Below are 141,299 nucleotides of genomic sequence, written 5' to 3'. Positions count from 1 at the left end.
TTTCAGGTAATATATCTCGTCGCGAATTGTCGTCTAAATTTTATGACGGTTCGATTGTAGGCGACAGATCATGCGGTCAGGATTTCATTCTGTACGTATAATTTGAACGCAGGTTGTGAGGATAATCAGGGAATTATATTACACAGGGTTGGTGGTACTCGATCATCAAATCCGAATTGATTTATCCTCCTATTTTTTATTTTTTTTTCCTCATTTCCTCGCTAAAACCAGCGCTGGATTAAAAAGCTGGTCCAGTTTTTGGGGCAACGTAAGAGGAATAGTCAAGATGCGACTTAAGCGCCTCTTGCGGTGTAAACCCGTATAACGCTCCCCCCCCCCCCCCCTTTTCCCTATGACCTTACGCTTCGTCGTTAGCCAGCTTTTCCTCTGGTCTAATGTCGATTGAGATTGGAAAAGTAATTGCTTGGTATTCACTGGTTTTCACTCACTTCAAATGCATATTTTACGAATTTGCGGAGTACGTTTACAGCACGGAGGTTTGTAGGTTACGATCACCGCCCTTCTTTTTTTACACATCACAGCGAAAATTTCACTTATTTCCGTAAGGGGCGCTTAAATCGAATCCGGACAATATTTCTTACGTTACCTCAAAACTTCGGACAAGTTTTGTCGCAGAGTGTTGTCTTCTTTCTACTAATCCGTGGGTAAAGCGCAGGACACGTGACAGAAAAGTCCGAAATTCCATGTGAAAAAATTGAAAGACGAAAAAGTCTTCCCGCCAAAAAATTTGAAAGCTCGGTCTTCGGCACGTGTCCCACCATCTGTTCTACATAATCGGTTTCTGCGGACCGCGTCGTTGAATTTCTCATCTATATGTGCTACACAAAAAATACATCACTGTATGTAATCTTTCATCTGTAAAATGTAGTCTCGTCCTCTGGCGTTAGAATTGTTATGCTACTAAGTTGCAGCTCCTTGTGTATTACCTTGCCCTACGGTCTTTTGTAACGAGAAGCACGTTTTTACAATAAAATTCTTAAAAGTCTTTGTGTCAAGTGTTATTGAAGTTACCCGTATAAAAAAAATTCCACCGAAGCACACTACTCGGACGAATTTTCTATACGCTTTATATCCGTTCGTGACGCAATAACGCGGAATCGATTTCAGCCTGGAACGTGGATCATTTTTAGCAATGATATCCGCGAGTCCATGAGCATTATACGTACGTTATACATATACATGTATACAACATATGTATGTATGTACCTATGAAAATTGTTTGCACCGCTAAAATGGAGGCGTCGTCGTCACAGAAACAAAAGAAAGTACCGCTATTCTTAGGTATCGAAAAGATTTGTATCTGGGTAGGTATCCAGCCGCGTTTTTTACAATGGTAATTTTTTCTTTTCACGATGAATTTATCTTGTTATACATATATATGTATATTTATATATATATATATATACATATAGCGATGTATCGTACCGTTCTCTAATACGTACACACATCCATCTATCCGTGTGTATGACCGCACACCCGGATTTTTCACACATATATTGAAAGAAAATTATACAGCAGGTGATTGTATTGAGAAAAACGAAAAATTATTTTACCACACGGCCCGAACTATTTAAACCAGTGCTTTGAAATACCCGGAAGAATTTATTGCACGTGGTACTTTGTTATTGCTGCATGTTATACTCAGCTGCAAAAGCATTCAATTGCATACGTGTACGTATCCATGTACCCTAAAGCTAGTTGAGTAAATGTATATATATATATATATATACACACACACACACACACACACACACACACACACACACACACACATATGTGTATATATATATAAGATTACGGAACATCGCGTGCTGATGCTGATGCGGATGAATCAGAATTTCAATCGAACCGTTATTTATCCCTCACCCCTCTTTTCCATGGTCATTTCTTTTTCGATTTTGTAAGCATTTCGATTCGTTCGAATTTTCTAGAATATTTTCAACGTTTCGTCTACTCAACGAAATAGAATTCCGACAGTTGTTGCGCGAATAAATTTCATAGCCGCAATTACAGGTAGTAAAAATAATTGACAATGAACTGTTCGTTTTTTTTTTTTTGTTTTTTTTTTTTCTTTCTCCTTCTTTTAGCTAATACCTAATAGATAATGTGGGAAAGATGTTAGATATTTATTAGCTATAATTTGAGCCGTTGCATATGTGACAGCTGAGAATTACGCAAGCCATTACAGACGTCAGACGGAGAAATTGTACCAATGTGATAATATCTACGAGTGACTATTGAATACGACTACCTATATACAGTTTAACAATACGCGGAAATTCGCGCAACGGTTTGGAAATTATATCGCGAATGTTTACTTCTTACATTATTCAAATAGGTATAATCGGTAAATACTCTTTGGAAATAACAATTCTATGAAAAAGAAAGCTCGCGTCTGTGTCCCCGATAAGTTCGCGACGCTTGTACGAAAAAAAGAGCGGGGAATTTCCACGAAAGTAAAACGGTCCAAATTGGTAAACAGGCATCCTGCGATCGTGATAAGGGGTACAAGGAAACAAGGATCAACTTCGCTAAGCATAAACATGAGGATACGACTGTGACTTTCTTCGCGGCGGCATTTCCCCGAATTTTTTTATTTTTCGTTGCCATTTTGCCTCTTCATTTCTCTCTTGGGGGATTTTATAACGGTATTATTGAACGATCAACGGTGTATTAAAAGATGCAACTACGCCATTTCATCGATCTGGGTTGAATTTGATAAAAACAATGTACCGTTACGGGAGAATCTCATTATAGGGAAGGTATAGAAAGAGATTAGAAATAACTGTAATTTTCAGTCGTGAACAAAAGGAAGAGAAAAGAGTACAAAACAAATGCACAGATCTTCGATTAGATCGAATTCTGATTATGCTAATTGAACGAGTAGATTTTTTTACATGACCTTTGGATCAACGTACAAAAAAGAAAATTTGAGGTTTTGTTTACTATATCGCAAATTTTTTTCTTCTCATTTCTCTGCTAATTCTCGCTTGTAGTGTATACAGAATAAAAGAACTCAAAGTCTGTTAAAAATTGAATTTCATCATGTTCGAAACTACATTATAGGATTCGAAGTGAAAATTTTTGAGAATGATGGTGAAATTGAACAGAATCTTAACAGCGTGAAAGAAATAGTGACAGACGGACGTTGCAGAGATTCGGGGATGAAAAAATGATGTGAAAAAAAAGGAAGGTAAATATTTCGTTAAATATTTTATGGTACAGTATCATTTATATCTTGCGTACGGGATCGAATTTCAAACAGTGCATGTACCAAAGTAGCTACGTTAGGTACAGCTATAAGTATGCAGCCACGCGAAGAAGGATACGCATATATATATTTAAATACGGTTAGAATTCCGTAAACAGTGCATTACAATATTAAATATCTGCGTGTGTATGGTATTGTAATGCATTGTTTACGGAATTCTAATCTAATATTTCCAATATATATATATATATATATATACACCTGTTTGTGTGTATGTGTGCACGATTGCTGTATAGATATACCCAAAGGTTTGAAACATGGAAGATCTATCTGGATGCGATCCGCGCAACGGAATGGCGACGTAATATGTATATGAAAACGCAAGCGGAAGCTGCCCGGGACGACGCGTCGGTCAGTCGATTTCCAATGTATCCATAAATATATATATATATACATACATACATATATATGTATATATATAATGGTAGATGAAATTCAACCGCGTCATCCTCGTACGTCACAACTTTTTCGCACGACCCTGTTAGACGAATTTTTTCCGAGATTTTTCATCTCGACGATGCGCACTGTATTGGCTAATTGTCGTCAGCCAAAGTCGTCCAAAGATCGTGGACAGAGAGAGCAAGATTCTTAAAGTTGTGCGAAGTTGAAGAATTGCACATTCGACTAACGGATCGAAACAAAGTGATCGTACAATGTAAGATATACGGAATGAAGAAAGAAATCACCTTGAACATGATAATAATATACTAAGGCGATATGCATAAATACATGCAGCAGGGTGCATACAAAGTGCAAGATCCTCGATACACTCGTTGTGCTTTCTAAAGTGATGCTGATCATCTCGCGAAATGATAATTCCACGTCGCACGGTGTAAGTCGATTTCTGCCGATGTACAGAGCTGCATTTGCAAGGGTCAATCCTGGCCTGAATGCCTCGGGATGGAAATCTAAGGGCCGAGCAGCGTGTCGCGCTGTGTCGTTGAGGAAAATTTATAAATAATTGACATTGAAATGAATACTGTCCCTGAGACTTACGATTCATATATATCTCATATTTCATTGATTCAATGCCGATAGAGCGTTGTAACAATATAAATTGTACATGCATAAGTGGACTTTCCACATAAATTAGAATAACATTTTAACTTCCTGCGGCGCTTCTATAGCGAACGCGCACGACGAGTCATATCCGAGTCGATTCGAATCGAACGTAGCGAGCAGGCGAACTGATCGTTTCTTACATCCAGCAACAATGACCTCGGGCACATCAGAAGTAAGCGTGCATTTGATTGAATTAAACGTGATGCATTTCACCTAGGAATAGCATTACTCTTATTATTCCGGGCTACCTGCACGCGTCCACTCGACGACAACTCGTCGCTGACGTCGTTCGCAATTGGACGATTAAAAAAATTAAGCTCACTATGTAACAAATGATCATCGGATCACGAGCCATCCCGAAGGGTACAAAGCTCCGACGAAGCTCCTAGCGAAGTTATTTTGTTCTCAGCGAAACAAGTTCCGTGCGAGCTCATTTTTAACAGGTTTGAGCAACTTTTGAGTACATTTTTAACTCCGCGTGCATAGCTCGCAGAAAGCTCCTACAGAGTTCCTCCGACAATACCGTGAGATATTGATAAATCTCATCTACCTGTAATACGTCTGTCATCACTTTGATTTTTTTATCTGACTACAATTCTTTTCCATGTTAATACTACAAGCCGACGCAAACGTAACGTCCATTTATTCTTTCCAAAATTCGAATTGTATAAATATTCATCCCTAAATCTTTGAGTACATTTGAGGGTTTTATCGCCATCTCAAATGTCAAGAACTTGAATTTTGAGCATTTTCATAAGGCGGTTTGTTTAGCTATTTATACGTTCCGACAATGCTCTCTTGAAGCTTTGTAGAATAGCTTACACAGAGCTTCTGCACAGCTTACTGGAAGTTTTTGGCAAGCCTCCGGAGAGCTCCAGGGAAGCTCGCAATTCAGGACATAGGCACTACGGTGAGGAACTTCAGGTAGCTTCCCATACGCTTATTGCTGAGCTCGCGAGAAGTTAACGGACAGCTTTTGGTGCTGTCTGGTATCAACGCCGAAGCTCCATGGATAAGATTGAACTGTTCACGAGCGGTCAATTTTCGCGGTGATAAATTGTCGGATTTCTAAGGTTTTCCACTTCCGGCAGACCGGATGTACGAATCTGTGTGCGAGGGTACCGGCGAAGGATCCGTCTCATAGACCTATTTCTATTCGATATTCCTGACGCATCGATGCGTCCGTAGCGAACGGTCTAAACAGCATGCCAAGAACCGTCAGGGTCTGTAATACATATACATATATACCATAAGCTGAGCGATCCAACCGGCGCCTCATTTTTCCTGAAATTTGAATAAATAGGAAAATCTATGCAGAAGCACGAGGTGCAGCAGCGAAGCGAGCGAAGAAAATCAGCGAAGAAGCCGCGAGGACATGGAAATCGGATACCGGATGCACGGTGCATCTATACCCATATGTATGGGTATATAAAAAGAAAATAGATATAAGGCATAAGGGACGTCGGAATTTCAGCTGATTTGCCTTTTGATTCGTCGTCTCGAATTATCGTGCGTCGGAACCGCGCCGGTTTGTTTCTCGGTAGATTATTAAGTACGCAAGTATGCATAGACAAGAGTCACAAGGACGATGAAATTCCGAATACCATAGACGAGGGGGTTTGAAGAAATCGGAAGGCTAGGTCGTGATGCGTATCGACGGGGCATTTAATTAAACAGAAGCCCAAATCCAAGTTCAAAGTAGAAAACCGATTCACAGACGCAAACACACCCACGGAAGTAAACACAGCCCGGTAATGGCTGCAGTACACACATTTGCGTTATAGGTTGCACGAAACGCGGGTATTCAGCGTGATAGACTTGCTCTGAATTGTGCCCCGGAAAAAGGTTTTACGGTTGAATTTCACCGCGATCATAATCCAGACCTAGTTTATAGATTTGTTCCAGAGTCGGCATGGCGTCTAAGCGCTTCGTTTCGATGGTTGAGAAAATATCGATGACGAATAGTCAGGGGGTTGTGATACCGGGATAGGATCGGTTCGCGTATGAAAATTTTCCAACGTTCGAGCCAATTTTCGACAGCCACGATACACGTAGCGATTATATTCTACAACAGGCGATGGGAATTTATACCGAAATATAGTCCGGTTACACGCGGATGTGGAGATTATAGTCTCTCCCTCGCAGGTGTATTGAATATTATAATTGGGTCGGATCTGAAGATGTGCGATACATGCCCAGGTATGTATACATCTTGATAATTTGCAATTTAAAAAGCACAAGCCATCGGGCGAGCGGATGTTTGTCAAAAGATGAGAGACAGAAGAATCCCCGTCGGGTTACAGTAGTAGGTGTGGGTATAAAAGCGTTATTTCGACCGACTGCCTTCCCGCGTCAGAATTGATGTATCAGCCTTATTCCGCCACCGCGAATATCACGGATGTGCGAAGATCACAGCCGGGAAGTTATACCAGCCTCGGCAATGCGGCAATTTGTAAATTTCGTCCCGGGTGAACACGGGCGAGTAAATCAGTCCGGATTTTTGGTATTGAAATTTTTAGGGCGAACCGCGGTACCGCTTTGCGCAATTCGATGCGCGAAACGGGAAACACGCAACACGTCAGACGGTGACCTGGGTGAATATCGAGGCCCCGTTTTTGCGGGACCAACTGTATTATTCCATGCGAATACACAACGGCAAACCGGAGAACCTGAATTCGCTAAATTCCGTCCTGATATTCGTCGGTAGCAGATCGACGCTGATTATTCAACTATAGCTGAACGTGAAGCTTCTTGATCCATGACCCTGACCTCGCAGAGGCAGCATCTATCGGCAAGCCCCGTAGTAAAAGGTCCTTTTTTTTCGCTACACCGGCGCAACGATGCGGATGAATTGTGCAGGATTCGTAAAACGTGCATACGGTGGTGATAATTAAGTTCGATTCGATAAATTTTCTCAACCGCGCACCGTGAGATCCTCTTCGAGACGGCAGTTGAGAGTGGTGTTATTCTAATTCATTTTTCCTTTTTTTCTCTTACCGGCAGGTACAAATGCCGATTATACGGTGTATTCGAGGGCATTTAAATGCCGAGATGATATACAACGTACTATGCAATATGGTCGAGCGTGACCGAGGAGCCCCCTTTAACTTTGGCGAATAGATTTTGATCAGGAATCGATTATGTAAGTGATGAGATATGCGCCATCTTCAGGATTCAGGCAGGCAGGCACAGCACACGGCACGGCAGAGCTGCAGAGGGCTACTTTGAAAATCAAATCGTGTGTCATGCGCGAATGGTGGGTGGCCTCCGTTTAGTTTTTCTATTCAGGACGCGGCGAGCAACGCGTGCCAAATCTTCGGGGGCGGTATCGGATTTAAATCCACTTTGAATGAGGAATCGGCAGATTCTAACCGATTCCTTTAAACTAGCCGGGCATTGAAATGCGACCTGTTAAAAACCCGGAGACAGTCTGGCCGACCGGCGTACATGGACTGGTCCATCATTGTCAGATCTCGAAGTCGAGGAGGAATCGAGAATCCAATCAATTTCAAATTTCCAAGTATAAACCATGGCACGTATAAGGTACAGAGCGGCCGCTCGACCTCAGGTACCATCACCATTTATTGATCCCGTGATACCGACAAGCTGCACCAAATGCACGCGTATGATATGACTCGCTCCATTCGATCGACCAAACGACCGCGTCGTGAAGAATATAACCGAAACGCGTCGCCACGGTAACAGTCCTCTGTTTTCTTCGTGGATCAGTAACGTCGAGACTTGACCCTGTCGCAAAAGTTGCTTGTCAAATTTACCCTGTCGCCGTGTTTCGAACGAAGGTATAAACAGCCAAGACGTAAGTGCCCAACACACGCCTCTGCTGTTCGCCGCAACTCATGAGCTCTATGCATTCGATCACTTTTCATTGACTGGTCAGACTTCGTCCCATGAGTCAGCCGGCTGAAGTGGAAACTCGCGGGTCAGGAAACGAGCGAGAACCGGTGGGTATTCAAAATTGTTTAAATCAGCATTCGAAGTAAAGACCACATTGTGATGTAAAGGAAACGAGTATCCTTGGGGTGAAGTTTTCGCAGAGTTTTAACTGTAATAATGGTACATTGGCACATCTTCACCGACTGACACCGGCTGCGTACGAACATACTCGTCAATCGTTTTATGCAACGAATACAATTTGAATTGAAAATTCAACTTATACACCCGACTATTCAAACGCACAATTACAATAGGTGTAAAAATGGTGTGAGGAAAATACGTGTACACTATACATTCGCAGGGTTTATAGTTATACTTGCGCCATCTACGTGGTGCTTGAAATCATGCAAGGATCGTTGTTCCGGATAATTCAGGTTACAATACAATTCAGCAGCTTCTGGCCTTCCCTTTTGCTCACTCAAGTTAATAAAACAATTCATGTCCAGATCGAGGCGGTTGAACCACGCTTCAATGACCTCAGCGACATCGATGAAGAGTTATCAAAAAGGTTGGGAGATGCGGGTAGGGATGACCCGAACAAGGTCTTGGAGAGTTTGAGAGACATCATCGAGGATGTGGACAAAGCTAACGTGGTGATATCCAAGAAGGCGGAGACCAGTCTGATCGAATTATCAAAAATGACAGAAGATAGCGGGCCGCAGGACGAAGATGACGTCGTGCGAAGGTTGGCGGAAATCGCGGAGGCGAAGAGGAGGATCGAACAGGAACGGGACGATGCCTTGGACGCTGTCAAGGCCGAGTTTCACCCGGGGGATGACGAATCGGAGCGCGTGATAAGCAGCGGCTCGGACGACTCGTTGGAGGAGGTTTGTAACGACGGTGAGCTTGAGATGCCGTTTACAAAATCGGAGGCAGTGGAGAAACTGAGAAGGTTAAAGGCCGCGGAGAATCCGGTGGAGTCAATAACCGGTGAAACGAGAGAGGAGGAATTTGCAGAGGAGAAAATCGCCCGGGGAAACGCGATTTACGCAGATTTGGCAAGCTTTGGATCGGACGGCTCCGATTCCGAAGAGTCGATATACGAGGAACTGATGAGGAAGCCGCCGGAAAACTTTATCAAAGGAAAAACGTACGATTACGACGAGAAGAAGCACGGCACAAGGTGACGTAACGATGCCGATTCAATTACGCAGGACTGTTCTAAAGGAAATCGTTTCAACTCTGCCCTTAGAATGACCGAGGAATTCATCCTTAAACACTGCAAGGAAAACAATTTGTACCAGACCCCTTATCTGAACGACGTACTCTACCTCCACTTCAAAGGTGAGACGAAATGATGGCAATCACTGTCGTTAGATACCGTTTAGTGCAAGATTGATATCGAAAACGACGGTTTATTAGGGTTTTCGTTCATTGAGAGTCTCGAACGTTACACTGGCCTGAAGTGTTTGTGGCTTGAAAGCAACGGCATCCGGGAGATAGCGAATCTCGATAACCAAGGTGAACTGAGGTGCCTCTTCCTGCATCACAACTTGATCAGCAAGATCGAGAATTTGGAGTGCCTACCGAAGCTGGACACTCTGAATCTCGCTCACAACAGCATAAGGATGATCGAGAACCTCGGTGAGTCGGATTCCCGTCGAGCGTTCGACAAATTTGTTCAATTCCCGACCGTTTTACCTTTCAGACAGCTTGAAGAACCTGAAGACGCTTCATCTGTCTCACAACTACCTCCGCGAAACAGCCGACTTCGAACACCTTAAAGACTTGGACCACGTCACGATTCTCGACTTGTCGCACAATCGGATCGAATCCTTCGAGGTGGTCGAGGCGAGTGTTAAACTCTCGACACTAGATCGTTTTATCGTTTAACCGTGACTCTCGTTATCCATACAGGTTCTCGGAGCGATGAAGAGCCTTCGAGTAGTCACGCTGACCGGAAACCCGGTGATAAAGTCTATAAAAATGTACCGAAAAACTATGACCCTGAAGTGTAAGAAGTTAACCTACCTCGACGACCGCCCGGTATTTCCGCGGGACCGAGCTTGCGCCGAAGCTTGGTAAGTTGGTAGCGCGAACCTGCCTGAATTATCGGTGAAGCCGATTTTTATTTTATTTAGGATGCGCGGCGGACCGGAGGAAGAAATTGCCGAAAGGAACCGATGGATCCAGGCGGAACAGAAAAAGATCAACGATAGTGTTGCAGGTAACTTGTAATATCGACACAGACATGTAAAATGGTGATTTGAATGTTGGAAATTGCACTCCGAACCGTTAGCTTTGCTGAGCAGAAAAAAGCACTTCGAGGCAGTGGCGGCTGCTGAAAAGGAGGAAAAGGAACAGTCGGAAAACGTCGAGGCGGCCAAAGGCTGTACCGACTGCAGAGTTTCGTCGGAACTGGTGAGTTGGTGAAATTTACAACCCTGACAAGGACGCAAGTTAATATTATACTCACCAGTGATTTTGATTCCATGCTGATTTTTCAGCTGGAAGTAGAAGATAGGGTGAAGGCAGTGTCTTCGTCTCCGTCTCCGTCTTCGTCGAGCGACTATGAAAACGAAGATGAACGGGATCACTACGTCGAAGATTTGTCGGGAGTGAGCGAGTCCCAGAGATCGGGAAGTCAAGCTTTGTTGGTAGACTCCGAAAGGAAGGCTTCGGATGAACAGATCAAGGAGCTTCTTCTACCCTGGAAAGCCGAGGTGAGCTTTGGACCGTGAACGCCTAAACTCGTTCGAAATAATAAAAAATACAACGAATTTACCTGCAGATTCGCGCACCAGGGAAACCTCCGAGACTAATTGAAGATATGACGGAGATAAAGGAACATGTTGCGGGTGACCTGGAAAGGAAGCGGTTGGCCCGACGCGTCCTAGACAACAGGACGCACAGAGTAGACCAAGCTTGTTCACCAGACTCTGACTGTGTCCTCGGCACCGATTTAGGAAAGGAGATTCTGCGGCCGGTTGAGGGTGATAACAACGTTGTCAGGTCGCCCGTATCCGTGAAAAAGGACTGCGTTCTGGTTGAGGATATGAGAAATGGTACTATAGGGCTAAGAGAAAATTATATTTACAGTGATGCTCCATCCTCAGATTTTGATCTGATGTTCCAGTTTCTGCCGAGGGCGATGAATCGTCTGAGGAACCACTGTCAACGTCAGAAAATCACATTAGCTCGCAGCTGAGTTCGGTGCGAGAGGAGATGAAGGAGTTCTGCGAAGACATCAGGAAGTTCACAGAAGAAAACGGTATCGTCTACAAAAACGGAGAAGTAGTCAGATGTTGGGGGGGCGAGAGTAAACGGAGCGAGGAAACGGATGATTCGAAGTCTCGAGAAGAAACGGGGCAATGGTGGAACACCAAGGAGCGGAAGCAGAGGGTAAGGAAGATCCTGAAGCAGCGGGAAGAAGAGTCCTTGACTTCAGCGATGGGCTCGCTGGTGGTCAGGGGTCCGGAAGACCCAGCCCCCAATCACTTCGTGGTGAAGCAGACGGGGGGCGGTAAACGTGCGCACGAAATCGAAGGCCCTGAAGTCAGCCGAAAAAAGTTGCAGATCGTGGAGGCTGGGGGCGGGGACCCGGAGGTGCCTCGAGGAGCTAACGAGAGCTTCGAGAGCGTGGCCGAGAGGTGCAGAAGACACGTCGTGAGGGAAACCCGGAGGCAAACGGCGAAGCCGTCGCCACTGTTGGACAGCTGCATATCCACGCTGATCCGAGAGACGGGGGAAAAGCTCTCGCTGGAGGAGCGCGAGGATTTCCGGGGCGAATTGGACGACCTGAAGTCGGCCGCAAGTATCTTCGAAACAAACAAGTGTCTGACGCCGTTGGAGACGGGAGAAACAAACGTGGGATCGGCCGATCAACGGACATCAAGTCGTTATTCCGGTGACGGTGACTTCGCGACGAATCTTTCTCACGAGGCTGAATTCCCCAACATGGATGCCGCACTGAGGGCTAGAATCACGAGAAACGTGAACGCGCCGAAAACCCCCGAGCAGAGAGAGCGGGCCAAAAAATCGGCAAGCGCCCTGATGGACAAGTCCAGGGAGGCCATGGCTCGGGGTAAAATGCCGGCGCAAGACTTTGACGTCCACGACTATGCGGAGGTAGGTTAAAATGCAGGCGTGCACATTTCGGGAGGTTATATGTATCTCGTATGGGAACGGACAGTGATACACCGATCTAGAATGGCTCATCACTTAGTCCACAGTGCCCATGACTTATTCACCGTATGTCTAATGCCTCTGTGCAGGTATAAAAGTTTGGTCGCGACAATGTCAACCGATGAATATGCAATTCGTTTTACTGTGTTAGTGGGACTATGTGGACCTTATTCTGAAATTTTATCACTTGTGCTGTACGGTGAAACCGTGGTATACGTAATAACGCTCCAATGTTTTCGGGTTGTATTAGCTTTCCATGCCCATTTTCCGCTGGACACAATCTTTCGTCCATCGAATCAGATTTCAGTGCAATCACTTTCTCCCTTGGACCATTTTTTTCTATCGATTCATTAAATAGACCGACAAATCAGTTTAACAATTGCTCGATTGGCTTTGCTATGATCGAATGAGTTACGTCACGTGGAGAATGGACGTAAGCAATATATTACCCAACCCAATAACATGCAGCGGCAATCACTTGTATCAGAGCTTCCGCACAGTCTCCTATCTGCAATTCTCTCTGCAACCAGGCCAGGAAAATTGCCAGTATCAATCTCGAGACGCGTGAAAAATAATGTTTGGGTACATTTTAACGAACCTTTCTTTTTCGACGAGATACAGGATGCAGCTGCGGCTACGATACAAACGACCCGTCAATTCCGTGGCTTCACGGAGGAGGATCACCGGGAAACGGAGGCCGCAATGAACGAGCAGGACAGGCTTTTGGGATGCGGGAGGAAGTTCGAGATGTTTGGAACCGGTGGTGGTGAGGAGGACGTTTTAAGGGTCGGAGCATCGCCGTTGATCGAAGAGTTGAAACCGAGGCTGCAGGACGAAGACAAGGATTTCGGAGACCGTGGCCAGCAGAGGTCGTCGGGGCAAAAGGGGGAAGACGAAACCGAGGACGAGGCCAAAGTCGTCCAGCAGCACGAAGTCGAGGACTGCGGTCATGTTGTAGCCAGGAAAGTTACCAAAACTTTGGAGATGCTTGTCGCTCTTCAGGAGAGCAGCGAATAATAATCAAAGAATCACGCGGTCCTACCGCGGCGAGTATCCCAACGCATCGACACTTTGCAACACAAAAACAACCCTACATTCGTTCGTATCTGTAATAATGAAGACGCCTGCATGATGTGGGATGGTGCGGGTAAACGAAGATGGGTCGAAGATATCCTCGCGTCCTACAAAGGAAAGATAATTAATCGATTAACTAATGAGATGAACTAGAAATTATAATTGAATTAATCAGGCGCTCTTTACGACAACTGCACAGGAAGGCAATTTCAGATGTCATTCCAATGCGTTATTATAAGTTTCCTATTTTTTTTCAATCATTCATTTTTGTAAATTTATTATTCTATGTATATCATATTGGTCTGAGACAAGTTACTAATATTAGTTTGTTGTTGTTACTCTTGTTTGGTTGTTCGCATTTTTTTTTTTTTTTTGTTTATTTTTTTAGTAATTTTTCAAAAGACTACAATTTATTTGAGTGTAATAATTATTCATCTCATGAATGAGCTATTAAACGAACGATTGTAAACACTATATAAGTATATAGCATTTTTCAAAACTCCTCGCATTCTCTACTTTTTATCTAGAATGTAAGATGGGATGTACGGCAAGATGTAAATGCCCCAGCGGTTTGAGAAAGAGAAAATTATCACTGAACTGCCGTTACAAATTTTTACGCAGATATAGACGAGTAATCTAAAAGAGCGAAGAAGCACATAGATACGTGATGTCGTGTATCATGTAACCTCAGTACTTCGTCTCTCTTGTTGTATGTTCATTTGTCACATTAATTATTCTTCACGACGGTGAAGAAGAAAAAAACAAATCAAGCAAACGATCGCATACCATTCGTTTCAAGAACTTTTAAGCAATCAAGGACCTTGAAATTTTTTCCCATTTTTAATGCCTATTCCTTTTCTAAATTTATTTTTTTGCTAATCTCGCTTTCATTCTGTTTTTATCGTTACCGAAATGAGTTCTGTGTATTATGATATACCATGTCATTATGTGCTACACACGCACACACATATAATATTCAAATATATACCCATACCGTGAGTTTTTATAACAGCGAAAAGATTCGGTTGCCTGAATCAGGCGCACGGATCGTTTCGCTGTTGGAAAAACTCTCGTGGAGGTAAAATTCGTGATGACGTGTACGATATATATATTATACCTGCATGGAGGGAAAGATTAAAATCAAAAAAGATGAAAATTATTTGAGTCGGGTGACATTCATTTGATTCAACTAAATGCTATAGTCAAATGCGGTGAACATAATACTTACTTAATTCAATAAAATACTTTTGTCCAACGAAATAGTTGTGACAACTTAATATAGAATTGAATCCAGCCTTTGAATGATCATGTTATTATTTTATTCAAGATAACATGGCGCTAGTTTCTTGCGATAGTGCGAATTTTGTATCAAGAAAATGTGTTATTGAAATGACTAAAAATTTAATTGAACGCACCTCAATCTTTTGCTTCAAAAGTATAAAATTGTTGTATTAGTACAAATTAGGCTTGTTCTAAATCATGATTCGTTGAGTCAAGAGTTCAATGATTGAAGCAGGTAATGAAATTTGCTGTTACAAAAATCTTTTTCATGGACTGAACATTAAAGTTCTTCAATATTTAAGCGCAGAAAACGCATTCTTCGAATGATATCATTTATAATTCTGTTGACTTAAAACTCCGTGGGATTTACTTAATATTTCACGAGTAAAACCCGAAAACTCATTGTGCTGTATATGTAGAAGTATATAATGAACATATGACAATAGTTTTTGTTAAATTGTCCTCAATATCAATTTCGAACATTCGAAGCTTCGTATTAAGCTTTTTTCGTTTGTAATAGGTCTGATGATAAATTTATCTTACGTTATCTGTATCTGATTTTCTAACCGACTACCCGGTTTTAACTCTCTCTGAAGCCATTTCAGTAGCGAGAAAGTTCACCGCCTATAGTTGCCGTATATAGTACTAGTATACTGATGTTTAAGATGAATATATTCGCTACTTGTTCCAAAAAATGTGAGGTTTCTTTTACCTCGTAAAACAAATTAGTGCAACTGATTCAACCATGTTCAATCCATGTAAATTTGTTCCCTAGATTCATGTACTTATTTTATTTAAAGTAGGTACCTAATTGTTTCTGTCAATGAACATGCTATTTGAAGGAACCATACGTAAACTTCAAATGATATGATATTTAGTTGAATTAATTTGAAAAACACATGAAAAGGTTCGCTTAAATCAATATTTTACTTGATCGCGACGAGAAAGGTTTTTGTCGAACCAAAGAATTCGATCGACTAAATCTTTTTGATAAACCAACTAAATCGAAATTGATGAATTGAAGTGATCGTATTTGGAACAAATGAGGGATACTAGATTGAAGTGAATGTCCACGCCAACGAAACCTATTTTGTTCGTTCAAGAATTCCTTTCCCTCCGTGTATTACGTAGGCAAACTCACATCTACAAAATGGATTTCATTATTATGATTATTATTACATTATTTTGTGGTATCAACGGGCCTATAATTTTCATTCCTATTTATTTAGATGTTTTTGTTGGATTTTCCATACACACACACATACACAACGATCATAAATATATCGCGTGTCTAATAGTACAAGGAATGCGCCAAGAGTGTGAATTTGGTGGTAAAAGGGCGTATCATTATTTTTTTTTTTCAGTAAAAAAGCAATTAAAACGCATATCTACAGTAAAATTAGCCGAAACAAGCAATGAGGGGTTAAAGCCTTGTGTTCGGTGGATACACCCTTTCGGCACCAAAATACATTGTTAATCATCACATTTATAAATGGTATAAGGTCGCATCTGCCATTTTTGATTTTTTTCTCGTAAACGGCGAAATCGAAACATAAAGATCTATCGATTTCGGGTAGACTTAAAAAAAAAAATGTTATTTTCTCAACAAATAATATCGAACGTAACTGTATAAAGTCGTAACGAACATTTTTTGTTATTAAGAGTCGAGGTGGCTGCAGAAGGTTATTGAGAAGTAAGTTTATTGAATATAATGTTGAATTAACAAGGAATGAATAATTCTTACTAAGATGATATGTCTGTGACGGTAGGCCTTGAGGCTGAGAGAAACTAAAGTTAGCCAGCAAGAGGAGAATCGACTGAGACATTGCGAAGATGAGTTTCTGGCCTAGAAGCAGGCTAAAGGGATCCTGGTCGCTTTGCGATAATCATTGAATGCAAAATGAAACCTTACGTACTCTCAATACAACAGAATAAATCAATTGAACAAAGGTAGGGTGTCAATGAGAAATTGCTAATTTAACTCCTTGAAATACGATAATAAGAGATATATACGTATAGCTGAGCGTCGTTCCGTAACAGCTTCGCTGAAAGCTGATCGACGACTGGAGATTCGACCCGGAGGAGAGCTCCCTTACGTACTCGAATACCGGGGGCGAGAGCGTCCGCTGACGAAGCTGAATAACGAAATTTAAACGGATGCTGAGAACTGCAACGCGGCTTAGAATTAGGCGAGAATCATCTAGGAAATGGAAAACCGAAGAGTGCTAATAAGTATTGGAAAATAAAAGAAATAAGCGCTTCGTCTTCCGCGTTGTGCAAACATTCCCGACTTTTCTAAACACAAACAGTTTTAAAAGACTCTGAAATTTTTTCAATTATTTCGTGAAATTGAAATATCTTCGCGTGTCGAAAATTCTTGCGTGGGTTGAGAGAAAAAAAAATGCACATGCGACCTTACGTATCATTGGTTGGAATGATTCTTTTGTCGTACGGTTGATAATGAAACGGCGTAACCGCCGGTACGTACGACCATCTACCGTTAATTAACAATATGATTCACGAGAAGAAAAAAAAATCGTAAACCTGCCATTCTACTATTACACGTGGTACCTGAAACCACCAAGGAACGTGATTATTTTTTATAAAGTTCGTGATGACTTTTTACCATTAATTCATCAGTTTTTCAACTTCAACCTTTTCGAACGTATCCTCATGTTTTTCGCGTAAATACGATAGAAGAGAGAAAAAATTGCCATTTTACATTCACGCGTGGTAAAGTGTCGTACAACGGCGCACGTTTTTGTACCATTAGACGGGCGATCATCCGATGACGGCGGTAATAATAATAATAAATCTTTTCTTCTCTCACTTCCTTGCTTCTTCATTCGCCTCATCAAGATGATACATATAATATGTATATTATAAGATTTTATAAATCTGGTATCTCTACATTATACATAGGTATACATATGTCCCCATACGTATGTTTTCTCGATCTCTTGATTCCCCATAAATTTTTATCATACGCATAATACTTATCAATTTATATTACGACTATACGTAATTAGCGTTGCGCATCGACACTTCTGGTGCTGTTATTATCATCTTCATCATTGTTATTACGATTATTATTGATCACAGGGATGTACAAACACATGTATATTATATACATACATGCACGTATCACGGGCATGCATTTAATCGGCGGGTTGTTTTGTGACCTGCCGCAAAACTTGTTTGTTCGCGACAAAATTAAAGTAATTAATAATATAATAGCAATAAATAGCGATATCGTGTCACTAACTATTGTGAGAAACATAATCACGATCCAGCTCGAAATTATACACCTAATAATATAATTAATAATAACAACAACAACAACAACAATAGGTAACGTTGTCATATGATAAAAGTGTCGATTTGCGATTTTCAACGATCGATAATAAATATTCTCGATGGTGCTCGTATATGTGTATAATACATAATATATTTGTATGTATGTACGTATAATTGATATACGATATGATAAGATTTAATACACACGATCGATAGTTTTATGTACGCACGTATACAATAACAATAATAATGCTAAAACTACACATAATAATAAATACTAGAGATATATTAATGTTGTATAGATTTGTTTGTTTCATTTTAATTTTTTATTTATTTGCTCATTTCTTTTCGTTATTATATTTACTTAATGCTAGCAGTTTTTTTTTTCTTCCCCCACTTTTCACATACAATTTTTATACCATCTTTCAGCAGCATTTATTAAATAAATAGATACAGATTCCCCGCACATCCCTCGCTGTGCACAGAAAGAGAATCAAGCCTGAAGTTATTACGTAGGCAGTGGCCGAGCCCTGAGCCCTCTGTATATCAGTATATACGTATATACGTTGTACATATAAATATACAATACGAATGCAGGTATGTTTAACATATTGGGTGTGCGTACACATACTTACAAATTATGCGTACATGTATTACTCTAAGTTATTTTCCGTCAACTCCGAGAATTGACGTGATTATATATGTATATACCTACCTGTGTGTATGTGTGCGCGTGTGTGTATACATACATACATATATGTATTTTTCGGATCGAATACGAAGGGTTTTTGACGAAAAAACAGTGCAATCGCGTACATAGCAGTATCCATACAGAAAGATATATATATATATATATATATATTATAAATGTATAGTAGTTTAGTGGTATAAATATAGGTATAATAATATCGTTCTTGGAACGAATTTTTCAATTGTATTATCATTTTATTCACCTTATTGTTATTATTGTTATAAATAACCCATATTATCATTATCATTATTATTGTTATTAGTATTGTTATTATTATTACATATAGACTCGGCCACCGTTAAGCGATGTGCGATTTGTTTTATACATAACCGCGTCCGTAAGACGGGGTGTGTGGGGGGGGGGGGGGGGGGGGGGTTGGAGTAAATTAGTTGTGCATATACGTATAATAATTTAAATTGTTGTTATTATTATTATTATTATTATTATTATAGTTTGTTTAACGTATATTAAGTCCTCTACAGCTGTATGCATGTATATAATATTAATATTATAATATACATAAATTGTACGTCCGACTGCAGGCGTAAAATAATAATTCGCACGATCACGTATACAGTATACAATAATGATTATTAATCGTAGGTATTTTCTATAGCCTAATTTCATATACATATAATCAAACCATATTAGTATTCTGATTATTATATAATGTATTAAGATGAATCTTTATTCAATTATATAATTCACCCATTTCTTCGTCTTTCCTTTCCTATTCTCTTTTTGGATCCCCCCCCTTTTTCCAAATTCTTCATCCTGCACGGCGGCGACGTGATTAATAATTTTTTTTTTTTTGCACTTCTGACTTTTTTTTGTTATATATATACATATATATATATATATGATATCATATATATATATATATATATATATATATATATATATATATATATATATATATATATATATATATATATATATATATATATATATATATATATATATATATATATATATAATGTATATAATATATTGTATACATATATATTATATGTTATTTTTATAACCATTATATTCATATAGTATAATGTATGTATGTGGCGTATCATCATGCTTATACATTCATGTGTACAAACAATATGTATTATTATTATTATTATTATTATTATTATTATTTTTGCACCGCAATATTGTTTTATTTTTTTTTATTTATTTTTTTTTTTGTTTTTTTTATACCGATCACACAATTTATTATTTTTCAATTTCATATACGTACATATGTATATATACTATACATATATGTCCTAATATACTTCCACAGTTTCGAATTGCACGACGAATCTATATATTATATGTATATTTATGTATGTATAAAGGTGTATGGAGTAGATTCCGTAAATTACGGTTACCAATGTGAGAACGGAAAAAAAAAAATTTATCGGTATGTAGGAAAAAAAAAATTGAAAAAGAAAACGGAAAAAGATATCATCTCTCCAATTTTCATACTTAAATTATCAGCAATATTAGAAAACATTTTTCTGTCTTTTTGTGTTTTTTTTCTTACGTTATTGTTTATTTATGCCCCTATTACACATACCTATGTGTATGTATAACCGCGCCCCGTTCACGATTGCTGATAAGTGAATCGGTGAATTTCACCGTTGACGAACAATTACAGGTGAAAAAAATTTCTATCTTGCTGTTATTTCAAAGAGGACTTTTTTAAAAATACATACATATATATATATATATATATATATATATATATATATATATATATATATATATGTATATATAAAATTACGGCCCCACTGCAGCAACGTTTCACACGTAACGCGTAATTTTTTTTCTTTTCGTTTTTCCCGTGTGTTTTATTCTCCTCTTGTAATCAATTAATAATATTGTTATTAACGCGTAAATATCGATAATTAAAATGTCATTATCACTATTATTATTGTTATTAATATTATTATAGTTCTTTCTTGTCGTTTCTGTTGATCATTGTTCACACTACATTTGGTCGAACAATTTCCGTTTGAAAGTACGATTTTGCGAATTCCCCCTGAGCGATTTTGGTTTTCATTTTATTTCACCATCATCTTTTTATCCTCTTCCTTGTCATATACATCGCACGTATGTATGATACGTATAATATACTGTATTATACGCTTAATCTACAATATATTGATACATGTACATATATTTGATTTGAAAGAATCGCGTAAACGAATGGAAAATGAAACACGAGACAAACTGTAGCAAAATGATGATATGCAGGAAAAGTTTTTTTTTTTTTTCTTTTCATTCAATTCAGCAGAATATGAATGACAGAAAAAAAACTCCGCATACTTCTAATTGTTTCTTCTTTCTCTCTTTTCTTCTCTACATGTATACACAGACATACACACGCACACACATAATGCCTAATAGAATCTCGTTATGCTACGCGTTGCAGCAGTAGGATTGAACGGGTAATAACAATAATAATAACAATAATATCAACAACAACAATAATAATAATAATAGTAATAAAGATGATGATTGTGACAGCGACGTTATAATTTGTGATAACAAAAATAACAACAAGCGTAGAAAGATATAAATTATTGTTACCGTTATTATACGTATGAATTTATAAAGTTTAGTTTATCGCACGCGTATAATATAATCGGCGATAAAATTAAAATTACACTTTCCTGCAAATCTTCCTTGAATCCGGTTATATACTTGTACCCCCATTTCCCGTTCTTTCAAATAATTACATCACTTACGCATCATCCTTCTGATTGAAATAGGACCCCGCTACATGTTTGTATTACACTACTTAATAAATAATTACTATTATGTTGTATAAATATGTATACCTATAACAACGAATGGATAATAATAGTAATAATGATAATAATAGTAATAATAATAATAATAATGTAACAATAGGTAAACGCGTCACGTATGCCTATATTTCTATTTTATCTGGATATCTGTAATATAGTATATTATACGCATAATAATAATAATAATAATATTAGTGAGTTTGCGATGTTACATGTATGTATAAGATAGATACGAGACTGCGGTATATAATTATAAATTATGCAAATGCGGTGTATACGTGTAATTATATCGTATACGATATACCTAATTTCTTGCAGGATCAAATCGAATAATGTAAAATTCAAGGTACTCGTACTAAACGAAGAGCGTGTGAAAGCAGTTTAAATAGTTGCTGTTGTTTCGACCTTTTTTTCAACGCCGACTAACTGAAAAGAACGTACGGAGGAAGAAAAACAACGACAAATTGAATATAGGTAAAAAAACGGTAATTGCGATTAATCGAAATAGAAATTTTCCTGTGAACCGCTTTTTCTCGTTTCACTTCTCTCCTAAACTTCAATGTATTTATCTATTCAATTTTTACCACATACTTACAGCTGTCGGTAAAAGTATTTCTAATTTTCGTATTGGCGGTTGTATTTTTTATTATTATTATTATTATTTTTTCTCTCGTTTACGCGGTTTTTCTTCCGATATAAAAAGAGATTGAAAAAGTGTTTTTGCGATCATCTTCATTGATGCGGGTCTGATAGTTAAAAAACGATGAATTAATCCTATAACGATGAATATTATATACAAATTAACGTTAAACTTTATCAATCATAAGGTTTCCTCTTCTTCTCTTCCCATTTGTTATGTGTACTTCTTATTTTAAGACGATAAATACATTATCATACATGTATGTATGTGACTAGAGACGTATAACTAGAGAGATAATTCGAATTTTTATATCTTTATTAGTTAGTCAATAAATGAATGAATTATTATTATTATTTTTATTTATTATGCGTGTGTGTGTGCGGGTGTATGGTATACGCATGACGTATTGTGATGTACGTATCTATTCGCGTAGTACAATAATTATGATAGCTTTTCTCAATGCGGAATAAAATGATTTTTTTTCCCTCGAACGATTAGAAAACAGGACGACTAAATGAAAAGGAAATGAAAATAAAAGAGAAAAAATAAATAAATAAATACACTAATTAAATTTAATCCCGCGATAGTTGCAACAAGTGCTGATTTTAAGTTTCTTAAACGATCGATTAACATTGCATTCCAATGACGAAGCATCGAATCTTTTTGTTTTTCTCTTAATAATTTCTTTTTTCTTCGTTGTAATTTGTAGTAAAGTATGGTTAGAAAATACGCGCGCTGAATGAAAAATTAATACGGTTTTCATCTTTGTCACTCTTACTTTTTCAACATTAATATTAACATTAATAATAATAATAATAATAATGGTAGTACAAATTGTTACTAAATCTGAGCCATTCCAAACATTTCTATAATCACTTCTGAAAGTTTCTTACTTTTTTTTTTTTTTTTTCTTTACGCAGTTACAATTTCTCCCCTACCAAAGTTACATCGATTCATTACCGAAAGTTGTATCATTCAAATAAATAACTTACACGTTGTTCATAAAAATAATCATTATCGTTATTATTATTATCATTAGTATTACCACCTTTCGATGAATCATTTGAATTCAATAAATGTTGGGGGAAAAAAAGACTGGAAACTACGAGCCTGTTGGTATTATACATACAAATCGCAGGCAAGATCGACGACCATCAAAATATGTAATGACTGGTGTTTAATATCAAAGAATCAGTACTGATCTTACCTAATTGGTAAACGCTCAGGCGGGCACACACATTATTCTATAAAAGAATTGAATTGGTTTGCCTTATTCTTGGGCCATATGATTTTTTTCCCCCGTAGCTTACTAATTTTCCACCCGTTTTTCCATCCCTTATTTCTTCCCTATGTCACCTTCGTCGCCTCATTTTTCTTTTTCATCTCGCCGTATCATTGTTGCTCATGTTATTTTATTATTGTTTGCAATTTGTTGTTGCTCTTTAACCATCAAATGCGTACATCATTGATTAGGGATTAGAAATAACACTATTATAAATTGTAAGCTGTTATTTCTTTACTTTTCCCCTACTTCTTAATTTCTTCTCTTCTAAATGCATGGTACATCAGTTGTTTTCGTATTTTCTTTGGTTGTTTTTTTATTGTTCTTTTGTTTTTGCTTCTTTTAACAACTGTCGAAAACCCAAGATTTGCTCAACATGTGTGGATCAATGGGTCCTATTTCAAAAGGATGAGTTAAAGAAAGAAACTCACGATAGTAACGATAATAATAACAATAATAATAATGATAACAACGATAACGACAATTTATACAAACAACTACAAACTAAAAATTTACTCGTCACTTATATTATTATTATTATTATTATTACTATTATTATTATTAATAATCTGAAGATTGTACATAATATTCGTAGATGTATAATGTATTTTAAATATGTAGGTATACATATCTATCTGTATTTCGGGTATTGGGATATTTATTATTAGTTTTATTTGTTTTCTTCTTCAACCACTTTTAGCGTTTGGGTTATATATATATATATATATAATTATATATATATAACTCTATATATATATATATATTTAGGTATGTATATATATACACACCATACGATCAGGATTCGAAAGACAAAAACGGAGATGAAAAAAAAACGAACTAAAAGAATCTTCCGACAAAGCGCACAAAAATACACATATTCATTTCGTCTTCGGTCTCCTGTACATACATGTATACACAATAATACCTATATATAGATGACAGTATATTCGTATATTAATAATAATCATAATAATGATTATGATGATGGTGATGATGATGATGATGATGATTTTATAATTTTTATTGAAAACATTTATTAATAACTTGACCCCTTCCGATGCGAATTATACAAACAATGAGAAAACGAGCAAAAAAACCAACAAAAATAAAAAAAACAAATGTTTGAGATTCCTTCATTAATTTAAACCGATTTTGATTGTTTCTTTTCTTTATCTTCTTTCATTTTCTTTTCTCTGACTGTGTGGCATTTTTGAATTCTGTGTGTGTGTGTGTGTTTGTGTGCGTGTGTGCGCGCGCGCGCAGAGGGGGAGGAGGGTATCTATATAAGTCATAACGGTAAAACTAATAATAATAATAATCAGTAATTAAAATTGAAGGAAAGGTCGTTTACTTACAATTAAATAATGAATGAGAATATAATAATTTCAACTAATAATATAATCATATTGATAACACCTTTGATTCAGTTACAAGGATTTGATTGGCATATTTGGACAGTCCGGAATGTTTATTCGATACTTTTCTTTTTTCTTTTCTTTTCTTTTCTCCTTCTTATCCGTTCGGTTAATTTTCCGGACCGCCTATGGCTATATAAAGTATACAACGAATAACTATACAAATAAATAGGAAATAGAAACATAAGAAATTATCATAATACATCGTATGCGTATTTATATGTATAAGTGTATATGAATATGTCCGTGGGAGTTAATTTTTGGGATATAAAAATGGCGGTGTCGGCGAGGAGGGCGCAGAAGGGGGGCAAAATGGAATTTTCAGATGATGGGGCGGTAAGGGATACACATTATTTTTTCGTATCATTATTATTATCATCTACCTTTTTCATTTTATCTTCATCACTTCTTTTCATCTTTTCACACTTCAATAATCTTGTTCTTCAACATTTTATTTATATTTATAATATATATATGTAGATATATATATATATATATATATATATATATATATATATATATAAGAATTCCAAATTGATTTCGATCTTTTTCCACCGCTTCAATTTCTATTTAAAAAAAAAAATTTTTTTTTGTCAATTTTTTCCCTCTGCGTTTTTAGTTTTTTTTTCTTCCTTCTATTTTGGATTGATCTTTTAATTTTCTTTCACTTTGCTCTTTTCTCTCCTTTCTTTAGTATCATAATGTGTTATAATGTATTGTATTATATTATATTATATTACATATATATGTATACATATATGTATATGTATGAATATATATATATATATATATATATAAATGTACACACACACACACACACATATATATATATATATATAACTATATTATGTAGAGTACAGAGGAAAACAGGTAGGTCTCTTACGTTACACGTTACACGTTACGTTGCGTTACAGTTTAGTTAACTATAGTTGTATCATAATAGTAGTAGTAGTAGCAGTAATAGTAGTAGTAGTAGTAGTAGTAGTAGTAGTAATAATAATAATAATAATAGTAATTGTAATTATATGTAGTTTTATGTGAATAATTATAATTATATACGTGTTTCACATCATACACAACGCGCGTGTACAATTTAAATTATATAATCATCTCTTTTATTTTTTCTCCTTTAGTTTTATTTCTTCTTGTACCACAAACGCCATTGAGCTATTCATTTTGTGCCGCGGTATTTTCGTTTATTCCTCTACTATTTGTAGTTGTTTTTCTCCTCTTTTTTTTTCATGTGTAAGTGTGTATTTGATTTAATTATCTTATTAATAATTGTGTTCTCTTTTTATTCTTTCCTTTGATTCGTTTTTCTAATTCTCAATCAACATTTTTTTTCTTCTTTCACATTAGCGTTTTCATTGAAACGTGTGCGCCTGTGTGCCCGTAATTTGTGCGTCCGTAAACATTTACCGCGTTAAGTTAAATACATGTGCAGATACAAACAATAATCCGTACATATACCTTTCCAGGGCTCAAATTTCACTTTTTTTCTTCAACATATTTTTGTTCTTTTTGGATTTCAGCAACAGTTTCGCTTCTTCCACGTTTTTGTCCTCACTCGCATCATCGCCTTTTTCTTTGATCATCCATCCATCAATTCTTCTCTCTCCCACATATCTTAATTTTTCTCATTTCTATTTCTCACGTTAATTTGCGTAAACTGCACGCGAGAGTAGAGGAAAAAATTTGTATAGATCTTCTCACAGGCAATACAAAACAAATTCCAGATTTCAGAACATCACGCGATACTCGCATGATAATTCCGGATGTTCGAAATTTGTCGATTCCCGTAATTTCCTAAACCATAACGATTTTCTCACCAATTCCAATTTCTCTTTTTCTTTCTTTTTCTCTCCCCCTCTTCCTTGCTTCTGACTGAATAAGAAAAGACTAAAAAAATACACCAAACGATTGGCACGAGGGAAAATTATCTCATTATTCGCGGCAGCAATTGGTCTAAATATTTTCTTCGATCTACCATCTGTTCATTTTTCCTCTTATAACCGTTATTCCTCGTTCCTCCTTCTTGTATTTCCTCTTTTATACTTCATTTTATATCGGACTTTCAAGTAGTTTCGCTTTCTCCTCTCTGTCGTACATTATCGCATTATCGAGCCGCAACGCCGTGATTTTCGAGATGTGCAGTTCGTAATTTACTTCTCCTGTCCTCTCACACTTGCGTATTATGCTTCAATCATTTTCAACCCGTCGGAGGAATGGGAACGGAGGAAAAAGGCTAGAGGATGTGGGACGATTTCAGTGACAAATGATTAACAACGACAATAAGAGACAAATCGTCGTTTTATCGTTACGTATATATATATAATAATTAATGATTATAAATTTTCATATCATGTGTTTCTTTAATGTTGGGGCAAGGTGCGTGGGGGATTTATGCGAGGGAGGATATCATGCGTTTCATTTCATTTATTCATTCTTTTCACTTGGTTTTTTGAGATTACTTTTTCCATTCAACAAAGAGACTGGGGAAGGGAATTTTCTCTTCTTTTCTTTTCAATGTCCAGCCAATTTTTAGACGTCTCTACTATATGAATTCTCCTTTGGTCTTCCTCAAGTTCCAGATGGAAAAGTAAGAAAAGGGGGTCGGCAGCATTCGTTCATTTTTCAACTCCTCTTTCCCCATATTTTTAAACTATATAATATAAACTAGAAACGTTGGTACTCGTGGTTTACCTTGGCGTCATTTGTAATAACTCTGGCGTTGTTAATATATCTACGCAATTTAAAATCGACGACTAGGCTACTAGGTTGTTCTCGTATTTCTTGTTCTTCTTGTTCTTGATGTTGATGTTGTTGTTGTTGATGTCGATGCCGCACAATACAATTATCTTTACCACCACAACCAAAATTATCGTTCTTACTATTACATTTAATACTTTGACGATGTCCATAGTTCCTGATCAACTTCAACTCCGGTTTATTGTGGGAAATAGGGGTAGCAGTGGGAGTATAAGTATAAGTATTAGTAGTATTAGTAGTAGTAGTAGTAGTAGTAGTAGTAGTACTAGTAGAAGTTTCATTCGTATCTAGCTGATAATGTACCGATTTTGTTGTATCGTCTTTAAATTTTTTTTCATTATCATCATTATGCGTCGTCGTAGTAGGAGTAGTGGTAGTAGTAATAGCAGTAGTGGTAATAGTAATAGTAGTAGTAGTAGTAGTAATAGTAGTAGTAGTAGCAGTAATAGTGGTAATAGTATTATTAGTATTAGTAGCTGATACCGCGAACTTGTCCCGATCGTCATCGCGATCCTGATAACGACTATCTTGATCTTGAGAATGATCATAGCCGTACTGATCGCCGTTGGTCAAGTGGTGGTACTTGATACTGATGCTGTATGCGGATTGGCTGGTGCATTTGGTTCTTTGGATCAACATGTTCGGCTTGAAAGGAGCCTCAAGTTAGTTCCATATGCGAAGGAAAGAGTCCCATGAGCCCGTCGCCACCGCCATACCGTCCTCCGTTACGCCAAGACAGGATACGCGGTTGTCGTGTCCAGCCAGAATTCCTTTGGTTTTTGGCCACGCCAAGCATCGAGAGCATGTTCGAGTAGTGATAAAAAAAAAAGGTGGGAAACAAGAAAATACAACAAAAATGAATTATGTGTTAAATTCCAAAACATAAACGACACGCCGTGTAAGAAATAATAAAGCGAATATATACAAACAACAGATAAATTTGGTCATTTGTTCATAAAATAAACTTACCGGCACGTTCGCTCTTCATCGAGTCCCAGACATTGCAATTGAAATCATCGTAACCGGCTAGAAGGAGCCTGCCCGACTTGCTGAAAGCCACACTAGTTATGCCGCAGATAATATTGTCGTGGCTGTACATAGCGAGTTCCTGGTCCGCCCTTATGTCGAATAGTCTGCACGTCGCGTCGTCTGAACCGGTTGCGAACGCGTAGCCGTTAGGGAAGAACTGAAAAGAAAATTTTTCTTCTGTCTTTCAGTTTGTCGGATTTTTTGTTTTTCCGTCAGCCTCTCGCCGCCTAATAATTTTTTGTTCTATTTTCATATTTGCGAAAAACGACCATTACTCACCGTAACGGCGTTAATGTCACTCTCGTGACCCGGGAAAGTCTGCTTGCATGAACCCTCGCGAATATCCCATAGCTTGGCACTTGCGTCGCAGGCACCCGATACAAATGTGCGCATGTCTGGCGCCAGCGACAGCGACATAACGTCACCTGTGTGACCAATGAACGATGTGCACTGTTGACCAGTCTCGATATCCCACAACGCGCTGTCAAATATCATAGGAGAACCCATATCAGTCTGTTTTATACTCATCAAATTACACATTTACCAGTTTAGTTCGATCAATTATCATCACTCGTCGATAGAGTAAGCAGTATATTTTCTCAACTCATACGGCATGTGAAACAAAAATGGGATAAAATCAGTACGACAAATTGACTCACCATGACATATCACCTGAGCTCGTGACGATTTGATTGTCGTCGAGGAACCGGCAGCATGACAAATATCCAGTGTGACCGGGCAGCTCTCGGCTTACCCGGACGTTGCCTTCCCTTGTTTTGAGGCTATAAATAGAGCATATATTGTCGAGGCCACCACAAGCGACGTAACTGCCCGACGGCGCATAGGCGCATGTCATTACCCACGAAGAGCGGAGTGGTATGGCGTGGACCTTGTTGGTTGTGTAGCTGTCCCAGACGATCAGCTTGCCATCCTGGGACGCAGATACTAGGTTCCTACTAACAATGATCATGTCAAATGTAGTAGTAGCAGTTGTTGCTCTGTCCAATGCAATTCTTTGGAACGCAATGCAATCAATCGATCATTCGCATTGGCTAATCAATAATGACAAAGTTTATAAAAGAAACGCAGATTAAAATACCAAGAGACAATTCTTATTAGGAAGAAAAAAAAAAAAGCGAAATAAATAAAAAGACACGATGTATTTCAGAAAACTTTTGGTAAACACTGTCATCTTCGCTTTCTTTATGTTTTTCTTTTTGTTCCTTATGCTTACATTTTTCTTACGTGAACCACAAGCTTGTCGGACTTAGTAAGAAAAACAACAATTTTCAAAGTGGGAAGAACGTTACAGTGGGTAATACCTGGAGTCGCTGCCCCAGTGCATAGCGTAAATCTTTGCCAAATGACCGCGAAGTGTGCGTCTCGTTCGCATCTGTATCCGCCCAATTGGTTCCATGCCTGACGTCGCCTGGGAAAGACTTGTGTCGCATGCCGCTTTCCTAGCATCCTGCGTAGCAATGATACAAAGTTTAAAAAAAATTAAATTGTTCAGCATTTAAAAAACCACAATAATTGAATAACAAATTCAATTTCACAACATAATTGTAGATTTGTATAATACAATTGCTGATACATTGCTTGAATGTTTGAGCGATAGGTATTTTCTGTTTCTACTAGCAGTAAATTTTGTACAATGTTTGTAAAAAATGTATATCTTTATTTAACGGTATCATTAATCATTAATTCTATCTATCTATATACTGTAAAAATTCATTGTGTTTCGTCAAATCGTTTATAATCGCCAGTAAAAAGCAAATCATTTCATTAGTGAAAATTTAAAATGATTGAACGATTGTAAAACCGCAACAAGTTAATTCAATATGTAATAATAAATACTCTGTGCAATTGTTATTGTTATTAAGTGTAAATAAAATTGATCTGAATTTTTTCATATACAACTACATTCATTTCTATGTATTCATAATCACTGCTAAATTATGTTTTCTAACATACGAAAAAAGGAAGATTTAATCGGAACAGAAGAAAGTAAAAGAAAAAAAAAAAAAAATCCCACACGAGAGCAGAACGACAGAGAAGAAAGAAGAAAAAAAACTTGTCCCGCTAATTTTCCTCCCAATTTTAGCCATTTTATTTTTTTTGTTTCTTTTGGTTTTTCCTTTGTCGTTTTTCGCATTTAAAAAATATGACTTCAATCCATTTAAAAACGCACGCGTGCTCCATTACGCATGTACATACACAAGTATTATATGTACAATGTAACTGTAATACGTATCGCGGAAAAGATTGTTACATGCATTATTTGTGTAACAGGTACAATATACATATACGATGTATCAAATTTCGCGAGTATTTGCTGCACGTTTGCACACGTACTGAAAAAAAAATGTCGGTTGGGAATGCGAAGAGTGACAGGGAAGCGATAATAAGTGGAAAAGAAGCAGGGTAAAAAGGTAAAAAGGAAAAAAACGAAGAAGAGAAGAAGAAGAATAAAGGGGTCCAAAGGGCAGAACGGAAAGGGAAGACGAGAGGAAAACGACGACAAAGAGAAGGTGGTTCAGGAACACAGGGTACGTAGATAGGTATAAGGTAGTAAGGTATATACTGTATGTAACACGAGATTTAAAACAGGGCGTGGGAGCGAGAAAGAGAGGGGTTGTACAACGTGTATTGATCGGACACGCGACGACGACGCCGGCAGGCAGGCAGGCAGGCGGGCAGGCAGGAAAGGAACCTAAAGCCAAAGCCAAAGAGAAACCGAGAATCCTCCTCGTCGTCGTCGCCTGTGCCGCGCCCTATACGACAGAGGCTTTGATGCATCGTTACGTTGTACACGCTGTGGAGAAATTTCAATTTTACACGGTTGTCTGTTGCGAATTTAAAAAAAAAAAAAGAAATCTTTTTCAAACATCATTCGATGCAACACGCGATGATTACAGTTATCGATGATACACTTCGAACCAATCTTACGTCTTTTTTATTCATTAGATTACAGTTCGGTTGATTAACCCTTTGAGTCACACGTTATTGTGCTGAGTCAAATTTAAGAACCAGATAGTATTCTATGGTTATTGGGCTCGCTGATTACGAATTTAAAATCCGAGTTCAAAAGATCGAGATAACGGATCGAATATGGCGGGGAAAAATTTGAAATTTCATCAAATCCGGTCAAAAAACTCTGTGCAGAGGTTTTCGGGGTCACTGATTACGAATCTGAGATCACATTTTGAAAATTCAAGATGATGGATCCAACATGGTGGACGAAAGTTTCGAATTTGATGAAATACGGTCAAAAATCGTCATCAGCGAAATCAAAAACCCCGGGATAGAATTTTTCTCAGGAATCGTCCACCATATTGGATCCACCATCTTGAATTTTTAAAATTCAGCTTCACATTCGTAATCACCGACCCCAAAAACTTATAATTTATGTACGACATGGGTATGTGTAGAGGGGTAAGTTTCTCGGAAATGAATTATTCCTTCAATTTTGACGATTTTTTTCAATCAATTTGTTTCTAAAAATAAAAATTAACATTATATCGCAATAATTACTCTCAAATATTGAAAACCTATTAGTATACCTACGGAAATAGCAAAACCGCAAAGAAATATGTGGTAAAATTACTTACCACTACAACTCAAAAGGTTAGTAGATATAAAAAAAAAAAAAGGAAACGCGTACGAACATTGATTAGTATAAACGTTGCCAACGCAGAATCGAATCATCGTAAAAGTTATAAGAAAAATTTGTACATACATGTCTGTGTGAATCAGTAACATGCATATGCTATAAAAAATAAAAACAAAAAAAAAAAAAAAAAAAAATTACAAGCGTTTGCTTTTCTACCATAGCCGAAACTTGTATATTGTTTGAATAATACTGTAAAAAATGAAAAGTTCAAAGATTGTACAACTACACAGCTAATAATGACACTAATAGCCTCAATATCTTGTACCGTTTTCTTATTGATAGGAGTTTGTCTTTACATACTTCGATACGTTATTCTCGTTTCTCTTTTTTCCCAATTCATCGTCTTCGTTCTCACATTTTCTAATTTTCTTTTCTATATATATCATTCACGCATGGATTCATTCATTCGTTGAAAAACAAGAACTTCGCAGAATACCTCTGCGCATTTTTCTACATCCTTACACGATATAGAAAATATCATTACATGATACATACTAAACGTGTAGGTATATAATGTATAAATAAGAGTATGCGTCAGATCAATTGCATAACACGAGATTCGCGATGAGAAAGAAAAAAGAAAGCGGAAAAAACTACATTAGTTGCGAATGATTTGACACTTGTACATTACATGTAGATATATGTGTATGTAAGAATGTATATTATGTACTAGTTGAATTCAAAATCGAGTCGAATATTCACGATACAAAGAATATCAGAAATTCATTCCTTATTTTTCTAGTTTATTGAATGGTTGCAAAATTCTTGTGGATTTACAAACCGGTTTAGTTTCCTCTTGATTTTTGATTTTTCTTTTATTTCCGGGTCATGCAAGATTATATTATTAATTATATGCAATGACGGAAAGTGACCGCGTCAAAAGGAAACCGAGGATAACATGCGGGCACCTCAACTTCCGGTTTTTGACCGATTTGAGGAATGAGTGTCGAACATTCCGTGAATAAAACGAGGATATTGTTATTCTTGTGATTCCTGTTGTTAGTATTATAAGATTACTGTAAAGTATCGTTAAAATATCGACGAAACCGAAGAATGTTTGAAACTTTAATTAAATTCAGGTGTGAAGAAAAAAATATCTCATATTAAAATATTTGTTTGATATGTAAATACGTTAGAGAACGAAGAACAGGGAGAGAGAAAAAAAAAACCGATCAAAAATAATAATATCAAAAGTATCAATGAATTATACAGCTTTACTGCAGAACGAAACCTTTTTAATTTTAATCTCGATATTTTGTATTTGTCAAACTTTTTTATCTACTTTTTGGTTTTCATTTACAGCTTGCCTCTTCTTTTTGCGTTTAATAGATTTGGCCTACTTCTGCCTCCTCTTCATCTCTCTCTCTCTCTCTCTCTCTCTCAGTTACATGCATACCTATACACATCCATACAAACTACATGACATTTACATATGTATAACATATATAATAACAAACGTCAAAACCAATTCAACGACCTAGAACAACAATAATTTATCGCTGGCTCGTCATTCATATAACGCAGCGCGTAAGAATATATTTATAAAAGATTATACGAGTTGAAAAGACAAAATCTGGTATTCGGGTGTATTTTTTCATCTTTCTTCAATATCTCTTTTCAATTATCTATTTATAATTATTTAGTTTCAAATTCGACATGAGGTTGAAGTTCGCGACACTACGAAATTACTACACATACAAGTGTATTTCTATTTCATTTTTCTTCTTTTCTTCGTCGTTAAGTGCGTCAAAATATGATAAGAAAAAGATTATAAAATCGAAGACGAGGGAGAACGAATAAGAAATAGAAATGCATATACTTATACATCACACACACACGTACAGCGGCGACCAAAGGTCTATTTTAAGAATTTCCAAGTATCGTTTTAGCATTGTTTATCAGATAAATTAGGAAATGTTTAAAAAATGAGAATGATTCGGAGCCATTTCTGTGTGACCCGCGCGGCTATCTGCAGTAGTTTAGTTTCTCCTCTTCCTAATTCTTTACTTTTTCCATCTCGTATATTGCATCGAGTTCAGAAACTGCCCTTCAGCTCTCTTATTGCACATGTATAATACTTCTATAATTTGATTTTTGACTCAATGCCGACTAGAATTGTGTTAAACGCGCGACGACCTAAATTATACGTCGTAATGTCTCATAATTGAGACCGATTTCGCTCTGTGTCTAAGAAATGCCAGAAAAGAACGTGACGAGAGAGCGAATAATACACACAGAATTCTCAGAAAATTCAATCAAACGTTGACAGATGATGAATATTTTGTTTGAAGTTAGAAAGATAACAATAGCGTACATAAAATGACGTGTGAAACGCACGAAGTTCAATTTCGAAAACATAAATTTAGAATAACCATTTGAAAAAAAATTTACCTTGCAGAATGTGAGTTTAATGTGTTTGTTTTCAACTATTTTTAATAGACTTTGAAATGCATCGCGGTAAATGAGGGCAAAGTTCGTAACGTTGGTGTGACGATACATTTGTAGAGAAAAACTCGTTATATATATACATATCGAAACTTTGGAATTTTCCATTAAGGTCGCTGAAAGGCGTAATTGAAGTAAAACTTACATACATCCAACGGGAGATGTCACATTATTGTATCATTTCTGCAGTGAGAAAAGCGCATCGTTTGACCAAATTTAAGGAACCAGGGCTGATTTTGTTATTTTGGAAAATGAATTCTCTACACACCAAAGAATAACGATTCTGGAAATCATTACAAGTGACGAAAAGTAAACCAATGCCTTCGTAAAAAAAGAATACTCCACAGTCATCCAAAATCTGAGTTTTGTCGATCTGTAGAGAAATCATTTTTACGAACAAAACTAGCCCCTAGACAGTTCATTATAAAAACGTTTCGTCAATTCGATGTTTTAATCGTTAAAATAATTGGTGAACAATGCGATCTCTGCAAAATCGTCAAGAATAATATCATAGTAGTTGAAATTTATGATACAGAAACATAAAAAAAAACATCCTGCTTTTTGGAAATATTTTTTCGACTATATTGAATTGCGCAGTCAACTTTGCACTTGTGCTTTCGAATACCTACGTTTAAAATAATTTCCAAATTAAAACTTCGGAGTCCGTCTCGCAGCGAAATAAACAGATGATTAAATCTGTACGATATTTATTCAGTTCTATATATATGATTGACCACATTAGCGCACATTCCACAAAATAACGCGATCACTTATCAGGCTGAAGTTTGTAACCGTATCATAATGATGGATCTTCGAAAAACGTCGTTATTTCGCAACTTTAGAATAATCTAAAATTTCAACAAACTTACATTTTGTAAATTCAACTTCTTCAGTTATTCTAACGCTGCAAAATAGTAATTTTTGGTTTCAACGTTTCGATACGTTACAATTACTAACTTCAGCCTTGTGATCATTTTACCGAAAAATTTGAAAAATAAAAAATCGTTTCAAATCACTTTCATGAAAGAAAAAAAAAAAAAAAACATCCCGATTTAATTCCGCTAAGCATATACTTATAAAAAATACGAATAGCGTAATAAAACTGAGCAGATGTTACATCAAAGCAAAGATCGAAAAATCATTCGTTCCTATATTTCCATGACTTTCGACGAAGATTTCACGATTTCACACCCTCATTTTCATGAATTGCCTGTTCGCCGTCGAAACACCGTTATTCACCTCGTCACCCTTTACGAAAAACTCTCGTTCCAATGCCTACATTATCGACAAATGTATAAACAATACAAACACTGCAACAATAAAGCATTACACATAAAATAAGAAAAGACAAACTCTCACCCTGATCGCATTCTTGAGCGTCTCCGCCTCCTGGCGAAGACTATCGAGTTCGTTCATGATGCGTTTTCGTACCCCGTTTCTCTATCGAAAAACAGACCGTAGTCGGGTTTTCTCCAAGCGACGGAAGGGGTAGTGGGTTAAGGGTGCGTGGGATCGGACGGGAGGGTGGGTGGGAGGGGTGAGAGAGAGGCAGGGGGCCGGGGTTGAATAGAGGGAGGGGTTCGGGAGGGGGGGGAGGGGGACCTGATGTCCAGGCCTGCAGGGGTCCGTCGTCGTCCCTCCTCTCCTCGTTACCTCTTCCTCTTCCTCTTCCTCCTCTCGCCCCAGATCCTCTCGATACGATATTTACTATCCTCCACCACCACCGCCTCCTCCTTCTTCCTCTTCCTCTTCTTCTCCTTCTTTCTTGACGCTGTTCTTGTTCTTATTGTTGTTGTTACTACCGTCGACGACGATGCTTCTGCTGCTGCTGCTGCTGTTGTTGCTGTTGTTGTCGGTGTCGCTGTTGGGATTATTACAGTAACGTTGTGACTGGATTCGATTGACGTAAACGACGACACCGAACTCGATGATCCTCCTCCGGTTTTCGAATGTACCGCTTCAACTGCACCTGCAACCCGCGGCCCTCCTCCTATCCTACCGCAAACTATGGACCTCCGAGATGCCAGCACCGCGCGCCAGCTTGACTTGTACCTTCAAATCCTCCGCCTCTTCCTGCTCGTCCTATGCTTATCCACCCGCGGATTGCCTTCTTCGCCCTCCACAATTCCTCCTCCACCGCCTCCTCCTCCCTGAAAACAATACAACAAACGGTCATCATTGCAGTCCGATACTTTTATCGTTTCGGTTTCTCTTTTTAGCAAATTCAAAGTTTCTTTTACATTTCCCCTGCAATAACAACAATAATAACAACCGTTATCGGTAATAGAATTGACCAATTTTCAGCAATTCCGTCATTCGGTGATTACAATTATTCTGTTACATGCTTAGAGAGGAGAAACAAATCGTATTCTCCTTCTTTCCCTGCGCGGATGTTATTGATGGAGCATTGATGCAGGAAAGAGAGAAAAAATCTGCACGAATTTCATTCGGCAAATGAAACGTGTCGTAGAGAGGAAATAAGACTTGAGGAACAACGAAAAAAGAAAAAAGAAGACCGAGATAACAAACGCAATCATATTTTTCGTGTATCGATCCTTGTTCGTCGCAATGTTGTTCAACGTGATAATTAAATAATAATTGTACCTCGCAAGTACCGAGTCAAAAGTGTAGATATGCATATATACCGATTATCAACTTACGCTTCGCGAACTGCTGCAAAACAACGATGATACAATCGTTACGTCAAAACGTCATCTGCGTGCAAAGACGCGATGCAGGCATCTGTTCGTCATTTCGAGAAAAAGAGAAAGAGAAAGAAAGAAAAGGAGAATAAAGGATGTCTACCTATATAACAATTTCTTTATATATTATTTCTACAGAAAAATCGAGCAACGGTAAATTTGCGTTGTTAATACTGTGTTTTACGTATATCCTTTCTTCGTATATCTTTCGTTCTTTCTTTGTTTCTTTATATTTTTTTTTCTCTGTCCGATGAAGTATGACAAGCAAATGTAACAACGTCAATGCATGTGAGTTTCCTAGAATATTCCACTTATGATATTTCCTCCTTCTCTCCGCTTCTTCCTCTTCGCCTGCGTGTGTGAAGTAATTAATATATCAACGACCAAACGAAACAGCGACAGCAAACAACGGATCTTGAATTATTAGTCCAAACAACATCGACAACTGTAACAATGCATCTAAAAAAAAAAATTGCGCGACACTATTTTTCCAATCTTCACCTCGATCTTTCTATTTCGTCGTGTTTCGTAAAAAACACACACCCACACTTCTGTCACTATTAATTATACAATTTCCTTAGTTCTTTGCACTTCTAGCACTTCTCCGCCGCGGTGGTAAAATTTTTAGGTTGATATCAAAGTAAAACTGCACTTATAATTATACTTCAAGAAGAAGACGGAAATACGACGATAAATAAATTTACAGACCTTAGTTTACCATCGGTCAATTATCGTAATATCGTACAGAGTTTCTCTTTGCATACGCATATGTAATAAATTAGTTAAAATCGTATATAGACCGAAACTCAAACGTCAGGAGTAAAAGCAGCAGCAGCAACAGCGCGTCGTAATCGATACCGCGAGGAGGATCTTCTCATTATCGGCTTAAAGCAATATATATAATCCTCCGTCAGGCGCTGCTATACACACACATATATATATATATATACGTGTATATACCTCTCTGTCTCTCTCTCTCTCTCTCCCTCTCGCTATTTATCTATATCATCTCTATGACATTTCTTCTTTCTACTCGGATTCTTTTTCACTTTCACATAATTAATCACGAACGACGATATATCACGATGATAAAAGAATCGGAGGTTGGTTGACAACGAGAAGTGAAAAATCGCCGTTAATTCTTTCACAATTTATACACATATATTATACATTATACCAAAAAATACCCGGTGTGCATAGATATTTACGTATGAATATCGTACATTCACACACCCCCTCCACCCAACATCCGAAGAATATAACTATTTTCACAGTGCACGAGATTTTCCTCTACTATACCTTGCTAGTGTGTTGTAATTATATCGTTTACTATCCGTTTAACGCGTATAATATTATATCTTACAGCTTCTGTATTTACAACAATAACTATCCTTCACATTTCTTCCATCGCAGCGTCTCTATCTCTCTTTGTCGATTACGTTTTACACATACGAGCTGCATTGTCCAACAACGCTATCTCTTTCCCGTTATTGTTGTTGTACAATTAATATTATGGATAATTATTGTTGTTCTTAATGTTCTCGTTGTTGTTGTTGTTGTTGTTGCTGCTGTCATCGATAACAAGTAAAAATAATTTTCATTTTCATTCACGTTATAATATCCTCGGTATTATTTTCCTTTTCATATTATTCATTTATTTATTTAGTTTTTGACTCCGGTGACAATTGAAAGTTTCTTCCTCTCGCATCGACTGCACAATTATCCAAGTTTTCTTTACAAGCGACGACGACGACGACGACGACGACGACGACGACGACGAAGAAGAAGAAGAGAAAGAATAATAATCAACAGCGAAACGGGTTTAACCGACGGACGAACGAACGAACGAACGAAGGCAGACCACACCCAGCGAGTCAGAGCGAGCCGACGACGGGAACGACGACGAGGACGACGACGTCGGAACGTTTGCGCGGCGCGCGCTGGAACCGACGTCGAAGGGAGGGAGGGAGGGTGGGAATGTCATGACGGGGGGGGGGGGGGGGGGGCAAACCGGCGAACCGGCGAATTACGCGGAGACGCGACGCTATATGGGGAGAGAAGCTACGGCAGCGCCTCCCCCTCGAAACGACGCCGGTATAGAGATATTCGAGCGTCGAATTTTACAACTAAAATTGACGGGGCGCAACCACCGCACACCACCAACAAACAACCACCGTTGTTTCGTCGATCTCGCGACGTGGAGGTGAATTCTTTCCGATATGCTTGTTGAGTGTACACGCAAGGAAGGGTGAAAATTAACGAAATGAGAGAAATTTTTAGTTCCGGTTACCGCTCGGTCTCTAACTATTTTCATTTTTTACCACAATCGAAAAGTATAGTTCTAGGTACAAAATGAAAATTAGTTTTTCTATCTACTACCGGAAGGTCTAGTATCCGTTGCTATTCTTTCTCATTACGATCACTGTTACTAGATTTTCTTGCAACTGTTGGGAAAATTTAATTAATGCTTGCGCGACGATAAATTGATGTTAAAGCCTTGTTTAACTGTAAAAGTAGAGTAAACCGATGAAACTGATTTTCCGTTGCGATTACCAAAAAAGGATCGACGATAGCGCGAAATGTTTTTCGTGTACTTCGTTTTTCGTAATTCCAACGATGTTTGAACAGTTTTTTTTTTTCAACGATACCTGATTTACTAACTTTTTCTAGTTACTGTAACAAATGAAATTTTTCTCAGTGTGTAGAGATATTATTGATAAATATGTGGAGAGTTATAAAATGTGAAAATTTTATGTTTGATAGGATTTTAAAATTACGCTGAAAGTCGGGTTGTAATTGCGAAGATAAGAAAGATGATAAAAAAAAAAAACATATGCGCGTAATATTAAATATTCAAAGAAGCAGGACATGTCTGTATTTTTTGCGTAGACTTTTTTTTATAATGAAGCTTTTATAAAGTCGAGAAGTTTATTGGAAACAGTTGAAATACAAAATCAAGGGTGGAGCACGGAAAAACAGAATTTTCATTATCCTGACGATTCGATACAATCATTGCGTGGTTTTCTATACTTTAACCTTCCTGTATCACAATTGCGATTTATGTTTACGAGGGGCTATTCACTCCTTGTTCAAATCGCAAACCACTTTGCGGAAATGATTTCTAAGGTATCGGTAATAAATCAATATAAATAGCTAAACAAATTGTTTGAAATCGTTCGGTTTCCGAGCACAAATCGTTCAAAATTTGACCAGAAATCGAATAAAATCGTTTGAAATCACGGTGTAAACTACTCGAATTCCCTGAATAAAAAGCTTCGGTACCAAAATAGGTTGAAATTGCATGAAACTGAGTGAAATTATTGTAAGAATGAAGGTAGTAACTTTACTGGTGTAGAAGGTAATAACTATAAGGATGCATGTTTGCGAAAAATCATTATTTCGAACGTTTAGGAATATCTGACGATGAAATGTAGTAAACCATGACAGAAAAAACAGTCTCATTTTGGGTAAGCTAACTCTTTGAAACTCCTACTAAAATTGGATAATAATGATTTATTCTTAAAGTTTCGTTACTTTAACGTTACTAACTTCAGCCTCGTATATTATTAGGAACAGCGTGATATCATTGAAATCTTGCAATCGCTAGTCACTTGATTTGTAACTAAATAGGCCCTCGTATCGTCAAAATTCTGTCAAACGAATAAACAATTTTTTTTGAAAATTCGGCACTATAAAACGTTTTCTTCAGTTTTCTGATCTTTTTCATTATTATTTTTTATCCCCTCCAGCGCCGATATTTTTGCTTGCTATATTCTCATTAATTTCGACGATTGCATAAAACAGATTCTATTATACACACGTTGATGTAAATTTTTTTAACGATGCTTACCTTCTTTACAATTAGCGACTTTCTACACTTTGACAATTTATACAACTGTATAAAATTAGAAATTTTCGCATTTTTTTTTTTTTTTAATTAAATTCGACACTCTTACTCCAGACTGTATCAATTTCGATCATTCTACACTTTACATACCCCAATCCACCCGGTTTTGTCGTCGGGATTGTAAGATTGTGCTCTTCTCCTATTTTTATTGGTCACCTTTCTACTTTCCTTCTCGGTAAAGACTTGGTGCAACGAACGGTCATACTTCAATTAATAAATAATGCATAACAAAAAACAAAAAACAAAAAACAAAATTCATATCATTTAATATTATTCTTTCGGCAAATTTCCTCCTCCATTTCTTATACCGAAATAACGATTTGAATACCTCTTCATCGTCGCTACTCCCAATTTAACATTTCAATATTGTGCATAGATTACCGTTAACTATTAAATATATAGAAAGCGCAGATATAACTATACTTCGATAAATATTCTATACAAGTTTATATACGCTAGAGGAATCGAAATCGTGCCGGTCAGAATTAATTAATTATCATATCTCAAAAGAATTTACATCGAGCATAGAATAAACAGGATATATCTGCGTATACTTATTCGATTAGAATGACAAACACAAAAAAATTCTTCCTTAGATTTGACGATTTTGGTTCTGACCTCCGGCATTTTATGTTTCGTAAAGTTTATTACGCACACACGGATAAAGGAAGCGAGGTGTTTGTTGCTATGCTCGTTATTGCCATGTATTATTATTTTTATTATTGAAATATTGTGTGATATTATATATACTCCTCTTCTGTTTCAATTTCATCTTTCTCTCGTTACCTTTTTACTTATTACGTACACCATGTCTGTCTACTCGATTATTATCAGACGTATTAGATTTCTAAAACTTTGCAATTCATTGCCAGAGTTTACACTCAATAAGAAGAATATAATTAAGAAAACTGTGTACATATCAATTTGCTGCAACGCGATGTTTCGTTAAGTTATCTCACTCCGTCTCGGCGATCGATGATTATAAACGTGAAAAACTTATAATATATTACGCTGTTGCACTCCGCGGGTGTAAGAAAATTAGAAAAAAAAAAAAAAATAATAAAATACAAATAAAACCGAACACGTATGCATCATGGACGATTATTAGAGTGCGGCATGTGATAAATTGGCCAATAAATTGTATCATCAATTATTCCACACCGAACACTTACATGATTGCGCGCATGTAGGCATCTGTGTATATGTGTGAGTTTAAGCTTATTCGTGCGCGCAACAACTCGACGTACTCTGTGTACACATACATATCGAATGTTAACCGCGGTGTGCAGTAGCGTGCAATAAATTTTCAAGGATCAGAATGATCTCGTAATGTAAACGCGAACGATAAGAAAAATCGAGAATGGAATTAGAGAAACGAATTCGGCCGTGTAGAAAGGCCCGTCGTCCTCGACGTCAAGTGTAAAGAGGATTTCTGACCTGACTGTACATACAAAGAGCGCCGCGAACGGTGCTTCGTAACTTGTAATTTCCTGCGTAACAAAGCAGCGGCTATATCGGAGAGCTGGTGTAATGTATGTACGCGGGTCTATAACTCCCTGTTCATACTGTGCCGACCGACTTTTCTGCGGTTTCCACAATTCACTCGAGTAATAGAGAAAAGGGTGAAAGAGAAAGAGAGACAGACGTATATATATATATTTATATATGGAAAGTGAGGAGAAATTGCGGTAATGAAAACGAACGATGACGATGACGAAGAAGAAAAAGAAGCGCAACACGCGAGCAACAAGAAAAGATGGTGGTGGGGGGGGGGGGGGCAAGGGAGCGGAGAAAAAATAAGGCTACACACCGATGACAAGTCACTTCCTTCGTTCTCCCTTTTGCTTTCAATTCAAACCGTACCCCATCGTTGGTTTGCAACAACGACGACGACGGAGGAATGAAAGAAGCAAAAAAGCAGTAAACTAAGGTCTTCTGATTGTCAGTTAATTGCTCTCCGTTTTGGTTCGTTGTACATGGAGGAGGTTCAATAATATCGTGTCAATATTAACATTCTCGATTATACACGTACGTTATATGAATGTACAGATTTGTGGAATAACGATTCAATTTCACGAACAACTTTTCCTTTACTGTGACCGAGAGCGATCTTTGCCGAAGAAAATTTGTCCACGTAATTATATATTCGTGAAACTCTGATTCTTCTTCTCGACACAACCGATGAACAGTTTCAACAAGTAGAGAAATAAAATTATAACCAAACCGACTGACGAATTGTACATACAAAAACTGGGGTATAAAGTCCTATTAAGCGATTATATAGAATATTTAAATCAGTTATGGACGGAAAGGAATTCTGTTTTTACGATAATTGAGCGAGACTTTTCACACGCGCTTTCCATCCCATTAATGACCAGTGACATATTATCATCATATCAAGTAGAAATTTTACGGTTACTCTCCTCATGTGTACAATGTTTAAAAATCTGCGAATCGGAAATTTCGCCGCTATCATTTGCTTCGAGGGTTCAATCAATTCGGGTTCAATCGTACAGACGGATACGATCATCGAGGATAGAAGATGTACCTATAATAACATGCATGCACACTGCTCGTGTTTAACATAAACCGGCCTCCTCGCAACGCCTTCTACATCGGTGCCAGAGTGCGTGTGTGTGTGTTTTGTGTTCGGGGCGTTGAATCAGCCACGAAAATATCATGACGAGGGGAGAAGGAAGAAGACGAGGAGTACGAGGACGAGGAGGAGGAGGAGGAAGAGGAAGAGGAGGACGGGGGGAGTTGAGAATTTCGCCGACCGCGTGAAGAAGCCTCAGCATCACGTACATGCATGCATTTCCCATATTTAACGGTCAAATATGAAACACTCTCAGTTTCCTCGGCGTTTCTTTACCGAGAGAAACTGTCGTTTTGTGAAACACCGCGGCCTCGGCGAGACTCGCCGCTAATGTATAACCGCCGCCATGTTTGATCCCCTATCGCCAAGCAAAACGCCTAACTCTCGCCCTGTCTTTATCACTTCTTTCTCATGGCAGCTAGTCGAAGGCGATAACGAACGAGTTATGTACAAGTCGAGGGACTTAATAAACAAATGGGGATCGGAGACGGTGGTTTTCGGGCGAGAAGAGATCCGATCGGATCCATACATGCTTGGAAAGGGTGGAGGAAGGAGGATGGGGGAGGATGGGGGGGGATAGGGGGGAGGGAGCCTCGCGATGAACCCAAGGTGCCGGAATAATAAAATATCGCCCGGGAGGGGGGATGGATGCTGTCAAAGTGTAGATATCGTACCTGATTTCTCGGTCGTTGGATTCGGCTTGTTTCTCCGTTCGATCCCTGAGCCCTTCCTCAGGTCGATTCGGCGTTCACCTTTGGTAGATATCGAACACCTCGCACTCCGCCTCCCTTTCTCTTTCTCTCTCTCTCTCTCTCTCTCTCTCTCTCTCTATGTCTCACTCCGCGTTTCGCCTGGGTAATCGGACGTGTTCCGGCGTTCCGTTGGTCGGCTAGAAACTGCGATGACGAGGACGCGAAGACCGAGAAGAAGAACAATCGAGCTACGACGCCCGGCTCGTATACAAAAAGCCCCGTTTCCCGATAATCCCGGTCACTCTGTCCGCTCACCGCACGATTCACACTCTACGAGCTGCCGCTCCTAGTTCTTCGTCTCGCTCGCAATGGCAGCGGTCCGCGCACCTGCCGCTATCCGCACGAATTACACTGCGTCGCGTTCCACGTACCGCGGACCAGTCGCGGACACCGGGCACTGAGGAACGAACCACTCCCCTGAGTCCCCTGGCGCTGTTCGCCCGGGCAATGCGTCGGACAAACACGTTCGGCCGCGATCTCGCGGCGTTAAAATCGTCTGGCCGCTGCTTGACGGCCTGTTTCGGCTCTCTTTATCACGCTCGAACGAACTGCAACGTTCACTGAATGATCCTCACCGCCGTACAGTTCTTTTCATCGAGGGGCTTGCCGACGGCCACGGAGCTGCTTAGCTGCTGCTTTGCTGCCTCGCTGCTGCTGCTGCCTGCTTCTCACGTTCGATGGTGGGGCGCTGTAATGGCCGGCGAAGGGGGGCGGCCAACCGAGGCGCGCGGCAAGCAGGGCGGGGCTCCTTGCCGATACTCTCGTCGACCCCGGGCCGGCGCTCGGGTACCTTCGGCTAACCTCGGCTCCCCCCCCCTAAGCCCGGCTGACGTCACACCCGAGATGCGAACGCAGCGCCACGCACCCGCGAATATTCGAACGCAGCTAGAGTCGGGGCGTTGACTGAAGACTGTTAGAGATGGTTGCCCTAATGGGGTACTGTGTGCCTTGTGGAATTACGTGTAAGCGGCTGGCACCGGTAAGGTAGCTACCGGATCGCAAACCCAGTTACACTTACCTACCGAGTATTGGTCGCGATAATTTTCTTGAGGTTAACCGTCTTTAAATTCTTCGGTCAACAGTCTGGGTTTGCGAACTGCTATTAGAGGTTCTCTCTGCTATTAGATTTGAACCACGAGTTTGGAACGACAAATCCAGAGACGATAAGGATTGAACGTGCGGTTGTGACTGGGCAGTATGGCGGCAATATCTGGGCTGTTAACAAATTGTTGTAGATCAATTGCGCGAATATAAGAGTATAAAAAACTTGATACTAGCTGTGAAGCTTCGGTTACTTTGCAAGAAATTGATGTGCGGAAGAAAATATAGCCAAAAAGGCTTTCAAAACTAAATATAGCCCACTTGGAGTAACGCATTATTCTGCTACCAGATATTACAATGCCATATTTTCATTCATCCTAGCATCCATAACTCAGCATCAAACAAATTTTCGGAAACTGTTTCACCTTGCGACAAACTTTAAATCCACTCTAAGAATCCAATTCGCATCATTGGTGTGGGTGCACTCTGTATGTAAATGCCGGTCTGGCCGCCTCTCGGATTTATTTCGAATTCGGAATTCGAACCGTCGGATGATTAATAATTGTGATTGTCAGTCCCGTTCAGTCGCGTCGTACGTCATGGAAGTCACTTAATACGGGAAAGAAATTGGCAGCTAAAGATTTCAAATTTGCTGCTGATTATCGAGTCGATCGAAAGCTAAGCACAGTGTTTTCAAGATGATAATGTGAATTTCAAATGTTCCGAGAACCTCTGCGAAGAGCGCAATTAAACCGAGTTGTCAAAGTACGATCTTGTTGATCATTTTAGATTGCGTGATTGCTTTCGAAACATTGTATCGAAAGCGTCAATGATAATCTTCGGTCCCTTGGAATCTTCACGATTCAAATTTCCATCAATGCTCTAAGACATCGACTCATCTCGCGGAGCTTCTCGCAAACGTCGCGATAAAAGTCTAACAGCGCCGAGACAAGGTTCTACGCCCTATTCGTCGTCTGTCGTCACTGTTCGGTTGATCCCCGAACCCTAAATAGCCCATTATTATTTCTTAAATAAGGCTTCAATCGATGAGGCTGTTCGAATTCAATTGATTGCAATTACAGTTACCATTTGATAGTCAATTACGAGTTACGCAGATTAATAAATTGTAAAACATTTGTAAGTAAATAAAATATGGAATGTGTTTACGAATATGTATTATTTCCCCTTCAAAGATTTACCATTCCGACGAATTTATAAATTGTGTAAGTATTAATTATCGAGAGAATTCGTTTACCAAGTGACTTATTGATCGCGGTGCGAGTCTATTCGTTTCCTGCATCACCGAGGGAGCAACGAGTCGCCCAAAGGACGGTGAGGTATGTGAAGTTGGCCCGTGACTTTCAAATTTCGAAAAAAAAACCGGTACCAAATGATTGCTCCTTAATTTTTCCTAGTTGCTCTATAACTTTTGTTGACTTTTGTTGTGCTCCAGCACCGTTTACAAGAAAATTGAATAAAAACAAAATCACGAATAGCGGGATATTTGCTTTCAAATTGCGTCTAATTGCTCCATTCTTTTCATTACTCGTTTCCTCATAGTTTTCGAACAATTGAAGAAACGAAATCGACATTTTTCCTAAGGCCAAGTGCCGTGATATTTGAATTTATGGTTCATGTAAGCAAACTAAATTTTAATTGGTCCAAATTACCCCTAATTGTTCGACTATTTTTAATAATTACTTCCCGAGGTGTTTTTCGAGAAAATTGGAGGAATCCAGATAAACCCATTTCCAGAGTCGAGTGGTGCCGAATTAGATCCGTCACTTTTTCTTGAACCAATAATTTCATTCTCTACACGTCTATAGTTAGCGGTGGGTCGCTGGTTCGTTTCCCGTCATGGGCGGGTTGTTTCTTCTGCAGATTTTCACTCTTGAAGAACATTTTTAACTTCTTTTTCCACTTTTGCTCAAACGCTTCGAGTATCAACTCGATACTTTCATATACCATTTTCAACAAATTGTCCCGCTTGAGGAGTGAATAAAATTGCTATTAGACTTGAATTTTTCAGAGTATTCATTACATTCAGTTGGTTTCAGGTTGAAATTTTCATTTTTCATATCGAACCTCTCGTTGCAGATATTGTAAAATCTTATTTATACAATGACTCTCTTATGGTTTGTTGGTATTTTCCGATTACTCAAATATTCGCTAACCTCGACAAGTCTTGCTACAGCTAATTTTGTAATCAAGTGAAAACCCACCACATTGGATTAATATTTAATTTTCATAATCCGTATTCAACACATGCATTATTTTAATATGCTGAATAATTATGTCAAGTTTTGGAAATGATCTTGAACCTATCATACCTGTTGTTCCAATTCTGTGATAAATTGATGTGTTCAGTCACCACATGATGGTTTTTGAAGCAGCTTCTCTCAATGCAGATAATCGTTGATGCCGATCAACATTGTTGCTGTTTTCTTCTGTAATCAAGTCAGATATCACAATATTTTGTTAGTAATGCAACTTTAAAATCGAAATATGCAACATTGAAAATTTACCGTAATTTTTCTGAAATAGTAAACTTTTTTGAAATGAAAGTAGTATGATAGTACCATCAAGAATGATCTGAACTGTTTTCTGTCCTTCCATAACATTGTGAACTGTTCAGCTTCTACATTCTAATTTTCAACACTTGTTCGCACGGCGACGTTCCAGAGTGAATACTATACTAAACATGTAATTTTCCTACCAATAAATAGAAAATTATTACTAACTTAGTTTCCGCGTGGGTCGGCGGTGTAAGAACGTAACGGTCAAATCGCAATCGTCATTTGTTTAACCACTGAAAAAACTCAGTCAGAGACATACCGCGTGAAAACGAAATTCTCGGTGGTTTTAAACTGTTTATTTGACAATCACTCATCAATGCTAGCCACACGGATCGAGTTAGTTACGAAAAACCATTAAATTGAGCACAAATTTGCATAAATTCGGAACGCACGATTCTACCCGAGTACTTTCGAACTCTACGCCGTCCCAAAAATCCTCAAGTACCCTGAAGTTGGCACTGCAGCAGCGACGCCTGCGCGGCAAATAAATGCGACGCTATACCCTCTGACCACGATTTCGGAATTAATTTTCAACGAGAAAAATCTGTCGGTAACTTATTCACTGTCAGTATGCAAAGTGTACAAGGGTAGACCGCTTATCGACAATCATTTACCGTCCCTCGAAAATTAGTTTCAAGTACCAATTTCATCTCAGAGAACTCAGGATCTTTAATTCGTACGAAATGCGACAGGTGGCTGAAAAATTAACGCGGGCAGCACGGAACCGCATTGCGCAGTTTCAAAAGGGAAAAAGGAACCGGGTGTGTTGTAAGCCTGCCCAGAAATACGTGCGGAGAATGAAATAAAATTATTTGATAGCCGTGTGTACGTTCGGATGTCATCGTGACTCAATGAAATCTGAAAAGCGGCAGCTAATTACAGAGCTTTGATTTTAATCGCGCGTATCTCCGAATGCGAATACATAGGTGCGATTGAAATCTCCTTATCCCAACGGGATGTGTGCTATTTGTTTGATTTACTGCGCGCGTATAATAAAAACAATTGTGTGCGCGACTCGTTTGCGAATTTTATGATGGATTCGCGGGCGCACAAAGAGCCGCGTTCTTCTATCTTCCGCGAGGTAAAAGCTCTGCAAACAGGCAAGGCAGCTGATAAAGCGGTGACCGGTTAGCGCGTCTGTTTTATTCGCGGGATCGTCGAATACTATCGGAATCGCAATAAATCTATCATTCCCACGGAGTCAATTATTGACAGCGGAAAATTCCCCAGCCCAAAATTCTCCGAATGATTGTCTCTAATCGCGCTCGGTCAGAATCATTCCGAAGCAAGTCGATCGAAATATTGGAAAATTAAGAAGTTTGAGACTTACTTACGAGAGAGGGGGGGGGGAGGGGGGGGGGGGATAGAAAGGAAAAAAATACAAATCCCAGGGATTATCAATTTTTACAAAGCCTCTGCAAGTGGCCCGCTGCCAATTTGCGTAGGTATATTATGAGTAAACTGAGTTCGTGGAAGTCTGCAGCGGAGCTAATTCGTTTCACTCACGACAGGCACAGGCAAGCCGACAAAAATTTTGACGTTTAAAATACGTAATGCTTTTCTATGTTACACTCTACTCGACCAATGTTTTTGTTTTGCAAATTACGAAGATTGTCTAACGACGCAAAAAAAAAAAAATTTACGCAGATTCCAAATTTTCTACGACAGCATAATTATAGCATCGGGTAAATGTTGTAAAGAATTCAAATTACCAAACAACTCGGATATAATAATCCAAAGTGAATTATAATGTTATGCAACGTAATTTAGAGGGAAGAATTTTTATTATACCTACGGAACTCTGGTTCAGGATTTGTTTGATGAAATTCGTCTGCTGCGTACTGCCATTCCCATTTATTACACATACATATGTATGAAAACGGCAATTATACTACCTCAAAGAAATATCATAAAAGTACGGAAAGAGCAGATTACGTTGCGATTCTACTTTTGGATCCGATTTTAGACCCCAAAATTTGGAGCCGTGAATCAAAAGTCGAATTTCTCTACATTTTTTTCTTAATAAAGGGCCAATGAAATGTAATATATATTCCGACGAAGAGATTTTCGAGTAAATAATGATTTCGAAATTACGTATATCGAAATTTTTGGTTTTCTACTCAAGGTCACTTTAGACTACACAATTCGTTCAATTTCACTCTGCGATTAGTCATTTTACCGAGACGACTATTTTCGAAAATACCGCAGTGAGATACTCGACGTGACATTGATTTAAATCGAAAAAGTATTAATGTGGATCTGACTATCGAGAAAAACAAACGCAACAATCTGTTCAGCGAATTTGCAACAAAAAGTCTTCCCAATAAAGCTATAACCCATCGTGTCGTGGTAATCGAACAGTAAACGTATTGATTTTTAACAATTTTTTAAATCGATAACATCCGTAAGCCTTTTGTTAATAAATTTATATTTTTTTTACTATCTTTCTTCTTGCATGCATATATTTAGAAAAATTGCATCGTTTAGTTTATGCTCAATAAAAAAAGAATTTGACAAATTCGACCATAAAAAAAAAAATGTGTCCGATTTACCAAATACTGCAAGAGAAATTTAGTTTGACCGAACGAAAGAAAATTTGTCAAAAAAATATAATTTCAATTCAATCGTTTGAAACACATTCAAACGCCGTACATTGGCAAATTCGACAAAATTTCGTAATAACGATTCCGACTCTTCCTCGGCAGCCTTCTCCTAAGAATTTCCAAATTGGATGTGAAATTTTGACGATGTGAGGGAAAAAACCACACAAAAAAAAAAGAAACAAAGAAAAAATCAGAATTTGCAAGTAGGAAGAGCAACAATGCCGCTGCGGTCAGATACGTGAAATATAAATTTCAACGAAGGCAACGAATCAACGGAACCGTCGAGCTAATCGCGTTGAGGTGGAGGTGATGGGTGCGGGCGGATTTCTCACGACGCTCGGCGTCGGCGCAGCTTTTTGGACGTCGACGCAGGCGCCGCGACGTCGGCGTCGCCGGTCGTTGGCGGAGGTATCCGTACACACACGCATCCATAGGACGTGTATTCGAAGAGAGACGAAGAGAGAGAGAGAGGGAGGGAGAGATGAAAAGAGAGAGGGATCGGGTCTCGGAGAGCGTACCGGATCGTATTTTCAGTTCCACCCCGACCGAAACGGCCGCAGTGTCTGCCCGCCCGCCAAATGCGCGATTATTACACGTCTGTCTGCGCTGCACGATCATGTATAACAATTTTTGAAAAAGAAAATACAAAATAATCACAATCGTCGTCGTTATCATTGAAATATAAATATATATACATATATATATATATAATTTTGTTGCATGGCTTTCGAACTTGTATATTAAAAAATACATTCATATATATATATATATATATATATATATGTACCATATATGTGTATATATATATATATATGTAAATATATATATTGTATATCATAAAACAAAACTACGCAACGTTGCACGATTAGCCGGTTTCGATTGAATATAAAGTATACGAATTATTTCGATATGTTTATTATTTATTTATTTTTTTTCACGCGTTGTCGTTGTAAATCAAGCTCGTTGTCAATTTTTGTCAAACTCCTCGGCTTTCACTCTCTATCTCTCTCTCTCTCTCTCTCTCGCTCTCTCTTTCTTTCACTTTCCGTGCTTCATCTTCCTTCTTCGTTTTACTTTCATTTTTTTTTTTTTCACACACACAAACCAAGACCAAAAACAACACGAGAATATCAAAATATGTACATATCGCGCACGTTGCGAAAACGCGTCGATTGTTCCATTCAATCTATAATATATAACGATTATTTCCTTCGTGTTTTATATACATACATATATACATACATATTTTTTTTTTTTACACTACATTTTCGACACAGTCAAAGTTGTATCTTTTTTTTTCAACTAACGCTAACGCACAAGCGCAAACGCATATTATCTACAGAGATTATTTTATATACATATGTTAAAAAGTGGCGAAAAATTTACGGATCACGATGCGCGAGGTAATTACAAGCATATAAAATATATCCGGATCGTTTTTCATCCGCCGCGCGCAGTTCGCACATAGAAACCGTGTTGCGGTCATCGTCGTTGCCGTTGCGGGTTTCGTGGATCACCCTTAAAACGCTGCCGTCACTCCGTTGCCGTTGACATCGTGATTATCCGTGAACTCGACGTGCGCGACTATCTGTGTGCATAAGGTATACGGTATTTAAACGGCGCAACGCGATCGAACGAGTTTCCTGCTGCTGGACGGCCGGCCAGCTCTGATAAACGTATATATTTAACCGAGGGAAAGCGTGAAGGATGAAGAGATAAAGAGAGAGAGAGAGAGAGGGAGGGAGAGAATAGAAATATCCATGTATAAATATTTCACCACCTATTGTGCATTAATAATTGAAATTCTTGCAGTAATCTCTAGCCCGGGATGAATTTTAAACCGCGTGTGTGAGAGAGAGCGAGAGAGAGAGAGAGAGAGAGAGAGTGAGAGTGAGAGCGAGAATCGGATATTATTGAAAAATATTGTGGTGTGTAAATAATGTTATTGATATTTGAGACGGGAAAAGAAATTAAGAATAATTGCAGTATTTTGGAATATTTACGCGAGAAGCAGATCTTTTGAAATTTTTATAACATATTACAAAAATTTCTATATTTATTCATTACAATACGTGCGTAACATGAGTATGAATATACATATATATATATATATATATATATATATATATTTACAATAAAATTCAAAATCGCACGTTTCTTATAATTATTTTCCATTCTCAATATCGCTAAATTGCAGATCGTGAAAATTAGTGACAATGTAATATTGTGCAACGATACAATAGTGACAATGTAATGAAAAATTGCTAAAACACTGCGCGCCACAATTGGATAATTGAAAGTTTTGATAAATCGTCGCGAGTTAACGAACGGCAAAAAGGAAATAGGTAAAAAAGAACAAACGAATGAAGAAAATGAAAAATAAAATAACGCCCAACGTATATTATAATGACGCGTGAATAGTGGGTGTGCGTTGTTTAGAAGAAGAAGAAGAAGGAGAAGAAAAAAAGAAAGAAGGAAGAAGAGTTAAAAAAAAACAAAAAAAAAAAAAAATTAACAATAAAGATCCGCATCGGTACTCACACATACACAAGGGCACAAACGCGTGTACGTATGTACGATATGTGCGTGCTTACACGACGATGAAACGGAAGACCGGAGGACAATCGATAGTGAAGGTGTAAATAGTTGAGTGCGAAAAGTAGGAGGAGGGTAGTGACGGTGGTAGAAAGGCTACGCATACACACACGATTATACGCACGCATCTTGGCACATGAATATCTATACGTACGCGTGTGATACGTAAAGGAGAAGGAGAAGAAGAAAAAAACAAAAATAAAGTAAAAAAAAAAAAAAAAGAAAAAAGAAAATAACTCCGGGAGACACACGCGGCGTTTGTGCGGTTTTAACTACTGCCGCGGCAGCCGCGCTTCTGACTTTTTTATACACCTGACCGCGGTTCGGTAAGAAAAAATAAAATAAAACGTGGAAGAGAGGTAAAAACAATAACGAGAAATTCGGACGGAGTGTGGTTCGGAAGGGAAAAAAATAAAAATAAAAAAAAAAATAAAATAAAAACCAAAGAAACAATAACAGTAGTGGTGGTGGTGGTTTTTTCTCTTTCGTTAAATTAATTGATTAGTACATTTTTCACGCTTACGAATAAATATCACCTGTCACCTATAATATATATATACATATATATGTATATATGTATGTATATATGCGAAGGTGTAATATACGCAAACGCTTCGATCGCTGTACCTAATTTATTGTAATCATATACATACAATATGTCACGTATAATATACACGCAAAAAGTGCCTTGACGAGATTGAAAATTAATGAATAAAAAACAGAAGTAAACTGGCGATGGTAAATATATCGGACGATATTGGTAAAACCAAGTGTTGAGCATAAGTGATGTTTGGACAAAATATGTATTGTAATTTTTAGAGAACTGTTGTACATGAAAAGTATTTCTAATTCTCCGATCGTGTCTTCATTTTATCTACGTTTCGCGCTAGTTTTTCTTCTTTCTCTAATTGTTCTGTGAAACCAACGCATACACACATATATACATATATGTATTATATGCGTATGTGTGTGTACACATATTGTGCATATAATATGAAATTTGTAGCAAACTTTGCGGCACGTAAACAACTTCCTCTCGATCAATATAAATGATAGCATAAAGAGAGAGAGAGAGAGAGAGAGAGAGAGAAAGGGAGAGAGACAGGAGGTATGAGAAAATAAAAAAAAAAGTGAGAAAAATGTCGGTACGTAATAATAACGAACTTTGTGTAAAATGGAACGATGTTGGTAAAAATGACGATGGCAAAAATATTAAAATAATTCGACGAGGAAGAGAATAAGTGATGGAAAAAAGAATTGCACTATGCGTTACGTGTATGCAGCGTACAATTGTCAAAGTGAAGTTGATATTGTGAGTGAGGAAGGGAATGGGAAAGAAACCGGAGTGAAAAACGTGAATTTTAACGTAATGATAATAACAACAACAATCACGATTAGGCGAAAAATTTAACGACGACAAAACGAAAGCAAATGTCACTGTACGCAAAGTTATCGCGGCGTTGGAAAAGTGGGTGATGTGGGGAAAAAGGTCGGACGCAAAAGCGAGCAGGGAAAAAAATAACGAATTTCTCGTACCGTGGAAATGGTATCAATTAAATGCTTAATAAAGCGACGGGAACATCGGGCAATTGGTGTAAAAAAATTCATCGACGACAACTGTTATAATCGCATAAGTATTGATAAAAATAATAACAACAACAATGAAGATAATAAACGCGGTTGTGTAAAATATCCGCGTACAGAGCTGAGATTGATCGTTAAAAAATCGTTGCTCCCGGGGCGATCGATAATAACAATAATAATAACAACAACAACAACAACAATAATAATAATAATAATAACAATAATAGCAGTGATAGTAATACTGACAAAGCAAATTGACGACGGTGAGATTGCAGAAAAATCATCGTTAGCGGCGTGGTTTTTTTCACACAACGTAGCGAAAAAATCTTCTCGTTACATTATTTTTGTCACGTTGCTAAATCCGTACGGCGAACGGCAAACGCGGGATTCTTGGCAAGGAGGATCGGACGGAGGGGGAGGAGGAGGAGGAAGAGGAGGAGGAGGAGAAAAACCGAAGGGAAAATCGGCGCCGAAGCCGGGGATAATAAGAAGCGATTCCCCCCCCGGAAGTTAGGGGAATGCCGGCCCAACGGAAGGAGGAAGAAGAAGAAGAATCGTCTAGAATGGTCAAAACTCGCCTGGTGCCACGGTGAAAAGTGTCGGATGAAAAATAAGGATAAAGTAAGAGAGAGAGAGAAAGAGAGAGAGAGAAAAAAAAAACCACAACGCGTATAATTGAGTCACGCGTGAATTTAAGTACTCGTATAACGCGTTGCAATTTTGCGAATTATGCATCGGGTTGAATAATTTGTACGCGTTGTGCGGTACAAAGTTTCAAAGGGTCGACGTGGTTGCGTTGGTGGTGGTGGTGGTGGTGGTGGTGGTTCGTTTTAATTACAATCGACTTTGTTATACGTCATCCCTACCGCGTGTACTACATAACTAAGTTACTGTATAAGTAATGCGAACAACGGACTTGTACAAGCAACACAAGCCGCGCTTAACGTTCAATGCGATATTTAACCGTTCAATTTTCCCATTGAAAAGACCGAGGAGAACAAGTTTTATATCTCTTCTAAGCCGAGTGACGAGATAGGAAGGAAAATAAAAAAAAAAAAAAAGAAATTTTTAAATAAAATAAAATAAAACTTTTAACCACTTAATTGCACGCTCGAGGATGAAACAGAGGCAAAGAGAGAAAAAAGGATGTAGAAATAATGGATGAAACGCATGTTTTGCGAAAATAATTATACGAAGCTGCCTTCTTATTTTATTTCAATTTATCTCTGCAGTTTTGACGTATAAACGATAACGTTGGTAATGATAATAATGATAACAACGATGTGTCGCGGTGTTATTTTGAAACGTGCTGTGAAAATTGAAGGGAAATCTGCACAAGTGGTATAATAACAGTAATAAAAATAACAACAACAACAAAAATAATAATAAACCAAACGAACGAAAATTAAAAGGAAAACAAAAGAGACGCCGACAAAAACGATTTTAAAAGCAACAAAAAAAAAAAAATAATAACCATAGAACGATAAACAAATGAGAATAATCGTACATCGATTATTCAACGAAGGGAGAAAGAAATACATACATTGAAACAATTCGTGATGTTGCGCGATGTTTTGTAACGTATACTTGTAATACATAACTTACGTGTACATGAGAATACGCTTGAATTTATAATTTGTTCTTCTCGAAATAATCTAATATTAACAAATACAGTAATAATATATTAAACGGGATATATAAGCGTTGATGATTTGAAAGAGGAAAAAAAAAACAATAAATTAAAAGACGAAGAAGAAGAATAAGAAAAATTTGATGCAATAGTAACGAAAATAAATATGCGCTACAATCCAATATCGATCCTAAGAAATAAATAAAATATCGCTTGAGTATGAATAATCAACCTGTCATATGATAGAAGTGAAATGCGTATAGTAATAATACTAATAATATATACTGCTGAAATTTTTCAAACACCTGCGCTTATAATATAATGAAACGGCCTTATATTGTAGAATCGTGAAAACAACTCTCTCTCTATACATGTGTATACATATATAGTATTGTTATAACGGACAGAAGCAGGGAGAGAGAAAGATAATCAATAAAAAACTTGTAGTACTGCAAGCGAAGGGAAGAAAACGAAAGGAAAATTAGAGAAAAAAACAAAAAAAAAACAATCGGCCTGAATTTGTCTGAGATCGAATTAGTATATTAATCATAGTGACAATGACTATAATAATAAGAAACACGTACGTAATATATAATTGATGCATAAAAATCACGTGTATGATAATATTTAATACGTCTCTGGGGGTGAAAATCGAAATACCATATAGTTGAAGCTGTGAAGATATATTACTATTATCGTCGATCGTTTGAGGAAACGTGAAGACTAAGAAAAAAAAAAAACAAAGAAAAAAAAAATACAAGTAACAATATCAATATAGAAATGAATAAATAAATAAAGTTTCAGTGTATTTTGTTTTCCTACCATTTTTTCATCATTTATTACAAATATATACACATATTACATAATATATAGATTATACAATGTTTTTCCTTTCTTTCTCTCTTTTATAAATATTTATACATATATACATATATATATGTATGTATATATCTATATGTATACATATATGTATGTATAGATATATACATATACATATATATATATTATATATATATATATATATATAAATATATATACATATTACATACGCTCAACTCGTGCTGTGCTTTTCTACCGTTGAATTAAATTTGTACACATTAGTAATAATTAATAATAATAATAATAATAATAATAACAACAACAACAACAACAATTGCATAATATTACACCGTCTATATAAATGTTCCGATTGATAAACGTTGCACCCGAAGTGCAGTCTGTGTAATAAATTTTGAAACGGGAAAAGTAAAGTGAAAAAAATAAAATAAATTGATAGAGGGTGAAAAAAAAAAGTGCGCGGTGTGCAGTGTAATAAAAGTTTTACGTGCAAAGGGAGGAGAAAAAAAAAAGAGAAAATTACGAGATAAAAGAAATAAGGTGCGCGGGCGAAGGAGATATTTCGTTTTCCCACGATTCTCTCCTCTTCGGAAAATCGAAAAAAATTTTTGGCAAATTTTGTTTGGAACGTAGCCGACAAATATTATATCATCTGAGATGCCGGTTCGTCGAGGACACGTCGCCCCTAGGACAACGATCATCGAAACCATCATCAGGAAATTCGACACCCATGGTAAATATATAAATATATTATACATGTTATTTACTATCAATTATTGTGTATCACGCGTAAAAATTTTCCAACAATTTTTTTAATCCTCGTCCATCGTCTTAGCGAATGTACGCTGTTTGAGAGATTTTCTTGAAAAAAAAAAACCAAAAAAATGAAAATAATACAAAATTGACAAATTGACAAGGTGGTTGTTTTTACGGTTGAGGTGATGAATACGCAATTGTGTGAAAGAGTGGAACGACACAAAAGGATAGGAACGATTTAAAAAAAAAACTCAATCAAAGCGAAAAAAAAGCTTTTGAATCGAATGGGGGGAGAAAATTTATCAGGCTTCGATATCGTGCTATAATTTCGTCTGGTTGTGTAGAATAACGTTCAATATCATATAAAGAGGTATGGGACAGGTGTATACAACTTTTACAGAAGCATAAAAAGAATTGACCGATCAATCAAACGGTAGAAGGAAATTGATTATGTATGGGGATTTCCACGTCAGATCGACCTGACCAAAAGCACGAGAATTTGTGCTCTTAGAATTTGTTTAAACATCGTGAAAACTTTGTGTTACTTGTCGAGAGTGTTTGTGATTTTTTTCAAGATTTATATTCGACGACGCTTAGACTTTAGCGTTCGGTATGATATATGCGGAAATCGGAAACGACCGACGTGTAATTAAGTATTACTCGAAAACTATTGATTGTATAAAAAAAAAAAGTTGCTTGTGAAGAAGTTTTAGTTTCTTAGTGAACTTCAACGCTAAAATATGCAAAAAGTTATCGAGGCCGCGGAAAGTCCGTAATAGCTCAAAGAATATTAGTTTTTGAGATTTCTCAAAACCGGCATAATTTTTTTCGACAAAAATTCCGGAGGATATTCCTTTCTTATTGTTCAAAAACTTGGGTGAACATCGTCACGGGCCGGGATGTGGTTTCCAAGCTATGAATTTTTTTTCAGAATTGAATATCCACGATTTGACGCGGCAAGTCCCGTATGTTAGAGTGTTTTGCAATAAAATAATTTTCGATCTTCCAAAGTAGAACCCCTTACAAACTTTGTTTCCATCGAAAGAAAGATTCTGTAAGAAAATGAGCGTTCTACGTTACGTGGAAGATGGCGCTCGTTTCATTTTTCACCTTTTTTTTCACATTTTTTTGAATTTGTAAAGAAACACGTTGTAGCGCTTCAGTTATTATTTCCTTCCTGACATTTACATTCAACCCAAAGATCACGATCCATAACACAACAATATATCAACCGGTAATCTTTTTTTCCTAAATTAAAAGTTCATATTGAATTATAACTATTTTACGAGATTGAATTAATAATGAAAAGATCGTCGGAAACACTTCTCAAACATGAAAATTCCTCGATACATGAGGAAAAACGTAATCACAATTTTTTTCAGAATTTTTCGACCCAGCGTCTCTGAAGTATGATTAAAAAACTTGAAACAAAAATCGCCACTTTCTAAAGTATAAAAAAAATTCAGAAAAACCTTATGAAAAATAACAAAAATTTTCGACACCTATTAGAAGATGGAGATTTCATAAGTTCAAAAGATAAGTGTAAGAAAAATGAAAAACGTAAAGAATTATTATCATTCGATTGCATTTTCGACACAAGAATGAACACAAGAGTGTTTTTTTTTTCAATTTTTTTTTTATTCACCATTTGAAGTTATGAAATCTCCATCTTTTAATAAGTGTCAAAAATTTTATTACATTTCGTAAGATTTTCCTGAATTTTTTCACATGTCAGAAAGTGGTTTTTTTTTATTCCAGTTCTTAAATCATATTTCACATACGCTGGGTTGAAAAATTCTGAGAAAAAAGTTGTGATTGCGTTTTTCGTCGTGTACTATGATGCAAAAAAATTATAAACCCAGTCTGAGACATCGACGTAGAATTTTGATCGAGATGTCACGGAATGCCCCGTATATAAATGTCTATCATACAGATCGCCGCATGTGACCGGCGTTATGTATAGAGCTGATGTAATCGCGATTAATCGCGCGACCATATCGCGACGACTGTGACGTTCGTATCTCTCTCTCTCTCTCTCTCTCTCTCTCTCTCTCTCTGTCACTCGATTTTTTGCTACTTCAATTTTCTTCAATCTCTATAAGTGTTTATATGGCGTATATTACCCTCGCTCAATCTTGGCTCAACCCATTGTTCTATTGTGGTATTTCATCCACTTTAGAACATTTGTATAAATTATTATAAATTTTTTTCAGCTTTCCCGTTCCAGGGCTCCCGGATTTAGATTTATTGTTATTGAAATTTTTCAAACGATCCTATTTCAAAACTAAAGGTTTGTGGGAAAAATGTATAACAAAAAATTATTTCTATCAATGTTTTACCATGTGAAGAAATTCTTGTAATTTTTCCGCATTTATGGCATAGGTATGTATGAACAAAATGAGTAAAAAATGTCATTGTACAAAAAAAAAATTTTTTTAAATGTTTATAATTTTACATGAAATTCTATACCTCAAGCCAAAACTTTTAAAACTTGTTCTAAAGTGTTTGAGAGCCTTTGTTCAGAAGCTACAGAGTTATAACAACGGATGGAGAATTTCAATGTTTTTTTAAACGAATTCTTTGATAAATTTTGGCTACCCTAAAAATCTATGGCTTATCGTATAGAATTTTAATCATTCTAACCAAACGCATAAAAGTTTTGTAACGCGTTAAAAATGCGCACATCAAAATGCGTCAATACTAACAACGATCTGATGATGTATGTGATGGTGGGCTTGCTTCATCGGTCATGAAAATCGCCCATTACACAAAACTTAGACAACTACATTCGTTAATGCCTCGACCTTCCGGCTAACTTATTTTCGGTCCGAAACAAAATGAGACTTCGATTCTATCCGATTTATGTGACAATGACTGACCAAGTAGCTCATAGAATCGAAATCGAATTTTTGTCTCGGGCCGAGAACAAGTTAGCCGGAAGCTTTAGGCATTATTCAACATCACCGTACCAATTGGATTCCTCGGTCTAGAAATTTACTTTTCTTCTCGAAGACCTTCTCATGGTCGCCGTTTTTGTTGCAATTTGTGTATATTGTGTAGATTTTATACTACGGTATGAAGATAATAAAAGAAGAAAAAAAAAAAAAAAAAGCCCTCGGGCACCGCTTGAGATCGCCATTTTTGTTCCTACGGAAAATTCCTCATGCGAAAACCTTCTCCTATTCACTCGTCTATCTACGGTCCTTATTGCGACACGAGTGCGAATAACAAAGATAGACAGTGATGTAATTCAAAAAACGATTCGTTAACGCTAATTCTGTCCCACAGACACAAAAACTGCAATGCATCATACCAATGACAGACCGTAAGGTATCCGTAAAAAGATAACCCGTATCTGGAGAAGACAAAGTTCACCAAATATTTAAAACAAATAAATAAGGGATTCCGCCATATCATATTTTCATATTTCTTTTGCACTTTCCTAACTGTAGTCAGAGTTTTTGAGGTATTTTGACACTTTCCTACTGTTGATGTAACATCGAAGTCAACATTTCTTTCAATTTTCTTAATATTAGCGATTACAGTTTCTGAACAAAGGCTTAAGCCTTCTTGGGCAAAGTATTTCGTATAAAAATATAAAAGTTTTGAAAATGGTATTTTTTTTTAAGTTATGTATTAATTTTTTAAATATTAATAATTTATTTGGATAAGTAAGATACAAAAGAATAATATTTTTGGTATACATTTTTGCAAACTGAACATGAAATTTAGTAAATCTAAAACGGAGGCTGAAAAAATCTATAATAATTCACAAAAATTTCTTACAGTAGGTAAAATACCAAAATAATCCGGTGACTAAATCTAAGACGGTGAAGGTTGGGAACGTTACCGCCACGATGCATGTTTAGGAAGAATTGTTGCATCGCACCTTTAAGAATGTACGAAACTTAGTAAACCATGATAACAAAAAACGTACTCTTATTTTGAAAAACTAACTCCTTCAAAGTTATTCTAAAATTACGCATTTATAATTTTTTCACCCGATGTCTCGTTACGTCAACGTTACTAACTTCAGCCTCATTTCGAATCGACGTAGACTGCCCCATATTATATTACAACGTCGTAAAATTCAAGGCGAAACTTGTACATTATTACACGTTACATACCCTGAAATGTAATTGTCGACGTATAACATGAAAAGGGTCAGGGGGGGTCAAAAGCTTTGTGACGTCACATGTTAAAATTTAAAATACTAAAACACGAAATTGATATACAAGGATTATTCAACAAAAATGAGAAAAAAATGAAAATAACTGTTTTCTTTTGATTATTTTTAAATACATGCGTAAGTTTGAAAAATTTGTGACGTCACATCAGGGGGGAGGGGGTTCTAAAAATGTGACGACCTGTGACGAGGACAGGGGGAGGGGCTTAAAAGTTCTAAAATTCGTGTGACGTAATTTATGGATGGCCCCCTTATGTGTAAAAAACGAACGATCATTCGCAGTAGCACCGAGGGGCTGCTGACTCGCTTATTCCGTGGTTCATCGATTTCCGAAAGGAATCGATTTCTTGTGATTTCGAATGCGATTATCGTAACGCCTGAATCGATGAGATTACTCGCGATTTCATGTGATTTTTCCTGACTTCTAACATTACGAATGATTCCTACATTTCAAGAATCACCGATTTCTGGATTGGAAACGAGAAATTCATAAATATAAAATATTATTTTATTCGTATTTATAAAAAATTTACGATAAACGTTGAACAAAGGCTTGTTTGCATGGAGAGGGGATTGGCGATTTCCTGTATATTTGGAAAAATCATGAGAAAATGAGGAATCGTGCGACTCGCGATTCCTAGCGATTGCCAATCTGATTTTTTGTAAAATGGTTCAATGATTTCCTAAGTGAGCAGCCCCTCGAGTAGCACTGCAAAATTTTTCAAACGCGGGTGTAATGTACGTACGTGTATAATACATGACTTATGTATGAAAGATATTACACACAGGTATACACGTACAGCCATAATTCGCTGTCATAACGATCTGCACGCGTCAAAGATTGCAGGCTTCTAATCCGCGACGCGTCTCTCGTATGCTGTATTATACACATAATGCGGCTCCTTGTATCGATAATAATGCTCGCATACGTATGTGTCTTATCTATTTATACCGTGAGCTGTATGTACAATGTAGCTACATGTACAACGTATGCCTATACATGTATATATAGCTGATACATACTTACATAGATGAGTTGCATTATGCACGTCCTAAATCTTCGACATTATTGTAACCCGTGGTGCAGTATACACGTACGTATGTACCGTGTACACAGATACGGTGCAACGGAACGTGTTAGACTTCAGATTATATATATATATATATATGTATGTAAAGGTGTATTCATATGTAAAGGTGTATGGTATATACCTGTGTATGCGCATTATCGAGCAACCCGCAAAACCGCTGCAGAACCGCTGCATCGCTGTAAACGAATATACAACTTCTTATACATGTAATTTGAGCAATGTAGGTATTTATAACGTATGCACCGGACTTGCTTGTAAATTTTTGAGATCGTAATATTGGCACGCGTGTATATGTATACCTACCTACTTATTGTATATTATACCGGACAACTTGAAAATCAACCGCGCATGCGCCAAATAATTCAATCTCATTGGTCGGCGAAATTTTCCCGCAGCGATATTCTTGTCTGCGATGCGGGCGAGCCAACGTACGCAAAATGTGTACGTTTGAATTTTCAAAGAGCATAAGAGTTAAATTCCGACCGTTCTTTGAAGAATCAACTTTCCGACCCAACAACAAATGCTTCCCAAACCCTTCCGAGTCGCTGCCTCGATTATTTGAGATTCTAACCTCGAAAATTCGTATCAACTACTTCACCGCCAGAAACAGAGTTTGACAGCTGAAACTCGGGATGGCCAGCCTGCAACGAGGAGCCGATAAAACTCGCGCATGCGCGGTTGATCTTCAAGTTTCAAGAGATCGTCCCGGTATGTTAAGGTGGTCCTTAAAAAAGTCATTTTTGAATTTCGACCGGCACGGTCCTCAAATCGGTTCTAAATAATTCAAAAATTATTTCTCTAATGTTTTTAGATTTTTATCTCATCTCTAACCCGTCCACCAAAGCGGGCCGATTTCCACATCAAATTTACCGAACGGATTTAGATGAAATTTGGTATAGAGAGGTTTCTTGGGTCGCTGATTAGGAATCTGATCTCTAAATTTAAAATTTAAAATGGTGGATCCAATATAGTTGCCCAAAACCCCAAAAGTCACATGATATTGCCATATTAGATCCACCATTTGGATTAGGAGGGCGCGCCGGTCGAAATTTAAAAATGACCTTTTTGAGAACCATTCTAAAATATATGATTATATACGTACAGCAAATAATCATTAATTTCATTAATTTTCAAAAATACTTCACTTTTATTTAATCATTATTATATTCCATAACGGTTGTATTAATTCCTCCCCCTTTTTTCCTTCAACTCGCTCTGCACGCAATCGCGGATCACGCGCGCTTTGGGTGAAAAAAAAAGAAACACTTCCGATTAAATTGCAAACACAAAATGCACGTGTGTTGTAAAGTGCAAAGAGAGATGATCGGATAGATAAATAAATAGAGATTGATTGATTGATAAAGAAAGTTTATTAAGCCAAGGCTGAATTCAGCCAGATGGCTAAATAGAGTGGGAGAGAGAGAGAGAGAGATTGGGTAAAAAAAAAGAGAAAAGGCAGAAGCCATTCGCGGCACAAATTTGATCGTACCGAGAGAAAAAAAGAAACAATCGAATGATAAAATGAATATTAAAGGGAGAGGAAAAAACATTACTCGCAATATCGATCATAGTTATTTGAATTAAATTAATGCGAATATGGCAGAAAAAGGATGAGAAAAAAAAGAACGTCACCGAAAAGAAAGTTCCACATTTTTCGTCCTTTTTATTTATTGTGTTGTACATCTGGCAGAGCAGGTGCACAAATGTTGGTACAAATTGGATTATCGGAATAATTCCGGCAAGGTTTTATCTACGATACCTTAGACGTATACATGTATACCTATTGTACGTATACATATACAAGATCACATCTGTTATCCTACCGAAGATGCGCCGAATTAACGTTAGGGCAAGAAAAGGATGAATGAAGTAAAAACTTGGGCTACGTAAAGCAATATTCATTAATGCCTTTTGCTTCCGGCTAACTTTTTTTTCGGTTCGAAACGAAATGCGAGTTTTATTCAATCGGTCAATGTGAGAGAACACTGAACTGTAATAACACTGGAACGATTACTGCGCATTAATGAATATTACTGTAAGTATACTTGGCCATAGTGATTCTGTGAAGGCTAATTTTATCGATGAGTCCGTTACGTTGGCAATGAAAAATCAGTCCGCAGCGCCACCGCCGGCCGATCTCGAAACAGGCGCAATCTTTGTAAACATAACATAACCTATAACCGTCGAATCTAAGCCAAAAATACGAACAAGCGACAGCTAATTTTCAGGAAAAATAAGCTGCAGGCTGATTCTGCATTGCCAACGTAACCGACTCGTCGAAAAAGTTAACCGTCTCAGAATCCCTACGGCCTTAGATGTACATACAAGTATCAGGGTGGTTCTTAAAAAGGTTATTTTTGAATTTCGACTGCTCAACCCCCCCTCCCCAAATCGGTTTAAGATAATTAAAAAGTAATTTTCTAATTTTTTCAGATTTTTGTCTCAACCCTAACCCCTCCCGCCAACAGGATGGATTACCCCATTAAAAATACACGTGTTTCGAACACATTCTCACAATCGGTATATATTTTATTGCAAGAGTTGAGGTAAAAATCTGAAAAAGTTAGGAAATTATTTTTCATTTATTTGGAGACAATTTGGAGGGGTGGACAGTCGAAATTAAAAAATGACCTTTTCAAGGACCACTCTAATATGTATAGATGTACACGTGATTTTCCAAAAATGTTTAACTACGTGACTTATGCCGAAAATCCTCCCTCTTCACCGTATTGTACATACGTACATGCACATATGCAAATAAATACCGACTATGTCCCGTTTTAAAAAATTATCATGTATTGCTTATACTTTATTCTAATCCTTTGATTTAATTGTTTATTTCTTGTTTCCACATTATATAGGTATAAACCTATACGATATTTGATTCATAATTTCAGTCTTGGTCGTTTACTTCATCTGCCTATTTTTTTTTTCTCCTTTCCTTCATTCCTCCGGATTTCAATCCATTCTGCTTGTTCAGTTTTCTCCTTTTCTTCAAATTATGCGCACTTGACGGCAACATCGGTCAAACTTGAGACGAGATTCTTCCGCGTAGGTGAATCAATCGTCGAGTTTTAATACTCGGAGGTGCTGTTGTTGTTGTTGTTGTTGTTTTTTTTTTTTTATTTATTTTTTTTTCTTTTCTTCTAACATATTTCGAAAAGAAATTCCTTATTCTCGAACGTGTTAAGTAAGAAAACATCCGATCGTCGTGAACGAAGAAACGAAGAAAGAAACAAAGAAACGGGAAAAACCACGCGTAAGGGAAATTCTTTTTTAGATAAATTCCTTAACCATTAACAATAACAATAATAAGAATAACGACGACGAGCATTGGATTCCACGAACTACGTATACACGAGTGACAATTATAGCGTAGAGACCTGTGTTACCAACATATGCACATGCGGTGCACACACACGTACGCGTTCATACAACGAGCACAAGTACGGACGTGACATACGACTAATATTGATACACTGCGTGAGAAAAATCAAACTCCCCGGCGGGGCCGCGGATCGTGACATGGAAAATTAATTGCCGGGGTTGGAGGGGTGGGGGTTCGGGGCTGGGGCAACGTTGGGGATAATAAGGAGGTCACGGGCCAGAAAGCCGGCTGGTTGGTCGGGTTCGCGCTTGTTTATATATAGCCTCGATAAAATTAGCAGCAGAGGGACTGTCGTCCCGCGCACACGACAGATGACAACTGCGACAAGGCCGGCACCCTACCTTCCTCTCCCTTTCCCCCTGACCCTAACCTAAACGACCCTGTTTAGTAGGGAATTTGTACTTTTCTTTTTTTCTTCTTCTATTTCCAGATCGCAGCGCGTGTGTAGTATACAACGTATAACTAGATGGGCGATGGTTGTTGTTTTTTTTTTTTTTTTTTCATTTTTGACTTTTTTTTTTTACTTCTCACGTGCCCTGTAAAAAGTCTCGAACGAAACCGGAACTCGGTAGTGAAATTCTAAAAGGTGCATCGTCCGGTTTTAATTTTTCAAACACTCTGACCGGAATATCTCGACAACTGTACTACTTGGGAAGTTGTTTTTGATTTCATATTGTAGATGATCAAATTTTTTGTAAGATAGGCTTAGACTACTTTACACCTGAATGTTCATCTTATATATTCGGTAGAAAGAAGTTTAAAGTTGAGTGCACTTAACAAATGAATTAAGATCCTTATTTACCTTGCAAATTTTTATCTCAGCCTTGTTCTGAGCTGATAGAAGTTACGTTACGCAGTAGTCAAGACGTTTGTTAAAAAACTTATGATCATCTAGAAAATGAAACCAAGAACAGCTTCCCAAATTTTATAGCTTACGAGGTATTTCGGTTAGACTGTTTGAAAAATTCAAACTGCATGTGTCACCTTTTAGAATTTTTTTTACCGAGCTCCGGTTTCTATGCTCGCTGCAATTCGTTTTTTTTTTTTTTGTTTTTGTTTTCTTAAACAATCATCAGACAATTCGCCAACTCGTATATAATATAATGTACAAGAGAACAGTTTTCGAAATTATTCACAGTTTTTGATTTCTTCAGTTGAACGGCGAATCTTAATGTAGAGGTGAACATAACATGAAAAAATGACAAAAAAAAAAAAAAACGAATGATTGATTTTTTTTTCCACTTTCAATTACCTCTCTGGTGTTTAGAACTTTTCTGGAAGTGATCGAACAGCAAAAATGCGGCTTGGATATCAACCCTTCATTAGACACGTCAGCTTTCATTGCGCCAATACGCGTGTGGGGTCGTCGGAGAGCCCATTTTCCTAATGCAATATTTACACCTGGAAAACAAATAAAAAGTTTTAAATAGTAAATTTTGTTTTTCTGTGCGTCTGGCAATAAGGATTTACTGGTTACAATTTCAAATTTATTGCTGATCTTTAATGAACAATATTTCATCTCAGAATTCGAAAAAGTTGAAAATTTGACCACTATAGACGATATCGGATGAAAAAAAAAATATATATTTCTTTGCTTGAAAATGATTCTTTTTGAACATAGTTTCTAAGACAAAGATACGAACAAACAAAATCATCCACGGCACAAATTTTTTTAGAAAATGAATAAAAGAACACATTTTTGACAAACGAAAAATTACATGTAATGAGAAAAACGAACTTATTAAATATTTATAAATTCCCGACGTTATATTATTAATATTATTTCCAACTTTCGTTAAAATTTAAGTTGACAAAAATAAAAATCTGACGTTGCACCTCCTTCCAATAAAACAGCGCGTTCGCGGATTGAATCAATGCATTGATGGAATTAATCACAACTTTCTTGCTATCTTTGGGAATCGATCATGGAGTTAGTTGAGTATTTCGTTAGATTTCAAGTTCCCTCGAAGCTTTGCAATTCGTAAAAATCGCGTAATCCAGAGATATCAAAATCTCGGAATCTCGGAAAATACTGATTTTCAACACTTGTGTCCGTGGAAACTTTTGATCGAGAGGTTATGTATTACAACATAATAAAATTTCAGTCAATTCCCATAAGGATTCTGCGGGGTCCTTTATAGGTATTCCTTGATTACACAAAGGCGAATACGTTTTCTTCTTCTCGTACGTATCGCATTTTTGCGATACTTTTTTATTCCTTCATTTTCTTTATTTATTTATTTTGTTTCCCTACAACACGCGCTAATAATACCATTAATTCCGATACAACCCATTAGTTATTTATCTATAAATTTTGCAAAGAATCCCGGTATGAAAAACTCGAAAAGCTTTGAAGGTAAAAGTGCAGTGAAAAAAGTAAGTTACATATAAAAAAAATGACGAGGATTTCCCGCTGATTGCAGATCGCAGTTTCCTCGTGGCGAACGCTCACCAAGGATTATGCCACATAATATACTGTTCGGACGGTTTTTGCCGCCTGACGGGATTCTCCCGTGCGGAGGTGATGCAGAGGCTGGCGGTATGCGAGTTTCTCCACGGACCTATGACGTCACCGCACGCGGTCGCCGCCCTCCGAGACGCCCTGGCTGCCGGCGTCGAGAAACACTTCGAAATACTCTACTACAAGAAAGATGGTCAGAGCCTAAATTTTTTTCATTTTTTTGCCGGAGCGTTGGTCGACCTGCGTCGAGAAGGTTAACCCTTCGGGTCAGGTTTTACGACAATATGGTTCGCCTGGGGTTTTTTGGATCGCTGATTGCGAAATCTGATATCGGAGTTAGAAGATTCAAGATGGCGGATACAGTAAGGGAGGCTAAATTCAAATTTCATTGAATTTAGACGAGATACTTTACGAATGGGATTTTGGGGTTGGCGAGTACAAATCTCGTACCGGATTTTAAAAATTCAAGATGGCGGATCCAATGTAGAGGGCGAAAGATTGAAAAATTGATTAAATTTGGACAAAAATCTGGACACAGGGGTTTTTTGGGTTACTTATCACGAATTTCAAGTCTCATTATCATAAACGGTACGGACAAAGTTCAAATTTGAGTACAAATATCGTACCAGATTTCAAAAATTCAAGATGGCGGATCTAATAAAGAGGGTAAAAGTTTGAGAAAATTGATTAAATTTGTACAAAAAACTGAGCACAGGGGTTTTTTGGGTTACTTATCACGAATTTGAAGTCTCATTATCATAAACGGTACGGACAAAGTTCAAATTTGATTACAAATATCGTACCAGATTTTGAAAATTCAAGATGGCGTATGCAATGTAGAGGACGAAAGATTGAAAAATTGAATAAATTTGTACAAAAAACTGAGCACAGGGGTTTTTTGGGTTACTTATCACGAATTTGAAGTCTCATAATCAAAATTGAAAATGGTGAATTCAAATAATAGACATGATTTTTTTAAATTCGTCGAACAAAGAGCTTTGACTTACAAAAATTACATACCTAGTCGATAAAATGAAATTTATAAAACAGCAAAGATTATTCGTGGCAACAGAAAACTATGGATAAAATGGGATTCAAAAGTTTCAGCCGAGACGAGAAACACAAAAAAAAAAAAAATGCGTAGCCCGAAACGGCGCGATTTAGTTGCATATGTAATTTCGTAAGAATTACGCAATGCGTCGCGTCACTGCATCGGCAGGTATGCATTCGGCAAAGAGCTCGGATCTTTTTGCGAGTTCTGCAACGTCCGGATTAAGTCGCGTATACGCGTCGCCTCCGCGTTCCTATCCTGATTGTCGGTCTAATAATATACTATATATCTGGGCAACGACGGTACCCAGGTACGTAGTTATAATTCGCAGTACCCGAACCCGCGATGCGCCAAAATTAACCGTCATTATACGATTGCGCGGAACGGTATTTTTCTTTCAGTTTCGGTAATAATATCGGATACCACGCAAATAAAAAATACAAAGATAATAAAAAATATGTTACCAAATGCAGTTTATTTGTCGGCAGGCGAATGATATTAACTCTATAAATATTGCAATTAATTAATTCCGCAGGTGTGTTTGTGTAAATTATTTACGAGCAAATTATTAGATTTTTAATTTGTATTTAGTGGTCTTCTTTCGTTAATTTATTTTCATCGAAAATATACGCATTAATTTCAACTCACTTTTTTTTAACAGCGAAAATTTAACACTCTGCATAATTACGATCATTTTTCATTTCGAATACCGTAATTCTCTTTACGGGTACATTTTCAATCACAATCAGATACTTTTTCTTTTCTGTCGGATGGGTATAGTTGAATTTTAGATTCACCGTTAGATCAACAAATGTAGGAATAGATTCGAATCGACTGTTGAAGAAGCGAGTTTATTCTTCGGTGAATTATTGCGAACAACAATTTTCCAAACACGTTAGAAATCTAAACGAATTTGCCAGATTATTACTAACAATTCAAATGCGATATGAAGTAAAAAACGATACCTGTAACTCCTCATTTTTTTTTCTTTTTCAAGTTTCTCTCTTCCATTTTGTTTTTTCTTTTTTTTTCCCTCTCTTTTCGTTAAAAAAATCATACCGGGTCAAGATTGCAAGTTAATGAATATGACAAATAGCAATTTTTTAAAGATTTTTTTTTTCCCTCATCTATCAAAGATTCGCGCAAACTCAGTCAGTGTCGCGAAGTTGTGACGTCACAACGAAACGTCGCCCTCCCCCCCCTCAACGCCCCTCCCCCCTTCACCCTTGCGCTGCGGCATTCGCTACGTCATCGACGAACAATGCCCCCAGTGATGTGCAGAGAGGAGAGGAGAGGAGTGGAGAGGAGAGGAGAGGAGAGGAAAGGAGAGGAGAGAGAAACGGCGCCTTCACTACTCTGCATACTATGACACTTTACTTATAGTTGGACCGGGTCGATCGAACGGACAAACTAGAAGCGAATTGAGTCGTGCAGGCTGGTCGGTTTTTCTCTCCTATTATACTCTTCTTATTCTTATTCTTATCCTCAAGAGATAAGAAAAATAAAAAAAAAAAAAAAAAACACACAGCTGTGAATCGTTGTTCTATCCAAATTTTCATCATTCATCCTCTGTTCTTCTGTTCTTCTTTTTCTTCATTTTTTTTTTCCAACATTTTTCATCAATTCAATGACCAATTTGTCACAGTGAAAAGTTTTATGTTCAATAGGGTGTTTCAGAAAAAAATTATACGCTGTTTTCCAACGTGGCAACCAATGAAAAGCTTGTTTCGGTTGAACGAAAAATTCTGTCAAAAGATGAGCGTTCTAGGTTATGTGGAAGATCGTGATTTTTTACTTTTGTAAATTTTTTACAATTTATGAAGTACCGCGAATGACACTTTTTTCTACTACTTACGTCAATCAGAATATCAATTAACGTCGTAAATAGGACTCACGCTTGTAAATTTAATAATAAGTCTCCAGTTGATGCTTGAGAAATGCATGTGACGATTTTTTCACCATTTATTAAATCTCATAAAATAGTTATAATTTAATATGCTACGGATCTTTGAGTTGAATATAAATTTAAGGAAAGAAATAATAATTCAAGTGCTACATGTTTCTTTATAAATTCAAAAAAGCGTTTAAAAAAAAAAGTGTAAAATCAGATGAGGACGGTCTTCCACTTAACGTAGGACGCTCATCTTTTTCCAAAATCTATCTTTGAACCTGAACAAACTTTGTAGGGGATGCCACTTTGGAAATTGAAAAATTCTTTTTTTTTTCTTTCAAACACCCTCGTGTTCATGACGTGTAGTAACTCTAAATTACGGAAAAACCTAATTGGATGTATGAGATAATTGATATCACGTGATCTGCACTCTGGTGAAAAACTTGACTAACAATAATAACACCGATCAACACGAATTTTGAGTCTGGATTACAGATGTCAAATTTTGATTTCTTCCGCGTAAATAATAAGTGGAAAAATAATTTTATTAGGTAAAGTTTGTTTTTGTAAAAACCAGAACGATATTTCAAATTTTAAGAAAATTGACCTACTTTCTCAACCATTTATTGTCAATAACAATTGGACAACCTTCAGTTTTGCATTCAAATCACTTTTGTTCAATAATAATAATTGATAATAAACTACAAATGTAAAAGAATCGACGAACAAAGTTTAAAAATGAATATTTTTTGTACTTCGTCCATTTTCTTACGGACTTTCTCGTATCAAACTCCAAACGTAATCTCTCATCATGATCTCGTTATACCGCCCCTGATAACGTTAACAACGATAAAGTCCATCACATCTTGGTGAAAAAGTTTTCCTTTTTCTTCTGAATAGGCACCCATATTAGTTATGAAGTAAAAACTTCAAGCCTTATTTATCAACGTAAAAAAGACAAAAACAAAGTTTATACGTAATAAATAAAGGGATTGGTTATTATTCAATGTAGAGAATCGAAATTGATTTATCTCAATAGAAACTCGACGAAAGTAATATTTTTTGTCGACCTGTGATAATCGGGCCGGTAAAGCTTGACCAAATACGTAAGTATATGTATAATCAACAATTCTCAATTGATTTTTTTCTTTTTCTCGTTCTTCTCTCTCTCTCTCCCTCTCTCTGTGAAAAATAAAACCATCTCGGAGAATTGATTACACACAGTTGTACGATACAATTTATACAACAAATATGTAACTGCCAAGTTTTTGTCTGCAATTTCGATTTTATAAAGAAAATAGGGGAAAAAATAAAGAAGAGTGAATACCTTGATATTACGGTAATAAAGGTCGCAGAAACATTTGACAAAGTAAACTACAGCTGTAATTATAAGCGGGTACAAGGCAAGGAAAAAGAAAAGAAAAAAAAAATGACATTCAACCTTCGAATAAGCACGCCAAAAAGTTAGTTTCAACAATTTCGAGCTGAACTATCGTCAAGTATATAGCGAAGAATAAAGAACAAAGTACAAAGATTGAGTATTGCAGAATAATTATAGAGTCTAGTCGGGCCGAGGGAAGAAAATAAAATAAAATAAAAATAAAAAAAAAAAACAGCAATAAAAACAACGTCCGAAGGCGATATTACAACACGCTGTGTAAGGGCACGGTGAAAAATATAACTGTATACCGACCCGAGTTGGCTATCATAATCGCGTATCGGAATCTTGATATCGGAACTTTTGCAGCTGCTGCACGAGCTTTATCGCCGCGGCTTATTTCTAAGCGATTCGACCCTTCCTTTTTCTTTCCTCCTTTTTCTCCGAGGTTTCGCCGCTCGCATTTAGTCGGAGGTCGAGGTCGAGTGCTGTCGAAAAGATAAATGAGAAAAAGGGAAAGAAAAATGCAACTTGAAAATAATACGATCGCCTACACATATGTATGTACGCATACATCGTAGTCGAATTGAAAGTGACAGCAAAAACGACTCGAAACGAAATTTTTTTTTTTTTTGTTTGCAACTCTCAAACATTTCGCGAAAGTTGTCTTTTCGTCGGGATTCAAAGAGCAGAGTTTTTTTTTTTTTTATCATTCTTCATTTTTTCAATTTGAAACTGAAATTTTCACTTTTCAAAATTCAATCTGTACTATTACTATAAATATAAACATTGATTTTTTCATTATTATTATTGTTATTATTATTATTATTATTATTACCATAACGTTGTCGTTATTTTTTACACTTCTAGATTCCTTTTTTTTTTTTTTTTTTTTTTTTTTAACTCACGCCTACGATTTCAATTCTGCCAGTGATGAAGCAATATTTTCGTGCAATTTATAATTATCGTCGATTACTTAATAAAGGTGCGTTACGTTATTAATTTGACGAAAATTCAACAGGAACAAAGTTCCTCTGCAGCGAGGTGATTGCCTTGATAAGGAGCGAGGTAGACGATATCTGTCTGCAAATAATAAACTTCGAGGACCTCTCAGCTCAGCCGTCTCAACCACCCGCCATTCCGCTGCCAAGTCACGCCAACAATCGCCTCGTTACTCGATGTGAGTCCCCTTGTTATTATTATTATTATTATTATTATCATCATCATCATCATCATCGTTTTTTCCTCTCATTAATCTTTTCCCTTATATACCTATTTATATTCTTTTCTTCAACGTACAACTTGTATATTGTTATACCTGTAGCAAAAAAGATCTATTTGTCTTTTCATTTTTCTCCCGCTAATTGTTTATAAATAATAATCTGAAATCGAGCCTGAAGATAATCGGAAATAAAAATGTTTCGTTTTTTTTTTTTTTTTCTTCACCGATTCGTTTTACTTTCACTTATTGCCAATTTCAAATCAATGATTTGCGCGTGAATTTTGCAATTTTGTTTCGTACATTTTCACACATTGTTTACATTTAACGTTCGTTAATAATATTACCCGCCAAAGAGCAGGAAAAGAAGGAAAAGGATAATTGAAAGAAAAAAACACCACTTTTTTTTTTTTTTGACATAACGTAGATTATTATTTCAATAACTGTGATTTGTATACGGAATGAATTTCTAACGACTGCATGATTCGTCGTCTACTGCATTTTAATGCGCATGCTCTAAAATTGGAGAGTAGGAGTTTCCCAGGGTGACCAACCGTCATTAACTCAGATGACATTTCACCGCGATGTACGTAACCTCAAAAATTTTAACAGCCGTCGATGTTGAGCACAACTACTAGCGACAACTGTCAAAATCTTTGAGGTTACGTTCACGACGTTTGGCCGCCCCGGCAAACAACTGCTCTCGGATTTTCAGCGCATGCGCATGACATCGTAGCAGACGACGGACAGTTCGGCTGTTAAATAATCACTCTGTATACTTACATATGTACGTATGTATATTTGTAGAGAAAAAAACGTGAAGAAAAAACACGTTTTTGCTAATCAAGAATCGTTGCAAAAACCGATTAAAAAAAAAACCGTAAAGACATGGATAAAGCAATAAAATATATACCTTAGGGTGATTCAGAACAGGGCCTTTTTTTTAGAATTCACTCTTCTCTAAGATTCTTGATCTTTTTCAGTAAAAACTAGTTCACGCCAAAGGCCTGGGTTGACAAAAATTTTTTACCGCAGTCTCGACGACATTGAAATTTCGGAAAAGGCTATTTTCGGTAATTTTGAAATTGAGATATCTTTAAATCCTTTGGCGACTATGTTTAGTACGACGAAACAAAAGTTTTCGTAAAACCTGAGACGCGTGCGATTTTTTTAGTACCGGAAAAAAAATCTATGTTGAAATTCTTAAGAACTAATTTTTTCAGCTTTCAAATATTAAAATATTTCACTGCTCTCTGTTTGTCTTCTTGCTTTACAACGAACAAGAGTTCACGCGAACCCGGAGAAATCTGAGCCGATAGTAAATACCGCCTCATCAAATTATTATTGTTAATTTTTTTTTTTTTTTTTTTCAAGACCTCAGGAAAATCCTCACAACGCGACGTTTATTGGTTTTTAAAAATATTTCGACTGAAAAACAAATCTCGCGCAGGTACTAAAAAAAAAAAAAAAAAAACCACACGCATCTCAGGTATGGCAAAAACTTTTGCTCCGTCAAACAAAGCATGGCCAACGAAGAATTTAATGATATCTAAATTTCGAAATTCCCGAAAACAGTCTTTTCCGAAATTTCAACGTCCTCGAGGTATTAGTAAAAATATTTTTTCAGTCCAGTCAGCTGTTTCGCGCGAGCTATGTTTGAGTGTTAAAAATTACAAAAATCTCGGCGGAAATAACAAAGCGAAATGTAAAAAAAAAAAAAAAAAAAAAAAATGGCCCTTTTCCGAACCTTGCGTATTCGGTACTCCAGCATACGCGTTATAATAAAATAACCGACTAACTAAAAGCGGCCGGGCTGTAGATAGATTTCTGTTCTACCTACTAACTTTTGTTGTACTAATAATCGAATGCAATGATGGGTGACGGGAGCAGTCGACAGGGCGCGAGCATCGTTCCGGGCCGGATTATCGAGGACCGGAGTCGTCGGACCGCCCCGGGTTCTCGGACGCCAAAGAACATCGGCCACGCTTCAACCGAGGAGACTCGCCGACTCTCACGCCCTCGACGAGGAGGCCTCGGAAAATTGGTGAGTAGTTGTCTGCTTCCGTTACCGTACGATTATTAAATTTACCCTGCTGCGCGAATTCTTCGTATTATTATTATATTCGTAATTTCAAATTTCTTTTTTTTTTTTTTTTTTAACAAGTATCGAACCGTTACACCCGTTTTTGATCATAAATTTACATGAATATACGTATACTGCGCGCTGCGGAGGGATGTGCGATTTTTAGACTATGATTGAAGGAAAAATTATTTACATTCAAACGTAGAAAAATTCGTGATGGCCACTGAGTGATAGTCGGAGAAAATTCAACGAATTTTTTCCCCGACTTTCCCTGACAAAAAATCGTCACTTATCACCGACTGATATTCAAGCTAACAGTGACGAGTGTCTAGGAAATAAATCCTCCGAACAAATCGGTGTTCAAAAATACATTTTTACCATCCATTTAACGATCAGGGAACCGAACACATGGAAGAAACTTTGTTTTCTCTCTCTCTTTCTCTCTTCGTTTTTCTCGAACAAAAAGAAAAAAAAAAAAAAAAAAAGAGTAGTGTTTTTTTTTCTTTTCGAACTTACCTATTTTTCTTCCCTTCAATGTATATTGCAATTAGAGAAGTGTACGCGGTAAATACCAACTTGATGCGTTACATAACGCAACATCATGTTTTGTACAACTTATATTCACGAATTTATTGCACAAGGTATAATGTTATATACCTAATGTCCATGTAGACGAGGAATCTGGGTAAACAAGTCTATGCAGAGGCATACATATGGTAGATTATTATACAAGTTATACATACATACATGTGTGTATATATATATATGTATATATAATGTATGTGGACACGAGCTGCATCGAATACAGCTGCGAGTGATATACGATCCGATCTTTGCTGTGTATACCTGTATGGGGGATGGAAAAAAATATGTTTGCGACATTGAGGAATTGGTTTTATGAATCCGATACCGCGCCTTCAGAAGCAGAAGCAGCTGTTCGAGCTGCTGCTGCTGCTGCTGCTGCTTTAGTAAATTCATTCCCATTCCGACTCTCTCTTAAAAAGTCATCTATACACATGTATAATTAGCGAGAGTAAATAAACGAATAAATCAACGAACGAATAAACGAACTAATCAATAAATCAATCAATCGACCCGGTGATGAATCAATGTTGATCGCAAAATGTTTCAACATATCAACGCTATAAATTCTAGGTAACCAGGTGGGTATACAAATAATGCCGGTTTATTATGTTTTTAATTTTCCTTTCCGTGAAAATTGAAAATATAACAACAACAACGAGAACAAAAACTTCACTAACGAAGGGCGGTAAAAACTTTTCGGAATAATTCCAATCGTCGCAATACAAGACACCGGAAGTAGTAATCATAATAATAACAATAACAATTATATTCCAAAAAAAAATTATTCACCGTCATTAAAATTAATGTTATATAACGTAATAATATAACCGAGTTTAAATGAAACTGTCGATAAATAAAACAGGTTACAAAAAGAGTTTGAAAAACATTATCAAGGGACCCTTTTTCAACCTAACGTAAGAAATTTTTTCATCCCCCGCAAAACCGTCGGACGTATCGTTGCAATGCCATGAGAATGGCTTCGGGTAGGTCGATCGCATGTTATGGGATTTTTACAGGGGTTCTTTGGGGCTTTCTCGTCCGTTCCTTAATTCCTGATAATACGACGAACGTGATTTTTTGAATTATTCACACCTGTGTAATAAAGGAAGTCGAAAATAGTTGTAGGGGTGAGAGGTAGTCGTATACGTGGATCGATGCGATTTTTTCGTTGAGACTGTTTTTCAAGCGTTGAGCGTGTATTGTGAAGGAGTGATAGTGAAAATTGGAAAAAGAAAAAAAAAAAATTTAACAAAATATATCCAATTTCACTAAAGTACCGTTTTCTTTTCTCGTCTTTTCTTTTTATTTTTATTTTTTATTTTTTTTTTCTTCAACCATCGCGCGCCGATGTGCTAAAATATTTTACTTTTAAAATAACGCGGCGCGGAATATCGAGAAGAAGACAAAAACGCAGAGAAACGTAAAATCGCGAATCTCACAGTAGTCGACAATGATGACGCGTAAGCATTCTAACCTCGGTAACGGGGAAAATTTTCTTGAAAATATTGGAGTCGGGTACTGATTGAAGCGATTATTTCACAAGGTGTTTAAAAAAGCTGCACGGAAATGCGTCTTTTCTCTTTTTTGCTCTGTTTTCTCAAACGTTACGAAAATGTTCGTCTTCGCCGTGCTTCCTAAAACGCTGCATACTTTTTCTAACAGGGATCCTCAAGCAGTAATTTTGTCAATATTCAGTCGTAATTCTTCGATAAGTTATAAAATAATTAAAAATAAAAAATTTCTCTGTAACGTTGTAGATTATCTCTTACTATAGCCGTATACGTGTAACAAAAAACCCGATATATATATATATATGAATTTAATATTTTTTTAATTATTTGAAACTTTGAGGTTTTCGGCCCCCGTTGAAAATGGTTTTTTTTTTTTTCATTTTTATTTCTCCCTGATTCTTGAAGATACGAAAATAAACATGAAATATAGTTTTTTTTTTGTCCCCAACAACTTTTGTTTGACATATTTTTTGATAAAGTTATCAGGTTCCGAATTAAACGGTTTTTACCCTTTTTTTTTAATGGTATCGGGGGAGATCATCACATGTATAAATATGTAAATAAAATTATTATCACAGTTCGATTCGGCGTACATCAAATAACCCTTGGATCAAGTTTCCGGATTCATACTCAAAAAGCGCTACCTTTCATGCTTATTTACTAGTCTAGCAGCACAAGCGTCAACCATATAGGCCGCGCAGAAGAATCAAATTGTACATTGTCGCGTTTCTTTCTACTTCCGGTTGCACATTTCCGTCGCATTTACGAAATTAATCCCACAAAATGCCACACACCGAGCAATAATATGTTGCACGTCGAAATAAAAAATAAAAAAATCTGTCCGCACAGCTCCTTATATACGCTCCGTTTCTGTTGATGTGTTTTGACTGGAGAATTAGTAGGCGAAAAAAGCGAGGAATAACAAAAAAAAAAAAAAAAAAAAAAACGAACACCAACAACACGATCTGCATTACAGTCGTTATTATTACTATAGTTTTTGCAAACATGACGACGTCGGTACCTAGTTGTGAGAAAGAGCCAATTGTTAATAGAGCGAGCGAGAGAAAGAGAAGGAAAAAAAAAAAATTTACAACGGAAGAAAAGAAACGTGGCAAAATATAGAAAAAAAAGCGAAAAAAAAAAGAAACGAAACACGTTTGCTCGGGTTGAAAAACAAAAAACAAAAAAGAAAAATGTACGCACACGTTAGTATAATGTACATACTTACATGTAAGTACCGACAGTGTACGACATTATAGGATAATTTGCGTGCTGTGTTCGTGCAGCAGGCTCTATTGTAGACACATTGTATATGTATCCTAATGTACATATATATATATGGTGCGTTCCAAGCCGACTCGGTAAACGGTTGACCGTGACATTGTTTAATTTCACCAAGGATTTTTCCTGCGTTAGTACGACACCTGAAAAATTTCCACTCTTTTAATCACTCATCTTTACCCTGTGATTTTTTTTTAAACCCATCTCAAAAACACCCGTATTAATTTTTGTGAAACATGAAAAATAAAGTTTCGTTTTCGAAATGAAACATTTTCATGCAAGATTCAAAGTGTGACCTCTGGGTTTGTTTCATCATTTTTTTTCTGTTTTTTTGAATCGTTTTTTCTATTTTCATACCTGTTAAAAATCAGTTACGAAATTTTGAAAAAAAAAAGAAAATCGCAAGTGTGGTTGAAAACCAGAGGAGCAATAAAAAAATCAGTAATCAAATCGGAGATGCGGTGTGTATTATATTGAATATTTAACAGGTATGAAAATAGAAAGTACAATTAAAAACACAGGAAAAAATTGTTAAAAAAAAAAACAAAACAGACAAAAAGATGTCTCACTTCGAATCTTGCGTGAAAATTTTTCATTTCGGAAATCAAACGGTTTTTTGTTTTTTTCCCTTATTTCATAAAAATCAATTTGGGTGTTTCTGAGACGGGCTTGAAGAATGACGGGGCAAAGGCGAGTGTTTAAAAAAATTGCAATTTTTTTTTTTTTGGAACATTTTCAAGGATCGTACTGACGCAGGCAAAATCCTTGGTGAAATTAAAAAATGTTACGGTCAACCGTTTACTGAGCTGGCGCGGAATGCCTCATATACAAGTATATTTGTGTACATATTATAGGCGTGTGTGGAGAAAAACGAGCAGAAGTTAGTGAGTCAATGCAAGCTTTTCGTGAAAAGTAACGATTCGAGAAACGCGCCCACACACAAACGCAGCCGCGACGGAACGGAGAGGACTAAGAGCGAAAAAAATACTTTACAAGAAACCACAAGGCTCGCGTAACCGGTTCGATATATCGATGGATGGACGGACGCGTACAATGTTTCACATAGGTGCATTATTGTATTGTATACGAGTATGGGTACCTGATACGTATCGTAACGTAAGGTTGAACTTTCCGCAGCTTGCGGCAAAAGTCGTCCGATGTCAGCGATTAAACACGTGTTGCCCGCGGGGGCCGATCTTGGATATGTTCCAAAAAACCAAAAATCCTTGCTCATCGCTCTGGAACTAGGTTTAGGTATCACCGACATATATCTATACGCATATAATTGATGAACATGACGCACATTTTTGGAATTTGAACATTCAAGTGTCCGTAACAACACTTAATTTGTAACATTCACTTTCTTTCGCTTACCGATCCATTGAAAAGTAGGTTAAGTCAACCAAAAACTTTTAGTCAACCTGCTGGGACGTTTTTTTTTTTTGTTTTTTTTTTTCCAATCACGTACAATATAATATATACCCCGCGTATGCAAGAAAATCGGGATTGAATATTCAAAGATGAAAATTCTTCTCGTCGATGTAATAATTCTACTATACTACACACGTTACAACTAAATAATGCTTAAATAAAGAATTGGAATGGCCGCAAAAAAAAACGCTTCGACGCCTAAAAGAATGAAGAGGGAAATTAATAATTAAACAAAAAACAGCAAACTTAAGCGAAAAATAAATGTATAATTACACATGTGTATAAAAGATGTATGTGGGGTTGGTGTGGCGGCACGGAGTTTATCGATCCCTGGGCAGACAACGGGAAAGCTGGGAGTAGAAAGAGAGAGAAAGAGAAAGAGGGAGAGAGAGAGAGAGAGAGAGAGAGAAAAAGAGAGAGAGAGAGAGAGAGAGAGAGAGAGAGAGAGAGAGAGACTGGCAGCCAGTCTGACCCAACACTGACACACTCCACTGGCGCGAGCCTGACCTCCGCGCTCTGCAGCTCTTTACCCCAACTATTGATTATTTCACAACCAACGCATTTCCACCCCCGAACCCCCGTTTCATTTTCTCCCATGATGCCTGTTGTTACACCCGTATTATACATGGATAATTACACTCGAAACTTTCATTTTTATTCGACGAAACGACGACGACATGTAATTGTTCGCATTATTTATATTATTTTTGTTGTTGCGATTATTATTATTATTGTTATTATCAGTAGTAGTGGCAGTATTGGAACAACGAGCGACAAAACTTCGGTGAAGTGATCGTAGAATCGGTAAAAAAAAAAAAAAAACTACGGCAGTGGTTATTTTTTTTTTTTTTTCTTTGGGTTTTAATTAGATTTTTTTTTTTAACCAGAATCAAATCGACAAGTCAAATTTCGTATCGGTAGAATATTATTTGTTATTGAATTTCGTGAAAAATTCTACGCGGAAGCATGTAGGAACGAAAAGGAAGCGAAACGAAACAATCGAAGATGAATCGTGGACAAAAAAGTACAAGCAAAGTACTCCAGAAGACTAATTCTTTCCTATGCGAATGTATGTATGTAATAAAACACCACGCGGCTGTGATAATCTTATTACACCTTATACTTGGATTCAGCGATTCGATCCGATGTGTATTTTACACACGTACGAATGCAAAACTTACACACAGCGTGTGTACACTTTGCACGATTGTAACGATCATCGATTCCCTATCTAACGATACATCTGCACAGGCGAATACACGGATACGGGTATACTTTACACGTATATACGAGCGGAGTCGTGATAAATTATACTGAATTGTGTTTGCCTGCAGCAGGGCAGAGGAGAGGAGGGTTGGTTGGTTGCTCGGTTCTCCACCCCCTCGGCGACCTTGTTCCTGACCTTGATCCCGATTCGCTATAACACGCACTCGTCGTTACCCCAAATCTCCCCTGCAGCCGATATCGATATTCTTTCTTACGAGGAGCGATAACGATGACGAGAAAAAGAAGAATACAACCGATAAGAACGACGGGGTGAAATGGAATGAATTTATTCCGTTACATGCCGGGAGTTTTCGGTGAAACTTGCCGCTCGACGCCTGTCGGACAGGCAACCCGACCTACATCTCGTATTCCAGCATTACCGGAATGCAGCTCCGGTTGCCTATCCCGTGGCGTTGAACGGTCAGTTTCACGGAATACTCGGGGGCTACATTGCTCGCGGTTGCATGCCTTCAAAGCGGTACCGTTTCGATTACGTTTTTCTTCATTTTCCATGCCTACACGTATATGTATAAATATACATGTATGCCTGATTGTTTAGGGCGATTGGAATCCTCGGGGTGCATGGCAATCCAGAATTTACTCTGGTGCATGCAGTGCAGGGGAAGGCTGTACGGGGGGATGGGGGAAAAAAACTTCATCGTCGTAAAATCTAGACCGAGGACAGCCGTAGGTTGTAGGTCCGCGGTTAATACATGCATGCATAAGTATGTGTATACCCTCTGCGCATTCAACTCGACCGGGCGATACGTCTATAGACACGTGTTACACCGGCGCCTAGATATTTAGACCCGGATCTCTCTCTATTGTCCCCGTTAGATCGGCTCGCGGCATGTGGAACGTGCTTAATATCTACAGACGAGGACTTGACGTCTAACCTAACCTAACTCGAATGGATTCGAGGCGACTGCGAGTACTTAAGGACGAAGCGTCGATTATACCTTGAGGATGCATCGGGCGCATGTTATTGTTTGCAAACAAAAAAAAAAAACAATCTCCTTACAAAATGGTTGCGAAATTAACGACGTGACTGAACAATTTTTCAGATGGGGGTGTCAATTTAATTAGGCTTAATTAGCTCGAAGGAATGCGAAAAAACAACAGAAATTTTTTTTTTCAATTCTTAACGGATTTGCGCATCGTGGATAAATTTTTTCTCGAACCAATATGATTCTGCTTCTTGTTTTTGGGTTAGAGGAAGAAAAGAAGCTGATTCGTTTTGCGAATTGATTCTATGCACGTACCTATCTTATACAATTAATCACCTGAACTTGATTTTTTATCCAACTTTTCACATGGCCAAAAAAAGTAATGTAGGAAGAATCGATGCACAGCTTTCGTATAGGTACAACAGATTAACGCTTCGTGATCAAAATATTCGTTGATCTGATCTGATTAGAAAATATTCATTGAAAATGTAGTTATTTGTTGAAATTGGTTAGGTATAAATTTGTACGAATTTGACACCAGCAAAAAACTTCTCGACACTGTAACTCGTCTCAAATCATTGATTACCGATATATTTAGATGAAAATTTATAGTTTTTCAATTTTTCTACTGTCACCAAGTAGACGGACTTTTAAAAACCCTCAAAACTTGTCAAACCGGTGATTCCATCATTGATTTAAAACAACTGTATCTCGGACATTTTCTTTTGATATTTGTAATATTGATAATCTGCACGGTTCAACGATTGGTGCATGTTGTAATTAATCTGTTTCAATTTACAGATTAAAAATCACAAATCATGCGTATCGCAAAGTAAAAATTACAAATTACAATTTCAGATTATAAATTACAATGAAAATTTATATCAGCAATTTTCCCTACAAATCACAATTCTAAATTATGATTGTAATTTTGAGACGTACGGGGAAAAATTGCATTTTCTAATTACATTCAGCGATTCGGGGCGCCTAAAATACAAATTACACACAGTAGCGTTCAAAAGTATGTTGATAGTATGAAATTCGTAATTACTTTGTCCAATCGTTTTTCTTAATTTTCTTTATTTTCACTTTACTTTCGAGCAATCGAAAGTTAATTTTGAACAATCATGTAGAACATCGAATGTCATTCAACAAATAATATTATTGATCTTTGTAGTCTACACTTGCACGTAATTAACTCACTTACTATCTTTGTCAAAATACTTTTTAGCGCTACTGTATACGTATGTTCGTATTTTGTCCTGGAGAGAGCTGCACTCAAATGTCACGATTAATTACAAATTGTAATTTAGCCACTGACCCGCAATTTATATTGCAAGCTCGGGTTAATCGAAATCTTTTTTTAGTCCCCTGACGCGCGGCTCGCCGACTATGATGGACTCTTGGGGGGGTCCGGGAGCGAGAACGGGAACCCCGCCGCCTTCGGCGGTCCTGCATCATCACCCGCATCAGCATCAGGCGCAAGGAGGCGGCGTAGGATCGGGAAACGGGTGCGGAAACACGGCGACGATCGTCACAACGCCGACACCTACGACGGGGACGACGTCGGTCACTCACGGGGGGTACGGAAGGACCGGTGGAACCGGAACCGGAACCGGAACGGCGCCAATAGCGAGTCCCGAGGGTGTCAGCGACGTGAGTTTAAATTTGTCCGTCCGTGCGTGTCGATTATGAAAGGTAGAAGTGTCGGAGAAAAGGGAACGGTGGCGGTGCGGTGTCAAGTTTTCAAATAATCGAAGGACTGTTTTTTTAAAATTTCACAAAATGGGAAGGGATGAAATAGAAATTTAAAAGTGGAGAAACGCGTTCGAAAAGACATCGCCTGACGGTATCCTTGTTCTTGCCGAAGATTCTACTGTGTTTGATGCTTTTTGTACCGAGACATTTCTACGTCGTTTCGAATTTTTCACGTTTTAATATTCTAAAGTGGAAAGGATTTTCGCGTCGGTGAAATATTGATATCACTATCCTTCTGTTTTCTGATATTTCTTTTGCATCTTTTTTGACCTCACCCAAAAAGTAGAATCGTCATACAAGAAAATTTAGCCATATCGAATGTATAAAAATCGTGAAAATCTGATACTTGAAATTTTTAAATGCGGAAAGTCGATGTAGAATATAGAAAAGTTGAAGTTTATAGTGATGAAAATACAGAATGCCAAAACGGAGAGTGTAGTAGCTTACAGAAATTCAAGTAAAAGTGTATAATACCGGTGTGTAAAATCTTTAAAACAAATGTAGAAACACAGAAAATCACAATGGTTCGAACAAAAATGGAGAACGCCAGACAGTAGAATCGTCGGAACAAATTTGGTGATATGTAAGAGTATAAAAATTGGAGTAAAAGCGTGGAACGCGGAAATGTAGAATCGCTAGATTAAATACAGACATGTGGTTCTAACATCAGCTGCTTGAGGATTCTACACTTCGGATCCTCGTAAAATTTTACCCTTCCACGTTTTGAAATTCTACAAATTGATTTTTCGCGTCTTTGTAAAATCGATAACGGTGATCCTTCCATTACGTCGCCGTTCTTCTTTTCCACCCTCTTCGAATCGGCGTGATTCGGCGTTCTTTTTAATCGACACAAAACTCCAATTTCTCCGCCAGGTATCCCAGAAGTCCGGGATGTGGGACGACACGGGAAACTCGTCATCCGGAGCCGCGGAAGGCCCGTCGAGGAGCGTTTCCCACGCGGCGAGTCTCGACGCCATATCACGAAGGATGGTAAAACCGGAAGCCGGAAGAGCGCCATGCCGGAGTCTGACCTGCAGCGTTTGTAAGTATGCCTCGCCGAAAGATCACCTAACTCTACGTTAATCGGCGTGACATAAGTATGATACATACTTGTTTGTCGCATTAAATCGAATCCCCCAAATTCCGATTTCATCCCCTTCCCCTCCCTCAGGCCAATTTTTCCCTTCTTTCCTCGACCGTATTTCGTCTCAAGCCATCGTACGCGTTGTAGAAATATCTCCGCGTTTGTGTATACTTAAATAAAATACACGCGCGCTTTTTTCTCTTGGGAGATAAGGCGGTAAGGAAAGGATGATACGGTTGGTCATTAATTAAGAAATGATACACTCATGGAAGTGACGAAACAAAAGGGAGGACGAAAGTTTAGAGTATTTGAAAAAAAAGGAAAAAAAAAAAAAGAACAACAACAACGACGGCGAAAGAAATGGCGAATGTAAAGAATCAATGGTACAGTGTTTTGTTATTGTATTTATTATTTTAGATTAAAAATTGAAAATCAATTACTTGAAAATGAATTTTCTGAGTGAAAAATGAGGTGTTGAATATAATATTTTAGTAACGGGTCGAGGGAGCGAGAACGTGGCCCTCGAACGACGACCGGCGACCCTCGATAACTTGGCCGAAGGTAAAGCTTTGAAGGAAAAAAAAAAACACGAGCTCGTATATATTTGTTATACGTATATAAAATATATACAACTCGAAGTATTGCATAACGTTTATATACTGACCGATTTATACTATTATTAATTTCGATCATTATTATCATCATTATCATTGCTGTTATTATCGTCATAATGATGTATAATAATGATAAGCTACCACTGTTATACACCGAGCTTGACGCTGCAGTCCTGACTAACAAAACGATCAATTCTTATTTTTATAGCATACAACTATGTATAATTTATTAGCCAATCAAGCCTGACAAATCGCTTTCATAGCTTACATACCTCGATTCTTGTATACACGATATTATTGAATACGCGACCCGAAAGCTTTGAGATTCCAGTATTTATCTGTGAATGCAACCGTTCCTGAGTACGCGTGCGCGTTTCTCTGTGTGTGTACATATTTTTCAAACGATATTTATACACTCACGGACACGCGTACGACACGCCACACCACAAGCTTTTATGGCCGTTTCGTTACCACTTTCACTTTGGTCTGACACACTCACACGCTCGTTGAACAGACACGCAGTTTTCCCCGTTCGAATCGATCGCCATGATATTCGCGCTACTGAGCGAACGCGTTTTGAATATTGTGCGGAGATGTGAAACTTTATGCAACCTATTTTTTCACCAGTTTCAGATATTTTTCAACGGAAATTCGTTCCGCCGTTACGTCGAGCCTGTAGAGGGGATCTAGCCGATTCCAACGACACCAAACAACTCGTCGTTCCGTCAAGCCGCTGCTGAAATATCCGCCCTCGATGTCGAAAATCGTCTGCTAGCGCTCGACGGTCGGCCGAACAATGGCCGTTGTTTTAATTCGGGACACGATAACTCGATGATGAGTTATCGGACTGGCGTCGTGTCCGGTGTCGTTGGAATCGTCTCCTTTCCCGCTACAACGTAGAGCGGGTGAAAAAATTGACGGGGAAAAAAATACGCCAAGTAGTAATTTATAACGTTAGCGTTGCGGAAAACGTTAGAGAGATAGACAAAGTGCAGTGCTGGCTTTTTGCCTGAATCTTTACGTAACAATTTACGATGATTTTTTTGCGTTCTTTTTTTCTCATACTCTCTACTTACACTCACACCCGTTAGCCCCGCAGCATAATGTATCAACGATAATGCAGATACCTTATACTTATACATGAATTTTCAAAGAGCACAGTAGTTGATGCGTTTTTGGCCGCACCTATATTACGCTATAGTACGTTAAGAATGAATTTTTCTTTTCAAATTCATATTACTATACTATACCATCAACGACAAATCACGGTTCCTCAACCCGGCGGCGGCATGTTACGCTATAATTCTGCATTCCTTCCTACCTTCCTCACTTTTATCACTTTTATATTACCCCGTGACATATTTATTGTCACGATCAAGAGAGAAACGGAGAGAGAGAGATGGATACAGATGCTGGAACCGCGGGGATGTCCACATATACATACGTATCTAATATACATACGTATTACATTCTTTTTCCGTCTAAACGATGTCGACGTATTCCTCGCACGGTCCACTATAATGCCAATATTTTACTCTCCGCGTGCTTGATTACATATCGACGGTACTATTCTGCATACCTACCATTCAAATGTCCGAAAAAAAAGATAAGAATGTAAAAAAAAGTATTTAGTTTCGTCAATTTTAACCCGAGTCGTGTTAAAGTTATAATTATACAATTAGCGATTATGGAAAAATGCAGTAATTCGAATGAATATATTGGTAATAAAAACACAGAGAGAAACGAGGGAAAAGTATCAATTACGATGTTCCGTAAAAAGGCGTGAATAATAAAACAGTGAATCCTGCAACAAATCGACAATTCGACGATGCAAATTAAGAGACGAGGAGTATGCAAGATTTTTATATAATTCTTAAAGAAACGAGCTGGTAGGTATATAATAACGGAACCGTAAATTATATACCCATGGAAGTGACGAAGTTTGAAAATTCCCATACCTTTGACGAATGGGATCAAATTATTACGAATCGACTTCAATCCGCACTGATCATTGTACAAATCATCAACCTCGCTGATACTGTTATTATCACTATTATTACAATGCCTATATTACTGTTATTATTATCATACATTGTGTATCGATTATGTATTGTCAAATATCTAATACAACATCATGTAATTAGTAGTGGCTGAATTATTAATATAGACGAGAGTATATCGAGTGACGTTATATACTGTTCGTGACACGTTTCTCCTCTCATTGATTTACTTTATTTTGCGTTTTTCTTTTTCAATCTGATTTTTTTGTTTCCTCTCGTTATTACCGTTTCAAAAATTCTTTTCACAGGTTTAGAGCTTCTAGTGCCGATTTATTATATTACATACAATTGACCTGCGTTATGTATCAACTATATACAATTTCACTTGCAGTTATAGTGCTTCTAGATTTTACCTATAATAAATCTATACGTATAATTCATGCTCAATTTGATATGATAAAAATAGAATAAAATTAGAGCTATGAAAGAACTATAAAGACGAAGAATATTTTACGATCCTTATCGAAAGAAATTTCTCCAATTTTTACTGTATCTATTCGATGAAATTCGTTAACAATGAAATATCGAAAAATCGTTGATACGATGATTTAGAGCTAATTAAAATTCAAAATGAGTCTGAATTATCGAATGATTATATATAAACAATTAGAAAACTGAATTTTTATATATACTTGAATAGAAAAAAAAAAGAAAATCAAAATGCGCAGATCTTACACAGAGAAGAGAAAAAATCTCAAGTTTCATTTACACGTGTTAAATTTTTTTATTGCGTCTTTCGCTCGTTTCTGCGAATCGTTTGTTAATACTTGGTTTCATTTATCCACCTGTATTATGTATGAATGTTTTCCAGCCACAAAACACTCCAAGATATTTCCCGGCGTAGCCTCGGAAAGCGATCTTCAAAAATGGCGGACTTCGAGGGACCGGAAGTCCCCTTCGCTAAGTCAAATGGGACCTGATTCTATCAAGCACAAGGTAAATAAATACAAAAAATGTAATAATTTACCACCCCAAATATACGTATAATAGCTTGTATGATATTAGGTATGCATGCAATTGTCGTAAAAGCGATTATAAATTATCGAATTATTGTAGGTTGGTATAATAAATTTCATCACGCGATCAGATTCCTTATTCTTATTAAGCGCGTTATCGCTATCCACTTTTCATTGACCCACGTAATTATATCTCGTTACAGTTCTCCCTTCAAGATAACGGCTCGGCGAAATTCTTCCAGGGAGCAATGCACACGCCTAACATGGGGGAAAAGGTCGCTCAGGTTAGTAGCAAACATTCCAATGTCCCTATATTAATCCTTGTTATAGTCGAGCTATGTATAGGAATGAATGCAGGAATCGCGTTTCCGAATTCCAGAAATTACAAACCCCATCGAATTAACATTTTATCCTCAATAACGATGCCTTAGCCTAGTTTCTCCGATGTAACGAAAATTGCGTTCATTTTTTTTTTTTTCCTTGTATACGTCATACAAATGTATATGCGTATAAAATCCGATCGATAGCTTCACAATTATATTACGAATAATTAAAAGAACGAGCAATAAATCGGATTTAAAAATTTTTTCAACCTCTTCTTCAATGTTCCAAAGTTTTTCTTACATCTTTCGACGAGTATAAGCTTGAGAATATTACGAGTATGTCGTTCGATTCGAAAAAAAAAAAACAAAAATCGGCAATTTCACGGACGCGGAGTTACATATTTTGTAATAATCGTGAAATCTCATTTCGATAATACAGAATATTGTAGAAATGTAGCATTTCGAAAAGTATACATTAACTCGTGATGATACATCGAAACAGACTGGATCCGATTGCCTCAATTCGATATGGGATATAACCAATGTAGATATATTGCACGTACATAATGCATGTTACAATATAACGACGTGACGGCCGTCAAACTGTCGGTTCGCATATCCGGGATTAATTTCCGTCGGTAAGCGAACGAATGCGAACAATCCGACAGTGCAAATCCTCTAGGACGAGAGGATAGAAATGACGAGAGAAAAAAACGGCAAAGAAAAATAAAGACACCGATAGAAAGACAGAGAGAGAGAGAGAGAGAGAGAGGAAGAAGAAAACGCTTTCTTTCATGGCTTCTTCTTTCGCACCTCCCGCGCGTCTCGTTACACGCGTTCCACGCAACGTCGTCGATCTAATTTCAATGATTCTCAAATCGCCGTTTGCCCTGGTTAGTTTACACTCGGCACGTTACAGGTATCATCAAATTTTCAGCACACCGAATTACGCACACGATGAAAAACTCTAAGGTGTGCCAGAAAAATGAGTAGGAATAGCGAGCTGTGCGGAAGAAAAAAAAACGATTGTTCGATACTCTTGAGGTAAGCTTGCCAAACGCCGCGTTGGTACATTGCCAAAAAGGGTGGAAAACAAACGGAATGCGAAGAATGGATAAGGAGAGGAAAAAAAAAGATAAAAAAAAAAAAAAGCAGAGACCGTTGAGTAACGAAAACCACGGAGTGCCGATTATCGATTCAAATGTTCGGGAATCGATTCTGCCACGCGGTGTGGATGAAAAAATTAAAAGAAAACAAAAAAGAAAAAACCATGAAAATGGTAAAAAATAAACAATAACCGTGGCTTCGCGGTAAACGGACGGAACGGGTGATTGGCACGGAACGCCCTGTATACACGGCATGTTATGAACCGCAGTTCGACGCCTCGAGAAGGGGATGCGGGGGTGGGGATTCAGTTCTGGTAGAAAATTGTCGATGGCGCTAGCGTCGCGACGTTTAGTGTCGCAGTGTGTCTCGTCGGCGACTCACTTGCCTCTTTTCATCCTCTCGCCACGATATTCCATTCGCTCCTCGTCGGGTCTTACGTTTAAATAAATAACCCGCGGCCGAGTAACGTTCGACGGTATTTCCAAATAATAATAAACAATTCGAAACTAAATAACAATAAATTTATATATTTATATAGATATTTATATTTGTATGTTTTATATACATGTGTATATATATATATATAAATATATATCTATACGTATATGCGTGCATAATAAAAAGATTGAAAGATATTGTTAAACTTTTACATTAAATAATTAACGAACAAACAAATTAACAATGACAAATGTGCAGCTGGAAGGAATCGATTGATTGAGAAAATATTTATGTATTGACGACATGACAAAATAATGCAATAACGGTATAACAATGAAACTACAATTTTTATTTATGCAGCGTTTTTGTGAATTTTCATACGTTTGCTAACGTTTTTTTTTTCTCGTCCATCGAGTATACGACAATATATTGTAATACTCTAATTATATATTTCGAACGAATTGGAGCAAATGATATATTTATGATAATAATAATAATAATAATAATATCTTTCGACTTCTTTGTAGAAATACATGTCGCGGAATTGGGTTACGTATAAAATCAAAGGTATTTCATTCTTACGACGAACTATGCATAATAATAATAGTAATAGCAATAATTACGACTATGATGATAATATTAATGAAAATAATTTTGCACATTTTAAGTTGCAACGTTTTCCGGCAGACGACGACGATACGCTTCACGTTCCTCCGTCCAACGGAAATAATAACAACAATAATAAATAATTATTTATAGTATAACCCACGACGAAGAAACAAACGTGTTACAAACTGTACACGTATGAGTGTGTGTGTGTGCGTGTGCGTGTGTATATATATATATATGTATATATATATCTATATATATATACATACGCCGCCGAGCCCGCAAATTTGTATAGCCTACTGCCAAAATGCACCGCGGAACGTCGCCTACCATGAAATATTTCATCTGTACCTCTTTGTCCGATAAATATGTCATGAATTTGTTGAGCGAAAATTAGAGAGAGAGTAATATCAATTTATACGTTAAGAAGACGAAGAAGAAAAAAAAGGAGAGATAAAATCAACGATTTCGAAAATGCTAGAAAAAAAAAACTATAAAAAAAAAAAAACTATAAAAACAACCCTCCGAAGAATTGGGCAATTTATGAAGAAAAAAAAAAATACACAACAATTGCGGTCGAGATATTTTTATAACCCAACGTTCTATGTACGTTGGTATTATTTTTTCCGTTGTTCGTGTATCGATGTGTTGGAGAATGAGAAAGAAAGAGGGAGGGAAATAACGGTGAGGAGAGAAAAATTTCGTTAACGAAATATCTGGGTGACATAAGTAAATAATAAAATGTCGGTGAGACTTGAATTCCACGGAGAGAAATGAAAACGCAAAAAAAAAAGAAAATCTCTCTGCATGATAGGTGAATTACATTTCGTGGATTATTTTTGAAAAAGCTCGTTCGTTGATCAGCCTCTGCGGTAATTTCGCATCGATTGATTTTCATCGGTCAGTATCAAATAACGATAATTTTTCTTTCTCATTCGGTAATTATTCTTGCACACGTTAAAGTAATCATCGTTTGATGCGGCAGGCGAATCGGTGAGTTTGTTAAACAGTCGGATTATTTTTTTTTTTGCTATCCTTTCCTTTCGTCAACGATATAATTATAGTACGAAATTTTTCGAAGAACAACGACTCGGCTACGATGAGTAAAAAAAATTAAGGAACAAAAAATCGGAGGTACTACAAATCCGAGCGAGTAAAATAGAAGCGAAAATGAAAAACGGCTTAAAAGGTGGTAAAAAAAAAAAAAAAAAAAAAATATGTAGTCAACGATTTTGATCACTCAATTAAAAACGACGAAGCGATCTACGCGGTAATTAAATCAGCGAACAGTGAAATACGGGGACTTTCTTAGGGGTGAGAAAGAGAAACGTTACATGTAGAAAGCTGTGAGCGGGGCTGCGAATGACAGTACGGAACGACTTGCGGAGGTTGGCTGCTGAAAGCTGGGAACGTAATGCGGAATCGATAGAACACACCGGCGTGCACTTCCACCTTCTTACATTAACAAACGACACATGCACGTCTTCCCGTCATATATTTCGCCTCGCGAATTAGGTGGAGGCGAATCCAACTCTGTACCTTATTATTATTAAAAGCTCGAAACTGTCACGCGGCTTGGCATTTTTTTTTTTTCTCCTCAATTATTCTACGTTTCTTTTTCTCCAATCGCTTGGATCTACACCGAAAACACATTATCATCGATTTTTGGAACGATTGATAAGAGTTTACCCATCGTGCCTTGTCTCTTTTTTTTTTTTTTTTTAAGAATTATGAAAGAACTCTGAAAGGCGAATACGATTTGTGCAATTTCAACAAATTCGAGGACTCGCGTTCAATATCTTTGTAAAGCGAAAGATGAGCAAGAATTTTATAACGTACATATTTGATTCAAGTATTTTTTTGTTTTTTTTTTATTTTTCTCTTGGTATCATACAACCGTCGCAAAGTTTAATAATCAGAAGATATTTCACGGATACATTGCACCGTTTGTAAGACGTTCTAAAAAATTGGTCCACGATCAATATTGTTATCTGTCTGAAACGGTTTGATCGCTCTGGACATTATTATTATTATTATTATCATCATCATAGCTGTTGTTTAAGAATACGCGATTGAATCAATTTATGCATATTAGGAAACTGTGCGAAAACAATTTTATTCGAATTGTTTATCGGCATTAAAGATTACCAAAGATTTACCATCGATAAAAATCTATTGGCTCGATAAGCAACGACAACATCATTAATAATAATAATAATAATAATAATAATAATAATAATAATGATAGTTATAATAAATTCATAAAGTATGATATAATACAGTCTCCGTATAATGGTTTTATAATCTGTCACTCACCGTAGATAATATTCAAGGGGATTTCGCGATAAAGTTACTAAATCGTCGCTGGATAACCAAAAATCCTCGACGTTGAACATGGTTATTACAATCTGAAGTGAAAAAGAAGCGAGTAATAATCGGATGTAAATTACAGGTATTTGAATCGGAACCGTTTGTAAGAATGGAAATCAGTGTAAGGGAAATCGGAGAAAATAAAATAATGCCTCAGACGATTTGTACAAAAATATAAGTAAATAAAAATAATATATAACCGTTGATTTTAGTGAAACAAGTGAACAGACCGTCCAAAAAAAAAAAAAAGTTTCAACAAGATGGGGGCAAAAATTTGAATGCGGAGTGAAACAAACGATTCTAAGTTGTAAGAAAAAGAGACAAGATCGAAACGTTGATAAAACATTGGGTAAAAAATGTAATTGAAACGTATAAACAGGTCGAGAAGCAACGATGCGAGAACTGACTTGAATTGCGATAAAAAAAAAAACAAAAAAATAAAATAAAAAAAAAAAAAAAGAAACTAATTGCTCAACATTGGTGAAAAAAATTGAAAAAATCGGCGATCCGTCGGCGGATCCGTGGATGATAAATTACGAATGCGCTAAATGTACGATAATGAGAGGGAGGATAAGAAGGTGACCGAGGTTTTCGGGGGCCGCGACGTTGGGGGTGGTACGAGGAAGGGTGGGAGGATTTCGGAGGGGGGAGAAGCGGCGGGATCTCGGGAGCTACGAGGAGGGGGAGGGGAGGGCGACCGCGTCTGCCCCCCAGGGCCGGGGGACGCGGACCCGGATCTGGCGCCCCGCACGATAGGGGCGGGGGTCGCGGGGGATCCGCGCTCCCCTTGCAGCCCCCAAGACATACGGCTGCTCCACGAACTCGTCGAGGACCTGACCAAGGAGCAGGACGAGAAGGCGAAGCCGCGGGCCGAGCAGGTGAGGAGTCGACGATCCTGCCGATTCCCCGTTCTTTACTTTTCCATTTTTATCTTCTATCCTTTTGCCAATTTCCCCCTACGAATTAAGTATGCCGGGAATTCTGTCCGTCCACCGTCTGTGGTTTTTACGCAATACAACTGTAAGTCGTTAATTTGTTTACCGAGAGAGAAATTTTTGGTTCCGGTTACCGCTCAGTCCTTGACTATTTTCATTCTTTACCGCGATCGAAAAATATAGTTCTAGGTAGAAAATGAAAATTAGTTTTCTAGCTGTTAGCGGAAAGTCTAGTATCCGTTACTATTCGTTCTCATTACGATCACTCTTACTATATTTTCTCGTAACCGTTGCGAAAATTTAACGCTTGTGCAACGATAAGTTGACGTTAAAGCCTTGTTTAACTAAAAAATCAGAGTAAACCGAACAAACTGATTTTGCGTTGCAATTACAAAAAAAGGATCGACGATAGCGCAAAATGGTTACGCGTAATGAAATTTTTCTCAGTATTGTATAATAAGTAGGAGTGATTGCACGAACTCTTCGCTCGGATCTCTTTCCAGTTCGATAAACGTTATTAAATCATGTGAATGGTTTGTTTTCTTTACTTTTTTTTTTTTTTTGAATTTTTTTATTTTGTTGTTTGAGTAACTCGAAAGCCGGAGCACCGATCGAATCTGATATCTATCCAGTTCTGAGTTGGAAGCCGCGTCAATTGAGACCGAAATCGTGAGAATCGGTCTACTTGATCTTGAGATGTCATAATTCGTTGCTTTTCGATTTTGCTATTCGAATAACTCGAAAATCGGAGCACCGATTGAATGTGAAAACTTGCCAGTTCTGGGATGAGGAGAACTTCGACGGTTGAGACCGAAATTACCACATAATCGGTTCATCCGATCTCAAGGTGTCGTGATTGGTTTTTTTTTTTTTTTTTTTATTTCAATTTATTAAACACGTAATCGGAAAACTAGAGCACTGATTGAACTCAAAACTCAAAAATCGGCAGTTCTGACAATGGGTTAAGAACAGTTGTATTAATTGAAATCAAAGTTATGAAAATCGGCTGAGCCGATCTCGGGATATCGTCATTGCATTTTTTTTTGACCTTGATATTCGAATAAATCGAAAACCAGGGCACCGATCAAATCTAAGATCTATTCGTTTCTGAGTGAAGATTCGCGTCAATTGGAACATTGATAATGAAGATCGGTTGATCCGATTTCTGTATATTATTCGATTTCAAAAAAATGATGTTATTTGAATAACTTGAAAACTGGAGTACCAATTAGATTTTGAAAAATCTCTGCTTTCAGCTTCCCTTTTATTACATATTTAACACAACATTGTATCCAGTAAATGAAATTATCATATTGTACAATTCGAATAAATGTTCGTCCATCGTCGATTGAATAATTGGATCCAAATGAAAATACAAAATACAAGGGAAAAATGAGGGAACAGTTATTCTTCTTGTGGAATCGTGAAAGTTTTTGTGTTTCTTTGTTTCCTCTGTGTTTGCATACGCAAGCCTTGGGGTTCTCATAATACGTATAATTATACATACATCAATGAACATACTTTACATAGGCCTGTATATATATTAGGGTGGTTCTTATTTTGGTTATGTCAGAATTTCTTCGAGCTCACCCCCCAAAAGTAATCAACATATATGGAAAAAAACTTTTAGTCTTTCAAAACTGTTATAAAAAAATTTCTGTCGCCATTTTGTAGAAAATTTAACGCTCTACAAAATAGATCTCTTGTAAAATTTTCCTAAATCTAATATTTAACACGTTATCAGCGAAGAATTGTCTTCATTTTATCACTAATAACGTGATGAATATTAGATTTACGAAAATTTTACCAGAGATCTTTTCTTGTAGAGCATTAAATTTCTTAAAAAACGTTTGGAGGAAATTTCTCTGTAACATATAGTTTGAAAGTGATTAACAATTTTCTTAAAAATATTTCAAATGCACGCATTTTTCGATACAAAAATTCAACGACTTGGCGAAGCGTGTTAGAGTTATCAGAAAAAAAAATGTCTTTACACGTTGATTACTTTTGGAGGGTGAACGTGAAGAAATTCCGACATGACCAAAATAACAACCACCCTAATACACACACATATATACATATATATACATATATATACACATATATACATATATATATATATATATCGAACCACAGCCCCGCCAATATTTGATTTCCTTCAATCACCGGCCCACATGTTTCTACCTACCGGCCAAAAACCGTATTTGTGAGAGAAAAATTCAATTGTTTACCGAAAAAACAGCTTCGGTCGAAACAATAATATATGGGTATATTGAATTCGTGAATAGGAAAGAAAACCAAAAGACGCCCACGGCACACAATCTTTCTACATCTCCATGTGTCACATATATTGTACGTTACTTATGCATATACGATAATTATTATGCCATATCAAACACGATGCATGATACAAGATAATAATGTTAACCTGAGGCCAAATATAAGTATGACGTGTACCTGTAAAATATAAACGCGTTATATCATCGTTCGAAAGGAGTAATATTATAATTTAAATCCTTGAAACGTTTAACATGCGGTAATCTTACGAGCTTTTTTCCCCTCAAATTTTCATTTCCACCTCAGCCAAATCTACTCTAGTTTCCCCTTCGGCGAGCGGTAAAACCTGTGTTACACACACATACATACGTTTAACATCAATCTATAACACACGTACGCACGTACACACGTAAAAGACAGAACTTCTACCGCGGCATTCCCGCACCAGGAAACTCCGAAGTGTGCAAATAAGTAGAACTCGGCGAATCGCGCGCGTTAATTGCTGCACGTTGCCGTGCGCAGCTCCACCTAGCGTGGTTCAGTTTCAAGTTAGTTCCGCGAGAGGTCGAGTGTCTGGTCTACGTACAAAGGTATATCAAACCCACGTCTATGTTATACATGAGCTATAAGCTAAACGGATAAAACCACGGTAGTTGAAATAAAAAGTTGAATAAAAAATTAACCTAGAAACGAGGCTAAATGTCGACGACGAACGAACAAGAGAAATAAAAAAAAAAAAAAACATAAACAAAACAACAGCCGGAATCCGCGGACCGTGCGCTCTCTTCTGATCTGCAATTCGCGGCACTAGACGCTCACGCCCTCTCGAATCTCCGGGGGATGCTGAAGGCACGAGTGGGGAAAGGAGGGTGAACAGAGGGGGTGGAAAACCGAGCGGCAGGGGGGCGGAGGGGGGTGGGTTCACAACCACGAGTCATGGCGCCAGCGCAGGAAGAACAATCAATACCCGGGGGTTGTACAGGTGTGCGAGGAATTTTCTACCCCTCCCCTCCGCCTACCCTTTCTCTCTCTCGCTCTCTCTCTCTCGCTCTCTCTCTCTCTCTCTCTCTCTCTCTCTCTGTCTCTATCTCACTCCCCGTCAGCTTCCGATCGTTCGTTTCGCCGTTGAGAGAGAAGCGTCGCAGTTGGTTGTAACAATTTCTGCTCGTCCGTCGTACCAAGCGCCTAAAGCAGAGCAGAGCGTACCTCTCTGCAAACGTAACCTCGCGGATCACCCTTTGCTTAGAGGGTATTTATTTATTTTTTTTCTTTTGATTTTTCTCACAACCCCCGTCGCGATTATCGAACGTGAAAAAATTTCGTTTTCGAATTACACCGCACCGATCGTATTGAAATACGGTATGCGGGTTTTTTGTTTATTTATTTATTTTTTTTTTCGTCATACCTGATCGTTGATTTTCATTTTTCTCTACGCGCGCATTTTTTTTTTTCTTTCTTCTTTTACACTCCCCCGTATTTTGATCATCTCACACGTTGCGCTTATCGTTTTTATAATTCGAAGACGATATAGTGAGATTGTTTCGTTAAACGTTGCACCGAATATATCTCGACTGTAGCAGAAAAACATAAATAAATAAGGAAATTTTTTTTTTTCACGTTCTTTGGTTGTTCCCGATAGTGATAACAATTTTTTCGTTGTGATTCTAGTATTATGTACATTTGTCATCTTTTGTTTTTGTATTCTTTTCATTCTTGCCATCCCAATTTTTCATCGCGGATCGTGATTGTTGATAATTCATTGTCAGTGATGTTGACTGCCAAGTCAATCTTTCGTATTTTTCTTTCGTTTTTGCTTTGTTACTATTATTTTCGAAATCATGATTTCACGAGTGACGTATTTGTGCTAAATACCAAATAAAAATCCTTTACTTATTTTCATATGAAAGATTCCGTTTCATCGCTTCCGTTCTACCGGCGACCCTGCGAAACGTTTTATTCTACGTAACGCAATTGACAATTCTTACGAAAATATTGATATACACGTGTATGAGATGAAAGAAAAATATGTATACGTGTAACGGAGTGTGAAGTGGACTATGAAACATTATCGCAACGATGTGTCAAACGGTGAAGAAACTTACGTGATGAAGTTGCGGTATAGAGAAACGAATTGATAATGAAAATTATCAAATAAACGAGCGATAAAAACTGATCATGAAGCTTCTTGAAAAAGAGGATGACGATGAATATTAATACGTAATCCAATTTTTTTATGAATGCGTAGTTAGCCGAGGAGTATTATTACAACGTTATCATTACTACAATTATAACGTAATTAATACAGTGCCAAAAGTGAGACTAAATTATAAAGATAAAACGGTAATCGAAATAAAACCAGAAAATAAAACGAAGGAGGTGCAAAGAAAAAACCTGCACCACTGATCTCGTTCTTTGAGCGAGTCAAATAACAGGGGAGGAAAGTGATACGGAAACTAAACCGTACAATAATCAAAGAAAAGGAGCAAAGGAGAAGAAAAAAAAAATAAATATATTTAGAAAAAAAAAACCTAAAACGAAAAATTGAAAACAAGCACCAAACGCGAGGAAAGGATCATTATCTCGCGGTATTACGACGACACGAATACAACACGAAGCACAAAGTACACACACATATACGTATACATGTATATATATTTACAATATAAATAGAAATTAGAAATTATACAGCGGTAGTGAAATACAGTTTCCTTTTGTACCGACGTCTGTGTTAGGTTTTTTTTTTTTTTTTTTTTTTTTTTACGGTCCACTTGTCAAGCACAAGAGTATCAAGGTACCGAATTCGATTTTATACCGTGTGTATTTATACATTGGTATAATGTATAATGTATAAATGAACTCATCTATATTCCACGTACCATAAGACTAACAAGAAAGGTTAAAGGCTCCGTATTGATTCACCGTTTTTCACTGTATATACTAACATATATATATGTATTTAGGTGCAAATGTACATGATCAAGTAGAGGAAACCGTGTCGCATTTTACACGAGTGTATTTTTCATCCATTTTCTATATCCACCATTTGTTCTTGTTCTTTTTTGTTAAATTTATTTATTGATTTGTTTTTTTTTTTTTTTTTTTTTATCCAACGTTGATATTTTTTTGATATGTTCCTTCTTCCGTTTCCTACCCATAACGAAATAAATTTGTTTACGATTGAGCGATTTTCTGACGACGTGAAAATATAACACATACACCCAAGTAAAAGTCACACGAAAATATCTGTCCGCATAATATTGTCTAAGCATGATATACTATACCTAGTACGTTGTAAATGACAAAGTCACTCGAGCTTATATTACAAAAAGAGAACGTGAATTATGCATACAAATTAAAATTATTAGTAATGATAACGAAAGAGAAATTATTGGGAAGAAAATGAGACTTGCAAAATTTACCTTGCTATTAGTTCACTTTGAATGAGAGAGGAGAAAATTTTGCTGTAATTCGTAAATTACTTAATCAATAATCGTTGCATATTTAGACTGATGTAATTCGAAGAAAGTTAAATCAATCAATGTCAATATATTCGCGTATTATTGAATGAATGTATAATATTATAAAAAAAGACACAAACCTGTTCTATACATATATATATACACATTAATATATCCAGGAATAAATGAATTGAGTGAATAACCAAGAAATCTACTGACCACATATTAAATATATACCTATAAATAATACCGCGTGTTCCCTCCAATAATTGCCGTTATTTTCTACATACTACTGTAATATTGTTATCATGAATTATCGAGTACTTGGCTATTTGTTTTATTTTCGTTTTTCCCGATAGCCAGAACGAAGAAAGAAAACTACGAACAAACAACCGAACCAAAAAATGATCGCTCCGAAGGCACACATAATTACGACGTACAATCTCACCAAATTATTATACATGTACAATAAACGTTGTATTGTATATTTGCGTACCTGATGATACCCAATACCTGTTATATATTTCAAATAATAATATACTATACATGCATATGATATATATTTAAAAAAAATGAGCTTTATACCTCGTCGCAAAACGACAACTTCTTTTATTTTCACTTCGTCGCCTTCTAATATCCGCGTACAGACACAATTCAAACCTACTGTTTAATATCTCTGTAATTTTTCCACAACACCGAGGTGTCGTTCTTTATTTTCACTCTGCCAAGTAAAGTATTACACACACAAGTATATACGAAAAAATAAACGAACAAATAAACAGATGAAAAAATAAACGAGTACGATAATATTCTTCGTCATCCGCGATCTGTGATAAAACGTTCGATACCGAAAACAAGAGAAAGAACAATATAATAAAAATAATAACAATTATTATCACCATTATTATTATTATTACAAAGGAACGCACACAGGCACGTACAAATAATTTATCACATTACCTGTACGTATACATAATAAATGGTAAGAACGTACATGGCCGTGTACAGGTAGAATCGGGTTAATTAGCGAAAAAGCTGCTGTGCATAATACATGGGACGACTGGGACAGCGTTTTAAAAGTAGGATGACAGAGAAAGAGAGAGAAAGGATAATCCGCTGGGTAAATTTTATCACGGTTGTGAAATCTACAAAATGTGTAGTACCTTATCGTACAACAATTCTACGCACGAGAGAAAAACGAGTTGTCGAATGAGTTGTATTTGCGTGTATTGATGAATTGAAACACGATTATAATTAATATCAAATACTCTAATATGAATAACAATAATAATAATAACACCAACACCAATAACCAATATATTGATATTGCACGATAAAGAAACAGCACCAAATTTAAAAGAAAAGATATTAAAAAAAAAAGCTCGTACATAAATAAAAGATTACGTTCTAATTTTTTCGGTGTTATCGAACGCGTTGAGTAACAAAGACGAGTGTGTCAATGATAATGAAAAAGATAAAACGAAACTAAAACGATTGTAGAAAATAAAATTCCTACGCAAGTTATTCCTGTATAATAATAATAAAATTGTGAGAGATAAAGAGAAGGTTTGCTGAAAGAAAAAAAAAGGAAAAAAAAAACTACAACACAAAAATTACATCAAATATAAAACGAAGAAAAAACAAATTCAATCGAGATAGATTCCAATCAATATCCTCGTCATCCTCTTTATCAACGAAGGAGAGAAGGTGGAGAAGGTGCGAATTAATAAGATCGTGAGTGAAACATAAAACTTGCCACAAAAAAGATATACGAAAACGAGAAACAAAAAGAAAGAACGCACAATATACGAATCGAAATCTAAGAATAAAATACAAAAAAAAAAAAAAAACAACGTCATCCAAGATTGACCTGCAAAAGAAAAACGTCAATTCCCAAGTGCAATCGAAATCGCGCTCGATATCCTCGCCCACTTTATCGACAGAGAAAGCGAAGGGAATCGGGGCAAGTTGGGTATTACTAACAAATTCGTGTGTGATAAATAAAAGGCTTGCCGTAAGAAAAATCTCGATAAGTAAAAACAGACCAAAATAATACACAAGGTAAAAAACCGAAAAACCAAAGAGAGATAATCATCCAAGATTGACTTCCTAAAGAAAACAGTCAGATCCCGACTGCAGTCGAGATCCCGCTCGATATCATCGTCGTCCTCTTTATCGACGGAGGAGGAAGAGGAGGAGGCGGCGGCGGCGGCGGCGGTATTGGGGGGTGGGGGGCGGGTCTCCTCGACGATTTTCGGACGGCTTCCGCCGCCGGTGGTGATACGACGTAAACAGCTTCTGCTCCGGGGGGCGGGCTGCGGTTCAAATGCCCGCGGCGGGAATTATTCCTCGGCGTCAACGCGGCTGCTGGATCAGTTAGAATCGCCGCCCCCGTCCCGCCGCCAGGAAACCAATATGGCCTGCCTCAAGTCGCCCAGGGCCATGTCAGAGCACCTTCTGGGCCAGCTGCAGGTCCCCGTCGCCCCCGCCGCCCCCACCGCCCCCGTGATCTTAGGCGCCCTCAGGGCCAAGGGCGGCGGCTCGCTTCGCGACGGCGAACGCGGCGAGAGGATCGCCGAACTCGCCCCCAGGCAGCGCTGGAGTAGCGTCAGGGTCAGGGGCGGCAGCACCAAGAGCCTACTCGTTGAGAACGGGCCGCCGATTCAAACCGTTCCGGTCAAGGGGGCCATCAGGAAAGAGGTAGCCGGCCGACATTTGATACACCGATACTAGGTTGTGGCGGAATTTGGGTTTCTTTTTTAACGGGGGGGGGGGGGGGGGGGGGAATCTTGCGAATGCTATTTCGCAGTTTTAGTTCCATCCGAAATCGTTTGGGAAATTGGGCGAAATTTTAAAGAACAATATCTCATTTGCACATTCTTCCAGTGAACGAATTTAGAACGTCACAGGTGATGCATAGGTTTTGGGAATCGCTGATTACGGTTTTGAAGTCGGAATTACGAAATTCAAATTGGCGGGAAAAAATATTCGTTTTTTCGAAAATTCCAATTTTTTCTTACTTGTAAAAATCAGCGTACGGATAATTCGGAAAAAATGCATGTTATAAATCAGAGCCTCCGCTGTGAACGTGACGAAAAAACCGGTTAAGCAAAAAGATTGGTCTGTGGTTACGAATTTGAAAACAAATTTCCTGCTTACATTTTTTTTTTTTGGTGTATATATAGTAGGGTGTCCGTTTTTTACTAATTTGGTTTTTGACTTTGCAGGGCCCCTAAAATTTTTAGCTCGTGACCTGAAGATAATATCAGACCCATATAAGCCCTTGATATTGATATGGAACCCTGCCACAAAGACGATACATTTCCCATTTAAATAACATGGGGTTTTGGCACGTTTTACAATTAATTTTTTTGTTTCGATGCCAGTTCATACATGGCAATGCCAAACAAGTATTTTTGTAGAAAATTGAACGCTCTACAAAAACTTTCTCTTAACTTTTTTCGATAAATTTACTTGCTCAAAAGTTAAACTAAAAATAATTTATTCGTTTTTTTTTTATTTTGACCGAAAAATTGTCATTATTTATGTAAAAATTAATTGTTTATTGCAAAAAAAATATCTCATTTCAACTGTATTATAAGTAAAATTAGTGCTAAATATTCCGATAACCAGAAAATTTAATTTAAAATCTGAGTTACTCTTAAAATTTTGCAATTTATTTGAACAAATGTGACAGGATTTATAAATTTTTAACTTACTAATGAACACAATTTGTTTTATTAAACATTTCTTAGTGACATTTGGAAATTTCTTTTTATATTCACTTACAATTTGAATGACATACTGTTTTTGATCTTCGTGCTTAGTCAGAGTGTCGAATCGATCATGTTGAATCGAAGCTAAGGTTTTATTAATCAGATCGTCCTGGCCGAACCTGACAACTTTTGTGTGCAACATTTTGCGAAAGATGCGGATGCTCAAAATTATTCGCGTTATTGTTACCAAGGATACTTTTTCACCTTTATTCGACCCGTGGAGGTCACGTTGACCCTAGACTTTAACGCATACTTAAACTTAAAATTTATCGCTCTTTCCGATTCTGACACCAAAAACGATGATTCCCATTTGAAAAACGGAAGTTGATCTCAAAATTACCTCGAAGATGAGGTTCAAGGTTAAATCAAAGGTTACCATTGATCCCTTGTTAAAAATGACTCAAGACTTAACCTTGGCAATCTTTCGTGTTGGAAAAATTCGAAGAATGAATATTTACTGCAATCGGATAAGATTTTCGCGTCAAAGTTTCATTTAATTTTGCCTGTCAAACGGAGTATTCACAATTCTTTCGTAATTCTTATCATAACTTGATCTCCTTGGTTACGGATTTCCGCAAAACTTCTATCTTTCAATTTTTCAAATGAACAATATAATCGTAAGACGAAAAGATAAAAATATGTTGTTTTTTTTCCTCTTGAATGATAGATTCGTGGATAAGTGTGAAGCAATTGTATCTCCTAAAAGACACCGAATTTGTTGAATTTTTCACAAAACAATTTCGTCTTCTATCATGCTGGTCACATTTTGCTTGATTGAGAAAAATATCCTTCCTAATTTGTGCTTTTGAAAATAATTGGTTCTTCGTGAATTTTAAATTAACAATAAGTATCGTCACAAACTGATCACTGATGCACTGGTCAATATGTATCCCGAGGTACTTTCAATGCGTTTTCCTAGTTAAGGTCATGTGGTATTCCAACCTTTACCGATCGAGCAAACTCACCCCTTTCCTTCCTATATTAAATAAACAAACGAACAGATAAGGTTCAAATTTTGACGGTGCAACGCTCTTTTGTAACGAAATTCAGGAAAGTTACTCATATCCCGAAAATCGTTAAAAAAAATGTCTAGTTTTTTGACACGTGTTACTATACCCATATTACCCGTATTTCAGGGGCCAAAAAGTTCATAACTGGGATACTTTGCGCAATCCCGGCAAGAACGAAGAGTAAAGTGAGCCATCGTGAGACTGTTTTCGTACAATATTAAGGTCGCTAGACGAGAACTAGGAATTGAAATAATTTCGTAAATAAAAGATGCTCTCACGTTTTGCTGGGAGCACGGTCGCGCGTTTTTTGGTTGCGACGCACCGGCGAAATGTCAACACTTTCAATCCTTTTGTTTATTTAACATAAGAAGAAATAGGTCGAGTTTACTCGGTCGGTAAAGGCAGGAGACTACATGACCTTAACCGAGCACCATCAATAACCGCTTCGAACTCGTTCGGTACGGAATCACGGTATCTAATTTCCAAAAGTAATGCGTACTGATTAGGCTACGATAAATGAAAGGCTATTCTTATACAACCAATACTTAGTTATTCCCAGTTTAATCGTTGACACTTTTTTTCAAACCAATTTAATCGTCAGCGCCACAAAGAACAGCGGTAATATTTGCATTTGCAATAATATTAAGAACCAGTTCTGAACAGGCTATTTATGTAGATAATGAAGAACAATGAACCCAGTATTGTTCCCTGTGCCACTCCGATATTTACACATTTATAGCTACCTTTAACATTTTTCATCTTGACTGATTGAGATCTGTTTTTTAGGTAATTATCTAATAACTACAGAACAATGCCTCGAAAATCAATATCCTCCAACTTTTTTAATAGTTTGTCATGACTGGCCGTGTCGAAAGCTTTGGCCAAGTCTAAGAAACCGATTACCGTCCGTCGGTTCACTTTTGTCAAGCGTAGTTGTAGGTACACAAAATCAGTAATAGTGACCATTCTTAAACCCTAAATTTTTAAGAGAACCAAATTGATTTCCGCTCACTTAAAGTGATCAAGTGAAATACCATGCCTCTTCAAAATATCTCTTTATTACACGAATTAATGGCCTTACAATATAATATTTGTTTAATGGATTTGAGAAATCTGTAATATCATTTCTTTACATTTTTTTACACGAATATACACGTCAATACGGCGTAACCTTGTTTTAACTTGATTCAACATCTCTTTTCGTATGCAAGTTTCATAATCATTTGAAATGCTGAAACAGGAAATTCTTCAAAACTTCATAATTAAAGAACAAATTGGGATGAAAATTTGGAAAAAATCATGTACGCCCTTTAGTTTGGTAGAAGAAAATTTGACAAAATAAAGCAAGTCGAAATTAAAATCTTGACAGATTTCACAAAGATGCCTCGCATACATAACTAAAGTTTTTGCACGCTTCGTGGGTGTTTCGTGAAATTTAATCGTTTCATACGTAGGTAGGTGTTTGCATAAAGCTGAACAAATTTTTTTTGTTCAAGTACGTGATGTGCTGCGCAATTTACGCTCAGACGAAACAGGCTTAACAATACTTTGGAATTATTGTTAAAATTGTGTATTTTTTGCCAGGCGATTGAAGCGAAGCGTGTTTTTTCTTTTTTTATCGCGTGCTTATTAGGCAGATACAAATTTTTTCCGTCCATGAGTATACATGGAAAAAAACACAAGAAACAAAAGGTCGTAACCGCTATTTATTTTTTTATTTTTTTCGCTAACGCTTTGAAGAGTTCCAAAACGCATAAAAAATTTAAACTAACAAAGTTACGCAGTGAGGATGTCGGTTTTCTGTTCTTCTATTATCCAAGTTGTCAATTATCGGATTGATAGAAATAACGATAATAATTTTTAGCGGCTCTGAGCTTATGCGATTAATGCGACAAAAACGGTCGAATGTATCAGTACGTACAACGTGTTGCTCTTAATTAAACTGATATTGAATTTCAACGTTTCTGACAATATTTTCATGTTTTAAGCCTGGATACGATTAACAGAAAAAATATACGCCCTTTTGTCTTTTGTCAACAGCAAAAGGTATATTTACTTTGACTTATGACCTTATGTCATCACACACGCGATATGATCAAATTGCAAAACCGTATATTTCGTTCATTATAGATTCGTTGAAATTAATTCTTCAGATTTAAAATCAGGCTCTCATTTTAAAAAATGTTACAAACCCTTTTATGGTCCTAAAAAAAGAACGCCATTTTTTTTTTTTTTTGCAAAAATTCACATAATTTCTGGGTCCTAAAACAAACATCTTGAGCCATAGTTCAGAGTGGAGATTTGATTTTTTGTATTTTTTGTATTTTACATACAAAACATTTGTCATGGTTGTAACATTTTTTAAAAAAGAATGGTTGGGACGAAAAATCCGAAAAAAATGGTGAGTGCTTTTTTTAGGTTGTAGAATCATATAAAAAATAATAAAGCAAATTGGCGGGGGTCAGAGAAAATGACCTTTCAGTTGGCATGGAACACGTCATATATATATGTATGTATATATATACTCGAACGAATCAGCAGCCCGGGGTGATTCTCGGAACTTTGAAACGAGAAACTCGTTCAAGTCGAAAAAGGAAAATAACGGACGATAGAAATTGAACACAGAAAACTTGGCGATGCGTAAGATCAGGCATTTACATTCTTATCATTACCAATTCGACTCTGCAAAATGGATGAGCACCTGTCGAAATTACCAGCGCTGAGGGAAATTTCAATTATTTTATATTAATTCTCGATGACAGCGGATAGTAATTTTTTTTGCTGATCGCGCAATATTGCATATTCCGTTTCTTTAGTTCACTAGATATTTTCCAAGTTCTGTCCATAGTTGAATAACGGTTTTAAACCACGTATCACTTCACTTGTTCCACCTTCGAAATCAGATTATCGCAATAGTCGCAACGAGATGCGAAACACCGTATAAAAAAAATAATGCCAAAAACATTTTAGACTTTCCAACACAGTTACGATGAATACTCGTTTCCATTTTGCATCAATAATCGCGATATCTTCCGGTTATAATGAATAACGAGAATAGTTGAAGGACTGTAGATCAACAACGACTATAAAACTCTGTCGATATGATCGGAATGTCAATGTGTGAAGAGTGAAAAAGCGCGTAACTTACATCTGATTCCAGAGAAGCTTTGTAATATACGTATAATGGCGCAACCATTGCCAAAGCGGAAAAGTATCGTTTCGATCAATCAAGCGCCGATATCCGATAATTCGCGTTTAAAGCTCGGGAACGACCGTCCGGATCGTTACCTTGATTCGCGAATGAAATTCGCAACGCTTGGTGATGGTGGAAAAGGTGTCGCGATAGTTGAAAGGCCTCGTTTATAAGCTTACAATTGTTGATCCGGCGTTCTGTGCAGTTAATCCAAGAGTTCTAGTCTTAGTCAGTTTCGGTTTATAGTCGAAGCAGAGAATTATCATCGAAAGCATTCAACACAGGATAGTGTATTGATACTCCCTTGAGTAAATACACAGTATATAGGTACGTCGGATCCCGGCTCTCGGCTGTATATTCGTTACAGTAGTTACGGATGAATCCGCCTTACCGTCTATGTCAAAAGTTATTGGGAGATGCGAAAAAACCATTCACAAGATCTCTGGCGTAATTTGGTTTCGGCCTATGACTTTGGTGAATGCGATACGAAACAACGCTCCTACTGTGCCATAGAAATAACACCGAGGAAATCCAAATAAAACCAGCTAATTGCGTATCAACGATGTGAGAAAAGGTTTAGTTTCGCGTACGATTAGAACGTTCGAAATCATTAATCTCCGCTGTTTTTCATCCGGTTCCAACATTTCCTAGCCTATTTTCCTCACTAACCAAATGCCAACGAATTTTCCGATGAACATTCAAGATATCTCACGGTACAGTGTAATTGCAACGGGAGGATCCAATTGTCGAGTAACATCTGTTGTACCCTAAGTTTGTATCAAATATTTTTCAACTGATCTCTGGAAATCCGCACGGTGTCCATAACGAGCCCAAAAACATCAGAGATCGGCTGAAAAGCACCGGAGCTTTCACGTTTTTGATCGTTCTAGTGATCAAACCTTTTTTCAAATTGTTGACCTGGTATCGTAAATTTTGTCGTTAGAATTTATTCAGAATCATTCCTACGACGCGGTAAGATAAGCGTACCAATTACTGACCCTGTCCCAATTATCGACCTTTTTCGGTTGTATCCGTTTGACGTTTGTTTCTAAAATTACCAAAAAATAAATATCCAGCGTCTAACCCTCTGACAATTGGTTTCAGTCGTCGAGAGACTCGCAATTAGTGCCGTGAATTTATAATTTTGAAAAACAAAAGGGTCAACAATTGGGTAGTCCAAACGTGTCGATAACCATTCGAGGTGACCGTCATCGGCGCAAATAACATTCCTGGACATGTTTCGAAATTATTTTCTTCCTCCCTCCAAACTTTCCACGCAGACGGTCCAGCCGATCCATCCTTAACTCAGCGTGCAGCACGTGGCGATGCCGAGTGGTACATCAATTCGGATCAGCTTTCGACGTTCGGCCGTTGCCGGCAGTGACTATTTCCGATTTTTATGCCTCATCTTGGCCCAGTCGACCGTCGGCATCGTCGGCCAGCTCTTTCCGATTATTCGGAAGGCCTCGCGGCGCTGCACCAACTCTGTTTAGTCTGTGCGCGTTTGGTGCACCGTGCACACGCCCACGTGTCTCTCCTCTCCTCTCCTCTCATCTCCTCTCCCACTAAACGCTGGGTCCGTAAATAGAGTGCATACCGTAAATCCCGGTACAGTGCACGTGCGTGGCGTCTCCATGCACGGAGAGTCGGAGAGTTGACCGGAAAGAGAGAGAAAGAGAGAGAGAGAGAGTGAGTGAGTGTGTGCAGTACCGTTCCGCATGGTGCATGGTGATCACCGTTTCGTGCACAGTGTTCAATCCTGCCCTTTGTGCCAACTTTCGCATCGAAGATGAACCGATCGGATGACCACCTCGGGTACCGATAATGTGGAAGAAGATTGCTCGCTACTGCCTCAGGCGTCGTGGCAGAAAGAAACAGCCCTTCAACTCGGCGCTGACCACGGTAATGACCCCAATGACGATGTGAGGAGGCCATGGTCGAATTACTCCGCGTTTCGCATCGGTCATGGAAATGATCGTGCTGCAGGTATACGATCGCACGATGGTGATACCGCGTTTTTGAAACACGATCATACGCGGTCGGATGAATGGTTCCAGTTACTCCTTCTACTTCCCGGCCGTTCGCAGCCACTCCATTATACTTGCAAAACGAAATGGCTGGGAAGGGCGGATCCTGTCTGTCGGTTAGGAATATGATTAAAAGGCTGCTCCCTTCGGCTTTCAGTACGAGTTTCGGCAGCCGGTCGAAGGGTCGCGATTTTCGCTATCGCATTCTTCGTCCGCTTCAGTCCGTATCTGGTATCTCGACACACCTCGTGTACACTCGGACCCAAGCCTTGCTCACGCGTTGAATATCGTATACGGACACACGTTTTTTTGTCCGCTAGGTTTGAGAATACAAGAAGTTCGCTTGTGTTGTACAGAAGCGGAAGCTTTCGGCACGGAGAGAGAAAAGCGCGCGTTGAACGCTTTTTTATTACCCTTCTCAGTTTGTAAATGACTCGTAAATTATCCGCACCATTGTATCTCCGTCTCTATAAATACCTCCACCTGTCCATACGCGCCGTATAACGCCGATGTAAACTTATAGACGAAGATCGATTTTTCGCCTACCGATTGTTATACTCGTGGCTTTGTGGATACTGTTGGATATAATATACTGCGAACACTAGGGTGGTTCTTATTTTGCTCATGTCGGAATTTCTTCGCGCTCCCCCCCTTCCCAAATAAAAATAACCGACATGTGTAAAAAAAAATCTGGCCAAGTCTCCGAATTTTTCCAATTTTTCAGATCCCAGCAGTCGTATTTTTGTACGGAAATATGCATGCATTTGAATTGTTTTTTTTTTAAGAAAATTGTTTTTATTCGTAATACACAGTTTTTTTTTTAAACAAAATTTCATATGTATGCATTTCTTCACACAAAAATTCGACTGCTTGGCGGTGTGTGTTAGAGTTGACGAAAACATTCGGGGACTTGGCTAGATTTTTTTCCATACATGTTGATTACTCTTGGGGGGATGGAAGCGGGAAGAAATTCCGATATGACTAAAATATAAGAACCACCCTAGTGCACGCTTACACCGGTACGTGTCCGTTTTTTCCTACGGATAAAGAATCGATACCTACGATAATCGAGCCGCTCGTTTTCTTCAGAATGTATACAATTTATTTGGAATTTTTATTTTTTTTTTTTCATCTTCAGAGTGATTAACCCGCCCACTCACAATTGTACCTGAGCTCCGATGCTGGGGTTGCAAATCGAGGTCCGTCTATTGAATTATTGACGAGACGCGCTTATAGGGTGCATGTAGGTAACATCCCACATAGAGTACAACCGCAGCCTTTAACCCTTGCGGAAGTCAGACTCCGCTGTTTCGAGTATTTCGCGTCTATGAAAATACGATCGGGTTGAGAAACAGCGAATCGCAGCGATCTTTCGGGTGCAATGGTAAGGAACGGGGTTGTAAATATTTTTGTCAAAAAATCATACGTTAACCATTGAATTTAACAATCAAATGAAAATCTTTTTCACGCTATGCGTCATAAACTTAATGATTAATGAAAATGACAATCCATCGGAAAAGTCAATGCGTTATTTAAAAGTCCGTTTTGGAATTTTGTCGTGCGCGGTTGGAAAGGCGGGATTTTTTGGTTCCTCAGACGCGACAAAAAAAAATGGGCGTAGGGTCGATAAATTTGCGATTTTTGTTCCAGGTGCTCTCCCTCGGCGCCGACGTACTTCCGGAGTACAAATTGCAGTCGCCCCGTATCCACAAATGGACGATACTCCATTACTCGCCGTTCAAGGCGGTGTGGGACTGGCTGATACTTCTCCTCGTGATGTACACGGCTATATTCACGCCGTACGTCGCTGCCTTTTTGCTGTCCGAGCCTGACTACACGAAGAAGAGCAAAAACTACACGAGCAATCCCATCGTCGTGATCGACCTAATCGGTAAGAGCTCGGTTCTACTTGCATTCTGAAATTATGAAGTACGAGGGGGGAGGTTCGGCTGGTCGACGAAAAGTAGAAAACGATGGTCCCTGACAAAGTTCGCTCAACTTAAGGGAGGCTGATTGTGTCACGATTATAATCCAAGTAACTCTACGGAAGTCCGATGATAAAACAACTAGCTTCTATGCGCGTGCGAACAAGTTGACCGTTTTATCGTCGAGGTCCGTAGAGTAATTGGCGATGGCCACTAAGCTAAAAATAATGGAATCGAAAAAAATTGTCGAACGTGACTGGATTGAATCGGTAAGAATTAATCGATCAATCGATTATTTAATATTTTTTTTTTTGAAACACCGCATTTGAAACGAAAATCTATTAAATTTCAGTATGTAGTCTTAATGGCGGAACAGTTTTTCGATAATTTCTAGTTTCATTCGAAATATTTTTCAATTTCAGGTAAAAACATTGATTAACCTTATACTTGTTATATCAAATAGCTAATTAGTAAATAAGACAATGATAATAATTGATACTTGAATCGTATTAATTGATATTGTATTGCGTCGTTCATGGGAGTAAAAAACAGAAACGGATTGTGAGAAAAAATAATCGAGTTTGAAATATAATCGATTATATGTGATTAATCGGAAAAATTATCGATTATTTTTTGTCATTCCCGGTAGAGTTACTTGGATTATAACCGTCACACCAGAGTTAGGTGTTTTCTAATCAGCTTCTACCGAGGTGTGACCTATTAGGGTCAAGTTACGCAAAATCATGATGCACGGTTTGAAGATAAAGGAATCTCCTTTCCGTCGACCACCGATCAAAGTAGGTATATATATATACCGGGATAATCTCTTGAAACTTGAAAATCAAACGCGCATGCGCGAGTTTTATCGGCTCCTCGTTGCAGGCTGGCCATCCCGAGTTTCAGCTGTCAAACTCTGTTTCTGGCGGCGATGTAGTTGGTACGAATTTTCGAGGTTAGGATCTCAAATAATCGAGGCAGCGACTCGGAAGGGTTTGGGAAGCATTTGTTGTTGGGTCGGAAAGTTGATTCTTCAAAGAACGGTCGGAATTTAACGCTTATGCTCTTTGAAAATTCAAACGTACACATTTTGCGTACGTTGGCTCGCCCGCATCGCAGACAAGAATATCGCTGCGGGAAGATTTCGCCGACCAATGAGATTGAATTATTTGGCGCATGCGCGGTTGATTTTCAAGTTTCAAGAGATTCTCCCGGTATATAATTGCAGGAAATTCGACGTTTAAAGTTGGGATGATATAGCGTAAAGTCGAGTGTAAAGCTGTATTATACATGTACATATAAAATAGAGTTGAGGGTGTTTTATCATCTGCGACGTCGAACGATATTCCGATCGTTTTCCTTTTCTTTTTTTGCTCTCATTTTTTTTCCTGGATTTCTCTTTTTCACCCGCAGTCGACGTCACCTTCATCGTCGACATACTGATAAACTTTCGGACAACGTTCGTTAATAGGAACGACGAGGTTGTCTCGCACCCTGGCAAAATCGCCGTACACTACCTAAAGGGTTGGTTCATAATCGACCTGGTCGCCGCAATACCGTTCGACCTCCTATTCTTCGGCACAAATACGGACGAGGTACGATTCAAAGCAAAGATAATACATTTTATGAGTATAATTACAATTACGAAAACCCAATCGATATGTGTTACGAATTATATGAGAAACGGAAAGTACATGGACAAAACTTTGCAAAAAGAAAAAAACGAGGGAAAAAAAAAAACGATACCACGAATAATCAAAAATTTTTACGGGCGTACTCGACGCGTTTAACCCACAAATCATTTTTCCCTTTCGTTTGATGTTTTTTTTTTCTAACTTTTTTTTACATATGTTTTTCAATCTTCTTCTTCTTCTTCTTCTTCTCCTTCTTGTTCTTCGGTATATCTCTTATCCCTCCCCATCGTGCGTTCCACGTCGGATGAAAACTCGCGTTTTTTTCTCTAACTCTACGTACCTTGTTGATGGACAAAATATACCTACTTCAACTTGCTGTGATGAAAAGTTGACGAGAATTTTTAGAATTTCATTTTTTTTTAAATAGTCGAATTTTTATCCGACGACGTTCCGTACGTACGCGTCGTTATATATTCGATGTTAGCCCCTATGTTCGTTATACTACTTTTATATCATTATTCGAATTATCGTATTATCATTACTACTATTTTTTTTTTTTTTTTTTTTTTTTTTTTTTTACTATTAATTTTTTGGAGTATCTTTTTTCCATTACATTTTGTTACTGTCACATAAACGAGACGTTAAGTCGGAAATTATGTCTATTATAGATGTATTTACCAGAATTGGCGCTTAGTTGTTGTTTTTTTTTCTTTCCTTTCGTTTATATTCTCATATTCGTTATTATATCTTATAATCAATCTCCTTGTTCGTATTCTTCTTCTTGTTCTTCTCCTTCTTGGTCTTCGTCTAGTTCTTAGATTAACGGATCCAATGAGAAAAGTCAATACTAAATAAATTGCTGGACGAGTATAGAATATTATATACTGTCTATAAACAAATATATATATATATACATATATTATATATGCATGTATATATAAGTGAGGGAATAATTTCTTTTCTTTCTTTTCTTTCGTTAGCCTTTATTCTTCGTTGTGTTTAACAAAAACCCTCTTCGCTAGTTTCATCATCGACAGCAGGGTGTTATTTTTTTATTTTTCTTCAAATTTTTCTTTCATTCAAATACATGAATGCCGCAGTTCAGATTCAACTATGCAAAATTCTCCGTCATTGAACAATTGTTTCAAAAAACAATTTCAATTACTTTCATATCCTCGATTCTCTCTGCTCCAAAATTGTGTTCATATTTTATCTGATTTATGTTTCCCGTGATAGATTATTGCTATTATTTATTAATTGTCATTGTTATTATTGTTGCTGTTATATTGTTGTTATTGTTATTATTATTACTAATATTGTCGTACCTATACATAAATACTGCAATATATAATAATAGTTGTTTGCCGAAGCGATGAAAGAGAAAAAAAGATAGCAAAAAAAAAAAAAAAAAATTGTCAAATAGAATAGAATGAAATTAAATGAAACTGCAGAATTCGGAGGAAGGAAAAAAGAAATTTTACAATAACGCCGCGAGAAAAAGAGAGAAAGGAAAAGAAATTTTGTACTTCACTATACATGTATGTATAAAACATTATATAATATGATATCAATTCAACTTTAGTCATGTCGCAGTAAAATCCTAGAACTTTACAAATTTTTATACTTTGTCAAATGAAATTCATTCGTTTATTCATATTATGCTATTATTTCATTCGTATACGTCATTCTATTTTAATTTTTCTCATTTGCTCTCCATCTTTCTCTCTTTCTCTCTTTCGTTCAAAATAATATCATAATATATCAACGACTTCATCTCTCCTTCGAATACATACAACGGCGATGACGAACAAATTCAACAATCGGTGAAATTTATACCGATATGTTTTTATTTTTGCCGAAAAAGAACAATTCCGCTCATCAAGAATTGGCTATATAATAACAAACAATTTCGTTGTTTATTTTTTTTTCTCCTCCTTTCTCGCAATTCATTCGAAATTTGCAGAACGTATGTATAAAAGATATACTGTACGAACAACAGTCACGCTTTTTTCTGCCTTCAAATAACGTTGCCAAAATACCGTGTCAACGTATATCAAATATACAAAAAAAAAAAAAGAGAAAAGAGAAACAAATCCGCGAGCGCAGAAAAAGAAGGAGAAGTGAATGAAAGAGAGAATGAGAAAAAGATACGAACAAGAAACCGAAGTAAATCGATGATGAAAATTTGATAACCCGAACAAACGAGACGGAAAAACGAAAAAAAGAAACCGAAATTACCTACCGAATATATGAAATAAAATTAAATAATTGCAAAGAAACAAAAGTATTGAATAAAGAAAAACAAAAAAAAAACAAAAATGCAATTACAAATTTAACAAAAGTGAAAACAAAAAGTGACGAAAATTTAACATTAGTGGTTTTCCGTAGCTCGGCTTGGACAAGGATGAGGTTAGTCAGCAGAAATCACAACGCAGATTCCAAGACAATGTTTAGCGAACAACTTTTTCCTATTCTATATATTATATATATATATATATATATATATATATATATATATATATATATATATACATGTATATACACACACACAAACACACGTATTATGTATATATATGTATGTATGATGCATATACGTACACGTATATACATGCACATAACGGTGCATTTACGCATGTGTGTGTACACAGGTTCACATTACATATATGTATGTAGATGTGTGTGTGTGTTTGCATATATATATATATATATATATACATATGTATTTGCTTACATATCAATATACTATTTTGCACAGTTTTTTGACAAAAGGCAATTTTTATCAATCACACACACTCACACAAATACACTGTACACCCACGTTTTATTATATTCTATCATCGAATTCTATGTTATCACTGTTATTATATATATATTATACATATATGTCATATATATATATTACATATATATATATATATATATATGTATATGTATGTCTGTATATAGACATGTACCCGTTCACGTACTTCAAACATATACATACTCGACATGCTCGAACAGATATATGAAGTTGTAATTTTTCTCTTACAATCAGTCCTTTTTTGTTTTTTTTTTTTGAATATTTTTCATCACCATCGTTACATTGGATTATAGACACATAGTATACATGATATATATCGTTTCGTTTATTCCTATATGTTATATTGTTGTTGTTATTACCATCGTCATTATTATTGTTATTATTGCCGTTTTCTCCTCCTTATAATTTCGCCTGTTATAAACTTCTTTTAAGAATTCTAACGAGGACGCGCTTTACGGGGGGGCAGGTATGTCTCACTCGGCTGCGAATTACCAACGTCAAAGACCGAGGGGTTCAAACGTAGGTATTGACAATATATGTACATACCTATAACTTTACCTAAAACACGCTACATTACACAACGATATACAAATTATTAATAAATATATTTATATATATATATATATATATATATATATATATATATATATATATATATATACGTACCCTACATATACATATTGTATACACATGCAATACATACGCAAAAACGTATCTATTATTACATGCATATCAGAATCAAACTGCCAATTCGTTCTCTTTTATCCTGCGCGATGAAGTGAAAGCTGAACTTTTCTTTACTCGATTTTCTCAATCACGTATTTGCTAAATTATTTGCATGACCACGCGATTAAAAACTGCATTATGTACAGTTATATTTCTGTATTTCTGTAACACAAGCGACGGATTGGATTGGATCTTCAGTGAAAACGCTATTTCATTTTTGTTTTGTTCTAGTCGATCAATTTTTGTTATATCGCTAAATTTTGAAATGATACAAAAAGAACCAACCACATGAAATTGGTATTTTATACACGTATAGATATATACACTGGCATGTACAGAGTGATTATCTAACGGCCCAATGATACGTCGTCTGTTACAATTTAACGCGCATGCGCTAGAATCCGAGAGCAATTGTTCGCCAGGGCGACCGACCGTCGTGAACCTAACCTTAAAAACTTTGACACTTCTCGCTGGCAGTTGCGCTCAACACCGACTGCTGTCGAAATTTTTCACGTTTCATACACACCGGCGACTTGTCATTTGAATTTATGACGGTCGGTTGCCCTGAGAAACAAATGCTCTCCAATTTCAACGCATGCGCATTACATTGTAGCAGACGACGTACCGTTCGACGGTTAGACAATCACTCTGTATATAGATAAATAGAATAGATTGTTTTGGTTTTTCGTTTTCTTTTTTCGTGGTGTGTTTGTATTTTCTTTTCCTTTACTATCATTTACTTCGAGATCAAATGCAAAATCAAACGAAATTAAGATTGACCAGAGCGAGAACAAACTTGACGGAAATTTTTTTTTTTTCTTTCCTTTTTGCCCTTTCCTTCATTTTCTATTATTAACGACATATTACAATTGCAAAACATATTACAATTATTAACCTAATTTATTATTATTATTATTATTATTATTATTATTATTATTATTATTATTATTATCGCGTGTGTGGTGGCGATCTACAGCATGGTTTGTGTATGATTCCGGTGTTGACAATTCATACAACAGTTGAGATGATATTTCATTTAAAAAAATTGCACAACAGAACGCCTTGTTTCAAGACAAAAAATGCGCAAATTCATTTTCACGTATAATTGTATACTCAGCACCCGACAATAATACCTGTAAGATATGACAAATAATCCATCGTTTACGAGCGACATACCTGCCCTTATTTAAATACGCAATTTTCGCACAATATGAAAATGAAAAAATTTTAAACAATCATTTAAAAATGTTACTTTGTTTTCCGATTCAAGTCTCGTGATCGTATGATCACTTGATGAATTGATTGTCCTTCAATTAATCGATTCTACTACTAAAAATTGTGCATATTCATATGCTGAATATAACGTAAAGGAATTGTGAAAACAAGTCAAAATATTCATTATTGTCGATAATCAAACGAATTTATTTATCGTTTTCGATTCCTCCGGGGAAATTTTTTTTTTTTTTTTCTCACATTTTTATGAGGCGTTGAAAAATTAAGGGAAAGAATTATTTTGCACGTTATGACGAGTAGAATCTTAAAAGAAGTTCGACGATGTTGCGTACGAATTGGCCATAGTGAGGAAAAAAAAAAAAAAAAAAACAAACAAGTAATTAAGTAAATTGTAATTATCGATTGCGTCTTTGTTACGCGGATATATGTGTGTTTTATTTTCGTCCAAGACTTTTAACGACGACAATGAAATTTTCCAAAGTTATTCCAAAATCTGCATACTCTTACACGTCATCCACAAACACGTACACTTACACAACAAAAAGAGAACAGAAAAACGTACGAACAAACAAACAAACGCACATTATACGAAGACCGAAAAAGAGGAGGGCAAACATGACATACGATCTGTATAAATAACATACGTACAAACTTCACACGAATACCCTGATATGTACAATAAAAACACAAGTCCGGAAAGAGTACAGCGCGAGGTTCAAATTGTACGTAAGCTTTTTAAATTTTTCTAAATTTTTTTTCAACATTAATAATAAATATTAATCAATTCGATCGGTTTTTTTATCACCGATATCTTATAATTATTTTTTCAACATTTTTTTAAATTTTATTTTCTTTTATTTTCTTCTCGTTCTCTAGCGATTTCTTTGCATTCATGTAACATCTAACGATAATAACAATAACAACAACAACAACAAAAACAACAACAACAACAACAACAACAACAACAATAATAATAATAATAATAATAATAACAACAACAACAATAATAGCAACCAATTTTTTTTTTTGTTTTTAAACATATGATATGCATCACTTTTCTGAACACCTAATTGCGTAAAATCCTTGTCTTCATATATATACATATATGTGGCAATATGGTACATTCTCGCTCTTATTTTTTAATATTCACATTATTTTGTTCTTATTATTATCACATTCTATAATTCTTGCTCCATTGTTACTATTACTATTATCACTATTATTAGTATTATTATCATTATTATTATCATTATTCCCATTATTATTGTTATTGTTATTATTATTATTATTATTATTACTGTTATCGTTATCGTTGTATCGTATACGCTTACGTTGCAAGCTTCGTATGCAATTGCGCGTGTGTGCGTGTGTGTGTGCGTGTGTGTTTAAATTTAATTTTCATTTTATATCCACTGATTTATTTCAAATACATTTTGTTTCTTAAATTCGTACAATCACTCCAATTGCCGCTTCTTATTTCTCTGCAGGCGCACGCGTGCGCGTGCGTTTGCGCGTGTGTATGCGCGTGCGTGTGTTTTTTTGCACAAACGCGATCGCTTTGCCGTGCAACATTCACTACGCATAAATTGTATAATTTTTGAGCTTACCTACATATCGCTTATACATAATACATATACATGTATATACAATAATAATAATCAATTATTATTGTTATTATTATTGTTGATATTATTATTATTTAACCCTGTATTATACTTTTTACCTTTGCCTATAATAAATTGCGATCGGTTATTTACTTCTTTTATTTCATTCTTACGAATCTGTTTTTTTTTTCAATTCAATAATTATTTTCTCGTCACGCAGATGATCCAGTACATCTATATACATATAATGCTGACACAATTTTAATATTAAATTTTGTAACTTGCTACTGGGTTAATTTGTAATTTCTTTTCAATCGATTTTCTTTTATTATTCGTATTGAGTTTGAATTTATTTTATACGCCCTAACAAAAATCTCGAGGCTCGAGTGATTTGTGATTACAATAAATTTCGATTCTTCGTATTCTTCTTAATATCCTTATTGATACATTTATTTATTTTTGTTTATCTAGCTTTGTGTTATTTGCTTCTCCTTTTCAATTCTTTTTTTATATATTTGGTAATGCCACGATAAAAAAATATGCAATGCATGCTTGTAATTCGTTGTATATACCTATACATAATGTAGTAGGTACAATATATGTACAGTATGTATATATCATATAGATATACGTATATTCATTCACCATACCATTGATTGGTCATTCATTCATTCGTTCATTCATTCGTAATTTCATTTTCGCTTAGACAATGTAGACAATCATTCATCTGATTGAGAAAAAATCACCGATGAAAAGAAAAAAACCTGTATCGCACATTTGTATATCCTGCATCGTCATTTGTAATTCATCGAGTTCCCGCACATATATTTCTATACCTTCATTACCGAATCCCAGAAAAAAAAATATGTACCTGCAATCAATTCAGCAACGTGAATCGCGCGCGATGTACAACGTGTTTCAATCTCGTAATCGTTTGACTTCGATTTGGTGAAAAGAACAATTTCTTCCTTCACATTACCCTTATTCTTCATTTATTCTAACAATCGCGAACGCGGTGCGAATTTTCGCGTTATTTTGCAAGCACGTCTCTCGTCAACTTTCGGATTCGCTCGATTTTTCATCATCTTCACTTACGATGCATCGAAGAAGACGGTGTCAATAACGAGAAACGGAAATGAATTGAACGGTCCTAAATTGTTTCCAAATGGAGGATAAGAAAAAAAAAAAAAAAAACGGTCTTCATTGTCGTTGTTTCAACACGTGATACATTCAATCGATCCCACGAGGTCTCAAAGAAAACATTAACGCCGTTATTCATTATGTACGTAAAATAGATCCCGGGAATCGAGATTTAAAAAGTGCGTCAAAATAGAAATGAAATGTGAGACTAGGTCGATCGGATAAACAAATCAATCGATATAGAGAAAATATCAAAAATAAATGGAGCAATGAAAAAAAGCATTACCAAAAACAGGAAAACTTACCATTTTATTGCAGACGACTACTCTGATTGGTTTGTTAAAAGCTGCCAGATTGCTACGATTAGTAAGGGTGGCAAGGAAGATCGATCGTTACAGCGAATACGGCGCTGCGGTGCTTCTTCTCCTAATGGCATCGTTCGCTCTCATTGCTCACTGGCTTGCCTGCATCTGGTAAGAGAGAAGGAGAAATTGTTTCCCGTTATTCGTTGATTCGTATATTTTGTTCTCGTTGCGAATAAGCTTGTTGAAAGAAGAGAGACGCGGAAAGAAATGTCCTCGAGGCTGTTGATTGGGTGAAAATCGGGTGGGGGTACCAATGTGGAAAGAGATCGAAAAATCGAAGAACCAGAATATCGAATATTTAGAGAAGGAGAAACTTGATTCATAGATCTTCAAAATGTCAAAGGTCAAAGTATGGGGCAGTAGAAGAATAGAAAGGTCACAACGTAGAATGCCAAACTCTAGAATCGTCAGAATTCCTCTCGATAGTATAAAATCGTATTCGGAATCTCGATTTTGCCGTTCTTTGTTTCGACCTGTCAATATTTTCAACTTTCTATACTTGGACTTCGCACGTTTTTAAATTTTACGAATAAGATTTTCGCGTCTATGAGTATTCGACATTCTGGTCCTTCTGTCAATCGGCAATTCCAGTTTTTTTTTACCTCTACCCCAAAAATCGTTTCTTCTGAAATTAATATCGTTGTATAACAAGATGGTCGTACTCTGAGTATTGCGCAAATTATTATATCCTTAAGAGGATGCTACAGTCAGTCTTTACCGACCGAGTGAAATACGATTTATTTTCACTGTTACTTACGCTTACGCGTCACTAACGCAAAAAAGTTACAGACAGCGCTATTCTACATGCGATGCCGAACAAAATCGTCGAAAAACTTGATTGTTTCATGTTAGGATAACCCCAGGAAATACTTTGTTCTGTACTGTATTCCTAAAATAAGTGGTAATTGAATTACAGAAATACATTTCCTGGTGTCGTTGTCGCGTGAAGCCAAACTTTCTTCAGATATTCATATTCGGCATTGTGTGTAGAATGGCGCTGTCGGTGGCTTATTTCCGTTGGCAATGCGTGTATAAGCATAGGTAATAGTCAAAATACGTGACATTTTACTGGTCCCGTAAAGACTGGTTATTGCATCCTTTTGAGGTACGGGAACCTCACCGAAGATATAAAAATAAAAAACACTATTCTTGGCCAACCAACCCATAATCTTGTGTGAACGAATGTACAAAAAAAATAGAACAGGGCTTGTTTACGATATTTTTAGATCGAATCCGTTTTCAGGTATGCTATCGGAAACGCGGAGAGGTCATCGCTTAAGAGTAAAGTTGGCTGGCTCGACATACTGGCGAATGACACCCACCAATTTTATCACCTAAACGACACCGGCGGTCCGAGTATAAAGGTAAATATTGGAGTACGACAGTAAATATCGTGAGCTTGACGCTGAACTGTTATAATTTTTTTTTTTTTTTTTTACAGAGCCGATATGTGACAGCTTTGTACTTCACGTTCAGCAGCTTGACTTCGGTCGGTTTTGGAAACGTTGCGCCGAATACTGACGCCGAAAAAATATTCACCATAATCGTAATGCTGATAGGATGTGAGTTGGACTTTCAGGATTCTGCATATCTGCAGCGATCAATAAGCATTTACATAACAAGTTTACACACACAGTTTTAAAATGAGGGTGCGGCGCGAGATGGAATTTTAGGGGAAAAAACGAGTAAAAGGAAACAAATTAGAAGTCATAAATCATCCCGCAGCCTCGCCTTCGACCCTGTAACGTTATGTAAATTATACATGTATATACTTTCTTAGACAGTAATGCGGACTGAAGTAAGGAAGGAACAACTTATAACTATAATACGATCTTGACATAGATTATCTCTTTGGAACCCGAAGAAATTCAGTGTTACCAAAAAATGTGAACCTAAACTGTCCCCAAAACCCAGAATCGATTCACGTTATCGATGCCGTATCGATCATTTGCACCAGTATGTTTCTACTTGTTTCGATCAACATCCTCGAATTTCAGCTCTGATGTACGCGAGTATATTCGGAAACGTGTCGGCGATTATTCAGAGGCTGTACAGCGGAACTGCTAGGTACCACACCCAGATGCTAAGGGTGAGAGAGTTCATAAAGTTTCACCAGATACCCAACCCCCTTCGGCAAAGGCTCGAGGAGTACTTCCAGCATGCCTGGACCTACACGAACGGCATCGACATGAACAGCGTGTTGAAGGGATTCCCCGAGTGTCTGCAGGCCGATATTTGCCTTCATCTGAACAGGAACCTGCTCAGCAATTGCACGGCATTCGAGGGAGCGAGTCAAGGCTGCCTCAGGTGAGTTTAATTTTTGACAAGCAAAACTCGGGGTCTGAATAGAAAATCGTGCATTTTGTTCGCGTCAGTCATGGTATGTACACGGATGGAAGGATGTCTCTACTGTGCGATAGAAATGATTATGAGCAAATACGTATCACAAAAGTTAAGACGTACTACCATCGATTTTGAGAGAAAGTTTTACAACGAGAACGTTAAAATTCATTAAACTCCTGGTGTTTTTGATACGATTCTGATGCAACTTTCCCATTTGATTCGTCATACAGATCCATTGCTGGATGCTTTTGCGGTGGATGGTTCTTTTCTCTTGTTTCAACTATTGACTTTTAGCGCACAACAAAAGTGGAGACTGTCTTGTCACCGCAACAAAATGTTGATAAATTTCGCAGAGCGTTGTCCCTGAAGTTCAAAACCACGCACGCGCCTCCGGGAGACACGCTTGTTCACCGAGGAGACGTGCTCACCTCGCTCTACTTCATATCGCGCGGTAGCATCGAGATACTGAAGGACGACATAGTCATGGCGATCCTCGGCAAGGACGACATATTCGGCGAGAATCCATGCATTTATCCAACCGTCGGAAAATCATCCTGCAACGTACGCGCCCTGACCTACTGCGACCTCCACAAGATACACCGAGACGATCTGCTCGATGTCCTGGCGCTCTATCCGGAGTTCGCCAACCACTTCAGCACCAACCTTGAAATCACGTTCAACATGCGTGACGTAAGTATTGTTTTCTGATCGTAAACTGATTGTGAGAGAGTCGGACTCTCGCGATAACTGATAATGGTGTCTACCAAACTGTGATATTCAAATCCCCTCGAAAGTTGCAGGATTAGGTTAGACACTTTTCCGGGTGTATTAGAGACTCCTTTATTCATTGACGGACTGGACAGTTGCGGTCTCCGATCACGTTCCAATTAACTCTGGTGTTAATGTTGTTTGACGTATTTAGAGTTAACGTACCGTGTTTTATCGTTTTTTCATCCTATTACTGAGACATTTCAATCCGATAGATATGTAACAGTAAATCAGGTCCAGTGAAACTTTGCAAACCTTTGTTCTACAACATCCCTCTTTCAACACATTAATTAATTTAATTAATTCAGAAACTTGGTCAATAATTGATTTCAAAGTTCCCTATCAGAGATCGAGGTTTACCAGATTTTTCCATACAATAGACACTCGAGTCCGATTTATATATAACCTGCCTAATAAGACGCGTGTACAAACAGGAGGAACAAGCTGGCGTGGATCCAATGTCGGCTCGATTTCCGGTCAGCACGCCAACCGACGTGGACGTCGACGCGAGGCGATTCGCCTTCCGGCCTCCGAGGTACCGTCGAGGTCCAGGAGGAGGTGGAGGAGCGCCACCGGGATCACACCTGGTCCCCACTGGGCGACAGGACTCGCTACAGGACGACCAGGAAGAATAGTAAGTAAAAATGTGGTGGCGAAAAAGTGATTCAAAGGATGATGACATGTTCGACAATTTTTTATTGCAACAGTGACAGAGGCAGCGGTCACGGGATCCTCGAGTTCAGCACCGACAAAGCCGGCCAAGACGTGACGCCTCTGAACCTCGAATTCGACGAGCCGAAGCAGCGGAGTTCTACCTTGAATTCGATAACCGGTCAGTACAGCTACTTATAATCGCCTTATCACGTCGGTATTCGTATTGTACCTTCTTGAAAGTCCACTCATGATGCATTTTACATCATAAATCGTTAGTGTTGCATACTTTGCTTTCGTGTCTATTGTACATTATGTGCTTATACGTAGAACGCCTTTGTCCATTTCACGGTTTTGGTTCTCGTTTCATCCTCACTCCCCGTTTCGTTTGGTTCGACACGAATGAATGGTCTTTGCACGATGCTATAAACACCAGCTACACTGCGATCCTGATGATCAATGTCAGCCCGATTAAACGCACCCTGCCGCCGCCGATGCTTGATCTCGGTAACTCTCGGGAATGTGAATAATGATGCGAATGTCGATCTGTCAGAGAAGGATTATAAGTGAATCCATGTACCGTCTGTCACCCGCTTCTTCCCTCCCAAAGTTCTTGTTAGACTCGCCTGATTATGGTCTCCGAAAAGATTTCGCTGCACGCATGACGCAAATTCACGGTATGATAACCAAAAGGTACGTATTACGATGCAACAGCACTGCTGCACTGTTAAATGATACGAAACTTACACACGCACAAAAATCATCGTCTGCATTGTCGTCATGATAAAGATGTGAAAAGATATAATGTTACACCACTCTCTTAATGTCTTGGAGTGAGAGGATTCACTCAAGTGGTGTGAAAAATCACTAAGCGAGAGTGAAAACTGCGCAACTCCGAGTCCAAACGAGTGAATATTCATTCCAATCGAGTAATATTCACAGTGATTTTATTATCCGTAAGCGTTTGGCGTGGAAATTTCACTCTTAATACGAGAACTACCAGACCAGGTAAAATGACTGGTTTTACAATTTCATTTTAAAATTCCTACTCCGTGTTACATTTTTTTCCTCGCAATGATGTAATGACTTTTACAACGATAACTAAATGAATCATGTAATGAATTTTTTGTTTTACTGAATTAGACTGGTTTTACTATTTCATTTTAATGTCCCTACTTCATGTTATTTTACCTCGGTAGTTTTAGTCTTAAAGAATCAATGCTCATTGCACCATGCGAGTTGTGTTGTTTCAACTCCACGGAAATTCGGAGAGCAGACAAGAGCGATCGATTTCACACATCTTTTAACGAATTGTATACACTTCCTTCCCAAGCGCTTTGAATACTGAATGACTTGAGTTTCGGTTTTATCATCTCCCGGTTTGTTAACACCTTGTAACCTGGTTGTTCAGGCATGCTAACCCATCTCAAGCGCAGCATACCGGACCTTCGCCAGCACAAGATACACCTCCAGCCACTGACGAGCCACGACTACCTCGCGAAGCAAGGTACGTCCATGCATTGATATACGACCGTCGCTAACGGACGGCCATTATCACCTCGTCACCGCCAGTGCATCGTCAAATATATCCAATCACTCGCATCCTCATTTCCATACGTTGATCATCGACGTACGAAGAAGGGAGAAAAGCACCCGACGGTGATGAAGACCCCTCATTCCGGGTCCTATACAGATCCTTCCTGACCTTCTTGTCTCGTTAAGAAGAGGGTACAGCTTGAACGGTCTGAAATCATACCTATTTGTAGGAGTTTTTTTTTTTTTTTTTTCTCAAAGAAAATATAAACAGAGCAATTTCAAATCGAAGGCTTCATTATTTATAGTTTGAAGAATATTTTTCCATTTTTTCATTGAAATTTCATTGAATACAAGTACCGAACGACCACGTTTTCAATCCGGTGGCGGATTGACTTTTTTATCGATTCGTGCTGCATAGCTATATTTTTGAATTTCGATTCCAACATTTTTCTAACAAATTTTTGGTTTCTTCTTTAAAAAAAAACTTCAAAAAGTTGGTATGATTTTAGACCGTCCAAGCTGTATCGCCCCCCTTAAGCTCAGCCAACGGTAGTCACTCGCCAAGCAGCTTGCAGCTACTCATTATTCGCTCTGTTCCGCAGTTACTACACCCCTGACTAGACCCGCGAGGCGGAGCTCGGCTGCCGGCGAAAGCTGCCTCAGTCACACTGCCGCCCATCCAGCATCAACCACTTCTAGTCACTACACGACCCCATCACCGCCCCAGCATCCACACTCGCACGGTACGGTTCTGCTGCTACTGTACTAGAATTATTTCAATTAATTTACTACGCGATTTCGCGGGTTTCGCTGGTTCGCTGCATACCTTGCTTCGAGGTTCACGGTATTAGAGAAGATTTGAAGGGGGTTGTTTGAAGGGAGTTTCCCTGATATCATATCTGATGAGAAAAGCATCAAAGATCTCAGAAACTCGCGTTTCAAACAATTTCGCACAAGCTGTCGTGACGTTTCGTATGACTTTACGGAATGTTGACAGGTTTCACGAGATTTCAAACGATTTCATCCAATGAGATTGGCAAGTAATAGACACTATATCAAAAGGGTACAAGTGAACCACTCGCGAAATCTCCGCCATGTTCTGTTCAAGCAAGTAAACAAGTTTTCAGAATATTTCCATGGTACATTAAAACCACCTCACAGTGCAACATTGCAATACCTATAACTAACACACCTCATCAAGAGAGTATCACTCAAACAGTTCTCACGATCAAGTCCTTTGCACGCAATGACATCAAAACAGACTGCGCAATTGACAGAATATCATGTAACCTGTAGAAGTATAGACAAACTACGGAGGATTGAGGCAAGGAACATTATATCTCCGTGTGCCAGAAAGTGTCTGTAAAGTCCGCAAATCGAGATGGCCTTGCTGCAGCAAAAGTTCCACAAAGTACCAATCAGGTTCAACCCGATTGAACCCTGATTGCTGAGCACCAATCAGATCGTTACCTTTATTGCTTATGAGCGCCATTCTGGTGACTTGTTTAACCACTGTTTGTCGCTTTTTGGCGGAGAGTTTTTCAGTCGAAAGCCCGTATGAGATACTTCTCCTTACCTCTACCCTTCATAATACGAACTAACACCGGGCTGAAAAAAGCCGACCGCATAAATGACACTCTGGTTCGCAGGTGAATTCCAAAGTGGTCCAGGCCGGCCACTGGACGAAATAAACGCCAGGATAGACCAACTCACCCGGCAAGTCACGTCCCTGGAGCACTCGATGGCCGGGGACGTGAGGCTGATCCTGGCCCTCCTCCAGCAGACTCTGAACTCCTCGCGGGAGAGTTCGAGCATCGAAATGATACCCGGTACCGCGCCTGCGATGACGATAAAATCAACCGGAAGAGCACCGGCTCTCGTTCAGAGATCGGCGAGCGAACCGCAACCTCCGAGCATTCCTACTTCAACCAGCTACGGCAATGGACATGGGAAAATCCAGCCGAGTACCTCGCACAGTTTGTTCAGGTACGAGAAAATAACGTCTCTTTCGAATTCATTGATCAGGGATTTGTTTTTCTGCAATGGGAAAATGGGGACGGTAGCGAATCTAACCAAAATTGGTACGTTCGGACTACTACGGGAGTGGAGGTCAAATTTTGGAAGGATCAATATTTGGAACGATCGATATATCGAAACTTCAAAGGTGTGAACGTAAAATATCGAAAGATGAATTGTTAGAAATCTTGATTTTCGCATGTTTGACATTTCGATATATCGGCCATTCCAAATATTGATCCTTCTAAGGCTTGACCTCCACCCTACCGCGGGACAATTTTTGGATCAATTCAGAGGTTCGGTATCAGATAGTGTTACATTGACATCAAAATGCAAAGTATACACTGCATTTTTCTTACCGTGCCTTTTTGTCAGATTACAAAAATTGTGCAGAAGAGAATTTTTGCGCGAGGTTCAAGTTGGTAACGTTATACAGCATGTAAAGAATAACTATATATTCTGAATTAATTGACGAGTTTGCGATATCAGTGCGTTTAGATTTTTTTTAGGATACCGAATTTCGGAAATACCTCAAGTCGAAAATTTACGATTTTTCTTAAACTTGCATCGCTGCATCGACATTACGATCTTCAACCTCATATCGCACTTTATGATTTCACTATTCATTACGCGTTCTTTAATTAATCTTGATCCCGATATTTATCATCATCACTATCATCATCATCATCATCGTCATCATCGCATGTTTGATTCTACAATTTTTTTTCCTTCTTATCTCTGAATCGAAGAAGAAGAATAATAAGAAGAAAAAAAAGACCCACAGTTTTTCTTCTGTCCCGGATAAGCTTTCTTTCCAAATCCCTGGATCAGTTGCATTTGATATCGGCGTCTTTTGTTTTGGATAAATTGGACAAGTTGAAAAGGTGACGTTCAGTAGTAATATGCTTATAATTATAATGTTGCGCATACTTGGTAAAAATTTTCTCGTTGTCATTCCTACCCGTTACAACGCTCCGTCGTATGTGGAAAATAACCGTATATAGAGATGTATGTATATAATACATAATTTACACGATAAATACCATAATAATTATGTAATTACATAGAGTATACGAAGTACGGTAATTATATACACACGGAAATTTTTTTAAACAATATAATTAAAATTGCAAATGATTCAACGATCCAACTGCACAATATCTCGATACCATGTATAATGCGTTACACTCTTAATTCTTCCCCGGCAGTGAATTGGCTGGTTTGATGTAGCGGGAAACGGCTCGTAAGAATTTCTCATGACGAAGCATATGCAGGGCCTTAAAAACGCGTTTCGGAACAGCCGGTAACGAAGCCTCGCCCGATTTGTAATGGGGGACAATGGCGCAGGATGATCTGGTGGTACGTCGCCTCGGAGTTCGATTCGCGATCGTCTTCGACGCTTCGGACATTCCCAGGATCTTTGGAAAAAGAATATTAGCTCCCTATTTTTCCATGTCGAAATTTGAAGAGATTCCACTGCAGTTCCCCAGAAGATGATGCCAAATTTTTCAAGACAAAAAAACATCTCGTTTGTCAGTTTCAACGATGACGAGTTCAACGATGTTGAAATTAGTTTTATGAATTTTTTCGATAGTTCGTCTGCGAGTTAATACAATGAAAAAAATAAATTGAACCGTTTTCTACCAGTTCATTGTTTTTCAGTATCGTCTGTTACAGTTGAATCAATGTTCGCAACTAAAAGATGCGACTTCTTGGTTTGAGACATTTTATCAACCGTTATCACGAACCGCGTTTGAATTACATAAAATACAATATCCTCCAAACAATTACGGAGGGAAATTTTTTACCTCTTTCCCCTGCCGGTGTCGTCTTCGTCCGTTTTTCTTCGTCGACTTTCGGTTGACCCGACGACGCCGATTTTGGCTCGAAACCCGTTTCGAAGACCGATTCGCGCCGTCGAAATTTTTGCCAATCGAGTTTGATTCTATGCGCCGGCGCATCGTTCGCCGATCTTCGCGATTCGTTTCACCAACGCTGTTCTCGTCGTGCTTCCGTTTTTCGACCGACGAAGCCCGCGGATTATCAACCGCCTTTCGATCCTTGTTCTCTTGAGATCTGACTTGCATAATATTATTGAAGAAAAGAATCTGAGAAGATGTTATTGGTTCGTTCGGAACGTACACGTACCGTCAGGTGAAATCTTAAGATTAAGGTAAAAAGTTTGTGTAATTTGCCCGATTTCCATGAAAAAAATTATCTCGTCCAAAAATTAATTCCATAAAAATTATTCGATTAGGCATATTTTCTACCTGACCGTACGTCTCGTTGACTTTCGATTTCGTTAATCACGCCAATTTTCACCTGCGTCTGTCACTGCGAGCAGAATTTGTGCCTTTCCTCGGTTCTCTGTTATCGTTAACTACGTCTTTCGTGTTACTTTCTCGTCTTTCCATGACACTGTTCAATTATCAATGTTTGGCTTTCAAACGGCGTTATTTAATTTTTACTTATCACACTCAAACCTTGAGTCCGAGATTACTTTATCGGGCGACAAATTTTATTTGCCAAGGTTAATTCATGCGTATGTAATATGTACAACACGTAAGAAATTGTGATTACTATTTTTAAATATACCAAACACCGGAGTGAATTTTCATTCCTTCGCTTATGATTTCTATCTTATTTTCATTATTTATATAAAGAAAAATGATGTATCAATGAACGCGTAATTTACATATCTCCACGGATTACGTTAGTCATGCAATCGTCGAGCCGAAAAATGACATCTCGCGTTGCTCCGCGAACAAATCCGCACACATCACGATTGTCATTTCACAATTACCCGCGATGCAAATATTTTTAAATTTATTAATTTATAAATTTTTCCTCCGCCTGCGTTTTTTCTTCCGTTTCTATTTATACGTAGGTACGGTAGTATACTTTTGTGCTTATTATACACGTAACGTATTATTAATTAAATACCCCAAGCCTCACATATTCGTTGAAAAGAATAAATGCACATAATATTATACGTTTGAAACCTAATATTGCTTTTAGAATTTTATCGTTGAATAAATAGACAATCATCATAATAGAAGCTCCGTATCGTGTCCGTATACAGTAATTAATATTTTGTACAATCTCACGATCGGAGAACAAATATTTACGTGATTCTTCGCTTCTGGAAAACAATTTGGTTTCATAGTAGCAACTCGTCACGGCTTCACCCACGAATATTTTCAAATGTTGTTACGGTAAAACTATCAAATATAACCATATGCTCTCGTGGACTTTTTTGTAAAGCTCGTCGAGACCTTGAAAACTCTTGAATATAACTTTCCATTATCTGTAAGAGTTTAGCCAGCGTTCGTATAAGTGTGTCATCACGTCCCGACTTGGCTTACAAATATCGTTGTATATTATTGCCGAAAATATTGCTCTGTAAAACCTAGCCAGATTGTTTAGCTATCCAGAGCAAAGAACATAATAAAAATCGGTTCGGTAGTCCTGAAGTTATTAGCTGACGTGCGGACAGACAGACAGCGAGACGTTGAGTTTTACGTATAATTAAAATGACACTGCAGGACCGGGTGCAGAATAAAAATAAACCACCCTCATTCGATTCAAAGTAAAAGCTCTTATCTCGTACTTTCTTGATAATTTTATCTCGAATAATTAAAAAAAAAAAAATCAATAACACATGCTGCACAATGTTCTTGCGAAACAAATAATGGGATAAATATTTTCTCTCGCTAAATATCAACCAAACTATTTCAGAGAGTTGAAGAATCACGTTCAATGAACTTTTCACCTCAGTTCGCAGTGCAGTGTGACGATTTATTTTCTTGATGCACCTCGTAGGTATGCCTAATTATAGGCAATTCAGGGTACACACACATTTTGAGCAAAACTCTTGAACTGAATTGCCTATAATTAGGGATCGTTATCGGGTGCTTTACGGAAATAACCCGATGTAGTAAAGTGACAATAATTATTGTAAAGAGCTAGACTGCACCAAATGTAAACAAATCGTAGGTATAACAGCATCAAATTTATGAAATTTAAATATCACGGGTATTAGAAGAAAAAAAATAAATAAACAAGTACGTCGTTTCAATGATGGGCCCAATTTTCAGGCCGCCAACCCGAGAGCCGACCTTCGCGTCATCGGGCACGTCGCGCTTGACGGTAACGTCGGAAAGCTCGGCGTTGGCTTCGGCTCTACAGTCCGCCCTGAACGGCAGGCCAGGACCTACGAGGTCCCAAAGCCAACCCGTCGATCTGGCAGTTCCAGCCACCGTCCAACAGGCCCATCATCAGCCGTCAGCCTGGCACAGCCAGCCGGCAGCCTTTAGAAGAGGCGAGTTCAGGACCGGGTGAGTTTCGAATTGGTTTTACGAAGTTTAATCCGCGAAAAAATCGATAAGAAATCGGTTCAAGTCAAGTTTTAAAGTCGAAAAACAAAACTAACCTACCAAGATCGGTTGTCGATGAGTAGGGAAAAAATCTGTCTGTATGGTTTAAACAGCGTGTCAACTAAAAAATTACCACGAAATTTGTCCAAGAATTTTGGAGATTATTAATTCGGGTTGTGCCAGAGTATGGTGACAACAAATTTACCCGATTTGGCGTAATATTTATTCAAACGATATCGCGTTTTCACTGAAGAAACCTGAATTAATGTTCCAATTACATCCCCCCTCTCCCATGTCTTGGTGACAAAATAGTATTTCGTTGAATGATGAAAAAAAAAAACACATATGCTGCCATAATTTCATCGGCATATATTTCAGAATCTCAGTAAATTCTGCATCTAGATAATCTATATATGTGTGAAGATACTCTGTTAAAGAGGTTGTTTGACCAAAAATCGATCATTTTCATTGATTTTATTACGAGACAGTCTTACATCGAGTTGTTATACATTTCTTATAATCTCTATAAAGCTACAATGATTTCTTTAAAAATACAAAAATAAAAAGTACTTAATTTATAAATATTAGCTTGGAAGTCGATACTTACTTCGGATCGGTCCAAAATTGCCGAAGATCTAACAGATCATATTTAGCCGATTTCACTCGGCGATGGTTCGGTTTATACCAAGGACTATATATTTTACAGATTCGCTTAAATGGCTATTCTTTTTTTCCAGTTGTCAATTTAATATTTCCATATTTGTGGACCATAATCATAATATCGATGCAATGTGGTGAAATAAAAGATTTGACAATGCCAATTCTTCCAGATTCTTAGCAATTTTGAAGCAATTCGAAACGAAGCATCAAGCTTTAAGCTTTCGTTTATAATTCCGGTACAAAAAATCTTCGTACGCTGACAAAAATTTCATTTTCTATACTTAATAGAAAAATTCAGTAAAACAGATATTGTTACAAAAACTTGTTGAACACTGTTGCAATTTTATACAGCGAAACGAGGTACAACAAGTTACAATTTAGTGCGTTTATAGATGTTATTAGTATACATTTTCCAGTAACTGTATGGCAAAATCAGATTGGTTTAAAGCACTTTTTTACTCAAATGATTATTATTGCGCCAAAATCAAATTTTCGCAACAATTATAAAAAAATGTTGCAGCATTGCCCATAATGAAAAAGAAAAGTCACAAATACTAGATTTTCTAGTTACAGCTAGGAAACCAATTTTCATGTCGTACCGACGAAACAATATTTTTCGATTATTCTTAGTATGAAACAAAAATTAAAATTGTCAAGTACAGTAAACCGCAACTAAAACTTTCTCTTGGTTTACTTTCAAATTGATAGATCTTCGGGAAACAATGATTCGATAAATATACCTCAATGTTTGACAATCTCTTAATAAAATCGATCAAAATTGTAATTAGATATACAAGGCTGGTTTTGGATACAGATTCCTGTACTGACATTTTACCGAAACTTAGCTAAGACGCAAACCCTTTTCCAGAATGTTTGTGGATAGTCGATGCCCTCAAATTGTTGGCAAGGTAGAACAACGAAATTATCGGATGTTCGATAACGTCGGATAACTAAATGATCTGATGGTCGATAAGGTCGGTCAGACTGGGGATATTCTCCACCCTCAAATGTTGTAGAAAAAGGTTCGTGTCTTGTCTAAATGTTGGTAAAATGTAATTGGTTGGTAAAACAGGAGTCTGTATCCAGAACCGGCCTTATATATCTACTATTACAGATCTTCGGCCGATCAATCCAAGCGTCGCAATCTTACCTCGCGTGTTTAACTCGCGGTAGTTACAGCTCGTTCAACAAACGGTCGGAAACTGATCTCGGGGCGGGATCCGAGGATCCATGGAGCTGCGGCGATCAGTCGAGAACAAATCAGCAGCAGCAAAGGCCGAGGAGCAGTGAGAGCCGGAAGGAGGTTTCAGGCGAGGCGGTTTCCGGTCAGAGATCCTCGGCGACGCCGGGTGTCGAGAGTCACGCTCTTATTCAGCGGCCGGAATCCTCGCGGCAAACCAGTGAGGACATGTCCTGGGAATTCGCGATAAACGAGGCGCCAATAGCGAGGCTCGAATCCCTCGACGAGTTGGACCAGGATCACGGAAGTTAAGACGTGATTAATTAATGAGTTACGAATTGCGAACATGCGGGGAAAAATAAGAAGAACGGAAAATTTTTGCCAACTAATCAATTGCTTGGTAAAAAATATTTTTAAAACGGCAAACGGTTCGTTTTAACTGAGGTGAATTTTTTTTTAACCATTGTTTTATATATCTATATAGTCCAATTATTTTGAGAACGTCGCAAAATTCGCCATTCAGTGTAGAATTAATTATGATAACGATGACGATTATGATTATGATTATACGAACATCGTCCAGTGTACCTGATGATGATGACGAATAGTTGCAAGTCACGCGTCAACGATTAACCAACATATTTTAATGTGTAACGTAATCATGCTTTAAGAATTATCAAAATCGAGAAGAAAAACAGAAGTATATATGTATAAGAGAAAAGAAATTTATTATCAGCGGGATTGATTACCATGAAAATATATTCATATATGTTACTTTAATTGGCAAATTTCATCCGATGTTGTTATACGAAAGTATGATCATTATTTTTGTTTTATTATCATTACTATTATTATTATTATCATAATCACTATTCGCGTTGATTCGCCTTGTTATCAAAGTATGAACTTTTATTATATAGATTAACTGTATAAATCATCTTGTTAAACATATATATTTGTACAGAATTATTGTATATTTGGTTGTCATGTATATCAATTATAATTACTATGTATACGCTGTCGCGTATCACATTATAACCAACCATCGTGAAAGATAAATTTTGAAATATTCGACATTGCCTCGATTTAGCTGCATATTGTAACACTTGACGCGAAATTTTCAAACCGAAATGAAAATTATATACAATACATATATTCCTATACGAAGTAAAAAGAAAATAAGAAAGAAAAGATAATAACAATGCATTATGAAATCACCTGCAGCCTATATATGTGTGTGTATAATATAAATGGCGAAGTGCGCGTATGAAAATCGTCCGTATAATATAATAATTAATTGACATCCAAATAATAATTTCTCTCTCTCTCTCTCTCTCTCTCTCTCTCTCTCTCTCTCTCTCTCTCTCTCTCTCTCTCTCTCTCTCTCTCTCTCTCTCTTTCTCTCTCTCTGTCTCTCTCTCTCTCTCTCTCTCTAACTATCTACCCTATATATATATATATATACACGTGCAATCGAGCAAAAAAGAAAAGTATGGTAACGGACGCAGAAAGAAAAATCTCAAAAATAAAAAAAATATTTATACTATATGCATTATATTATGAGGAAATCGAAAGATTTGGTTTAAATACTTTTCGTTTATGCTTTTACCTGTATTATTGTGATTATTGTTATCATTATTATGATTATTCTGGATCGGAAAGTAGGTCAGATTGTCACGCGAGAAAAGGAACGAGAAGAAAAATCTATAAATTGAAAATTATACACAGCTATTAAAATGGAATCAAATAAGAATACATACGTAATATAATATAATATTAATTATATTAATTACATATAACGTTATGTAGGCATTGAAGTGGCACTTTTTTAGGAGTTATTTCATTTTCTAATTTTTTCACCATATTTGCACGTTAGATAAGAAATACGATATATAAATATAGAAATTTCATATATTATATTACAATACATAATAGGTAAATATATACATTAATTTATTCGTTCATCCGCTTCTGATTTTCTTCTTCTTCGAAATTGAGAAAAAAAAAAAAAAAAAAACAAAAACTAACTTCAGCGAAAACGACGATGATATTTAAATAAAAAATAATACGAAAAACGAAAATAACTTATTCCTAAAACGGTGCCATGTACACATCACGTAAATTGTGCGTTTACGAATTTTACGAAATCACCCACGGGCAGAAATTCCGAAAATCACTGCTGATCAATCTCTTCGAATAAGACACGATTTGCCCTAGTATTAAAATTATAATATATCATATATGATAGTACGTACATAATATACATGATACAATACACCTATAGCTGCCGCATCGAAAAATTTATAACACTTAGACAAAAATAAACTACATTGCATACGATTGTTACCGCCCTTTAATTATAATTATTACCATCGTGTTGCAAAAAAAAAAGTATTTCCGGACTTAGAGAAATGGGATATTCTATCGGTCTGAATTGACGGTTAATCATCAAACATGTCGAATAAATGAGACGGCGCTCCTCGTCTTTCCGTAAAATCAGAAATATCATACCTACTTTTGTATCACGATGTTCCTGATCGTTATTCAGAAACAAGGAAAAACCTTTATTTTAGCCATAATTCTGGATATACACGAATTTTTCGAATTTTCGAAGACTTGAGGTTAATATCCAACATATCGCGTTGTATGCATTGTTTTTAATCATTTCTTCTTTTTCATTATGGAAAGACGTCGATATAGAACTGTTTAAGAAAAAAAAAAAAATAATAATAAATTCAAAAAAAAAAAAAAATTACACCATTTCATTTTTAATATACGAAATTGCCTGCGCAGCTTTAGGCCTAGTACCTATACGCATATATGTATACAGCTATTATACATATTATATTTCGTATGTCACTGATATGCCATGATTACAATGCGAAATTACATACACGTGATAAAACTTTTAAGTAATAATAATACCATTTACGCGTCTGTGAGGTATTATTATCGTTATTATTATTATTGTTGTTGTTATTATTATTACGGAATCGCATTAAAACAGCAATATTCAATGTATATTTATATATATGCAAAATATCTAATTCTTTTCTTCGATGGCTTGCATGTATTTACATCTACAACACAGAGTCCGTTGAAACGATTATCAAGTTACATAACGATGATGGTGATGACGGTAACGATGATAATTATAATAACAGTAATAATAATAATAATAATAAGAGAACAACTAATGCAACAATAGTAATAATAATGGTAATGAACATATAATTAAAATATATGCAGTATGTAATTATACGTACATAATAATAATAAAAATAATAATAATATAATTACAAAGTATAGGAAAGTAACGGAATTCGATCATAATAATACATACAGGTATATATATATGTATGTATATTTTGACATAAACAATCGCGTATTAGCATAGAATGAAATTTGCTTTTGCAAGCTCGTAAACGTGAATAATAATTATCACAGCAGCAACGATAACAAAAACAACAACAGTAAAAATAAGAATCGTAATAACAACGGTACGAAATTTTTGCGCGCTGCATCGCAACTGTTGTACACGATATTATTTTTTCTTCTCTCAACTCGCTAAAATTATAAACAACATGTATAGGTACGAAAACCGGAAGTAACAGAAAAAAAAAATAAATAAATAAAGATTATATAAATATATTGAAACGGGAATAAAATCAATCAAGCTTGCAGAGAAAACGTAATATGAAATACGATGAGATGAATAATCGACGTGGTATTATATTGTACCAGGTGTACAAGGTGAATTTCTAATGACTGAATCGTCTGTCGTTTGATGAAATTCAATGCGCATGCGCTACAACCCTGGAGCAGTTGTTTCCCAGGGTGACCAACGGCCATGAATTTAGACGACAGTTCGCCACGACGACGCATGTAACCTGAAAAATTTTGACAGCTGTCGGTGTTGGGCCCACCTGCCAAGCGACAACGGTCAAGATTTTTGCAATTTCATCCGCGACGATTGGTCACCCTGGCAAACAACTGCTCTCGGATTGTAGCCCATGCGCATTAAATTGCAGCAGACGACGGAACACACTCAGTCGTTAGCAATTCACTGTGTATACATATGCTGTACGGGACATGTAACAAAACACGAAAGTTGAGTGATC

The 141,299-nt window shown here is 37.2% G+C and overlaps 3 protein-coding genes and 3 long non-coding RNA genes across 10 annotated transcripts; 4 read left to right on the top strand and 2 right to left on the bottom strand.

Annotated features, from left to right (window-relative positions):
* Window positions 1-8,546: 8,546 nt before the first annotated feature.
* On the top strand, window positions 8,547-14,040 carry LOC124294250. Its single transcript, XM_046739140.1, has 12 exons — window positions 8,547-8,682; window positions 8,755-9,431; window positions 9,501-9,592; window positions 9,671-9,892; window positions 9,957-10,099; window positions 10,166-10,329; window positions 10,390-10,475; window positions 10,548-10,669; window positions 10,756-10,971; window positions 11,040-11,313; window positions 11,385-12,376; window positions 13,055-14,040. Exons 1-12 carry the CDS (start codon window positions 8,653-8,655, stop codon window positions 13,448-13,450), a joined length of 3,414 nt encoding a protein of 1,137 aa, XP_046595096.1. The 5' UTR covers window positions 8,547-8,652; the 3' UTR covers window positions 13,451-14,040.
* A 13,217-nt stretch (window positions 14,041-27,257) lies between these two features.
* On the bottom strand, window positions 27,258-45,506 carry LOC107223231 (guanine nucleotide-binding protein G(I)/G(S)/G(T) subunit beta-1). Of its 3 annotated transcripts, none has more exons than XM_046739168.1 (7): window positions 44,761-45,506; window positions 36,241-37,031; window positions 30,086-30,231; window positions 29,423-29,716; window positions 29,043-29,244; window positions 28,704-28,920; window positions 27,258-28,504 (listed from the first exon to the last, which is right to left on the bottom strand). In XM_046739168.1, the coding sequence occupies exons 2-7, from the start codon at window positions 36,295-36,297 to the stop codon at window positions 28,398-28,400; spliced, it is 1,023 nt and encodes a 340-aa protein (XP_046595124.1). In that variant the 5' UTR covers window positions 36,298-37,031; window positions 44,761-45,506; the 3' UTR covers window positions 27,258-28,397. The 3 variants fall into 3 exon arrangements, with proteins under 3 accessions (XP_046595124.1, XP_046595121.1, XP_046595122.1); XM_046739165.1 differs by having other exon boundaries at window positions 29,423-29,719; window positions 44,761-45,505; XM_046739166.1 differs by lacking the exon at window positions 44,761-45,506 and adding an exon at window positions 37,542-38,469 and having other exon boundaries at window positions 29,423-29,719.
* A 6,070-nt stretch (window positions 45,507-51,576) lies between these two features.
* On the top strand, window positions 51,577-57,402 carry LOC124294254. Its single transcript, XR_006904203.1, has 2 exons — window positions 51,577-51,676; window positions 53,256-57,402. It is a non-coding gene; the product is annotated as an uncharacterized LOC124294254 (long non-coding RNA).
* Window positions 57,403-57,907: 505 nt separating this feature from the next.
* LOC107225576 (potassium voltage-gated channel subfamily H member 2) lies at window positions 57,908-138,572 on the top strand. Of its 3 annotated transcripts, none has more exons than XM_046739134.1 (25): window positions 57,908-58,437; window positions 69,549-69,779; window positions 74,928-75,086; window positions 77,016-77,169; window positions 85,597-85,885; window positions 86,861-87,029; window positions 87,564-87,632; window positions 90,557-90,681; window positions 90,905-90,985; window positions 113,875-114,115; window positions 115,560-115,741; window positions 118,169-118,189; window positions 123,602-123,756; window positions 124,892-125,012; window positions 125,090-125,210; window positions 125,646-125,955; window positions 126,345-126,681; window positions 127,194-127,393; window positions 127,467-127,591; window positions 128,822-128,917; window positions 129,549-129,689; window positions 130,596-130,932; window positions 131,769-131,846; window positions 135,060-135,299; window positions 137,172-138,572. In XM_046739134.1, exons 1-25 carry the CDS (start codon window positions 58,362-58,364, stop codon window positions 137,488-137,490), a joined length of 4,377 nt encoding a protein of 1,458 aa, XP_046595090.1. In that variant the 5' UTR covers window positions 57,908-58,361; the 3' UTR covers window positions 137,491-138,572. The 3 variants fall into 3 exon arrangements, with proteins under 3 accessions (XP_046595090.1, XP_046595088.1, XP_046595089.1); XM_046739132.1 differs by having other exon boundaries at window positions 131,712-131,846; XM_046739133.1 differs by lacking the exon at window positions 118,169-118,189 and having other exon boundaries at window positions 131,712-131,846.
* On the top strand, window positions 99,922-101,339 carry LOC124294261. The gene is made up of 2 exons (XR_006904211.1): window positions 99,922-100,009; window positions 100,668-101,339. It is a non-coding gene; the product is annotated as an uncharacterized LOC124294261 (long non-coding RNA).
* LOC124294257 lies at window positions 132,168-133,367 on the bottom strand. The gene is made up of 3 exons (XR_006904207.1): window positions 133,285-133,367; window positions 132,771-133,038; window positions 132,168-132,380 (listed from the first exon to the last, which is right to left on the bottom strand). It is a non-coding gene; the product is annotated as an uncharacterized LOC124294257 (long non-coding RNA).
* Window positions 138,573-141,299: the final 2,727 nt, after the last annotated feature.

Source organism: Neodiprion lecontei, chromosome 4, assembly GCF_021901455.1.
Source record: "Neodiprion lecontei isolate iyNeoLeco1 chromosome 4, iyNeoLeco1.1, whole genome shotgun sequence".
Lineage (NCBI taxonomy): Eukaryota > Metazoa > Arthropoda > Insecta > Hymenoptera > Diprionidae > Neodiprion > Neodiprion lecontei.
This window is presented reverse-complemented; position numbering and strand designations above follow the sequence as displayed.

Coding starts and splice junctions, on each gene's coding strand:
- LOC124294250 (XM_046739140.1), top strand. CDS start 8,653: ATGCAAGGATCGTTGTTCCGGATAATTCAG. Junction 8,683..8,754: donor CGTTGTTCCGGATAATTCAG/GTTACAATACAA, acceptor ATTCATGTCCAG/ATCGAGGCGGTTGAACCACG. Junction 9,893..9,956: donor AAGGATGATCGAGAACCTCG/GTGAGTCGGATT, acceptor TTTACCTTTCAG/ACAGCTTGAAGAACCTGAAG.
- LOC107223231 (XM_046739165.1), bottom strand. CDS start 36,297: ATGAACGAACTCGATAGTCTTCGCCAGGAGGCGGAGACGCTCAAGAAT. Junction 29,720..30,085: donor CACTGGGGCAGCGACTCCAG/GTATTACCCACT, acceptor GATCATTGTTAG/TAGGAACCTAGTATCTGCGT. Junction 28,921..29,042: donor GTGACATTAACGCCGTTACG/GTGAGTAATGGT, acceptor TTTTCTTTTCAG/TTCTTCCCTAACGGCTACGC.
- LOC107225576 (XM_046739132.1), top strand. CDS start 58,362: ATGCCGGTTCGTCGAGGACACGTCGCCCCTAGGACAACGATCATCGAA. Junction 75,087..77,015: donor CAATCGCCTCGTTACTCGAT/GTGAGTCCCCTT, acceptor TGACGGGAGCAG/TCGACAGGGCGCGAGCATCG. Junction 127,394..127,466: donor CAGGACGACCAGGAAGAATA/GTAAGTAAAAAT, acceptor TTATTGCAACAG/TGACAGAGGCAGCGGTCACG.